Source organism: Akebia trifoliata, chromosome 11, assembly GCF_017979445.1.
Source record: "Akebia trifoliata isolate Shusen 1 chromosome 11, ASM1797944v1, whole genome shotgun sequence".
In the NCBI taxonomy this organism is placed as follows: domain Eukaryota; kingdom Viridiplantae; phylum Streptophyta; class Magnoliopsida; order Ranunculales; family Lardizabalaceae; genus Akebia; species Akebia trifoliata.
Genome location: NC_141385.1, coordinates 35311984 through 35456162, shown reverse-complemented (window position 1 = coordinate 35456162; position 144179 = coordinate 35311984). Strand labels below are relative to the sequence as shown.

The 144179-nt window shown below is 33.8% G+C and overlaps 7 protein-coding genes, 2 long non-coding RNA genes, 4 other non-coding genes and 1 pseudogene across 16 annotated transcripts in view; 9 read left to right on the top strand and 5 right to left on the bottom strand.

Annotated features, from left to right (window-relative positions):
* The first annotated feature begins 13127 nt into the window (after positions 1 to 13127).
* On the top strand, positions 13128 to 17468 carry LOC147391395 (ABC transporter F family member 4-like). Of its 4 annotated transcripts, none has more exons than XM_086458689.1 (2): positions 13128 to 13320; positions 15034 to 17468. In XM_086458689.1, exon 2 carries the CDS (start codon positions 15041 to 15043, stop codon positions 17240 to 17242), a length of 2202 nt encoding a protein of 733 aa, XP_086314815.1. In that variant the 5' UTR covers positions 13128 to 13320; positions 15034 to 15040; the 3' UTR covers positions 17243 to 17468. The 4 variants fall into 4 exon arrangements, with proteins under 4 accessions (XP_086314815.1, XP_086314816.1, XP_086314817.1 ...); XM_086458690.1 differs by lacking the exon at positions 13128 to 13320 and adding an exon at positions 13381 to 13939; XM_086458691.1 differs by lacking the exon at positions 13128 to 13320 and adding an exon at positions 13948 to 13970.
* Positions 17469 to 42845: 25377 nt separating this feature from the next.
* On the top strand, positions 42846 to 57261 carry LOC147391394 (uncharacterized). The gene is made up of 3 exons (XR_015183257.1): positions 42846 to 43231; positions 56211 to 56303; positions 56423 to 57261. It is a non-coding gene; the product is annotated as an uncharacterized LOC147391394 (long non-coding RNA).
* Positions 57262 to 57322: 61 nt separating this feature from the next.
* LOC147391393 (uncharacterized) lies at positions 57323 to 58519 on the top strand. Its single transcript, XR_015183256.1, has 3 exons — positions 57323 to 57595; positions 58017 to 58172; positions 58252 to 58519. It is a non-coding gene; the product is annotated as an uncharacterized LOC147391393 (long non-coding RNA).
* A 9483-nt stretch (positions 58520 to 68002) lies between these two features.
* LOC147391392 (rac-like GTP-binding protein RAC2) lies at positions 68003 to 73257 on the top strand. Its single transcript, XM_086459664.1, has 7 exons — positions 68003 to 68310; positions 68452 to 68539; positions 69554 to 69663; positions 69798 to 69861; positions 70821 to 70885; positions 72402 to 72467; positions 72947 to 73257. The coding sequence occupies exons 1-7, from the start codon at positions 68212 to 68214 to the stop codon at positions 73043 to 73045; spliced, it is 591 nt and encodes a 196-aa protein (XP_086315790.1). The 5' UTR covers positions 68003 to 68211; the 3' UTR covers positions 73046 to 73257.
* A 444-nt stretch (positions 73258 to 73701) lies between these two features.
* LOC147391391 (small nucleolar RNA U3) lies at positions 73702 to 73924 on the bottom strand. The gene has a single exon (XR_015170351.1). It is a non-coding gene; the product is annotated as a small nucleolar RNA U3 (small nucleolar RNA).
* A 152-nt stretch (positions 73925 to 74076) lies between these two features.
* TRNAM-CAU (transfer RNA methionine (anticodon CAU)) lies at positions 74077 to 74148 on the bottom strand. Its single transcript has one exon. It is a non-coding gene; the product is annotated as a tRNA-Met (tRNA).
* Positions 74149 to 86481: 12333 nt separating this feature from the next.
* On the bottom strand, positions 86482 to 86704 carry LOC147391389 (small nucleolar RNA U3). Its single transcript, XR_015170352.1, has one exon. It is a non-coding gene; the product is annotated as a small nucleolar RNA U3 (small nucleolar RNA).
* A 150-nt stretch (positions 86705 to 86854) lies between these two features.
* On the bottom strand, positions 86855 to 86926 carry TRNAM-CAU (transfer RNA methionine (anticodon CAU)). Its single transcript has one exon. It is a non-coding gene; the product is annotated as a tRNA-Met (tRNA).
* Positions 86927 to 87791: 865 nt separating this feature from the next.
* Positions 87792 to 89998, top strand: LOC147391387 (uncharacterized protein At1g28695-like; annotated as a pseudogene).
* A 3353-nt stretch (positions 89999 to 93351) lies between these two features.
* Positions 93352 to 99561, bottom strand: LOC147391386 (RNA-binding (RRM/RBD/RNP motifs) family protein). The gene is made up of 12 exons (XM_086457372.1): positions 99101 to 99561; positions 96752 to 97311; positions 96572 to 96661; positions 96239 to 96478; positions 95576 to 95799; positions 95166 to 95458; positions 94749 to 95065; positions 94500 to 94609; positions 94293 to 94396; positions 94126 to 94202; positions 93937 to 94030; positions 93352 to 93762 (listed from the first exon to the last, which is right to left on the bottom strand). The coding sequence occupies exons 1-11, from the start codon at positions 99387 to 99389 to the stop codon at positions 93938 to 93940; spliced, it is 2397 nt and encodes a 798-aa protein (XP_086313498.1). The 5' UTR covers positions 99390 to 99561; the 3' UTR covers positions 93352 to 93762; position 93937.
* Positions 99562 to 116042: 16481 nt separating this feature from the next.
* LOC147391385 (serine/threonine-protein kinase SAPK3-like) lies at positions 116043 to 124974 on the top strand. Its single transcript, XM_086458790.1, has 9 exons — positions 116043 to 116336; positions 117121 to 117195; positions 120853 to 120954; positions 121074 to 121127; positions 121231 to 121323; positions 121756 to 121848; positions 124140 to 124244; positions 124341 to 124439; positions 124512 to 124974. Exons 1-9 carry the CDS (start codon positions 116214 to 116216, stop codon positions 124752 to 124754), a joined length of 987 nt encoding a protein of 328 aa, XP_086314916.1. The 5' UTR covers positions 116043 to 116213; the 3' UTR covers positions 124755 to 124974.
* Positions 124975 to 126080: 1106 nt separating this feature from the next.
* On the top strand, positions 126081 to 127061 carry LOC147391384 (uncharacterized). The gene has a single exon (XM_086459062.1). The coding sequence runs from the start codon at positions 126081 to 126083 to the stop codon at positions 127059 to 127061; it is 981 nt and encodes a 326-aa protein (XP_086315188.1).
* Positions 127062 to 127202: 141 nt separating this feature from the next.
* On the top strand, positions 127203 to 127832 carry LOC147391383 (uncharacterized). Its single transcript, XM_086459061.1, has one exon. It carries the CDS (start codon positions 127203 to 127205, stop codon positions 127830 to 127832), a length of 630 nt encoding a protein of 209 aa, XP_086315187.1.
* An 11577-nt stretch (positions 127833 to 139409) lies between these two features.
* LOC147391382 (serine/threonine-protein kinase SAPK3-like) overlaps positions 139410 to 144179 on the top strand; it is a 9275-nt gene continuing 4505 nt past the window's right edge. Inside the window, exons 1-2 of the mRNA XM_086458789.1 lie at positions 139410 to 139897; positions 140672 to 140746. Coding sequence (XP_086314915.1) covers positions 139775 to 139897; positions 140672 to 140746 — 198 coding nt within the window. The 5' untranslated portion in view covers positions 139410 to 139774. The remainder of the gene's footprint in view (positions 139898 to 140671; positions 140747 to 144179) is intronic.

The following is a 144179-nucleotide window of genomic DNA, read 5'->3' as shown; positions in this document are numbered from 1 at the left end:
ACAGGTAGATGTCACTGAAAGACAATAATACATATGAAGAAAAAGATTCCATAAAAAATCAACAGAGTTATGTACTATCTAAAATGACTCTATACTCTGAATGTTCTGATTGTATTTCTCATCCATTGTATTTTTCAGATTACAATATATATATCTGTTTATAAGTTACAGCAGATCCTATAATCAAGGAAGTTACAGTAGAAATGATAAGGGAGCAACAATAGATCCTATATACAAGGAAATGATAAGGAAATGGGCTGTTATAATAGCCTTGGAGAGATTCTAGGAGTTGCTGAAGCTGTTGGGGTGGAGCTGAATTGTGGAATCGAAGATAAGGTTGTTGAGGCCGTTGGTGTTGCCACTTTTGTAGGAGATTCTGTTGATCTAACATGCCCCCACAAGACGGTGCTCCCAAGATACCGATCTTGGATCTCAAGTGTTTGAACGTGGCTGATGGTAGTGGCTTGGTGAGGGCATCAGCAAGCTGATCTTTGGAGGAGATGTGAGAAACAATGAAGGAACCCCGAGCAACATGGTCACGAATAAAATGATAGTCAATAGCGATGTGCTTCATTCTTGAGTGAAAGACAGGATTGACGGAGAGATATGTGGCACCAATGTTGTCACAGAAAATTTTCGGAGCAGATGGAGAAGCAACATGTAACTCTCGAAGTAAATTTTTGATCCAAAGAATTTCAGCTGTACATGAGGCAAGGGACCAGTATTCCATTTCTGTTGATGATCGAGCAACTGTTTTTTTGCTTATTTGAACACCAAGAAATTGCATTCCCACCGAGATAGACAATGTAGGCTGAGGTAGAGGTGCAGTCATCACGATTACCTGCCCAATCAGCGTCTGTAAAGGCCGTGACATGAAGTTGCTGATGTCACTTTAAAAACAGTCCATGATGGATGGTGTCCTTAAGATAACGTAAAACACGCTTAGCCGCAAACTAATGGTTCTCAGTTGGAGCATGTATAAAGCGTGCCAATTTATTAACGGCAAAAGACACATCCGGTCTAGTAAGAGATAAGTATTGGAGAGCACCAATAACCTATCGAAACTGAGTAGCATCTGTTGGCTGAGAACCATCATTAAGTTGGAGAGATTGAGTTGAGGACATTGGTGTAGTACACTCTTTGGCATCAGTTATGTTTGTTTTTGCCAAAAGGTCGCGGATATATTTGTGTTGAGTCAAGAGCAGTCCGGATTTAGTGGGAAGAACCTCTATTCCAAGAAAATAATGAAGATCCCCAAGGTCTTTGATAGAGAAACGAGTGGCCAAGGCATGGAGAAACTGGTTGAGAAAGTCTGCATTGTTTCCGGTGACTATCAGATCATCTACATAGACCAAGAAGTAAATGGTAATAGTAGATGTATGATAGATAAATAGAGAGGTATCACTATGAGAATTAACAAACCCATATGAAAGGAGGAACCCCTTTAGTTCGTTGTACCACGCTCGCGGAACTTGTTTGAGGCCATAGATTGCTTTTTTTAGCTTGCAGACAAAACTCGGCCTGGTTTGATCAACAAAACTCGGTGGTTGCTGCATGAAGACTTCTTCAGACAATGTACCATGGAGAAAAACGTTATTAACATCCAATTGTCGAAGCGACCAACCGTTAGATAAAGCAAGAGCAAGAATAAGTCGAATAGTTGTTGGCTTTACTATCGGGCTGAAGGTGTCATGAAAATAAATACCTGACCGCTGATGAAAACCCTTAGCAACAAGGCAAGCTTTATACTTGGAAATAGAGCCATCAGGATTCCGTTTAATGCGAAACACCCATTTACAACCAACAACATTTTGAGAGGAGCTAGGTGATATGAGGTCCCATGTACCATTTTGAAGAAGTGATGTAATTTCATCTGACATGGCCTGCCTCCATTCAACATGCTTAATTGCTTTGGAAACACAAGAGGGTTCAACAGAGTCAGGAAGAGGGTGTGTGGTGCTGGTTTGATACAGTCTTTTTGACTTAAAAATATGATTTTTTGAGCGAGTAATCATCACGTGGGAAGAGGTGTTGGGCTGAGTTGGTGGCAGGGAGGTTGAAGGAAATGCAGTAGATGGAATGCTAGGAGAAGGGGTTATTAGTGGTGATGTAGAAGAGGGTAGAGGAGAAGACGTATTTTCGTGTGTTGGAGATACCAAGGGAGAGATGGTAGAAGGTAAATGACTCAAGGAAGAGGAAGGAGATTCGAAGATACCACACCTCGCAGAAGTAGACAGCACTGATTTTGATGATGATCGTGACAGAAAATGCAATGGAGCACCTGTGACATCGCCAACTGGAGGTGGTTGCTCAACAGGTGGCAGGGGTTGAGATTGTGGAAAAGCAAGTGAGGACACAAGCCAATCAGAACTGGACATTGTAGAGGATAAATTAGAAATAGGAAATTCACTTTCTACAAATCGAACATGACGAGATGTGTAGATTTTGTGTGTTTTTAAATCTTGACAAAAATAAGCACTTTGGTTAAGGGAGTAACCAAGAAAAACACAAGGAGAGGATTTTGGGTCAAGTTTATTAGCAGTGTAAGGTTTTAGCCAAGGAAAACATAAACATCCAAAAACACAAAGTTTATTATAATTTGGTTTTTGATTGAATAATTTTTCATAGGGAGAAGAAAAATTGATGATTGGGGTTGGAAGACGATTAATTAAATAAACCGCAGTTTGAAAAGCATAAGACCAATAATTACTAGGAATTTTGGCCTGGTGAAGAAGAGTTAATCTGGTGTCAACAATATGCTTGTGACGTCTTTCTGCAGCGCCATTATGTTGAGGTGTGTGAGGTGGTGTTTTAAGATGTTGAATACCCATAGTGCTTAAGAAATTTTTTAGAGCGGTATATTCACCTCCACTATCCGAGTAAACAGAAATAATGGAACGATTAAAAAAAATTTCAACCACAGCTTTGTATTGACGGAAAATAATGAAGACATCAGATTTTAAACGTAAAGGATAGAGCCAAACATATTTAGTAAAATGATCAACGAAAATGATATAATAAGTAAATCCATCAATAGACTTAACTAGAGATGGGCCCTAAACATCTGTATAAATTAAATCAAGAGGTCCACGACTTTCTAAAGTTGATTCACCAAATGGTAACCGTTGACTTTTATTGCATAAACAAGATTGACATATGAAATTGGAAGATAGAGAAGAAGAAAGCAACACTAAATTAGACTGAACAAGTTTGTTTATTATTTTCAAAGAAGGATGACCAAGACGCCCATGCCACACTGCTGGAGAAGCTTTAATAAAGACACCAGTAGAAAATGCCACAGCGTTGCTTGTATTGACATGTTCTGTGGTTGGCCACTCATAGAGATTGTGCCGAGTCTTTCTGCGAAGGAGTGGAGTCCCCGTACATAAATCCTTAATAACAAAGTACGAAAAAAATAATTCAATAGATGTTTGATTGGAACGACAAAATTTGGAAACTGATATTAGATTTTATTTAATAGAAGGCACACATAAAACATTAGATAAATTAAAAGAAGGAGAGAGTGAAAAAAAAACCAGTATGAGTTATTGGCAAACCTGTACCATCACTGATATGGATATCATTAGGACCTTCGTAAGGTTGAGAGGGAGATAGATTGGACATATGAGAAGTAACATGATGGGAAGCACCAGAATCCATGACCCATTGAGTTTGAGCAGGAGAGGAGACAGCGACATGATTAGCTGACCGACGCTGAGAACGAAGGTGAGGGAATAGTTTGAAGCATCTATTGGCATTATGACCACGCTTATTACAGAATTGACAAATTATCAGATTAGATGTAGAGGTGGAACCATTGGACCGGGGCTGTTTGACAAATGTAGGAGTTGGAAGTAAAGCAGGTGTAGGAGAGGGTAAATTTGGTTTGGGAAAGCGGTAAGAAGAAGGAAAGTGTTTGGCCAAATTTGCAGTCAGTGGTTCAGGGTCAGGATGTTGTTTTTCGTATTGTAAAATGAATGTCTCATGATCAATGATTTTATCAAACAATTCTTCGAAAGGTACCACAGAATCCCTAGTCCTCATAGCTGTATAAGCTCTTTGTAAGCAGGGCCAAGACCACGTGTTGCATAGACAAGAAGGTTAGCATTACTCGGAGGATCACCAAGAGCTGTGAGCTCATCTGTAATCTGTTTGATAGAGACAAGAAAATCAGTTACAGAAAGATAACCACAATTAATCATGGTCAGTTTATCCTTGAGATGAATCATGTGGGTAGTGGATCTCTTAGCATAGAGACGAGAAAGACGATTCCATGCTTCATGACTTGACGTGGCAGAAGAGACCAAGGGAATGACAGCTTCAGTTAGAGATGCAAGAATGGCATGAAGGATGAGTTGATCTTGTCGGCGCCACGGAAGATGATCAGGATTTGAAATAGTTTTGCTGTCTTGAATCATTGTAGGAGTAGGACATGGTAGTGTGCCATCGAGATACCCGAGAAGATCTAGTCTGAAGAAAAGAGCATTGAACTGAGCTTTCCAGGAGAAGTAATTAGATTTTGTAAGTTTGAGAGGCAACTGACTGGCAGCATTAATGGTGATGAGACTTGGGGCAGAATTTGTAGATATAGTAGCAACAGAGGATTCAGGTGCCATAGCAAAGGGAAGAAAAAAAAAAGTGAGAATCGAACTTGTTAGAGGAAGGCTCTGATACCATAAAAGGACTCTATACTCTGAATGTTCTTATTGTATTTCTCATCCATTGTGTTTTCTAGATTACAATATATATAGTTGTTTATAAGTTACATCAGATCCTATAATCAAGGAAGTTACAGTAGAAGTGATAAGGGAGCAACAATAGATCCTATTTACAAGGAAATGATGAGGCAATGGGCTATTATAATAGCCTTGGAGAGATTCTAGGAGTTGCTGAAGCTGTTGGGGTGGAGCTGAATTGTGGAATCGAAGATAAGGTTGTTGAGGCCGTTGGTGTTGCCATTTTTGTAGGAGATTCTGTTGATCTAACACTATCATCTTGTCCTATTAAGCTTTTTTACTTATTTGAATATATTATTTGGTAAGTTGACCTCAATTCTTCGAGATCGGGTTATTGAGGATGATTCAAAATGATTATATTGTTCTGTGATGTTGGATGAGTTGGTAAATCTTTGGAATAATAAATTTTTAAGACCTTCTATTAACACACCACTAATTTTTACTTATAACATAACAATCTAAATCAGATTGGTGCGTTGTAAGTCAAATTTAGTGTGCTAATAGAATCTCTCTCTATTTTTTTTTTTAATTATAGAACAAAAAAAGGGATGGACTTAGTCTGTCATTTATTACGTCAAAAATATAAGACAAACCTCAACTATCATTATTTGCGATATATTTAATGACGACCTTAGTCCATCATTATTTACGACAGGTTAAAGTTGTCATTTTTGGTGACACTCTCCCAACTACCCAAGACTAACATTTACAAAAAAATGGCTTCATTTTTCACAACGGTCAAGTCTGTCATTTTTAACAAAAAATGATAGACTTGGACTGTTATTTTTCACGATTTTTTATGTAGTGATCATTTTTGTTGTTCATCATAGAATAATGTGATATAAAATTAATAGAATAAATAAATTAAAACCTAATTTGATTTGGCAAGTAGGGCTGTTCCATTGAGGATTGCAGGACTAATTTATTTGAATTAAAGAAAATCAAAAGAAAAAGGATTTAAAATTGATGTGCAAGAAAAATAATTTATTAAAATTAGAAAAAACACTATAATTGGGAAGACCTATAGAGAAATTGAATCAACAAAAAAGAGTTAATTAAAACCTTACTCAACTCAAGAAACAAACAAAGGTTCTTGATTTAAAAGATTTAATAATAAAAACATGCAATTTTTATAAATCTAAATTATTTGCCAAAACTTTCTTCCCTATAGAGGTTTTATCATCCAATGATCCTTCATCTCAATTAGCATCTAACATAAGCGAACTTAATCCAATGACGATTGATCACGTTGAGAATGAATAAAAATATATGATAAAAATCTAAGGTTGGATGAAGAGAAATTTATTAAAAATATTAAAGCATTCAAGGACTTAAAGAAATAAAACTAAATCATTATGGCTTCATCAATATCCTTATATTAAGAGATTAGTCAAGAAACATCCTAAAAATAATACTGAAGAAACTGGAAAAAAAAAAGTTCATTTTTATTACTTTTAAATAGTCTTGAAATAAAACTCTTATTGTATTTTTCAATTACAACAAAAATTAAAATCCAAAAAAAAAAAAAAAAAAAAAAATGAAGAAGAAGAAAGAACTACTAAAGAGAGGAAGAGAAAGGGAGAGAAAGGGATCAGAGAGATAATCATAACTAGGGACTTAAGGCCTTTTTATAAAAGTAATTAGGGTGTTACTTTGATAGTACGTTTTCACCCATAAAATGTTTGAATTAGCTTTGCGTTATGAAATAGAAATATGTTATACTCTCAATTAGGGATCCAACCCAATTGACTTTATCTTGTTTCAATATCCGAATAAAAAATTATGTTCATAATGGTAAAATGTGACAGATAAGGAGTCTTTGACTTGTCTTTTATTTTTTACTAATGAAAATTCTAAATTGGACTTTCTTTGTAAAATACAAATTATTCTCCTTTAAATTGATTTTTATAATTCTACTCGTCTTGCCTTAATTCTATAAGTAAGTCAAAATTTATGAGAAACTGATATGACGTTGTAGATTTGGAATGCAAGAAAACTTGGGACCATTAGATTTTTAAAACCGTGCCTTGATCTTGAATTTGACTTTGGCCTCGGTAGTTTTCCTACTCTTGACTTCTCGAATTTGTTTAATTTATCTATAAAAACATAATGCTTAATTAAGATTCGTAAATTTCATGTAATTAACTAATAAAATATGAAATGTAATGATTTATATGACAGACATGATTTTATGATCAAGATCGACGATATGAGTTAGAAAACCTATTAAGAGTCTTAGGAAATGATGAGAAAAAATATGAATTTTTAGATACTTAACATTTTCATAATTACTTATTATATTACAAGTTATAATTTACTTAATTACTATAGATTTTTTTTTAAAAATTTTTGTGTACATTAGAAATAAATATGGAAAAAGTGAACAAAATAGGTAAATTAAATAATAGTGTCGATAAAGAACAATATTAGAAATAGACAGAGCAGAGGGATGAGATTCTCATTAATGCATTTTTCTACTAAAATGAGATTCTCATTGATGCATTTTTCCACAAAGTCTACAACCTAATCATATTCCAACAATAGAAATGTATCATTTTCAATAGATTAATTAGGAATACAAAATACTAGGAGAGAGGTTATATTGAAAATCAACAAAGGAAATGAAATTCTTCATAAATGAAATGAGATTTTTGAAAGGAGTCAATCACGCGTTTATATGGAAGATGATGTTTCTGATGAGTTGGTAAGATTAATAATTGATTCAGAATTACTTGAACCTACCTATCATTTCCTCATCGACAAATCATGTGGCGCCCCGCCAAACGCTAACACAAATCCCCATGTCAGATCTCGAGGTACTAGGTGGCACCTCGAAATTTTGGCATGGTCTCCTCTGTTTATGCTAGCATTCCAAGGCGTTCAACTTGCACCTGATAAACAACATATAATCCTGCTTATATATACAAAATATAATACTAGCGGAAGCCTATATACGTCTAATAATGTATGAAATATCAGAGTGCGGAAGAAGACCAGAATACAGGATTTTACAAATATTTCTCACTCTAACAAAAGTCCTTATACTCAGAACAAAATCTATTATACTCCTTAACAAATCGACTCACTTAGGGGTGTAGCCCCAATACTTACCAGGTGACGAACTCTGGTTGTCTATCTGACCCACCAGATGATCCTCACTCGTGCTCTATACTTGCCTCGCCAAGCTTTGTATCTGAGATTAAAAAAATAGAGAAGGAAATGGTGAGTAACAATGGTTACCCAGTAAGGAAGAAAATAATTTCTGCCAATAACCTCTCCTAACATGAACGAATAAACATACTGAATCATTTAAAAATATATAAAATTTTACATAAGAAACTACGATTAACTGGTACATATAGCCAGGGATTAGCAACTAACTATTTTAAAACTCACATTACATCGATCATCATTACTCACTATAACATTCTCTTTTTATACAAATCTAATTGATCAAATGGAAACAGTAAATATGGATTTCATTTTATATATCAAAATAAGCAACAGATACATAATACACAATGGTGGAGTATTGGAATTAGAGAGTTGGAATTCACGACTGGATCGCTCCCAGTCGGGACATGATGTTACAATTCTTCTTTGACTTTTAGTTCCTGATTTTGTGGCTGGTCGCTGTTTACCACGCTTGGTTGACCATTTATCCGGCTTAGGCTGGCCGTTTGATGTGACCGTAAGCAATGGGTCTCTTTTCGATGTGTCAGAACGTTCGACTACTATAGATTGTTAGTGATCACTGACTAATCATCTTCGTCTATGCCTATCAGGTGTGTATGTGATTCCCAAATATACAAACCATTCGTATACGACCACCTTTACATTACAAGTTCACTGGTAAAGATAGAGAGGAATATCCCGGATTCCAGTTGTGACTCCACTCTCATACTCGTCCCATACCACGTATGAGCTTGGTGGTCCCTACCGTACATCCTAGGATAGTACACCACTCCGGATGATATGATGCACTATCCCTTCAGGCATTCACAAACTCTTTAACAGCTCACAAAATAGCTACTTATATATATTATTTTCATTTGAAAATAAAAGAGAAATTAACAATACAATGTTGAGAATGGATATCCAGTTTTTTACCATGCAAGTGTGGCCACCCGGCCTAAAATAAATAACACAACGAAAATGTAAACAGCGCCTCGCGCTAACAGAAATTTAAATAAACATGCAACTAACAATATTATCCCTGGATATCTGTTAACCAACCTACACACAACACAACAACGTAAAATGTAGACATCACCCCTCGAGTGTGACTCTGACATTTTACCGTTTCATACCCTTTTTCCCTTTTTTCGATTTTTACAGTTTTCAATCTCTTCAATAAAATATCCATTTTTCGATAGTCATCAACTCAATATGAGTTCATTGAATATTAAATCACATTTTTTTTAACTATAGAATTTATTTTTATCAATAATATTGAAAAAGAATACAAATTTTATATCAAAACGGGGTCCGAGCAGTGCACAAGACCCAATTGATGGAAATAACCCATTAAAATACCCTACCCACGTATAATTTATAAAAAAATACAATTAAACATATCAAACATGCAATTTCTGGCGTGAATTTTGAAATAACAAAAGAATTCTATATTTTGAAAATACATCAAAATTTTTTCGATAAAATTCTAAATGAAATTTTCACAATCTACGATTACTAATATAAATTGAAAGTTCCTTACAATGTCTAAGCGAAAGGATCGAAGCGTGTGTGCGGAAATCGAGGCGATCGGCACGAAAATTGAGACGGATCGAACTTCGAAGTGGCTGATTTTTGAATCTGGCCTGATGGTTTTGAAAATCTCGACGCCGTCGTCCTTTTTCCCTTCTGCAACGGAGGACGGTTTGACCCCGAAACCGATGAAATTCGAGGTCGAAGTTTTTAAAATTCTCGTATATAAATACGACTGATTTTTGATGATATCGGGTGAAATAGAAAGTGAAACAAAAAAAAGTTGGGTGGGTTTTGTAGATGTCGAGGATGCGAACGTTTCTCTCTTCTGCGTCGGTAGTCGACGGCGAGTCGTTTGCAAGAGATCTGAGGTGGAAGTTTTAAAAAAATAAAATTAAAAAAAAAAAAAACGTTGGCTGTTGGACGGGTTGGAGAAGACGAAATGAAAAAACTTATTAAACTTTTATTTATATAAAATTTGGGACGAAATCGGTATTTCGCCTATTGTTTCTATCGACGATAACTTGACCGTCCGGACTCCAAAACTGACAAATGAATACTCTATTTCGCTTAATTTTTCATTTCGGATCTAATAATATAGTCAATTTCTACAAATTGTATCTCTAACAAAAATTTATATTTTTTTGGCCTGAGGTGACCCATAAACTTGATGTCGTTTTCGTTTTTGACGATAATTTGACTTTCTGATCTCCAAAAATGACAAATAAATAATCCATGTTCAATAATTTTTCATTACGAATCCAATGGTGTAATCAAATCTTAATAATTCTTACTCTAACAAAAAGTCACTATTTTAACCTGACCCGACCCGATAATCGAGGATTTTACAATTTTGTATTCGGACTCGCATTTGAGCGTGCTTACAGGCTAACGTATGTTTTTCGATCATTTTGAATCCAATGGTGAGGTTAGATTCCATTAAAAATGATCAGAAACATCCTAAAGTTTTATCCCTAAGTCCCACTTTCAAGATTTTTTTAAAATTCTACTATTTATTTTTTTCTCGAGATACGAATTGAAAACTTGGGATTTTACAAATCATGTAGAATGAAGGTATTCTTTGGTTGCCCAATTGAGAGGTGTGTGCGATACTTGATGATGATGCTAAATAGTATTGGAGATTCTTGATTCATTTGCTTATGTCATTGATAGGGCACATTGGATGTTTTTTTATTACTTTTTTTTTGTCAGTTTTTTGTGATGTAACTTCGTAGATGATGTTTAAAATTGACTACATTTTATTGTGTGTGGTTATTAATACTTATAAAACTTATATATGATAGACTACTTTTTGAATTAATCGAAAGTTAATATATATATGTTTCATTTTATTTATTGGAAGCCATTATATGTTTTAAAATTTTATGTTAATATATCACTACGTGAAAATTGGAAAATTCGACTAAAAAAAAATGACGGGCCAAGGCCCCCGAATTTTAGAAACTGAATTTTGACGGTCTAGGACCATCGAAATTCTTGATGTTCTCAAATTTGACGGCTTAGAGCTTTGAATTTCTCCCATCCTTCATTAATTTGACAGTTTCGGACTGTCGAAAAAAAAAATTGACAATGAAAAATTCGACGCCAATTTGACCTCTTGGTCTGTCGAATTTGAACTTTTTTCACATTGTGTATGTTCGTATGATATTTGATTGGAAGGTGTGGATTTATCTTTTTTTATTTTTTATAAATGACTTTAGGTGTTTATATTTTGTATCATTGTACATAGAACTTAATTCTTTGGACTATAAAAGGTATAACAGTCATTTGATAAAAAAAAAAATTCTCTTTTCTTCATTTATGACTACTAATCAAACAAGAGAAACTTAAATTATTTTATTTTTCTCTAATCAATCAAAACAGGGTGGAGGGAAATTGAGTTTCTTTTCTCTTATCTTAATGAATTTATTTTCTCTTTGCTTCTATCAAACCAAACAAAACGAATTAACAAATCCTTGACGGAAAACCAAAGGGAAGGAGTGCCTGAAACAAGTGACCTACATGTACAAAACGTATTGGAGTTTAACGTGATCTACAAATCTTGAATCTGAATAGTGTCCACCCTTTATGGTTTGCTATCAGACATGACCTTCACCATTCTTAATTTTTTAATGACACTCAAATTAAGAGTGTGGAAAATCATTCCTAATTATCATTTTTTGTCTTGTAGAAACCCATTGACACTCTTAATCCAACTGAAACTCTTCTATCATTCTTTTCAAAAACCTCATCCATTTCTTATTATATACTTTATATATATATATATATATATATATATATAAAGGATATTTTTGTAATGAATAATGTTGGAGTGACCTCAATTCACACTTTGTTAACGTGAAGGTGTATACGAAACCATATATGCTTTTCATCGAGATACGAGTGAAAGCATCTATGGCTATGTGCACACCTCCATGTTAGCAACGAGTGAATTGAGGTCAATGTTGAGGTTACTCTAGCAAAAATCTTTTGTAATTTGAAAAACCAACCGACGAGATTTTAGGGACGAATGCAATTTTCTTAACTTTTATCAAAATAACCCTGATTATATTAAGTTTATATGTTAATATAAACTTTTGAAATCCAAATTTTGGTGTCAAATCACTTCTACTCCGCCTTCTCTCATTATAACAATAAAGATAAGATATCGAAAAATTGTTTGGAGCTTTTTATTTTGTTAATAATATAGAGCTGCTATTAGCACCCCAGCTTCTATTTATTATACCTCAATGTCTCAAATTATTTATCACACCCTAATTAAAGATTAAAACACACCATTGAAACATTACAAAAGTTCGGTTCAAGTTATTATCTTAGCAATGCAAAACATTATTACACATTCAAACAACTTCAATTATTGTTTACAATTAGGATTTGGCCTATATAAAATCCTAAATCTAACCAATAGAAATCTAAAAAAAACAAGAAAAGAAAAGAAAAGGAGAGAGAGAAACAGAGAGTTTATATAGGCAACCCAACTTTTACTCATTCCATCCATTGACCTTTTTTAATATTTTAATTAAGGTGTAACAAGTCAAAATTGAGGTGCCAATATCAACTCTCAAAATATAAAAAGATAACTTCTATTGCCACTTCAATATTTTCTTAGAGCACCCCAATTCATATGATATATAATATTGGGATTTCAATTTAGTGTTCATTTTAATTCCCAAAACATGTTTTCCTAATGAATTCATCACTTTTATAATCAACGAATTTGTTGATAAATTACTAGCGAGATCGTTGATATGGAAAAATCATTAGTATTTTATCTACGAATTTGTTGATAATAAAAATGACGAATTCACTAGAAAAACATGTTTTGGGAATTCAAATGATCAGCATCGAACTTGGAATTTGGTCATATTTAGTGCACGAAATGAATATTCAACTTAAAAATTCCCACACATCTTGGATTGCTCAAAGTAAAAGTTGGTGTGACCATAGAATCTTTCTATAAAATCAAAAATCAAAAATCAAAATCAAAATTTTGTAGTTTAGGTCGGTTCATAATTTATATAACTGGCGGTTCACTCGGTTCAATAATTGAACCACACAATCTCTAAGAATTAACATTTCTTTTGAAAACCCCGGTCCATTTGAACCGGGCCGACCTTATTGAAACATTGGATCGTACCATAACGATAAATCTTCCCTTAGGCCTAACCTATTTTTTATAACCCTAAGTCCTAACTCTAACTTCTATTGTAATTTGAAGTCATTTTTAGCTTTGTTGAAACCCTAATTATCCATCTCTTGTTGTAATTTATGGTCGATTTTAGCTTTTTCTGCCAATTACTGTTCACCACTTGTTGATCGTTGCTCCCGTATGCTCCTCATCAACTTGGATTTTTTGGTAAGATTTTAAAGGTTCCTCTTTTTATTTTTTATTTTTATACTTCTAACTGTATTTCATAGATTGAGTTGATAGAGATACGATGACGTAATTAGAGTTTAGGGATGATATCTGATCAAATTTAGATTATGGGTTTTATCTTTTTATTTCTGATGATTGTGTAGAACAATTTTAATTTTCTGTTTCTGATAGTTAGAACTGTAACTTGGTTTTGAATTTAGAAATTGGGTTTGATATTTAATATCCGAAGATATAATTCGTGATAAAGATGGGATTTTATTCAAATATTTTGGCTTTGAAGCTCTTTGCTGAGTTTTTGTGTGCTACATCTGAGTGAAAGTTTTTTTTTTTTTTTTCGAGTTATCCTAATTTTATGTATTGTAGAACTGTATCTGCGTTTTGAATTCAGAGATTGGATTTGATAGTTATGGATCCAGAGATATGATTCAAGGTCAAAGATGTGGTTTTTATGCAAAATTGGGTTTTGGGTTTTAAATATTACTGTAGGTTTTGGATTTTGTTTATTTTTTATTGAACAATTTTGATTTCCTTTTTTCCTATACTTAGGTGTTTCACTGAGGTTTATGTTCAGAGGACTTTGATAGCTAGAGTTCTGAAGGTTTTAATAGAGTTCAATGGTGGATTTTCAAGTATGGGTTTTGCAAGAGCTCTGTTTTTATATTTTATGGCTGATAGTAGGTTTTGGTGTTTTTGTTGAATGAACCTCTTTTGTGTTTCTGATAATTAGAATTTCAGAGATGTGTTTGATAGTTGAAGATCTAAGAAATAGCTTGAATTCAGGGATATATTTTTTTCTAAATTTACGTTTTGGGGTTTGTTGTGGCCCTTCGTTGTTCTTTTTTGTTTTTATAGGTGAAATTTGGGGTTTTTGTTTGAATGAACTCAATTTTCCAACTTATGGTAGTTGAACTTTTATGTTATCAATATTTTTTTTTCCCTTCAAATTTTAAGCTAGAGATAATGAGTCTCAAGTTTCGTTACAGTTATACTTTTAAAGTAGACCATGTTAAACCATATTGCTCTTAGTTTTGGTAAATTTGTCCACTGTTGGGTGTCTAAAGTTGAAGCACATAGGAAAGAAAGTAATAGAATGAGTGATGGACTGTCAACAGCAGATCAAGTTTCCACATAGAGAGATGATCTGCTATTTATGACATAACATAGGCAAAACCAATAATATCTTAAATTCCATAAGTGATTGTCGTCCCCCTAGCCCCCAAAACTAAGAAACCTGAAGAGTATTAATCTTGGAAGAAAAAATTTCAGTATATGCTGCTCTTAGTAAATAAAAGAACATGTAAAGTAGACAGTCAAAGTTCTCTAGAAAATAGTCATGAATGTTTTCATCATTTAGGTTTTTTGGGTTTCTTCACAAGGTCAAAATTTTGTGTGGCTCCATCATAAAGGAAGTAAAATTGAGGTTGGTAAAAAGAGTTACGGTTTTGGCATTTTTACATATAAAAAAAAAGTTCAAATTTTTATTTTTTCATCTGTTCTTTTTAATTCCGTCTATTTGAGTTTCTACTGAGTTGAAAGGTGTTAACATTGGCATCTTTTTTTCTTCTTTTTTTTTTTTTTGGTTCTTGTTTTTGTATCTGAGATTATGCAAAAATTGACCTTCCATGTTTTTCTAATATATTTTTGTGAAACTTTAACATCATATATTTATGATCTCTTCTGGGGCTCTTTCAGTTTTGCAATGGGAAAGAAGAAGACTGATGAAGCCGGAGCAGCAGTAGCCACTAAGGTGAAGCCCAGCAAAGATACTGCCAAAGATGGCAAGAAAGAGAAGCTCTCAGTCTCAGCCATGCTTGCCAGTATGGACCAAAAACCAGATAAACCCAAGAAGGGTTCTTCCTCCACCGCTAATAAACCCAAGGCAAAGATGGCTCCAAAACTTCCATCTTACACCGATGGCATTGACCTTCCGCCCTCTGATGACGATGATGACTATGCATCTGAAGAAAACCAACAGAATGGCCTCGGTGACACTGTTTCTGAGAAGAAACCCAATCGACGTTCAGATTTGAAACCCCTCAGCATATCTGTGTCCGAAAAGGAGTTGAAAAAGCGAGAAAAGAAGGACCTACTCTCTGCCCATGCTGCTGAGCTGGCCAAGCACGAGGCTCTCAAGGACGACCGTGATGCTTTCACTGTCGTCATTGGTAGCCGGGCTTCTGTCCTCGATGGTGAAGAAGGTGCCGATGCTAATGTTAAAGATATAACAATTGATAATTTCTCTGTAGCTGCACGAGGGAAGGAGCTTCTCAAGAATGCATCGGTGAAGATTTCTCACGGGAAGAGGTATGGTTTGATTGGACCCAATGGAAAGGGAAAGTCAACACTATTGAAACTTCTTGCTTGGAGGAAGATCCCTGTACCCAAGAACATCGATGTGCTCTTGGTTGAACAAGAGGTAGTTGGTGATGACAGGACTGCCCTTGAAGCTGTTGTTTCGGCGAATGAAGAACTTGTCAAGCTCCGTCAGGAGGTCGAAGCTTTGCAAAATTCCTCGTCTGTTGCGGGAGATGGGGATGATGAGGATGCCGATACTGATGTGGCTGAGAAGCTTGCTGAGTTGTATGAGAGGTTACTGTTGATGGGGTCAGATGCAGCTGAGGCTCAGGCATCGAAGATACTAGCAGGATTGGGTTTCACCAAGGATATGCAGATTCGAGCTACTCGGTCTTTTAGTGGTGGGTGGAGGATGAGAATCTCATTGGCTAGGGCACTGTTTGTGCAGCCAACCCTTTTATTGCTCGATGAACCCACCAATCATCTCGATCTTCGGGCTGTTCTCTGGCTAGAAGAGTACTTGTGTCGATGGAAGAAAACTCTTGTCGTTGTATCACACGATCGTGATTTCCTTAACTCCGTATGCAGCGAGATCATTCATCTTCATGACGAGAAGCTACATTTCTATCGTGGGAATTTCGATGATTTCGAGAGTGGGTATGAGCAGCGCCGTAAGGAGATGAACAAGAAATTTGAGATATACGACAAACAGGTGAAGGCCGCGAAAAGGACAGGGAATCGGGTTCAGCAGGAGAAGGTGAAGGAACGGGCCAAGTTCGCCGCAGCAAAGGAAACCTCAAAGGCCAAGGGGAGGGGGAAAGTTGATGAGGACGAGCCCCAACAAGAGGCCCCAAAGAAGTGGAGGGACTACAGTGTAGAGTTCCACTTTCCCGAGCCTACCGAGCTCAACCCACCTCTCTTGCAGCTTATTGAAGTCAGTTTCAGTTATCCAAATAGGGAGGATTTCAGGCTCTCGAATGTTGATGTGGGTATTGATATGGGGACCCGTGTCGCAATTGTGGGGCCGAATGGTGCTGGAAAATCTACTCTACTCAATCTTCTTGCTGGCGATTTGGTTCCCACTGAAGGGGAGGCACGAAAGAGTCAGAAGTTGAGGATTGGAAGGTATTCACAACACTTTGTGGACTTATTGACTATGGAGGAGACCCCAGTCCAATATCTTCTGCGTCTTCATCCCGATCAAGAAGGACTCAGCAAACAGGAGGCAGTCCGTGCGAAGCTCGGGAAATTTGGGCTCCCTAGCCATAACCACCTTACCCCTATTGCGAAATTGTCTGGAGGGCAGAAATCTCGTGTTGTCTTCACTTCAATCTCCATGTCGAAGCCCCACATTTTATTATTAGATGAGCCAACGAATCACCTAGACATGCAAAGCATTGATGCATTGGCTGATGCACTAGATGAATTCACCGGTGGTGTTGTTTTGGTCAGTCATGATTCTAGGCTAATTTCACGTGTATGTGAGGACGAAGAGAAGAGTCAACTCTGGGTAGTAGAAAATGGGACTGTGCAAACATATCCAGGGACCTTTGAGGAGTATAAGGAAGAGTTGCAAAAAGAAATCAAAGCAGAGGTCGATGATTAATGCACTATTTAAAGTTCAGGTATTCATTGTTTCAATTACATAATAATAAGCTGTTGTATGCTTTTACTGTTATTTCTTATTTTGTTAGTAAAACATAAACAGATCTTAGTTCTTGTGATTTTGTGAGGTTTACCCTTTTATTTTGCGGAAATGTAGGAAACACAAACCCTGTAATTTTATGTCTGGGTTTATTTACTAATATAAAAGTAGTATTGATCACTTAAAAGTGTGTTCAGTTTCTTTGTTTTAATTATTGAGCCTCTACTTTGATTACATTAAGCAAAATTCAGTTAGACTGCAGTTGATTAAATAACAAAAATAGCTGTTATTTTAAAAGGGAAGGAGTCGATTGATTTCCTGGTATAATAGCTGATATTTCTGTTCCAGGAATGCAAGTATTTGGTAGCTACTTTGCATACCCACTTTTTATGTCGTTATACGTGTAAAATAAACGAGAAAAAAAAGTTGCCCCATGAAATAGAAATCATCAGTTGAGTTGATCTAAACTAAACATACTCAGACTACTGAAATTTATCTGGGTCTTTGTTGGGATCTCTTGTAGGTTCGGAGGTTGTGTAGGTGTCTTTTTATTTGATCTTGTTTCAATTTGAGTTGGTTTTTTATTTATTCAGGTAGGTCAGTCAGATAGACGCCTTTGCTATGTTTCTTTTTTTCAGCTTTTAACTTGACAATGACACGTGATATGTCAACTTCATGATAAAAAGACACTGTGATCCACCGTTACAGTGGTACACTCTTTAGAGCAACTCCAACCAGTCTTCAAAATGAAAATTCCATCTCTAAAGCACTATTCACATTTTCAAATATAGAGGTGAGAGACGGATAGAGTGAAAAAGAGAAGGTCAAAAACGGCATTCTCCAAAGCATTATTATATTCCTTTTTTTTTTTTTTTTAATTCTTATTATATCCCGTTTTTGACCTTCTTTTTTCATGAAACATGTTTTAAATATCATTTTTTTTCCTGTACCTATTAATTCCCCTTTCATTTTCTTAAGTGAGTAAGTAGTGTTTTGGAGAATGAATAATGGTTTAAGAATGAGACTGGTTGGAGTTTAGAGTGGTTTGGAATCCTCAAATTTGAAGACTTGGATTGGAGATGCTCTTTCTATGGCTGTTGCATGTAGAAAGGTAAGCTTCTCTGCAGTAGCCCCTCTGTCTTCCTCCACTTGACCAGGTTAATCTCTCTCTCTCTCTCTCTCTTCAATTTGAAGATTTCTTCTGAGTGTGGTTGTAATCAGCCTTTGTTGAAATACCCATTCAGTCAACTTTCTTTTAATTCACTGCTTATGCAGCCCCTCCAATATTTTCTCGAATGTGTTTATTCTAATTTGTCTTGCAATGGCTAAGCACAGTAGCATTAAAATGTGATTGTCCCAAAAACGATTTGGGTGAATAACTGGCAAGCGGTTGTCACTTCTCACAGATCGAGTTTGGATATCTGAAAGTTAAATTGAATGTGAAATTTTCTGAAAATTTTTCATTTAGGGTCTGTTTGATTGCATGGAAAGTGACTTTCCATGAAATTTGAAATCCATGGAAAAATAGTGGTAGAAAATAGGTAGGGTTGGAAAATCAAATTCCATTGTTTGATTTTACTTTGGATAAAATCATGGAAAAAATATGAGAAAAAAGAAGAAGAGAAGATGAGGAGGAAGAGGGAGGGGGGAGGATGTAGCGGCGGCGGCGGTGACAGCGACGGAGACAGTGGTGGTGGCAGTGGCGACGGCGGCAATGGTGGCGGTGGAGGTAAGTGAGGAAGAAGAAGGGAGAATGTGATGGTGATAGTGGCGGTGGCGACGGAGGTAAGTGAGGAAGAAGATGATGAGGAAGATGGGGGGAAAACGTGGTGGTGGTGGTGGCGGAGGTGAGGTATGGAGAAGAAGAGAGAGAGAGAGAGAGAGAGAGAGAGAGAGAGAAGTTGGCTGGAGATGGTGATGATAGAGATGGGGATGGTGACGACGGCGACAGTGACGACGGCGACGGTGATGACAATGAAGATGAGGTTAGTGTAATGGTGGTGGTGGTTGTAAGAAAGAAGAAGATATGAGTGGGGAAGAATTGGGGATGGAAAATGTGGGTGGATTTCACTTTCCCGCCCATATGGGTGGGAAAGTGAAATTCATGTTTTGGTGGACTTTTTGATTGGGGTGGAAAATGAATTTCCATTTTCATGTGCAATCAAACACTTAAAAAATGTTATTTTCCATGGAAATTGATTTTCCACCCTATTTTCCATGTACAATCAAACATATCCTTAGTTATTTTTATTCTTTTTTTTGTAAGTTAAAATTTTATTGATAAGAGGACAAAGAGTCCTCAAGAGAAAAGATACATGCTAAATTCATTTAGTTAATAAAGTGGGAATGAATTGACCTAGCCGTACTAAGCCTCATCTACTGTCAAAATGAATCTCAAGGACTTGTTTTTTTTTTAATACTCTCTAGGTGTTTTTATGGTGGATGAGGCTTAATAAGGCCTTTTCCCTCTTTTAAGGAAAAGGGTTCTCATTGATTTTTGGTGATGATTAACTAGGGCTTAAGACAGGTTGGGTTCAGGCTGGATGAGTATATTCACATCCGAATTTAAATTCGAATCCGTTAAAATCGTATCCAAATCATTTTGTTAATCGAATTAATTGATTTGGATCGGATAATTTCAAATTATTTAGAAAAAGTGACTTGAAGTCAACACCTCTTCTTTTTTTTTTTGAGGGAGACTTTAGTCATTATACTCGACACTAGTTATTAGAAAAAAGATACTTTGAAAAATATAAAAACATAACTTATAAAGTAATAGATCATTTGGATATATGAATGAATCTATATTGGATCCGGATCTGACTTAGGACAAGAGACATCAACCCATGTCCGACTCATTTTTTAATTCAGATATACTTGAAGGAACCAAACCTGCTAAATTTGGATTCGGATAAATTAACCTGTTTCTCTCAAGATCACTGTCCTTCCTAAAGCAGACCATGAGATCAGTGTGGGTGAGCTATACTGGATCATAACCCAAGGAGCTTTTACTCTGTTACATTTGTGATTATTGAAAGCTTTATACTTCCCCTCTAAATGCACTCAGAGATCCTATTAAAGTTGGTCCTTCTTTGGATAGATTTCATGACGCCAGAATGAGATTTGCACTGGATTATAACTCAACAAACCTCAACTTTGATACATGTTCGTGTATCAAAAGTTTGATACATTCCTCTCCAAAATGCCATGTGGCAAACTCTTCTTGTCCCAACCCATGGTGGAAACGCACCAAATAAGTGGTTTAATTTGTTTATAGCAGTTGGAATTGATCATTTTCCATCATGGGCTTCATGAACAGGCCCATGAATGAATTCAAGTGCATGAAAATACCCAAATCGACAATAGAATATCTTTTATTCCATCATTTAGAAATATAAAGAATTTGGACCGGGCTTGGATGAATCCTAATCCAGCCCTTTGTAGCTAAGATCATGGTTTAAAAATTTGTTTTGTTTTGTAATGTTTTGTACGAAATGTTTTGGATTTTTTCCATGTTGAGACAAAACCACATAGAAATCGAAACATTCCAAGTACTGATCTTGTAGACAACCCATATTTGCCTAAGTCGAGTCCGAGAGCACTAAAAACATTCTAAGAATGGGCTTGGTTCAAGATGTTTTTCAAAAAAGATTTAAAGCCCAACATGTGAGTAGCTACAAGGTCCAAAGGCCATTTTTAAGTTTAGATTCCAAGCCTGGCCGTGGGTGACCCTTGGCCAGGCTATTTTTTGGCCTGGCCAAACCTCACCTATGGCCAAGGTAAAATTTGCTCAGTATGGGGGTGACACATGATCAGAAGGATATTTTGCCTAGTATGGAGGTCATCTTCGTTCATATATAATTTTGTTTAGGCCATGGCTTACTTAATGCCAATTCTGTTGGGCAATTACAAACCCATGTGTGCTCGAATTTTCTTAAAGGAAATGATTCTCTAATCCTTTTCCTTAATGACTTTTTTCTTAAGATATATCTTCATTTTACCTCTTTATCCTTCTATTAACCCTTTAATAATCCCCTTAATTTGATCTTTAGTAATTAGTCATTTCTTCTAACAAAGACCCTTGATCAAGGTTTGATCCCCACATGGGTTCAACCCCATCTTGTTAAAGCCAAATTGAGGTATTTTACTTTTGCCCATTAACCTCAACCTCAACTCAAGAGAGTTTAATGTAAATTAACTCAACTCAAAAGGATATGACAATTTTGTCCATCTAAGATAATGCACTAGAATTTATGTGTAACGACCCTCTTAGCCTTAGGTTGTTAAAAGCCTAGTTATGTAAAATGTCTAGAAAGTTCAAATCCAATCACCTATTTACATGTTATCTAGCTTATTCCTTCTTGTTTAACCTATAACCAAGGTCTTTAGACCCTCCTTGAGAACTCTCTAGAAACTAATGGGTTGTTATTAACCAATCCCTTGATCGATGTGTAAAAGGCATCAAGACCAAGTTGATGAGGGGTAAATGAAGTCATTCTATGTGATTTTCTTTAGAATATCGATAACTCCAGGATTTAGGATAAACCTATCCCCAAAGAATTTCTCAAAATCTTATAAATAGGACAAAAGAGGAGGAACTTGAGTGATCTAAAATTTTGTCCAACTTTCTCCTCGCCCTCTAGCATAATAAAACTCTGCCCAAATCCTTCCTCAAACTATTAAGAAGTCTAAATAAAAAAGAAGAAGAAGAGACCAAGGTGGGGTGTAGTTCCAATTTTTTGGTTTTTCTATGTAATTCCCCTTCTAAACCTCCCACTTCTATCTATTTCCCTTCTTGTTTATATTTACTTTAAGCTTCTTTCAATTCTAACAATAATGTAGTTATATTTTCTTTTTAGTTTAATGACATGGAGGAAAGAGAGTAATCATTCACTTAAGTGAAGTAATTTTCATCCAATAAGTCCATAATAAGTTATTCAAGAGTAGTTAAATTCCTTGCATTTTTTTTAATGTCATTTACATTCTTTGCAATTTATTTCAAAGTACTTTAAATTCCTATATTAGAATTTGCTAGTTTCTAATGACTAAGGTGAAAGAAAGTAGTCCCTCACCTTGGTAAGGTAATCTTCTCCTCATAAGACCATTAATAAGTTCCTCGTGGAACATTCCATGCATACACATTTGCACTCACCACATTTTTTATTTTCAAATAGGCTAAGAGTGAAAGGTGGTGATTTCCTTAAATCCCTGTGACGCCCCGCCAAACGCTAACACAAATCCCAAGGCCCTCTCAAGGCACTAGGTGGCGCCTCGAAATTTCGGCATGGTCTCCTCTGTTTATGTTAGCGTTTCACGGAACTCAAACCTGATAAACCAAATCCAAACAATCATGTATAAAGCAACATATCCATAATGAATAAGAGACGGAAGACGAAAAATTTACAAACAACATAAAGCGAGGTCAGAGTTGCTCAAAAAGGAATAAAGATATACAGGATTACAAAATTTTCCTCATTCTAACATAGACCTAGCACTCGGCCCCAAAAACATAGATCTCTCCTAGGACGAACAGACCCCTAGTAGAAGTAGTCATGATGCTCACCGGGTAACAGACTCTGGTCGTCGATCTGACCGACCAGATGTTCCTCGGCTAATGGCTTAACACCTGCTTCACCAAATGTACGCTCTGCAACTAAAAAATATGGAAGGAAAGGGTGAGTAACAATGGTTACTCAGTAAGTCCACAAACAATTCCTACTAATAACCTAACCTAACGTGATCGAATAATCATACTGCATCATTCCAAAACATGCAAGTTTTACAATTGAAACTACGATTAACTGGTACATATAGTCAGGGATGAGTAATTAAATAGTTTACAAATTACACATAGCATCAATCATCTATACTCATTATACATTTTTCATTTATGCAAATACAGTTGACAACATTGAAATAGTAGACATGTTTTTTAGTTTATAACTCGAAATATAACACAGATATATAGTACAAATGGAGGTGTAATAGAATTTGAGTGTTGGGATTCATAACTGGATTGCTCTCAGTCGGGACATGATGTTACAACGTAAATCTGGCTTTAGTTGCTGATTTTGTGGTCGGTCGCTGCGCTTACCACACTGGTGACCATTTATCTGGCTTAGGCGGGCCGTTTGACGTGACCGTAAACAATGGGTCTGTGTCAGAACGTTCGACTACTACTAGATTATTAGTAATTACTGACTAATCATCTTCGTCTATGCCTATCAAGTGTGCTTGTGATTATCAAAATACCACCTTTACAATACACGTTCATTGGTAAAGATAAGAAATGAATGAACCCGCAGTTGTGACTCCATTATCATACGTGTCCTATACCACGTATGAGCTTGGTGGTCCCTACCGTACATCCCAGGATAGTGCACCCCTCCGAATGATGTGACGCACTATCCCTTCAAGCATTCACAAACCCTTTAACTGCTCACAAAATAACTACGTATATATGTGATTTTTCATTTAAAATAAAAGAGAAATTAACAGAACAGGGTTGAGAATGGATATCCAATTCCTACCATGCAACCGTGGCCACCCGGCCTAAAATAAATAACAGTACTCAGCGCACGCGCTAACATAATCTTAAATAAACATGCAACCCTTTTATTAATAACCTGGATATCCTTTCACCAACCTACACACAACATACAATGTAAAATGCAGACATCACTCCTCGGGTGTGATTCTGACATTTTACCGTTCATTCCCTTTTTCATATTCTCGACATTCTCACTTTTCGTTTCTTCAAGTCAAACCATTCATTTCCAATCTTTCAAAGTCATTTTTGGTCTGCACGAGACCAAAGCTGTAAAAAAATAAGGAAAGCTGGTGAAAATTTGGCTAAGTGTTGGAAACTCAAAATTTTAAAGTTCTCGAAATTGAAAACGGGTGTTTGGAAATGAAAGTCTCGATCACGAGATTCGACACTATATAGTTTTCGTAATCTAATTCAAAGTAATGCGAAACTTATTACATTTTGAAAATTGTTGAAAACGTCGAAATCTACGTTTTGTTCTTGAAATCAAAATTTGGATTTTGATCATTTGAGATTCGGATCTCGAAACCATTTCCATTATTCCGAAATGGGGGGTAAAACCTTAATTTCATTAAAGAACTTAAAGTAAATGGACATTTACTTAAATGTTTTTAATGAAATAAATGGTTGGAAATCATGTCTACGTCATAAGGACCACAGTCCAAGAGTCAGAGTCAGAAGCTGTTTGAAAACAGTTCTGTCGATGGCAGAAGGTTGTTCTATCGGTGGAACCGACGGTTCCTGTCGATAGAAGATAATTATCGAAGGTAGAAGCTTCATTCTGTCGATGGAACCAACAGAATGGTCATCGGTGGGTGTCGGTGGGACCGACGGTCCTGCCGACAACACTGAACTTTTTCGTAAATTTTGGGTTTTTCGATCCATTCTTTGATCTTTGTTCCGTTCTTCAAATCCTTTAACCCACCCACGAATTTTAACATTTAAAACATAAATAAAACACATCAAATATCTATTTCTAGCATGAATTTTAATTCAAACAAAGATTTCTACGATTTTAATCAAACAATAAGTTTTGTTAAAACAACCTAAATGCACATTTCAGAATCTAAAGTTACCAATAGGAATTGAAAGTCCCCTACTTGGTTTGTGTACGCCGAAAGTGATGAACTCGCACAATAATCAAGGTTGGTGGCAAATGAGTCGATGTTGGGTTGAGTTTGGTGCAAAGTGAGCGAGGGTTTGCAACTCCTTCGACAACGGCATTCTCCTTTACTTCTACACTAGAAGACGATTCTCTACTAACAAGTTGAAGCTCCGAATTTGATTGCTGATTTTTTATGGAGGGTGAGGAAAACGAACGTGAATGGGTTAACAAGGAGGATGAGGTTGTAGCTATCGTCGTAGCCGACAACTTTGTCTTCTTCATTGGGGTTCAACGGTCCTTCCTTTTTAACGAATCTTGAGATGAAGAAAGGAGAACCCTAGGTTGAGAAAAGAGTTGATGTGTGGGTTCTTTAGAGAAGAGGGAACAAATAGGAAAGAAAGAAACTTTACTTTCTTTTATAGGAAGCTGAGGGCATACTTGTAATTTTCCCATCATTTCTAGTTTCGAATGCAACTTAACTATCCGGACTCGGAAAATGACAAACGAGTATACCATTTCGAATAATTTTTCGTTGCGGTCCTAATGGTGTGGTCAAATCTTCCTGATTCTCCCTCTAATGAAAATTTCTATTTTAGGCCCCGTTCAATACGAAATTCGAGGATTGGTTAACTTTTTCACCCGAACTTGAATTCAAACTTGCTTATAGGCTAAAGTATATATTACGATCATTGCGAAACTAATGACGAAGTCGATTTTCAACGAAAATGAACATAGTATAATCCGGGTACTTTACTCTAAGTTACTTTTTAGAATATTCCTCGAATTAACACTATTTGATATCTTCGAGATACGAGTTAAAAACACGGGGTGTTACAGTCCCCATCTAACACTATAAACCAATATAAAAATAGTCTCATAAAGGACACAACTCATGCATAAAGATCCCGAGTCTTTCCTATGGTGGTGTTCAATTCATGGATACCTCCTAAACACTAAACCAACAAAAATATGCTCTCAAGTGAGTACATAAGCTTTCAAAAACACTTTGGGATTCAAGATGGTGAAATCCATGTGGATTTCCACCAAAATCCTAAGTTCACAAAAAATTTCAACAAGTACCCTTTTCTTTTTTTAGTTTGCTCATAAGTTTAATTTTTTCATTTTTTAAAACTAGACTATAGTCGTTTTTCCTAAATTTTCTCTATAATTCCCTATACTTTCCAAAACTCTAAAAACTAGTTTCTAGTCTCACCATTGGTCAATCTATAGTAACCATTTTTGGACGGGAGGGACAAGGTGCCTAACACCTTCCTTATCCCTCAACCAAACCCCTTTACCTTAGTTCTCTAGGTAGACCTTTTCCCTTTATCCTTTGAATATGTGAGTCACTATAATCAAGAAAAATATAATTTCAAAAACTCTTTTTGTGTCCATTCACACCTTAATTGAATGATGACAACTCCTTTACCCACATAGATGAGCTCAAACCTCCAAAAAGATTTCGAAGTTTACCTATCTATAAATCTATTTCTTAAATTTTTTTTTTCTTTTGATATACAAGTCTTCAACAGAGACCTTGGGTGAAAGATATTTGCGAGAGATACTTAAGGTAGGAATTTGCAAAAGGAGAGAGAGATAAGTCTAGCGAGAGATATTTGAAGGAGATCTAGGAGAGATTTGCATGAGGAGAGAGTTTTGCGTGTGTGTGTGTGTGAGAGAGAGCATACATGCGTGTTGTCGTTGTCTTTTTCATCTCTGATATCTCGAATCCTTTTTAAATTCTAACTTCCTTTAGAAGCTTAGATAAAACACCATTGACCTTGGTCTTCTTTATAAGACTAGGTCATTTGGACCAGTCCTCATATTCTAATAAATATTTTATATACCCGTGTGAAACTGTTTAAGTACCCCTTTGACCATGTTCTTTTGAGAAAGAATTTTTTTTATATTATAAATGTTATTGATATTTTGAATGTTTTAGCAATGTTTAAATTTTGTTTCATTTCGATTTTTGAAGAAATCGAAATATTTAATCGAAATGAGATTTTAAATCATGCTTAAGATCAACCTTAAACCCCCCATCAAACCTATGTGCGTTAAGCCCAAGTCTAACCCTAATTGTCTTAGGTTGGGCTCACATTGTTTTTCAGAGTATAAAATATTGAATTCATGCACATTCTGAATCCCAAGTTGTTCGAAACTAGTTGATGCTATTCTTAATCGGAATAGGGATTTCATCTCTATCCTCAAACGGTTAGAGATGGTTTTTTTATTATATAGTTTATAATTTTATGATTTGGTTTAGTTACTTTTTAATAAATATACTATTATGTATATATGTAGACACCCCATTTTTGCATCTGCCTAATTCGACAATTCGTCACCCGATTTTGGTGGATTTCTAATGATGAATATAAAAGAATTCGAAGGCTTGTGAGTACTGCTTGTTTCCTTCTGTTTCTAATCTTTTCATCCCTCCTACTCGTCACGATTCAACATAGAAAGTTACGCTCATTTGGGATCGCTACATCTTACACCCGACTTAGCAAGCACGTACGCATAGGTTCGCTACATAGTTCGATAACTTAGAGATCTCGCTACGCTAGGAAAATATGAATTTGAGACTTAGAAATAATCACACAGGGACTGAAAGAAACCTCATGCTGAAATCCCTAAAAATCTGTAAAAATCACAAAAATGATGAAAATACCCCTCATAAATTTTGGATCTCCGAAAAATCTCAAAAGTATTCATTGCACTCAGAATGTGATTTCGAGTCTTACGAGATCCAAATCGATGAAAACAGATAAATTCAAGAAAAATCGTCAAAAATTGTAAAAATGACCAAAATGCCCCTTAACATCTAACTCTAACATAGAAACCTTGATCCCTGGGAAAATAAAATTCAAACAAAAAATTAAACTAAAATAAAATTCAAATTGAAAATTAAACTAAAATCCAAAATTTAAAATTAATTTAAAATCGTAAAATCAAATTAAATTTTAATATAAAATAAAAATAACATTTAAATTAAAAATCAAGAAACCGATTAAAATACAAAATCAAAATCAAAATCAAATTAAAAATCGAGTTAAAAATCATTCAACCAATCAAAATGCAAAATTGAATTAAAATTTTAAATCAATCAACCAAATCGACCAATCAAAGTGTAATCAACAAATTAAAATAAATTTAACCGACCAATTAAAATTTAAAGTTAAAATTTAAATTAATCAACCTGTTCAAAATTTAAATTAAAAATTAAACTCAAATTAAAAAATTAAAACTCAAATCGAAATTCAAAACGAACCAAATTGGAATTAAACCAACCTAAATCGAAATCCAAAAAAATTGACAAATCCAAAATTCAAGCTCAAATAAAAAATTCAACCAATCACAACTCATTAGCGAGAAATTACCGTAGTACGAGTAGCTTGGGATCACCACCTCTCATTTTTCAAAATAAAAAATTAAAAAAAAGAGAGAGAATAAAACGTGGACACTCTCCAACTCCCCCATCTTTTTCTCTCCAACGTTTTTAACTCCTCCTCATAACCACCCATGTTTTCCTCTCACTCTCCCATCTCTCCCTCTCTCATGATTTTTGGGGAGAACCACTATAAAAGGAAAAGGCAAGGGATCATTGAAAGGGACTCTAGCTGACGTTTTTTTACTACCCTCCATAACAAAAAAACCTGCAACTTTCCATCTTCTTCCTCCCCCATTAAAAATTCTTCAACTTTCCATCTTCTTCCTCCCCATTAAAAATTCTGCAACTTTTTATCTTCTTCTTCCCCCATTAAACAAATTTCAGCAACTTTCCTCATTAAAATTCAGCAACATCCTCCTTCACATTGTTGCCCAACGCCTAGCCACCTCACTCTCTTTCCCCCTACTACATTCCTTCCTTGCTAAAACACTATTCCAGTCCCTCTCCAGTCATCTTTACTTTGCTGCCTTTGTTTTGTTCTCCATTTAAAAATCTGAAGCATTTCTCTTCACCATTAAAATCAGCATACCTTGCTGCCCCCAACTCCATTACAGCATTCACAGAGCCACCTCTCTTCACTATTAAAATCAGCATACCTTGCTGCCCTATCTCCTCCATTATATCATTCACATAACCACCTATCTTCACCATTAAAAATCAGCACACCTTGCTGCCCCCAATCCCATTACAACATTCACACAGCCAACTCTCTTCACCATTAAAAATCAGCACACCTTGCTGCCTTATCTCCATTACAATGCAGCCCTCATTGCAAAAACGTGGTTGCTACAGCCACTTCTTTGATCTCTCTCTCACTCTCTCTTTTCTTACGTCTCTCTCTCACTCTTTTTGCTTTCTTTTACTTCATCAAGCTCCAATAGCGAACAAAAATTGCAGCCACAATAACTCAGCACGACATAACTCACAAGCCATTTCGATTATTTTTGAAGGAGTCTGACAGCTCCCTCGATCCGTGGGGTACGCAGATCCGCTTTTGACTTTTGAGATTTGGGAGTCGCCACCTAGTTATTACGGTCTAGGAATCGAATACTAACTCTGAACAGATAAAGAAACTAATCTACTAAAGAAAAATTGAATCCGGGGATCACATTACGGGATTAGAAGGTGTTAGGCACCAACCCCGCCCGGCCAATGTCGGTCTCTACTTGTCCCAAATAAGACTACATTGCTAACAAAAACCTAGATAGAAAAATAAAAGAGATTTTACCTTCGAACGCAATGATTTTAGTCCCTCAGATTTGATAAAACTGCTCCTTGTACCGTACTTCTTACTTCGTTCTATTTCCGGATCTGATTTCGGATCTCCGAGGCAAAGCATCTCTTCCTTAGATCTGGATTCTTCGAATTTTGTTATCGATTTTGGGGTGTTTTTGAAGGGCTTCTAGGTATTTTTCAGGCTAAAATCGAAGTATGGGTGTTAAGTAAGGAGTTGGGACTTTAAAATTAGGGTTTGTGGGAGGCTAGGGAAGTTTTTTGACCTACTTCTCTTAGGATTTTTCATTTGATACGAAAATAGGGTGTGGAGACTCCTATTTATAAAGTTTTTTAGAAGAATTAGGGTTTGATTAGGGTTTCTTTTATGATTTTAATTAGGGTTTTGACTTTAGTCTTATGAGATTGACTTAGTCTTTAGGGTTTTGACTTTTGTTTTATGAGATTGACTTGATTAGTTTAGATTAGGGTTTTGATTTAGGATTTTGACTTTAGTCTTATGAGATTGACTTGATTAGTTTAGATTAGGGTTTTGACTTTAGTCTTATGAGATTGACTTTAATACTTTGACTTTAGTCTTTCTTGGTTGACTTTTAATATCTTGACTTTAGCCTTACTTGATTGACTTTAGTCTTACTTGATTGACTTTAATTTTTGGAGAACCCCCATTTTATTATATCTTTAATTCTTTGGGCCCCCAGATGGAGGGGTCCTTGAATAAATATCCTAGCAACCATCAACAATTTTGCCTGAAAGCCTGATTGATGGATTTTTTGGTTAAAATTTTTAAATTAATTTTATTAATGTTTCACTTTACATTATTTAATGGTTTATTTATTAATTTAAAAAAATTTAATTATTAAAATTGTAAGATTACCGTTTTGCCTTCGGAGAAGAGTTTTTACGTTTTAAGTCATTTTTCAATGTTCCAGGATGTTTTGGAATCAGTTTTTCATAAGGAATTCAATGGGAATGTTGGTTTTTATCATTTATGAAGTTTTTTGTATGAAATGGTCATGAACTTTATGAGGAGCATTTTTGTAATTTTGTCGAATTCTGTGAAAATTGGCGAAATGATTTATTTGATTTCGATTTATTATTTTATGTGTTTGAATGAGTTTTTCTAAGCGTAACGTAGGCTCTAGGGTTATTTTGATGTTAGGGGTATTTTGGTAATTTGATCATTTTTAATGATTTTTATCGTGAAGCTTCTTTTTGTTTGCAAGATGATGATTTTTATGTTTCTGAGATCATATTTTCCTAGCGTAGCATGGTTTCTAAGGTCTTGTCAGTTCGAGATACCTCATCCAGATTTCTGAAACATATCTGGTAACAAAATAAAGCATTGGAATAAACATCTATCATTGGGAACCGTTGCGATCGGGTTGACGAGTTGATTAATCAGGCGAGTGCAAAAATCGGGTGTCTACAGAGTCCACGCATCAAAAATTACTCGGTGAAGATAAATTATTTTATTTATTTATTTATTTATTATTTTAGTTTATTTTATTGTTTCTTGATTTCGCATGCATTTGAATTAATTCATGGATATTTGGGGATATATGTGGCATTAATGGCAACTTTTAAGTTTCTGAAATATTAATGGATTGATTCGTCCATTTTTAGATTGATTGAATTAACTCGCATATATCAAGTTGGTGGATCGGCTCATTGGGTGTTTATATTATCAAGTAGATTCATTGATTTTTTTTAGTCAATTCGCAAATATTGGAATTGATCAACTCATGAATTTCTGAATACATGAAAAATAAAAAAAATGGATTTTTTCAATTCGCTAATATCAAATTGGGTTAACTCATTAATATTGGAATTGATTAACTCATGAATTTTTGATACATGACAAATTAAGAAATTGATTTTTTTTCATGGAAAATCAATGAGTCAATTCGCTGATTTTCATGTGCACTGGAAATCGAAATTTCCCATGAAATTGAACAACGAGTTAGCCCACTGATTTTAGGACACGTGGCAACTCAAAATTTGTGAGTTAACCCACTGATTTTAGGACGCGTGGCAACTCAAAATTTGTGAGTTAACCCACTGATTTTAGGACACGTGGCAACTCAAAATTTATGAGTTAACCAACTGATTTTAGAACACATGGCAACTCAAAATAATCAATGAGTCAATTCGCTAATTTTCATGTGCATTGGAAATCGAAATTTCCCATGAAATTGAACAACGAGTTAGCCCACTGATTTTAGGACACGTGGCAACTCAAAATTTGTGAGTTAACCCACTGATTTTAGGACACGTGGCAACTCAAAATTCGTATTTCTTTGATTAATAATTTGTGAGTTAACCCACTGATTTTATGCACGTGATAATTTAAAAATCGAATCCTTTTGATCAATAAATGTGTGAGTTAACTCACTAATTTCGATGCACGTGACAATTAAAAAATTTTCTTCAATCAAAATTATCGAGTTGAATCACTGAGTTTGTGTACATTGAAATCTAAAGCTGAATTTTCCCACGAAATGGACGCATGAGTTGATTCACTGATTTTTTTTGTATGCATTGAATATTTCAAATTGAGATTTCCTATAAAATTGGGCATGTGAGTTAACTCATTGATTTTAATACACGTGACATTTCAAAAATCAAGATTTAAAATTTATGGATTCAAAAACTCACTAATTTAATGCACGTAACGGTTTAAAAATCGAATCTCTTTGATCAAATATCGTCAATGAGTCAATTCACTAATCTTATATACACGCCATTGAAAATCGATTTCATATTGTTCAAAATATGATCGAATTGATCCATTAATTTTTGGTGTCATGTATGCCTCATTCAATCATGTAATTATTTTAACTGTAGGATTTGTTTAGTTAATCCGATGTAATTTGATGATGATTGGACCCTAGTTTGACTTTTAGTCTTTGAATGTTGACCATAGGATATTTTTGGATCGCAGTAGAGACTGATCATCTTGATCAGGCGGGTTCGGTGCCTAACACCTTCCAAAATCCGTAACCTAACCCCTTACCCATCTCTCTGATCCACAGACCGACCCATAGCCATTTGAAGTTAATTTTGGTTCTTAGACCTAAACTAGGTGGCGACTCTCTATTCATTTAAAATTCCCGAGATACGTAGATCAGACCCATATCTCCTATTTTGTGGACGGCCGCAATCGGGTCGAGGCGATTTCAATATAGTAAGTGTAAATTACCATTATGTGAGCTGAATATGACGAAATTCCGATTATGGCTCACTGTTCATTTTAATTGCCAAAACATGAAGAGTGAGATCACATTTTTTTCAAAGTGACGATCTCGCTAAAAAAAAAAAAACGAACTTGGGACATCGTCACTTTTATAATCAGAAAATTGTCGCTTTTGAAATATATATTAGCAATCTAGCTACTTTATATTAACAAGACTATGATCTTGCTCTTCATATTTTGAGAATTAAAATGAATAGTGAGTTGAAATGGAAATTTCGTCAAAAGTTGATCATGTTTTGGGAAATTTCTCTATAGTAATAAGAATGGGTCGAACTGATCATTGTTAACCACTCAACCCGGGCCTAGCAGGCTGGAGAATTTTGAGCCTGACCCTACCTTTGTACGTTCAAAATAAAGGCCCTAACCCAAAACCTTGGTTTTTGGGGGCAGGTTGGGCTGGTTAACGGGTCAAATTGGCAACCCTACATAGATACATGAGGTCAGTGGACCCGAATTAATTTGGAGTCCATTTAACTGTGTTAGTGGGAGCAAAATAATATGCCACGTGGGAATTCCAGAACTTTACGGCATAAAAGAAAAACAGTCGGGAAAGATGGCAAGTTGGGATGAGCTGGGCGAGATGTGCGAGTGGGGAAGAGTAATTATAGCGTGTGACTATGCATGGTTGGTAGGGTACATCTACGCTCCTACAATTTAATCTCATTCCTTGAATTTCGATCCAAATCATCCAATCATTAACAACTAACATCTTCATGTATTTATTACGGACCCAATTCTTGTACATGGTGAGCTACCGCTTTAAATGCAAAATCCAACAATTTGGTTGTATCTTAGAAATTTAAGATGTAAATTCAAGATACATCTCAACTGTTTGATTTCATATTTAAACGATTGAGATTGTGTGTGAACATATGAGAATTTTTTTTTCATGAGTAGACGGATCTTGACCCATATGAGCCTACATTACATGCCCCAAGCTGTCTATAAACATGAATTGGATAGCCCAACTTGCTATGATACCCAAACCCGATCCATGGCTCGATCCATTAATAGCTCTACATTTATGATTGGATTAACATGACATGTCTAGATTTGTTCCTATGGCCCTATATATGTAAATGTGTACATTACATCAAAATAGTGGCATTGCGTATGCCATTGAGGACATTTGCTTGTTTAACGATTCATAAAGTTGACATTTATGTATAACTAGTACTGTCTTAAGACCTGAATTTGTGAAGTAGAAAGAATCCTTATGAGATCGCTTGTGGAAAAGAAGTTGGTGCCATGTCTAGCCAAGGCCATTAGAATGGCACTTTTCATTGTGTGTTTTTCAAGTCTTGTTGGGACCATCATCATCATCATTTTACATCATACATTCAACTTGGAGGGTCGAAAAGATTGAGATTAATGGATGACTTGTAAGTAAAATTCAAAATTAATATTCTCTGATCTTGACTATCATGATTTTCACATACAATTTAAATAAAATATATGATTTTAAAAGATAAATAACATACCTGAATCCATAGCAATTTCTTTAGTTAATTTTGATATAAAAATATGGATTTCTCTAGGAAATAAGTTTATTTCTCTTGACCCTTTCTCTTAAAAGAAAATCTGCATTTACACACTAATGATGGAAACTGTATAATACCTCTTAAAATGGGTAGAGAGAGGACCCATTTCCTTTAGTAACTGCTGATGTAATTTTTGTAACTACCACTCCACTTCCCATCAAAGTAAGAAGTTAAAAGATAGAGGAAACTACTTTTATAACTGCTATAAACCACTATTATAGAGATTAGATCAGTAACTTCTTTTATAAAAGACTAAAAAATCATACATGTGTCATGTGGGACAGATAAATATATCTAACATTCTCTCACTTGGCCCATATGACTAATTTTATTTTAGCCTCAATGAAGTAAACATTATACGCATAAAACACTAATCAATCTCTAACTTAAATTGGCCATCATAAATACTGTGGTCAAATGAATCACTAGTATGAGTCATGGCGGTTGTACATCAATAAGGCGACATAGTCCCTTTCATGTACTACAAAATTAGCAATTAAATCAACCATGGTTCATAAATGAGAAGTATCCATAATTGGTCCAACAAAATTGTCTTTGTAAAAGACTTCCTATTATCTTTTATCCATTCTCATAGATGTACGTACAAAATGAAAAACAGGAAAAATCAGAAACACGATTAATGAGATCTCAAAGTGTCTAATAACATAAACAAACCATTGCAATCCAAAACATAACAGCCATCAAAGGTTACAATCAAGACCCAATCTTTTAACATGTTCTTTAAATGTCTTTGGTGGTAACCCTTTAGTTAGTGGATCTGCAATCATGAGCTCTGTACTAATATGTTCAATGGACATCCATTGTTTTTGAACTTCCTCCTTAACGGCAAAATACTTTAACTCCATGTGTTTAGCACCATTAGAGTATTTGTCGTTCTTGGAGAAAAATACAGTTGCATAATTATCACAATAAATTCTCAGCCGCTTCTCAATAGTATCAACAATAGCAAGCCCTGAGATAAAATTTCGTAGCCATAAACTATGAACTGTGACCTCAAAGCATGCTACAAATTCAGCTTCCATTGTGGATGCAGCAATAGTAGTCTGTTTAGCACTTTTTCATTAAATTGCTGCTCTAGCCAACATATATACATAACCAAAAGTTGATTTTCTACTATCAACACATCCAGCAAAGTCTGAATCAATGTAGCCAATCACCTCCAAATTATCAGACTTCTTAAAAGTAAACATGTAATCTTTTGTTCCCTTTAAGTACCTCATTACTTTCTTTGTAGCTCTCCAATGATTCATTCCAAGATTACTTTGGTATCTGCCCAATATACCAGCTGCAAAATGGATGTCTGGCATGGTGCAAGTTTGTGTATACATCAAACTTCCTATAGCAGAAGCGTAAGGAATTCTTTCCATCTGTTTACGTTCCCATTCATTCTGTGGACATTGCATGAGACTAAATTTATCCCCTTCTGAATTGGGGCAACACTAGTTGAACAGTTCTCCATACTAAATCTCTCTAAGATTGTTTCAATATATCGGTTTTGAGACAACCCCAACAAACCACGTGAGTGATCACGGAATATTTCTATTCCAATCACGTAAGTTGCCTCACCCATATTTTTCATTTCAAAATTCTCAGAGAGAAATTTCTTAGTTTTGTATAATAAACCAAGATCACTACTAGCAAGCAATATATCATCAACATATAAAATCAAAAATATAAACTTGCTCCCACTAACCTTCAGGTATATACACTGATCAACGATGTTTTCCTTAAATCCGAAAGAAGTAATAGTATCATTGAATTTAAAATACCACTGTCTAGAAGCTTGTTTAAGTCCATATATTGACTTATTTAATTTGCAAACCATATGTTCTTTTTTCCTTTATGGAGAAACCTTCAGGTTTATCCATATAAACATTTTCTTCTAAACTCCCATTCAGAAAAGTAGTTTTCACATCCATTTGGTGTAGTTCTAAATCAAAATGAGCAACTAAAGCCATAATGATTCTAAGTGAATCCTTCTTTGATACAGGAGAGAAGGTTTCCTTATAATCAATGGGTCCCGTTCAATGGCCAACAGTTTGGCAAACATTTTGGCAAACACTTTTTCAAAACATGGGTTAGAGGTCTTGGAATGGGCATATTTTTGGTGAGGATGATCTCTACGGTGAGGAGATCATCCTCACCAAAAATCAGCTCATTCCAAAACTTCTAGCCCCAGTTTACAAGTTGAAAAATCGTGAACCGTCCATTTTTTGTAAACCATTTTTGATGGGGTTAGAAGTTTTGGAATGGGCTGATTTTTGGTGATGATGATCTCCTCACCGTAGAGATCATCCTCACCAAAAATCAGCCCATTCCAAGACCTCTAACCCATGTTTTGAAAAATGTGTTTGCCAAAATGTTTGCCAAACTGTTGGCCATTGAACGCTACCCTATAATCAATACCTCCTTACTGAGTGAAACCTTTGGCCACAAGTCTGACTTTATGTCGTTCGATATTACCTTTTGAGTCGCGTTTGGTCTTAAAGACCCATTTACAACCAACTACTTTATATCCTTCAGGCAATTCAACAAGTTTCCAGATTTTTTTTTGATCCATTGATTTCAATTTATCATTCATGGCATCAATCCATTTATCAGAATCATTACAGCCAATGGCTTGTGAAAATGAAACCGAGTCTTTACTTGTCCCAATATCATAATCAAAATTTTGTAAATAAACCACATAATCATCAGAAATAGCAGGTCTTCGTTCTCTTTGAGACCTTTTTAATGTTGATTCTTGTGGTTCTTCCATAATTGGTTCATTAGTAATAATCTCATTGGGGAGTGGTTGATCATTAATTTGTTGTTCAATATTGTCAGATGATTTTGCAATTGTAGGAACAACAATTTCTTTAGAAGTTATGGGTAGTGGGACTTGCACCCTAACTTCTTGAATATTTATTTTTTTGTAATTGATTACTCCCACTGATTTCACCATTCTCAATGAATCTGGCATTACTCGTTTCAACAATCTTCGTACTATGATTAGGACAATAAAACCTATACCCTTTGGATTTCATTGGATAGCCAATAAAGTAATCACTAATGGTTTTGAAATCCAATTTCTTTTAATGTGGATTATATATCCTAGCCTCCGCTAGGCAACCCCAAACGTATAGGTGCCTCAAATTTGGCTTCTTTCATGTCCACAGTTCAAAAGGAGTCTTTGGAACTACTTTAGCAGGAACCCTATTTAATAAATAAACAATGGTCTTAAGGGCTTCCATTCATAATGAAATGGGTAAAGATGAATTACTTAACATACTCCTAACCATATCCATTAATGTACGATTACGCCTTTCAGCAACTCCATTATGTTGAGGCGTACTTGGCATACTTCATTGTGCACATATACCATGCTTTTCTAGGAGTTTAGAAAATGGGCCAGGGTGTTGACCCAATCCACCATACCTTCCATAATATTCACCACCTCTATCTGATCTGATAATTTTAATCTTTTTATCTAATTGCCTTTCAACCTCAACAATGTACACCTCTAGGGCATCCATTGCTTGAGATTTTTCATGCAATAAATAGATATAACAATAACGTGAAAAATCATCAATGAAAGTGATAAAATATTTTTCTTTACCAAAAGATGGCGAGTCAAAAGGCCCACAAATGTCTGTATGGACAATTTCAAGAAGTTCTCTACTTCTTGTAGCACCCTTATTTATGTGTTTGGTTTGTTTTCCTTTAATACAATCCATATATACATCGAGATCAGCAAAATCTAGGTTAGCAAAATCCCATCTTTTACTAATCTCTCCATTCTTTCTTTGGATATATGACCCAAACGCATGTGCCACAAGTGAGAAAAACTTTCATTGACCAGGTTACGTTTAGTTCCAACATTATGATGTAGGGTTAGAGGACTTTCAGCAAAATAACTATTAAGATTTAGTTTATATACACCATCACATAAACTACCAGAACCAACAAAAGAAGAATTTTTTAACAAACTGAATCTTCTATTACGAAATGAAAAAGAATAACCTTCAAGGTCAAGTTTAGACATAGAAACCAAATTACGAGAAATAAAAGGAACATAAAGTGTCTAAAACAAATCTAGATAACGATCAGTGTCTAGAAATAAACGAAATGTTCCGGTAGCAACCACTGAAACTTTGACTCCATTTCCCACAACTATGGAACTTTCATTTTGGTTTAAAGCCTGGATTGTAAGGAAGCCCTGCATCGAATTAGAAACATGACAGTGGAACCTGAGTCAATCCAGTAAATATTAGAAGGGACTTCAGTAAAGTTTGATTCGAAACATATGTAAGCTAAAGACTTACCTTTCTTTTCAAACCATGCCCTACGTTTGTTGCAATCTCTCTGTACAAGTCCAAACTTCTTACAGAAACGACAGTTGATACTATTTTGTCCCCTTTGATGAGCCTCTATACCTTGAGGAGGTCTATTGATTTTAGGTGATTCTGTCTTTTTTCCCTTCTTAGATTTCTTCCACTTCTTACTAGCTCATTTGCTTATAAGATGAACTGAATGATGTCCTTGTTGCTTAAGCCTTGTCTCTTCTTGAACAAACATACTGGCCAATTCATTTACATTCCACTTGTCCTTGATAGTGTTGTAATGAATTTGAAATGGCCTATACTGAAGAGGTAAGGAGGTCAAAATAAATTGAACAAGAAAAGACTCATCCACATTCATCCCAAGAGCCTTCAGTTTAGCAGTTAGATTTGACATCTCAAGGATGTGCTCATGCATCCCACGAGTACCATCAAACTTCATGGTGGCGAGTTCAGCCATTAATGTCCCAGTAAGAGACTTGTCAGTTGAACGAAAATGTTATTTCACAGTCTTAAAAAATTCCTTAGCAGTGTCAGGTACAGGAAGTGTTGACTTAATGTTGTTCGCTATACTCATTCGCATAAACATAATGTTCAATCTGTTCGATCTTTCCCAAGATTGACTTAAAGTCTTTTCTTCAGCACTACTAACTCCAATAATAGCAGGCGGTTTCTCAGTTCGGAGTGCTAAATCAAGATCCAGTACACTTAGGTGAAACTGGACTTGCTCAGACCAGTCTGAGAAATTTGTTCCATTAAGGATCGGAACAGATGAGGCATGTGAATGAAACGAAACAGGAATTGAAACTACAAGTAAATATACGCTCACATATTAATGCTTTGAGTTAAATAATAAACAATAAATAGTACTGTTGTAACACATCTTTGGATGAAAATTACAACATACAAAAATGAAACTTTTTACTATTACTATTATGGTGATTCTCTTTCACCTATTAAAAAATAATTAATAATGTATCCATAATCTGATAGGTCTGTTACCTTTGGGTATCCAATTCCAACTCCCAATTAAGGATACATATTAATTATTTTACCTTAGTATATTAATCACAAGAAAAGTGGTGCACCTTTGGGCCAAACCAAAATATTCTCATGATCAAAGATACATATAAATATCTATTAAAAAATTTACAGTCATTTTCTTAATACTTGGGATATGAGTATTAAGATCCAAACTACAACTTGAAACCTATGACTTTCTAGTTGGATCACTTTGGTGATCACCAAACTATTTCATAAAATAGGATTTCGAGTTGAACTAATCACTTTGCAAAATAATTTATCATCAATCACATCATGTCATCATTCAAACAGTTTCATACATGTGACAATTTCATGTTCAAATAAACTATATAAAAATAAAAATAAAAATAATAATAATAATAATAATAATAATTATTATTATTATTATAACAAATCAATACAAGATATGTTACTTATAAATTCCAGACATGATTCATATTTTATAAATGATACACATTTTGTGTGTTGTGTTCTATACTGTAGAACAAATTATGAACAATATTGTTAATTTAATAAAAAAAATACAAAAATAAAATAAAATAAAATTGGTATGTGCATCATGCTGGAAATGGAGAGTAGAAAATGCACTAAAATATGTGATTTGTTCAATTAATTAAAGCAACCAACAACATCATGCTTTATATATCAGAATCCATAGATAACACATTGGATAGAAAATAAATGAGATTTTATTTTGTGAAAAACTTTAATAGTCGCAGTGGAAGAGAAAAAAAAAATCAAAACTAAATCATATCAAATATATATGAAATCTTCTACAAATAATTGATTCCAACAAATAGATCATAATGGAAAATCAAGAAAGTCTTAACTTGTGGCTCTGATACCACATGTAAGTAAAATTCAAAATTAATATTCTCTGATCTTGACTATCATGATTTTCACATACAATTTAGGTAGAGAGAGGACCCATTTCCTTTAGTAACTGCTGATATAGTTTTTGTAACTACCACTCCACTTCCTATCAAAGTATGTAGTTAAAAGATAGATGAAACTACTTCTCTAACTGCTATGAACCACTATTATAGAGATTAGATCAGTAACTTCTTTTATAAAGACTAAAAAATCATACACGTGTCATGTGGGACAGATAAATATAGCTAGCTTTGGAGACTCTCTGCATGTAAAGAGTGGAAGCCCCTCTTTATTTTAACATTTACTTTTAAAGAGTCTCTTGGAGACGAGTTTTTCACCTTTCACTTTTTAAGGTAAAGAGCCAGCATACTTTAAAGAGTTTGTTGGAGAAGTACAATGATTTAATGGTATTTGTGAAAAATCAGTGCTAATTAATTTTTAAAATGACAAGAAGCCCTCAACCCAATAACGTGAATGGAAAATCATTTCTCCACTATTTTCCTTCTCCTTTCTTTCTGTTTCTCTATTGTTACTCTATTTGTTGTTATCATCCTCTCTCGATCCTCAACACTTGTCAAATTAAGGTATCTCAAGATCCAAAAATAAAAGATATTTATGTAACCATAATATTTCATATCAAGAACATTTCTTGTGCTTTTGGTACTTAAAAGCACTTTTTAGGTTCAAGCCGGCATTTGGTTTGGGACATAACTGAAAAATACTTCTCACCAAATGCAAAGGCTCAATTCGAAAACCAACTTTCCTCTTCCAATGTTATGATCAGATGATAACGTCTTTGTTTTATTTTTATTTTTTATTTTTTTTAAATTGTTATGTTATGATTAAAATACCCTCGCTATTGTTTCTTTTATTTATTTATTAAATCGATGACCGCAAAGACTAATACTTTAAAAATCGTAAAATGACCCAAGAAGTTGAATTAATACGGAAGTATGGAGGATGAGATTAGAAGGTTTCGTAATCAAGAAAAAACTAGAATCAAACAAAGATTATGAGAATCTTTGCACGAGAAAGGTTTCCTAAAAAATATAAAGGAAACCAACATTCTATAAATAAAGTAATTTGGAGGGTTGTCATCGATATACAAGGTTGGGGGTAAAGTAATTATTTTTACCTACCCGATCAAAACTCATTTGCCTTAACATCCAATGAAATCATCTTATTTAAGGGGTCAATACCCCAAAACTATTACAAGAAATTTTATTGAATCAAATATGTCTCTATATTGAAGTTACCATACTATTATAGAAAAAATGTTCTTTAGTTCAAAAAACACAAAAATAGGAGAAAAAATAAATAAATAATGGCAAATTTGACTAAAAATAGAAATGGATAATATCAAACCTTAGAAATAAGGTAGAATCAACTGTGTAGAAACCCCATTTTCGTCTTGATGAAGCCCGAGAGATCAAAAAATCATGTGAAAGAAGGATTCGGTCCAAATTAACAACCACAAGAAGTCCAAGTCTAATTCCTAAGTCCATGACCCAAACCCATGACTTAGTCCAATGTCAAGCCCATGCTAACACATAAAGACGATGGCCTTATACATGTCCTCAAAAGATGACACATGGTGGTCTCTCATAAGCTCCAACATCCAAAAAGGATCCTCATTGGTGGGCCAATGCTCCAATCTCATTGGAGAGTCAACTCCTTTGAGAAATTCTAAGAATGACCCTCTAAAACGTAATGTCAAATTAAAAAGGTGTTTTGATCTTTAGTAAAAATCTCAAAAGTTAATAGAAGTTCCACTTCTACCCTCAAGATGTCACTACAAAAAAGATAAGAATTAGAGGCCCAAAAATAAGGGCGTTTTTGTAAAAAGTCTTAAAATAGGGTATTTGCCCGCGTTTTATTGAAAAACGCCTCTTAAACCCACGCAAATATTTTTTTTTTCTCTCTAATTTCAGTTGACGGATTATTAGTGGCATCTTGTTGTAAGCCAAAATCGACTGCCATGGGAGGCGTTCTTTCAAAAACCGCCCGAAATTTTAGATATTTATCGTCGAAGATCCAATGCCGATCGATTAGAGGCGTTTCCAACGGCCATTTAGTGAACCGCCATTAGAAAACCAAATCGAGGCTCCGCCATTACAGAGACGACGACGAATCAAGGTGTTTTCAACATGGCTTATTCACTGTTTCCAATTTGGTGGTAAATTTTCATTTCCTCTTCTCCTCCCTCACTCTCTCCCACTCCCACTATATATTTCTGTCCCATTCTCAAATGCTCCCATTCTTTAATGATTTATCAAGGTTGAAGAAGAAGAAGAAGAAGAAGAAGAAGAAGAAGAAGAAAAAGAATAAAGGAGAGTTTTTTTTCAAAACCCCAATCTGTCGATAGTTGGAACAGGTAATTTTGTTTTCCCATTTTCTCTATATCAATTGGTTTTGTATGAATTTTTTTTTAATCGTTAGGGTACAACACTAATTCGAATTAATTTAATTTTTTTTTTCAAAAAATTTTATTTACAGTATTTGGTTGATCCAAGAGAACCAAATCTCCAAAATTTTCGTTGTATTGTTCTCTTTAAATCATGTAAGTAGTCACCCCTCTTCTCAAACCTTTTGTTGCTCTATTTTTCAATTTTTTTTTAATATTTCTTTTAATTTATTTATGTTTGATGGTGATTTGTGCTGTTTTTTGAAGAAAAATGGGAGGTGTTTGAATATAAAATATTATAGATGATATTTATATATGTAATGTACATTAAATGTTAAATATATTTTTATCAAATTGAATAAAGATCAAATTGGGACCGATAAAAAAAATACTATTTTTTCTATTGGATCAGATCTGAAAAGAATACATTATTTTGGAAATATGTTTCTTTGTTCTTTCTTATTTTCATATTTTTATACTTGGGTATAATATTTTTCATTGGCACTATTATGATTCTAGATTCTAAAATTAATTTCCAAAAATCAGTAAAGCCAAATGAGATTATAGATTTTGAAATTTAGTTTTTCAGAATCTGAAAAAAATAACCCAATTATTTTTGAAAGATTCTATTGTCACACCAACTTTTACTAATAACACCCCAACATTTGCTCAGTCTTTGTATGAATTGGGGTGCTTTTAATAAAAGTCGGTGCAGCAATATAATATATCTTATTTTTTCCCCCGAACGCTTGCATCAAAAGTGGTTATATACCAATTCATATACCTTGATTATGGCATATGATAGGATTATATATCACTAATCCTAACTATCATATTGGCCCATTTCAATTAAAAAAACGAGTATGAATTACAACACAATCAACACAAAAGGTTGCCTTGAATTTGTAATCAAAGTGAATTTTTTTTGGGTTTTTAAAGATATTTTGTTCATCAAATTGGGTGTTTTTTATCCCAATATTTAAAATCTACTGAGTGGGAGTTAATGAATCTGTTGAACAATCCATAAGAAAGTGTAAGATGAATTTGTACCTTAGCTTACTTCTCTCGTTTTTTATAACTAGATGCTTTGTTATGGTATAAATATTATTAAGTTGTTTATTGGCACTGTAATTTTCTTGATAAAGTTAGGGAAGTACAAATCTGATTTTGTCTATATATATATATTTGCTAATAATACATGCAACTTGCAACTGAGTTGCAAATACATGTATAAGACTCGCAACTTGCAGCCGAGTTATATTATATTCTTGTTGTTCAAATGTGTGTGTGCACTTTTATGTGTTTTAGTTGCTATTGACTAATGGAGTGTTGAAATAGTTGTTATTAGTAGTTGTTTTGTTTTCAATTTCATTTATGAAAGTTTCTATTGTTATTACTCAATTAGTAGTTGTCTTGTTTTCAATTTCATTTATGAAAGTTTCTATTGTTATTACTCAATTAGTAGTCTTATTTTCTATTGTTGTTATAAGAAAAGTTGGAAAGTTGTTTTTTTTTCCATAAATGGAAACGAGAAATGAAATCAAGAAACATCAAATAAAATATTCTCATTGATGGGAGGAACTAAAAATAGAATGAACAAATTCTGATTGAAATGAGTAGAAAACACATTAGGTTGAAAATTCCAATTGGATTGCCCCCATATACTAGCAACCAAATTTTTTTTTACCCTACAGACACTTACACGTTTGTAGTTTGAAATGTTGGACTGTAAACTATAGAAGGGAAAATAAGCATGAGATTCACCCACTAGATTCCAAACATTTGTTTGTCTAAGTTGTTTGTAAAAACTGATTTCTACATATTCTCTCTGTGATTCTATTTGGTAAAAATCTATCCCCCTCCCTCTAAAATAAAATAAAAAAAACTTAAGCAATGCTATAATTCATGTACACAATTTGGTCAAAAGTTAAACAAGAAAACTATGTTAATGTGAGCAATACATCTGTGTGTTAAATCACATATTCTTGAATAGAAAGTGTGTTGAATCACAACTATAAAACTCAATTAGTCAATTTGAGGTGACTTAACTCAATTAAATCGATGTGAGAGTCACAAAACAACTTGATTGGTCACCTTCATGGTGAAGTATATGCATATCTATGCAACAATAACTCAATAAAAAACTAAATTAATGTTTTGATCAATAACCCAATCCAAACTCAGCTAGAGTAAGCCAAGTTTACTACTTTTGTATCTTCTAAATCAATTCAAGTTGAATCCTTAAGATCATACTTTCCAAAAATAACACAAGAACACCATAGCAATGTTAGAAGCATGATAGTTGACCTAGCTAGCATGCCCATTCTAATCATGATTTTACTTTGAGTTGTCCCTTACTTTCTAAAAGTCATGAGATTGAAGTGGAAATACAAGAAACTATGTTAGAAGCAATATTTATCACAATGATTATCTACTTGTAAGCAACTAAGCATTTGGTTAACAATAAGCCCTTCGTTGGTCCTATAATAATATAAATACGAGAAAATATGAAACTAGTCAACTAAGCAAAGACACCAAAATTTTCTTAAATTTGACTAAATTATGGGGAACAAAAGTGTCAATGCAAAAACAGAAAAATCCTTTCAACATTACCTTATTCTTTCTCTACGTTGTTATTGGGATACTAACTTTCCATAAAGGCATTTCCTTTAACTGTGAGAACATCTCCAAGGGAACAACAATCTTGAATCCCAAAAATTCAAAATACCTTATCAATGTAAACTTTGTGACAAACTATGGTATCCAACCTTATGATTCTTATGAATTTTGATGTCAAGAACATATAAACCTTAAAACAAGATATAGTGAGATCACTGGTATTTTTTCTTCATAGAATTCATAAGTCTTGCTCTTATCTGGTTCACTAATTACTAAGTCACCCCCTTGGAAAGTCTTATACTAATTTTTTGTAAATATGAACATCTTCATATTCATGAATTTTTTTTTTATATATCTAAGTTGAAGTAAGAATTTAAACCTACTAAGGGAGGTTGATAACTTGTTACAACTACAAATTTATCTTTGTTTGGACTAATATAATTTATTTTCATTTTTTTTTCAATATATTTCCTTGGGTGATTACGATATTGAGATCCGACTCTTGTTTTATTTCTCTCTACTTGAACTAATAGAATTGTCTCTATTATTTTAGAGTCGTGATGATGAGACGCCCCACTATGACATAGCCCCCATCACATAACTGTAGATCATTTGCCTCAGGGTACAAAAGAAAGAGATTAATGGTTCTTTGTATCCCAAGGTAAATGATCTACAGTTCTATGATGGGAGAGTAGGGGGCGTATGTTAGAGGGGGGCGCCAGAAAATCTATGATTCTAGAATATATTTAAAGGGATTATCTGTTTTTAATAAAATTTTCTTTCATTTATCCAAAATGGCACGAAACTTTGAACCATGATAACAAGGGAAACCATATAATTACAAAAGCCTATTATGTAAAATACTACAAAAAATAAAGAAAAAAAGATACTATAACATATTCCCATAATCAAAAGATGAAAAAAAAAAAGTATGATCTCCTAAAGTATTAACTTTTTCAATGCCTATTTGAATAGGATGTAAGCCTATGAGGGGGGTTAAAATTTTTAGAATGGGCTGATTTTTGGGGAGGAGGATCTACTCATCACAAAGATCATCCTCACCCAAAATCAGCACATTCCAAAACTTTTAACCTATATAAGACCAAATAATTCGGCTATTTGGGTTGCCTTAATTAATCCGTGAGGTACTTTTATAGTTTCCTTATTAGATGTGATGTTGATTTCTATTCCCATTGATCTTATGAACAATAATAGGTGCATTGTATAGATGTTTGACTTTTAAATTTCTTATTACTCAGCCATAGTAATGAGTTTGGTATACTTGGTTGATTCATACCTTAGCTAGTTCTAGAAATACTTCATGGACGATGACTAACCTTGTCTTTTACTTAGAGGCAAGTATGAAGTTTTAGGAATATTGTGATATATAAGTTAGAATATATGTAACTCTTTCTCGTTCCCTATTTTAGTGTCGATTTCTTTGACGGATGTTAGATTCACAAATACACCCCTAATAGATAAGAGTTGGATTCATAAGTCAAGGTATGTTTACATTGAAATTACCAGCTTTGACAAGATAGTGACCTAGAGGGGGGGTGAATAGGACTATTTTATAATTCTACTGAATGTGAATATTAGGATGTGAATGAATTTTTAATGAGTAAGTTGATCAGGGAGCATTCACTAAAGCATTCATGAAGCAAGATATTCATGCAAGATATGATCAGTCATGATGTGCATCCAAATTGGTATAAAGATAAGAGGATCTGAGACAAGATATGAGACACACGATTTATAGTGGTTCAGCACCCGTGCCTACATCCACTCCCAAGAGAACCCAAATTGATGGTTCTTTGGTGTCCACTAAAACTTGAGGTTTTTGGTTCACCTTAAACCGCACACAGAATTTTTCGGGTTAATTTCGCAACCCTACAATTGAATGGACCACATCCACTCAAACTCTTTGAGTTTTATACTTAGGAAACTCAGTAACCTTTATCACTCAACTTGAGTCCGCAACTCAATCAAGTGCTTGATTTTGAAGAAGAAATCAAGTGAACTATTACAAGTATATTTTTAGAATTTAAGATACGAACAATCAAACTCACAGTTATGACGATTGAAGTGAGTTTGTTGTTCTTCAGTTCTTCATTACTTCCTTCAACAATGGCTTCTTGCCTCGCTCGATGTTAGAATGTAACTCTTGAAGGGTGGAGTAAGTAGAGCTTGATCAACTAAGATGAGGTAGTTTGATATGCATGATTTCGACTACCCTTCACGACTCTTCTTCCTTCGTTAAGCGTTTTAAAGTATGCTTATTGGCTTGGGCTGAACTTCGAAGTTGTTGATCAACCCAAGAAGAGGCCTAGAGCTTTTCTTTTATAGGAAGAGCTCTTAACGGCTTTCTGTTGGTGGCACCTGAATTCCAACGGTGGCACCGACCAATCATAACGGTCGAAAATCTTACCGTTTAGCATTTTCGGCAGTACTGACGGTGGAACCGCCAGAAGTATGCTTCTATCACCGAATGAAAATTCCTTCATTAGTTCTGACGGTGGATGGCGGTGGGATCGATAAAGTGATCTTCGGTGGAACTGATGCCTAATATATCGGTGGGACTGACAGGATTGTTCTTCTACCACCGATAGAAGGTATCCCATGTTAATTTGTCGGTGGGACCGATGAATATTCTATCGATGGGACCGACAGATTAGAGCTCCTGCCACCGATAGAAGATATCTCAAAATATTCAGTCGGTGGCTGGTGGTGGATCCTTTACTCCTGCCGACAACTTCTGATCCCCTTGAGGTATACCTGTTCTGATGCTCCACGGATGATGATGACCCTTGACCTTGATTGGTTTTGATATATTTTGGATTTGTCGTTGAGTTATGAATACACAATAATGTTTCTAGTAGTTACATCATGACATCACACGACCACCCTTGTAATTGACAAAACATGGTACTAACATACATTTGATAGCTTATTAAGTTTAATGTGGGAATATCACACCGTTTATATATTGATTGTACGAATATGTTTAATGTCTTAGGATTAGCCAAGAATATATTGAAGGGGTAAAAGAATTCATTGAGTTAGCATTTAAGCGTGGAGCCATTGTTAATGAGAAGTTGAAGTGTCCATGCCTGAAATGTAATAATGTGTTATATCAGAGTAGAGAAAATGCATATGACCATATGATCTGTTTTGGATTCGATAAAAATTATACTAGATGGTTCTTCCACGGTGAAGATATTGGATCATCATCGAGAGAGAGTGGAATTTGGATTCAGATGTGGGATCAAACGTGCAAAGTATGGGAGATCTTTTAAATAATATTTTTAGAATCCTCAATGCAAATTGTGATATGGGTAGTCGTATGCACACAATAAATAGTGAGTTAAATGCAGAAGTTAAACAATTTTACAATCTGATATGTGATGGAGAGAAAGAGTTGTATCCTGGTTGTACAAAACATACCAAATTATCTTTCATCGTCAAACTATTTCACATAAAGTATCTTAGTGGATGGAGCAACAAATCATTTACAATGTTACTTGAATTGTTGAGGGAGGTACTTCCAGATGGGTCAACATTGCCAGAAAATTTTAGTTAGACCAAAAAGATCATATCAGATTTAGGTCTCGACTATACCAAGATCCATGCATGTCCCAACAATTGTATGATATATTGGAGGAAGACCAGTGAGAAATAAAAATGTGATACATGCGGTGCTTCAAGATGAAAAATGAAAGGAGATGATCCAAGGGATAAGAACAAAAGTTTAGCTAAGATATTGCGATATTTCCCTTTAAAACCAAGGCTACAAAGACTGTTTATGTCAACCAAAACTGTTTCTAACATGAGGTAGCATGACGAGGGTCATACGAAGGATGGTTTGTTAAGGCACCCGGCAGACTCATTAGCATGGAAATATTTTGACTATCAAAATCCATCATTTACTTCAGACGGTCGTAATATAAGGCTTGGATTGGCTAGCAATGGTTTTAACCCTTTCAGGACGATGAGCATTTCTCATAGCACATAGCTTGTGATTCTTATTCCATATAATTTACCCCTGTGGATGTGTATGAAACAGTCAAACATGATCTTATCCCTATTGATCATTGGTCCTAGTAGTCCTGGAAATGACATAGATATTTACATGAGGCCTCTGGCGAAAGAATTGTGGAAATGCGGAATAACGATGTATGATGCATCAAAAAATAAGATCTTTCAGATGCGTGCAGCTTTTATATGGACCATTAGTGACTTTCCTGGTTATGCAATGTTATCAGGTTAGAGTACAAAAGGGAAACTTGTGTGTCATGTTTGCAATAAGGATACATGTAGCCGATATTTGAATAAAGGAATAAAACATTTTACATGGGTCATCGTCATTTTTTAATACCGCACCATAGGTTTCGGAAGGAAAAAAGATCATTTGATGGCACGGTGGAAAATAGGACTTCACCATTTGTTGTGTCTGAAAATGACATTATAAATTTGTTGAACGAGATTGCGTTTAAGTTTGAGAAACAAGTTAGGAAGAAGTGATCGAGACAAGCACAAGATGACATAATGCCAGATAATTGGAAGAAGTTTAGCATATTGTTCGAATTGCCATATTGGAAGAATAATTTATTGAGATATAATCTGGATGTGATGTACATTGAAAAGAATGTGTGTGATAATATAATCGATACTTTGTTGAATCTCGAAGGTAAATCAAAAGACAACTTAAAGGCTCGTTTGGACTTGGTAGAAATGGGCTTGAGGGACACACTTCACTCGCATATAGTGTCTACAACGAATAAAGTTTATTTGCCAATTGTTTGCTTTTCCATGGACAAACACGAGAAAGAGTTATTTTGTAAGGTATTGAAGAGTCTGAAGGTTCCAGATGGGTACTCTTCCTGTAACACCCCAAAATTTTAATTCGTATCTCGAGGAAAAAAATAAATAGTGAAATTTTAAGAAAATCTTGAAAGTGGGATTTAAGGGTAAAATTTTAGGATGTTTCTGATCATTTTTAATGGAATCTGACCTCACCATTAGATTCAAAATGATCGAAAAACATAGTTTAGCCTGTAAGCACGCTCAAATGCGAGTCCAAATATAAAAGTTGTAAAATCCTCGATTACAGGGTCGGACCACGCTAAAACAGTGATTTTTAGTTAGAACAATAATTTTTAAAATTCGATCATACCATTGGGTTCATAACGAAAAATTATTCAACATGGACTATTTATTTGTCATTTTTGGAGATCAGGAAGTTGAATTATCACCAAAAACGAAAACGACATCAAGTTTAGGGGTCACCTCAGGCCAAAAATGTAAATTTTTGATGGAGACATAATTTGTAGAAATTGATTATACCATTAAATCCGGAACGAAAAATTAGGCAAAATAGAGTATTCATTTGTTAGTTTTGGAGACCGAATGATCAAGTTATCATCGATCAAAACAATAGACGAAATACCAAATTCGTCCCAAATTTCATTTAAATAATAATTTAATTTTTTTTTTATATAACTCATCTTCCCCAACGCGTCATATGGCCGAGACATATAAAACGAAAATCTTGATTTTCCTCCGATTCTTCCACTTCAGATCTCTCGCAAACGATCCATTTTCGACGATCGCCGTAGAAGAGAAAAAGGTCCGCAACTACGTTCTCTACAAAACCCACCAAACCTTTCTTCGTTTCACTTTCTATTTCATCCAATATCGTCAAAAATCAGCCGTATTTGGATACGGAAATTTCGAAACTTTGACCTCGGATTTCGTCCGTTTCGGGGTCAAACCGTCTTTCGACGCAGAAGGGAGAAACGCCCGCAGCCTCATTCTCTACATAACCCAACCAAATTCCTTCCGTTTTCTCGTATTTTTCACCCCGTATAGTCAAAAATCAGCCGTATTTTTATACGGAGATTTTCGTAACTTCGACCTCGGTTTTCATCGATTTCGGGGTCAAACCACCTTTCGCCGTAGAAGGGAGAAGAGACGAGCACGTCGAGCTCTTCGAAACCACCGGGTCGGTTTCAAAAATCAGCCGCTTCGAAGTTCGATCCACCTCGATTTTTGTGCCGATCGCCTCAATTTCTATTAGTAATCTAGATTGTGAAAACTTCATTTAGGATTTTATCGAAAAATTTGGATGTATTTTTAAAATATAGAATTATTTCGTTATTTCAAAAATTCACGTCAGAAATTGCATGTTTGATATGTTTAATTGTATTTTTAATAAATTATACGTGGGTAGGGTGTTTTAACGGGTTATTGCCATAAATTGGGTCTTGTGCACTGCTCGGACCCCATTTTGATATGAAATTTGTATTTTTTTTAAATATTATTGATAGAAATAAATTCTATAGTTGAAAAATGTGATTTAATTTCAATGAACTCATATTGAGTTGATGAATATCAGAAAATGGATATTTTATGAAGAGATTGAAAACTATAAAAGTCGAAGAAAGGGAAAAAGGGTATGAAACGGTAAAATGTCAGAGTCACACCCGAGGGGTGATGTCTGCATTTTACGTTGTTGTGTTGTATGCAGGTTGGTGAACGGATATCCAGGGATAATGTTACTGGTTGCATGTTTATTTACTTTCTGTTAGCGCGAGGCGCTCTGTTATGTTATTTATTTTAGGCCGGGTGGCCACACTTGCATGGTAGGAAACTGGATATCTATTCTAAACCTTGTATTGTTAATTTCTCTTTTGTTTTCAAATGAAAATAATATATATATGTAGCTATTTTGTGAGCTGTTAAAGAGTTTGTGAATGCCTGAAGGGATAGTGCGTCATATCATCCGGAGTGATGTACTATCCTGGGATGTACGGTAGGGACCACCAAACTCATACGTGGTATGGGACGCGTATGAGAGTGGAGTCACAACTGGAATCCGGGATATTCCTCTCTATCTTTACCAGTGAACTTGTAATGTAAAGGTGGTCGTATACGAATGGTTTGTATATTTGGGAATCATATGCACGCCTGATAGACATAGACGAAGATGATTGGTCAGTGATCACTAACAATCTATAGTAGTCGAACGTTCTGACACATCGAAAAGAGACCCATTGCTTACGGTCACGTCAAACGGCCAGCCTGAGCCGGATAAATGGTCAACGAAACGTGGTAAGTGCAGCGACCGGCCACAAAATCAGGAACTAAAAGCCAGAGAGAAATTGTAACATCATGTCCCGATTGGGAGCGATCCAGTCGTGAATCCCAACTCTCTAATTCCAATACTCCACCATTGTGTATTATGTATCTGTTGTTTATTTTGATATATAAAATGAAATCCATGTTTATTATTTCCCTTTGATCAATTAGATTTGTATAAAAAGATAATGTTATAGTGAGTACTGCTGATCGATGTAATGTGAGTTTTAAAATGTTTAGTTGTTCATCCCTGGCTATATGTACCAGTTAATCGTAATTTCTTATGTAAAACTTTGACTATTTTAAAATGATTCAGTATGCTTATTCGTTCATGTTAGGAGGGGTTATTGGCAGAAATTGTTTGTTTCCCTACTGGGTAACCTTTGTTACTCACCCTTTCTTTCTCCATTTTTTTAGTTTCAGATCCGAAGTTTGGCGAGGCAGATATAGAGCACGAGTGAGAATCATCTGGTGGGTCAGATAGACAGCCAGAGTTCGTCACTTGGTGAGTATTGGGGTTATTACCCCCTAGTGGTGTCAATTCCCTCAAATAGTTTTATAGATTCTGTCTTGAGTGTTAGGATTTCTGTTAGAGTGAGAAATTTTGTATAATCCTGTATTCTAGTTATTCTTCCGCACTCTGATCTTTCGTATGTTATTAGACGTATATAAGCTTCCGCTAGTATTATATTTTATATATGTATGCAGGATTGTATGTCGGTTATCAGGTGCAGGTTGAACGCCTTGGAATGCTAACATAAACAGAGGAGACCATGCCGAAATTTCGAGGTGTTACATAATACCTCGAGATCTGACATGGGGATTTGTGTTAGCGTTCGGGGGGGGCGCCACACTTCCAATATCACAAGACATGTCAATATTAAGGAGCATAAAATTACTGGTTTGAAGAGTCACGACTCGAACGTCTTAATGCAACAATTGTTGCCATTAGCTATTAGATGATCACTGCCTAAGAATCTCGTTACAGTTATCATTGAATTGTGTAATTTCTTCCGTGAATTATGTAGTAAAGTATGTAATGTTTAGGAGTTGCATCAACTTGAGGAACGCATTGCGCTCATATTGTGCAAGTTAGAGTGAATTTTTTCACCTGCATTCTTTGATATTATGGTGCATCTACCGATCCATTTGACTAGAGAAGCAATATTAGATAGTCATGTTCAGTATCGTTGGATGTATCCAATCGAAAGGTGCGTACTATTAAAAGTAATTATGATCTTCGCTCAAATTACTTTCAAACAATTATCTCATATAAATTATGTTTGTTTTTGTATAGGTATTTGTATAGATTAAAATCTTATGTACGAAATAGATCTCAACCTGAAGGATCCATAGCTGAAAGATACTTGGCCGAGGAATGTCTCACATTCTGTTCAAGATATCTACATAATGTTGAGACAAGATTCAATAGACCAATTAGAAATTACGATGATTGTGCGATAAAAGGCGTCGTTATATTTCATTTGAGGGAATTGGAAAGAGAATAGGCACATCACTACATACTGTTCAACAACAACAATGTTACGTGTTTCATAGAGTAAGAGAATTTTGTTTGAATCATTTAAGTTATGCACAAGTGTACGTGATGTAATTTAGTTTTGTGATTGTGCATACAACATATGCATTCTCTTAGAATGTAGTTTTCACGCAAGAATTCTCATGAATTGAAGAAATTGTAAAATAAAATATTTACTAGTTGGTTCAAGGATCATGTAAGTGAAATAAATTAAATATGATTATGACTCATTAGTTTTATCTTGGTAATGTATCAATATTAATTTTTTCGCTTCAATCAGGTGCAATTACTGAAGAAATCAAATAAACCCGTGTCAGATGAAATTGTGAGCTTAAGCTTAGGTCTACAAAGTTTTACAAAAAGATTTAAGGGGTATATTTAGAACAATTTTAGATTTCGTGTATCGGATAACGAGAAGGGACGTAAAAGTCAAAATAGTGGTGTTGCGGTTATTGCAACCACTACAAGTTATGCAAGCACTAGAGATAAAAGACCCGTTACAGGATCAATAACATATTATAGGCGTTTAACAGATATAATTGAATTGACATATTCTCATAATCTTATGTTTGTATTGTTTAAGTGTGATTGGGCTGGGCAATAGGCAAAGGAATAAAGATTGATGATCATGGGTTTACTCTTGTCAACTTCACACGACTTTTATTTCAAGGAGATAAAGTCACAGATGAACCATTTACACTAGCTTCACAAGCACGACAAGTTTTCTATGTAGAAGATCATGTTGATTTAAGATGGAATATTGTTGTAAAGACTAAACCGAGAGATTTGTATGACATGAATGAGGAAATTGTTAATGAGGAAAATGATATATGGGAAAGTCATCCATTTGGTGATGGTTTTGATAGAAATGTCTTTGAAGAGAGCAATGATGGTGATGTCAATTGGGTTAGAGATGATTACCGGGGGTTACCATCGATACACCTCCTCATTTGTTATCTGAATCGTTTTCTCATCCAGTTGATGCTGTTGATGATGCAAATGATTCTGATTTTGAAAATCACTAAGGTAGAGCTCATATTTTGTAATGAATTATTTAATTTAAATGTTCAGCGGTATATCAATATCATTGTTTAATTAGTTATTTACTACTTAAATTTGCAATAAATATTTAATTAATTTTTATTTTGATTTCATATTTGTGTTCTAACATTGTTTGTAAATGCAAATGGACTCACTCCAACATGAGGTTGATGATGTGTCTTCTGAATGCCCCTTAAGAGAAGCTGAGACCCGACACGATGCATTAATATATTTAATGTCAAACCTAATCGAAGATCGGAAGTACTTTTCAACAAGGTTGGACAAGCTTATGGTAAGCATGCTCAAAAGTTGTCTAGTTTTTGTGGTGTCTTAGCTAGAGACCCACATCTACTCAGATTAGATGTCCCATCACGGAAGATAATTGATAAGGATGCCAAAGAATAGGTGTGGTAGAGCGTTTTGGTATGTTAGATATCTTTAACATAATTATGTAGGTTTTTTTATCGATATAATTTTATGAATTTTTTTATAATAGTTTTACATTTTTTTTTTATTTTTAGGATAAATTTGTTATCGACTCTAAACATCGTAAGCATGTAATGAAAAAAATTAACAAGTTGTGGAAGGACTATAAGCATAGACTGAAGGCTCCTATTTATGATATATTTAATGATGATAGAACTCGAGTTCAAAACTGTCCAGATGATATTACTCTTGAACAGTGGATCACGTTGATTGATTTTTGGAATTTTGAATTGGGTCAGTTATATTTTGTATAAAGAATTTAGTTTGTTAACATTACATGTTGAGTTTTTAATTAATTAATTGATCTTGATATAGCGTCGGAGTACTATTAATCGAGAAAATCGTTCCCACCAGACGATACTTCATACATGTGGTTCGAAAAGTTTCTCACGTGTACTTCATGAAGAGGTATATCAATCATATTAATATTTCATTAATTATAAATATAGTCATTATTTTGTTTGATATATCAATTACATATGTAACTATATTAATCACTATTATGTTATTTTCTAATATGTGAATAGGAAAAGCAAAATCCAACGAAGGGTCGACTTAGTCGGGCAGAATTATTTATCAAGACCCATACTAATGGTGATAACGTTCCAATAGATGATGTTGTTGCTAAGAAAATTATAAGTGCAAAATTACGTTATTGAAAAATATCAATTATTTACTATAATTAATCATTGTCAATAATTGTTGATTAAATTAATTAAAATCATAAATATTTTTATAGGATGAGATGAAAGAACTCATGAAAGATTTACCACCGGACTCTCAAGACATCATCGGACCGAATGACATATTTACTAAGGTTATGGGGCCTAAGAAACCTGGTCGTGTTCGTGGATATGGCTTGGGTCCGACTCCAACATTATTGTTTGGATCATCTTCTAGCCAAGGTGCCTCCTCATCCACAGATACCGAGGAGCTTATCACTTTGAAGGATAAAGTGAAAACTTTAGAAAATCAACTAATTGAAATGGAGAAACAAAGAGAAGCTGATAAGGTCGAGGCTGCGCGACAAAGAGAATCTGATAGGGAGGCGCATGAGGAGCTCAAACGTTTTTTTATGGGAATAGAACGATTAGTAAATATTTATTCTTCTTATTTAAGTTTTATAATAAAGTAATACAATATAATTCATAATATTTTTTTTTTGCAGTTTGAAAACTCGTACTTAGTTCCACCTGACTCTTCTACCCAGCCTCCGGACGATGATTGATTTACCGTAACTTTAAAGAGTTACTCTTTCTTTTAATGTCTTTAGTAAACTACTTTGTTTTAAATACTAAGTAACATCAGTAACTTTTGGGGTTTTTTGAACTATTTCAACATAGGTAAGAATTACTTCTTTCACCCATATCATACTCTTTATTTTGGAATGTGTAAGGTACACATACACTAATATGTTGGTGTAAGACTTCATAGACTTTTCCTACCTTTTATCATATTTTTTTGCTTGTTAGTACTTCATATTTTTTTATTGTTAGTATCTCGTATATCATATTTTATGTTTCTTACTATATCATTTTTTTTACTTGTTACTAACTCATATTTTTTTTGCTTATTAGGTAAATCTTTTTTAACTCCGCCAATGTAAAATTAAACATTTTACATTGCTGGTCCCAAGCCCGGGTAAAGGAGGGAAAAAGGATGAAGCAAGGAGTAGTTCGCTTAGTGCACCTGGCCAAGAGGTAATTCTTTTTTATGTATTATATTTGGCATTAATTTGATTGAATTGTATTACTTTTTTAGCTATTAGTAAAACTAAATATTGGGTCATCTAATTACTATCTATAAATAGAATATGAGGACATTTGGCACAATAGAAGAAAAATGGTAGGAATTTGTTTTTCAGAATAGAATTCTCTGAGGTAGGACTGAATTCATGACCTCTATGATCGTGCCTAATGTACAGTTCTTCGTTTGAAGATGATAATTACTATAACTTCTCAGATTACAGACTAATTAAACCATCTGAATTACATGTATACAACTTTTACTTGAATATATTTGTATCTTTTTTAGTTCTTTAAGTTTTTTTTTCCAGATGGGGCACTATTGCTCATATCGTCTTTTTGGGTTTCTGTTTCTTGACAAACATTATTGTCACAGTAATGCTTGTTCTTGGTGGTTCTGGTATTGTAAATGCACTTACGGGAGTGAACATCTATGCTGCAAGTTTTCTGATACCCCTTGGTGTTATAATCTACACATTAGCAGGAGGACTAAAGGCCACTTTCTTGGCAAGCTACATACATTCTGTTATAGGTAACCAACCTGAATTTGTCTGATTTTCGATACTTTGTAGAAGTTTTCTAACATTTGGTCTGAATATATCTGCTTTCAGTTCATGTTGTTTTGGTCGTATTTGTCTTTTTCATTTACAAGGCTAGTAGCAAGCTTGGAAGCTCGAAAGTCATATACAATCATCTCTTGGATGTTGCTAGTAAATCAAGAATATGTCAAGAACTGCTTTTTCATAATGGGCAATCTTGTGGTCCTATAAAAGGGAACTACAAAGGGTCTTATATAACAATGTTGAGTTCTGGTGGCCTTGTTTTCGGAATCATCAATATTATCGGAAACTTTGGTATTGTCTTTGTTGATAATGTAAGTTTTGTTGTTCTCCTCAACTTTGTTTTTTCGATTTCTGCTTCATCATCATCATCAAATACTTATCCCAAAAATCATGTTTTATTTCAATATCTACTTCAAAATTTTAAGTCATTTTCCATGCATATAAGCTTATTAAATGGAGAAAGCGCCTTAAGAAACTCACTTTCAGGATATGACATAAATAACGACGATGAAATTAATTACATCTTTTATCCCTACTTATGTCACTTTATGGAAATAAAATATATAGATTTTATTGTTAATATTTGTCTTCTCAATGATCATTTTACAATTTTGTCACAAATAATGGGAGTCTCAATATCATGTCTTGATTAACATGCATTCATCCAGGCATGGTTTTTTGTTATGATTTCCTTCTGTTTTTCATGGCCAAGTCTCCCTTATTTGATCAGAACCTTGGTTTATAAATAGGATTATACTCCTGAATATTGGTCATGTTCAAATCTGTATTCACAAATCTTGAAGTTGTGTGTTAAGGAGGTGATACATCAACATCCTTGATCTTGTTTAATTTTTGGTATTTACGATTACCCCAATGTCGAGATTCAATATTTTAATTTGGGTTCTTAATTCATGGGCATTGATTGTGACATGATTCTTGGGCATAATCTCCTTTTATTTTTCCTTGTGGTTTTCCCTTTTGGATAGGAATCCTAGGTTGCCACTGGGATTCAAGTGAATTTTGATCATGTCTGAAATGAGAACACCACATATAAAATCAGAATGGAATCACATAGTTAGAAGATAAGTTATGAAATATATCGCAAGGTACCTAGAGTAGATTACTATTGAGGCAACTAACAAGAATCTTAAAATCATCATCATGAAAATGTATGAGATACACGAGATTGGCATGAGAAATTTTCTCTCGCACCCTCAACATGTCAAACTTTGACTTGATGATCTATGGGAGTTACTTAGCACCTTCTACTATATGGTATGAAAATGATGTATTAACAGGGAGCCAATTGTCAGAAACAGATTTGATTGGTCGCCATTACAAAACCTCAATTCAATAAAAGAAAAGTGGCTTAGAATAAGTTTACCAAAGAAGAGTCACTTGTGCTTTTGATAGGAAAGTGAAAGTGCTGGACATGCAAGTTGAAGATTCAGTCTTTAAAGAAAATCAAGTAGTTTTCTACAACCCAATAAAGAAAATACAAATCCAATAGGGAAGGTCCTTTTATCACCAAGATAAGACTATTTGGAAAAAATTGTTAGACTTCAAAGATCATAACAACACCAAAATGCTAGAATCATTCAACCTTGGCCAGATCGAGTGGTACTATATTTAAGGAGGTCATATTTGGCCAAACTAATTTTCTTATTACCCAATTCAATATCTCATTCATTAGCCCTTTGAAGCCTTTTCAAAAAAACATAAAAATTGCATTTTTCTTCATTAGTCCGATTACCCAACCTAGGGGAGGGAATGTGTTCAAACTATGTTTTGGTCTGATTTTAAAATTCTGTGGTCCCTTTGTGATAAAAAAAAGTGATAATAGGAGGTGTATTGATTCTAATTGAGATGGACGATGAAATTTTTCCTAAGTCAATAAATGTTAACATGGTAAAAAAGTACTATGCCTAAATTCCGATACCTAAGAAGACGATAAGCCATCTTTTCACTTCTCATAAAACCATTATACCCCTAGTTACCCCTTTTGAGCCTCAAATACTTCCATTAACCACTTAGAACTAGGACATGTCAAAAAATATACTGGAAAAAATACAATAAAATTGGGTAGTTCTAAAAAGAATCCAATCAAAAGATTCATTATTTCTGACCCATATGAGGGTAAACTGTGAACAGCTAAAAATAAAAACTCAAAAAGTAGACTTCTCAATCCTGGGCTTTACTCGCATCTCAAACTTTGAGAAAGTGGAGAGGATAACTTGATTGATTATTTTGAACAAAAAAAGGTAGATTAGGAAAAGCAATAAGGACATGTTCTAGTCCCACCCAGTTTACTTTAGTTTGTTTCGAGCTTTTATTCCCTTTATTTCTTAATACTAACCATAACCTACATTTCATTCCATATTAAAAACATCTCTGATCAGGTAAAAGATTCATGGTTATCAATTCAACAGTCAGTTGGTCGGTAATGACGGAATTCAAGGAAGTTTTTGGCAGTAGAAAAAGTAAGGAGATCTTGGTCCCATGGCTCGCCTCAGACTCAAGTCATAAGAGTCGCTGGAAGATTCGCGAAGGGAGACCAGATCTAAAATTCGAAAGTAAATGCAACTACAAGAATAGAAGTTTGATCCTATAGCTCAACTAATGTCTTCGAAAGACTAAACAAGAAATCAAGTTGGATTGTCAAAAAAAAGTGCAACTACAAAGTAGAGTCTTCGATCTTTCAATTCAACTTCAAAAATATAAAAAATATTCCCTTCTTGTTTTAAAGTATTTAGTTTTATTATATTTCCAAAAATCATATATATATATAACAAAAATGCAAAAAATATTACTTTTAACCTATGAGGAAAGATCTAGGATTTTGATTAAAAATAATAGTTTCAAACAAAATTTAGTTGCTTCTGAGGCCAATACTATGAAAAAATTATTTTTTCCATGCATTGCATAAACTTTACACCATCCATTTAAGTGTGCAAGAAAGGATAAAATAGTAGAAAAGTTAAAGATAGAGAAAAAAGAATAATCATCATCTTTTTGCGGGAAAACACAGTTGAAAAGTGGTGCAACTCTCGAGCCGGCCCCAATTCTGCAAGTCTTCAAAATTCTCGAGCAACGACAATTCTATTCTACCAAAAGTGTAAAAAAATTGAAGTCATTTCTCATTTACAATCTATTTTCAATTTTAGAGTCCTACGTCATGCCGAGAAACTTGTTTCGAAAGCTTCAACGAGCCATACATCGAGCCAGAAGCATAGAACTTCAAGTTTAATCCCTATCGGACTCAAAGCATGGGAAGGTCGCCTCTACAATCAACATTCAAAATTTTAATCTGAGATCATCAAGACAAGACCGAAGAAGCATACAAGCTAGAGCTCGATCAGACGAAAAAGAGTTTCGAGTTTACTTATTCGTAATTCATTGCAAGCAACTCTCGCAAAGAAGGGCAGTTGTAGATACCCCATTTTCACCTTGATCAAGCCCTGGAAATCAATGAAACACGTGAAAGAAGGATTCGGTCCAAATGAACAACCACAAGAAGCCCAAGTTCAATTCCTAAGTTCATAACCCAAACCCATAACTCAACCCAATGTCAAGCCCATGCCAACACTTAAATCTTGTGGCCTTACACCTATCCCTAAAAGAAGGAACATGGTGGTCTCTTATAAGCTCCAACATCGAAGAAGGATCTTCATTAGTATACTAATGATCCAACCTCATAGGAGAATCAACTCCCTTGAGAAATCCCAAGAATGACTCTCAAAAAGTAAAGTCAAACTAAGAAGGTACTTTGGTTTTTGGTAAAAATCTTTAAAGCTAATAAAAATTTTAACTCTACCCTCAAGAGGTAGAAGTTTCAAGTACATACATGGAGCTCTCCCATTGATTCATTTCAAAAATGTATATCCAACTTTACTATATGAGATTTTTACAAAAAGTCCTACGCTCAACTTTACATATGGCATTTTTTTATTAACCCTCCCAAAAGCATTTTTGTCTCTTACCCTATACCCTTACTTTTGAGGATAATTTTATAAGACCCAACTAGCTTTAGAGATTTTTACCAAAGACCCAACTTAGCATTCCATGACCACTAAATTTGTGCCACATGGCCTAGCCCGCATGGCTTGGCCAAATGGCTTTATCTAACAGGCCTCATGCCAAATTCCACATTTTTACTCAAGAAAATAGAAAATCCAAAGGATTTCCTACACTTTTCTCATAACATTTCCTAAAATCCTTAGGGTTGGACATTTTTACCCCTTAAGAGGTCTCCCACATCTCTATAAATAGAAGGCTCTTTAAGGCAAATAGAGGAGAAAAATTTTAGAGTAAGAAAATTTTGCCCAAATCTCTACTCACCTCTTTTGAACCCTAAGAGTTAAAAGAAAAAAAAAGTTAGTAAAAAAGAAAAGACTAAGGTAGGGTTAGGAACCTGAGGGCTGATTTTTTTTCTACTTAAATTCATTTGTTCCTCTCTTTCTCACCTAATCTCTTTTATATTTTTGTTCAAGTTTAAGTTTTTTATAATGTAGTTTTTTTTGGCTATCCTTCAAGGGCATAGGGTTGAAGAAAGTGAGTCTTCTCTTTGAGAAGCCATCTTCCCCTATTAAGTCTCCAAAAAGTTATAATATTATTCAATGTTAATGCAAGTTATTTCAAGGTTTTTTATGTTTCTAGCACTTAATTTTCAAGCTTTTAATTGTTTTCTTTTCTTTAATGGCTGAGAAGGAAGAAAATAATCCCTCTTCATTGAGGTAATCTCCTCCTTTATAAATTTATTCATGCATCCACAACAAGCACACACCACCTTCTTTATTTTAAAAGGGGCTATAAGTCAAAAACATTTATCTTTTTATATTTATGTTTAACACTTAAAAGTCAACAAAAATAGTCCCAAAGTAGACAAAATTTAAGGTATAGCCTCTCCAAGGGTGTGTCCAACCTATGGATATGTCTCTAAGGCTAAACTAAAACAAATAAACCTTCCTAAAGGTACATAAACATTTAAAAATTAGCTTAGAGGCAAGTGGGGTGAAATCCCTAGTGATTCACACAAAATCTTCAAGCTTACAAAAAAATTCTAACAAGCCTATACTTTTGTATATGGCTTGCTCATTACCTCTTTTTTGGGTTTTTGTAAGCCAAACTTTAGTTCGTTAAACTTTTAACTTCTCTATAATCCCTTCTATCTTCAAAAAAATATAATTAAAAAAAGTAATTTTTCTACTTCATTTGTGACCTTTTAGTAATCATCACTTGATGGGTGGGATAAGGTGCTTAACACCTTCCTTGTCCCTCTACTGAAACTCCTTACCCTCTACGTAGTCTTTTTGATATACCTAACCCCTTTCCATTGAATGTGAGTCACTACGAAGCCAAAAATCAGATTTCTAAAATTCGATTTTATGGTGACCATTCACACATTAACAGTGAATAGTGACGACTCCTAAACCCATGTAGATGAGGTCCAACTCATGAGCCTCGAATGTATACAGACTGTATGTGATTCTGACTTCTATAACTAGAGTCATAAACAAAACAATTTTTTTTTAAATAACAAAATTTCCTGAAAATGGGGTAAACAAAAGAATCGGATGTAAAAGTTAAAAGTTCATAGCAAAATTATGAATCTTGAAGATCTCAACGATTTCATTCAAGAATGAGTCTCATCACATGATTTCAAATCTAGGATCCATGATTTCTACTAGTTTGTTTTTTGGTAACCATATATCCTTGTAGACAGCTAACCAAGCCCCTATCTGGGCTTTACCCACTCCATGAACCACCCGCACCAAGTAAGTGAGGGTGCGTCTAAAATTGCCATTAGCCAACCTGTCATGCCCCCCAATTTATGATTCAGATTTTTCCAAATCTCGAGGGTAGAGTAAAAAAGAAAAAAATCAAAATGAAGATTTTCAAAACTTAAATATGATATGAATTTCTTCCAAATAATTTTGATTGAGTTTCCTCTAATAATTGGACCTATAAAAATTTTCACATGTAGAAATATACTTGTATAATCAAAATCCATATATCCATTTCATTCCAATCACTATATCATAACAAATATACATCACTAAAAAATATACCATAATTACAACTTAAAAGTGTACATAAATCAACTACACATCTCGTATCGATTAATAGTTATCCATGTCATAAACAATAATTCTCACTTTCTAGACATATACATACACAAGTACACAACACATATTATGCTAATATATATAAGGAAGTCAAAAACTACACAAAATATTTCCATTAAACGTAAATCTCAACTCACATATAATAGAAATGGTGTTTATCATCATGATCTTGCGATCCCTCTATATAAAGTTCTCCATCAAGAATAGGCATCTTGGTAGCTAGGACATCTGAAATATTTTGTTAGTAGGATGAGTAACAGGGAAGTTACTCAATAGTAAACTCACATTTCAAATTAATAGTCTTAATATGAATGGATAAATAAACTAATATATTATAAATAATGTAGGTTTTTAAATAAATAAACAAAACGAATAACACTCAAAACAGGCTAATCTTTAATAAAACAGTAATGAAATATCTCAATCTTATAATAAAACAAAATAAACATAAACATGTCATAAGAATATCAATCTTGATAATGTACTTGATAAAAATGAATAGGTACACTACCGATACAAAAGTAGCGATTTGTATATTGATGCTCCAATACTTAATTAGTGTAGAACTCACCGTTAATTCCTGATTTTATGGTCAATCTGGCAATTTACCATAATTGGTTGACCGTGTTTTTCAGCTCAGGTTGACCATTGATTCCTTATGAAGATCAACCATTTGACTACTATAGACTGTTAATAATCATTTGACAAGTTAGCTTCATCGTACTTCTGTGGTATGCATGTGTCATCAATCAATCTAGTCATTTACAAACCATATTTACAATATAATTTATTGTTTTTCAATAAAAATAAAATAAGAATTTTTCGAATAGTAGGTATTAAGATATTTTCAAACGGTATCCTATACTACCGGAGAGAATATCAAACCCCTATTATTTTCAATTAATCGGTTGCTTCTAGAAAGAGCTACCGATTAATCTTATGGGTATTCATTACCCTTTTAAAGGATAACAAAAATAATAATTATATTTTTCAAAATTCATTTGAAATAAATTAAAACAAATTTGTAAGTGTAACGATATTCTCAAGTATTCTAGAATTATAAATATGCAGTAGTATATTGAAAACAGTAAACATGCAGGTACATCGTCTCACAGTTATTACACAATGCTGAAAAGTACTCTAAACTTGAAAATTCCTCAACACAAACACATACAGTCGAGAGAGAGAATCTCATTCTCGATTATAAATAATCGAGATTTTCATTCTCGATTTCAAATTTAATTTAAACATTTCATTTTTTCTATTAATAGATAATCACTCAATGAAAATTCATTTTCAAAACAGGACGTCTTAATAGTTTTTAAAACAAACACTCTACGAAAATTACTAAGAAAATCAATTTGTTAAATATCAACAGAAAGATATAAAATAAATTATTCTACAACTCGATGCATGAATTTTGAATTTAAATCATAATAATAAAAATAATAATAAAAATTGAAATAAAATAGATTTCATTAAAAATTATACTACGAATTTAAAATTATAAATTTTCTACCTTCGCAACTATATTTTACACGTACGTCAAAAAATGATTTTTCTAACTGATCCCTTCAACGATTCAACCAAGTAATCCGGTGACTAGGTAGATCTCGAAGTCATGTATATTTTCTTCTTCAGTGTCGAATTTTAATTCATATCCTAAATACATTTAAATCTTGATTGAACGCAACGTGCACGAACTCAATAGGATGCTGTTTCGATTTCAATGTCTCGCTTAAAATGAAGATCGAATTCTATACTTTATAATAATATAAACTTTTATATTATAATAATATAAAATTTTATATTATAATATATAAACTGATACTGGTGGTGTTGTATCATAAATTCTAACACCTTTTACTTATATATATATTATATAATATAATAATATTTATATTTATTTTAATTACATTCTACCCCTTTAATAATTTCATAATTTCAAATCTAATATTTTTATATAAATAATTATAATTAAACCCAATTTTAATAAAATAATTTATTTTAATATTTTAATAATATAAAATTAATTAAATAATATTTTTTTTCTCCCTTATGTTTATCACATTAGATCAATTCGAACTATGTATATCAGCTTTTTGAAAGTACTCACTGATTTTTCTCTACTGATCAAAATATCCTTTACACCCTAAGTTTTCTTGATAAACTTAATATTTTCATAATTTATTATATTAAACTCGAATTTAAGTATGCTGACAATCTAAACTATATTTTTTTATGCTTTTAAATTCAACGGTAACGTCTGTTTGACTAAAAGAACTTCCTATAAAATTTTAAATTTTATCTACTTCGACTAAATGTTCTAATTCTTCAATAATAATCATGATAAGGTTCTTCAAATTATACATTTTATTTAGTAAATTCTCCTTCTAGAAATTATTATTTTAGATAGATAATTTTATGATTTATTTTTAATAATTTATTTATTTTCTAATAGGAAAATAGGTCAATATAGTTGATTTAATTTCTCGATATACATAATAAATTTCATGACGTTACACAACCCCTCAGGGTTTACTAGTTCGTTTAGGTTTATTTTGTTATTTTGGACTTTTGACGATCCATGCACTACGTGAAATATTCTACCACTTGTCCTACATCAATAAATTTCTCTTTAAATATTTTAGCAATTAATATGATCAGCCATTCAATGGATAGCTGAGATGCCTTGGAGACCAAGATGGTTAGGTAGACCCACAGTCCACTTTGGCTAAATACACACTAAAAAATACGTTGATTGATTATTTCTAACAGTAGATATCAATCAATTTTCATCATGAGCATATAGAGCACTCATCACGATTAAATCCAACGGTTATTAATCATCAATGACATTGATTATCGGTGTTTAAATAGTATACACATTAGTGGGCCACCATGACCATGGTTTTTAAACTTAGTTTCACGTCACGTCTCATTCAGCCCCGACACCAAATTAGCTCGAGCAATACGACTTGTTTCGTTCGAGTTGTCTCATTCGGCATTGAAACCATGATTTTTAACCATTTAAAAAATTTGCAAACATTCATAAATGATTCCTATTAAAAAATGAAGTCAAAAAAATATAAAATTAAAAAAAAATCATAATATACCTATCAAAATAAATAAATTAAAGATTTATATTATTACGTGTGTTTCATTTTCATTGTTACGTATATTTTATGTTCTTCATCTGATTTCGTCTTGAATCGGATGAAAAAGATAAAGTTTTTCTCCAAAACCTTGCTTTTTTTTGTTCACTTAGTTGAAAAAATGAAGAAAAATCAATTTGGATGAAAGAATATAGGGTTGAGAACATTTAACTCGAACAAGATTTTCAAAATCTTGTCCAATACATATCGTTTATCTCGTGATTTATTCATTACTATTGTTTGTCTCGGACGAGATTATGCAAAATCTCATCTAAGACGTCTTGCTTATCTCACGATACGTGAATGTCTCAAATAGATTTGTGAGTTAATCTCGTTCAACCCCGATATCGAGCTAACATGGGCGATACGTCCAGTCTCGGACGAGTTTTAAAACCATGACCATAACCAGGTAATCTTTCTCCACTTACCATCTGGGCCTCTTCGCCAGCTCAAAAAACAGTCATCACAACACCTTTTCCCTCCTAAGAAAGCTCAAATTAAAGTTCTTCTTTATGTGGGCCTCTCTCTCTCTCTCTCTTTCCAATATAATATACTAAGAGGAGAAGAGAGAGAAATTTGAAAAGGGCTCATCTCTGCAATTCTTAACAGAAACAATAAAACAAGGTGCAGAGAGAGAGAGAGAGAGTATGTAGAAGCAACAGAGAAGGGAGAGTTGTCTAAAGGGTCTTTTGGTTTCTTTGATTTTTGTGTTTTGTTGGGATGATGAGATGAGCACTTCCAAGTTCATCAAATGTGTTACAATTGGAGATGGAGCTGTTGGAAAGACATGTCTTCTCATCTCCTACACCAGCAACACCTTCCCAACTGTATTTTTTTTCTTTTAATTTGATCTCTTATAACTTCTTTTTTTTTTTTTTTTTTTTTTTTTTAATTCTTATCTTCCCTTTTCTTTTTTTCTTAATTTGATGATCTCTTATGATTTTTCTTTGTTGGAATGGTTACCTTAGGATTATGTTCCAACTGTTTTTGATAACTTCAGCGCAAGTGTTGTGGTTGATGGGCAGATTATTAGTCTTGGTCTTTGGGATACTGCTGGTAATCTCTCTCTCTCTCTCTCTCTCTCTCTCTCTCTCTCTCTCTCTCTCTCTCTCTCTCTCTCTCTGTGTTCTGATTATTTCTTGTTTTCATGATCAATTTCTTTGAGAAATTCTTTGATGGGGTTTCTCTCAAATGGATAATTGAAATATACCATCACTTGGAAACAGAAAGAAAAAGTAGAGAAAACCCATCAATGATAAGTAGGAAATTAGTATTATAGATTGAAGAAAATTGGAGACATTCTCCTCAAATCAGCAATAATGTCGGCTTCTTTCCAAATAATTGAAAAAATCCATTTTGTGGGTTAGATTTATTTGGATTGTTTGAATTGTGTACATTAAAAATTACCAGTTGAAGATAACATCATCATCAGATTCTTTGAATTTTAGGAAGAAAAACGATTTCCTGGTTTTTAATACTTCATCGTTCGCTATTGTCCATGTTGAGTCTTTGGAATTGTTATTACTTCTTTAGATTCAGATATTGGCATCAGTTTTGGACCAGATTCAATCGAGATGAATCTCGAAAATTTGAAACTTTTGTTGAAATTTTGTATAAAACTTTGTCCCACTTGTTTGACTTTTCAAAATTCTGAAATGTTAAAATCAATCAAACTGAAACAGAATTTGAAAATTTGTGCCAAATGTGTAAAATTAGTTACATTAGAAATTGCCAAAATGTAAGAGAAATCTTAGAAGAAGAAAAAAATCTATAAATTATGGAAAATTGTTCAGAACTCCAAATCTAGTTTATTCCTGTCAGTTTTGAGTAATTGGTTGTATTTTTTATTTTCAAGATACAAATATCAGAACCCCATCTCATTGTTGCTAAATTTCTAGTTTTTTTTTTCTCTTTTTCTTTGAATTATTTCTATCAATTCTTAGTAATTAGAGCTATTTCTATTCATACTTTAATTATCTTGTAAACTTGATGTAGGGAAAGGAAAGGTGGGAGCTTAAGATTTTCTTGCTCTTTAGATATATTTTAAAATTTCAAAACTTCTCTATGCAGGTCAAGAAGACTACAACAGACTTAGGCCTCTCAGCTATAGAGGGGCAGATGTTTTCATTCTTGCTTTCTCTCTAATCAGTAGGCCAAGCTTTGAGAACATATCCAAAAAAGTAAGATTTTCTTCTGCCCCTCCTTATTTACTTCAATATTCTCAAAAAATTGGTAAAGATGGCGTGATCTTAACAGTTATTATTTTCTAATTCTTTCTTTTTTTGTTTTTCTGTCTTTTGTTATGTGGGAGAAGTGGGTCCCTGAGCTGAGACACTATGCCCCATCAGTTCCCATTGTGCTTGTGGGCACCAAATTAGGTGATGTACTCATTCTTTCAACATGATCTCATCATTTCTATTCATTGATAATGCCTAGACTGCCCCCTATGAAAATTGTTCAAAAACCTCCAAAGAATTAAGGGGAATTTGGTTAAATTAACAAGAATCCAACCCCAAAAGTATTTTGATTAGTTTTGGATGACAGTGATGATGTAAACACTTAACAAGTTGAGTGGCAAAATATGATCTTGTATAAGTGTTGCAAGGGAAATCATATCCTCTGACGGGTTTAATCGCATTTTATTTATTTATTAAATAGGCCACTAATCTTGCTTTTGGGAGATGAATATGTGATTAACACAACATAACTTGAAACCTATTTAGTTCAAAGAGTCAGGTTGTTCTTATCCTAGAGTATGAACCTTCTTTGAATTGGTGGAAAAGTCGGATCCTAGAGTAGGCCTCTCGTTGATGATAATTGGAAAGTACTAAAATCAAAGCAAATTGAAATTAAGTGCAACGGGGTGATGTGTGAGAAATTTCTTAACTTGAAACCTATTTAATTCAGTAACCACCACTGAAGAGGAGTTTTTTTTTCTCATACTAATCTGCTGTTGGAAGATCAATCGGTAAAAATAACCATGAGACAACTGAAACCCTTGGGCACAAAATGTAGGTACAATGGTGAAACTTGAGCTCTAAAAAGGATATTTATTTCTCCTTCATGTTTGGAGTAAAACATAACTAATTTAGTGTTTTACCCAAAGATGGAATTAATGTGGTTAACGGTGGCCCATAGATAGTAGATGTTAGGAAGGAAGAAGTATCTACCTATTTTTATTTCCCTTGAAGTTGCCTACTTAGTGAGTTGGTAAAGTATATGGGTGGTAGTACCTCGACCTTAGGATCAAAATCTGGACTTCACCCACTTAGCTATCAGGAAAAAAAAAGTTTCACTTTGAGTTGTTTGATGATTAAGGGGTTCTTTGGGATGACAGATTTGAGAGAAGACAAGCAATTCTACATGGATCACCCAGGCGCACGTACGATTTCAACAGCACAGGTATGCCTTGAGTTCTAAAACCATTTTCTCTTCTAGGAAGAGTTTTTCATTGATTTTATATAAAAAAGGAACAATAACAGTGTCGGGAGAAGTGCCTAGTAATTCAACAAAGTGAACTCAATTTTGGCTTTAAACCAAGCAAGTTTTTTCAAAATCTTGGCAGGTAGGTGTAGATTATTTGAAATACTTGATGGTCACTTGTTAAGTGATGAAATCAGTTGCCTTTGAAGAATTGGAGTGAATTTAGTATGTGCAGTTTGTCTTGAAAGGACTCACCTCACAGCCTCAAATGCAATTGACAGTACATGGGAGGTGTTATGTCGTGAAGGCCCCCATGATATAACACCATTTGATGGCACTTGAAGCTGCAAGGGCCCCTTTTCCCACGCACTGCGCCTTATATTTTCTTGTAGAAGACAGCCCTTTTAAGTAACAAAACATACAATTTACTTAATTCTTTTACAAGAATTGATGCCTCTTTTGATCTTTTGTTACCCTATATATCTAAACTAGTTTTTACAAAGCTTTTGATGGATAAAAGGTTGGAGCTTCTGCCATTGTCTTCATTTTTCCTATTTGCACCTTGAATGCCTATGTTTGCTGTTGGCACACTAAAGCTGTTTTTTTTTTTTTTGGAAGATCATCTGGGTTAAGGCAGACCCAAACCAGCTACAACTTCACATAACGCATCCCCCTCTTATCCTGAACAAGAATAGGTAACAGAGCACTAGGAAGCGAATTACAATCCAAAACAATGCAACCTAAACTATGTTCATCGAAGCTAGCATATCAGCAGCAGCCCTGTTAGCTTCTCTAAAAATATGGGTGAAGGGGGCCCCTTGGAATCTTGGGAGAAGGCTCCTAATCAAGAGGATCAAGTAGTGAACATGCCAAGGGCAGCTCCAAGTGTCATTGAGGATGTTCACCACCTCTAAGGAATCAGGTTGGATAGTGATTCTCGAGGTGTTGGAGGCTGCAGCAAGCCAGATACCCTGTAACTCATGATGTAAAACAGATCTAGGAGTATCGCAACCTGCCAGGGCAGCCATCTCATTACCCTCAAAGTCACGAATGATGGCTCCATAGCCTCCTCTTAGAGTAGAGAAAGCCCCATCAGTGTTAATGGTGATCATACCCACTGGCGGTTTTGTCCAAGAACAATAAACTCGTCTAGAATGGGAGAAGGAAGCTTGTCAAGATTTTTGAAAAACATACCCTCGTAAAGACCCATCTGAAGTTTCTATCTGAGCTCAGTTTCCCTTTTTAATACCTTCATTACAATTTTAGAAAACATAAAGCCGGAAGATCGCCAAATTGGCACAAAAATATTAATTCATAGTGGGTTACAAGTTACCGCACTGTTGTTTCTTCATGGATCGGCAAAAAAGAACAATTATTATTTATTTTCTGTATTTTCTCTCGAGTCTTGAATGTTATCTCTCTTGTATGTGACATAAGGATGCGGCTTTGATGACAGTAAAAGCATAGCTTTATGTATATATTTTGGGTATTTCAGGGTGAAGAACTACAGAAGCAAATAGGTGCATTGGCCTATGTTGAGTGCAGTTCAAAGACACAACAGGTTTGAATATTTGGTCACATCTTTTACTCTTCAAGAAAATATACCCATTAACACTAGGCCATAACAACATAGGCCTAGAGGCATTATTGATTGGTACATGCAAGGGAGTGGGACTATTGCTTGATGGGATGAAACGTTCCCCAAGCAGGCAATCATAGCTATCGTGTATGCCATCTGATTCTATATATTGATCTATGTAGACTTCTATGTTGCCGATAACAAATAGTTGGCTAAAGAACTTAAAAATGACAATGAAATACGAACCCAAGACATAGTGTTGGGTTTGAGACCATTTAATACAAACCTAACCAATATAGCAAAAGCACCAAGGCGTTAACGGTATAGAAATTTAATCCTTTATATGTCAAATGCTTGTTCTTCAAATCAAATTGAATTTTGGCAAGGATGATGACCTGGTCGGGAACTATTGTTTTGGTCTTTTGGTGATTTCTTGTTTGTGACTTTTGTTTGAATTGCAGAATGTGAAGGTCGTATTTGATACTGCAATCAAGGTGGTTCTCCGGCCACCAAAGCCCAAGAAACAGAGGAAAAGGCCAAGTCTTTGCCACATTCTTTAGTCAAATTTGCGAAGCTATTTGATTTATTTGGCTAATGCTGACTACTTAGACCTCTCTTTCTTTGTGTTAATTTTCTCTTCTTGTGGTGTGTTTATTGTATCCTATTCTGTTTATTTTCAACGCCACCTTTGATTATATGTAATTGAAGAAAAAGTTGTACTCTTTAATGGGTTTGATTGAAATTTCAATTTAAAGATTGCTGTGAAGTACAATTAGTTCTTCCTTATAAAGGATAAGAGTTACTATGAAATGGATCTTCTAGTGTTTTAGATTTTAACACAATCTTAGTGCAGTTCTGAAAAACCTTTATCAACTCATCTCAAATTTTTTCTATCAAATACTTTTTTTTTTTTAAATGGATTTTTTTTTTCTCAAATTTTATCTAAAAAAAAATATATATATATATATATATATATTATGAAGTCTTTCATATAACCTTACCACCATCTCAGCCAGCCAAGAGAACAACAAAACCCAGAAAAAAAACAAACAAACAAACCAAATCTGGGAAAAAAAATGAAAATTTTGTTTCATTAAACAACAAATAATTTTGTTTTAGGGCAAACAAACAAACCAAATCTGGGAAAAAAAATGAAAATTTTGTTTCATTAAACAACAAATAATTTTGTTTTAGGGCCTAAAATTTTGGTTGGGGGAGTCTGTCAGACAACCGTACGACCATCTCAGCACGCCAAAGCAATGCTGAGAACGATCCTCTACAGAGATGGTCCACGACCAGAGTCAGTAAATCATCAGCCGTTAATCACGCTCTGATCGAACGGTCATAATTCATCCACCAGACTTTGGTTCCTGTCTCCTTAGAACTCAAGGATACAGAGGTACGAGCCTATAGAACAGATCCTGTTCAAGTAAGGTCGTATCCATTACTTTTGTTTCTTAGGTATAACAAGTTTAATTATCTTCAATATTTAAGCGATGTGGGACTAAAGGCTTAGCATTTTAATGTTGAATTTTAAATAAAATTCCAAAAAAAGAGAAAAAAGGTGGGAAGGGAAGCTTTTCTCTTTTTCTATCAGAGCCAGGTTTCGATCCTGGGACCTGTGGGTTATGGGCCCACCACGCTTCCGCTGCGCCACTCTGATTTGTTGATATACGATACACAATAATTTTATTAATTTAAAACATGTCATTTTGTGTACTAAAAAATTTGTGTTGAATCAGGTAAACAATAAGAAGTTAGAATTAAAGCTTTTAACTGTAAAATCATGACCACAATTTTATAGGAAAGTCAATTTGATGAGATTGTCAATCTATCCAAGGGTTAGCTATGAAAAAAATATCCAATCTAGCAATCTCAACCCTTAGATCTACTATTTTTAGTATACATATTGAACTCTAATTTCCTATTTACGTATTTGAGTCTAAGAAGAAATGATTATTGAAATAAATAAAATCCTAAGTAGCAAAAACCCTTTGATCCAAAGCTGGCCTGAGACCAAGAAGAACATTCACCATTTCCATAATCCAGCAACTCGACATGGAATCCTGGAAGAATCGAATCGTAAATTGGGTTTTAATTTTGTTATTGATCATCGGGACATTATACATTTCCATCTCATATACAAGCGTTCCCGAGGATATATCTTTCTTTGAGTATGATCAATGCTCATCATCAAATAGGTTAAGCTTCCACTTCTCGAAAACGTTGCATGGTATCGTAACTTTGTAACTTCATGCCAAACATACACAAGTATAGTTGAAAATTTTGAAGAAAAAATAAATCTTCGAAAAGGGGTCTATCAAAAAAATCCATTTTTAGCAAATAGAAGCATAGTAAAAAAGTTCATCAAATATTTGTGAGTGAAGAAAATCAGTGTTTTTTTAATTATTTATTTATATGAAAACTCTACTATTACTATTTTAAAAAAATTAAAAAAATCTCCAGTTTTCCCAAAAATTGGAAATTTTTCGACACTATACACTTTGCTCAAAAAAATTTCCAACTATCCCTGAGCCCAAAATTTTGCCGAACTAACTGAATTGATTCCTAGCTGAGTAATTGTTGAATCTGAACTTGTTCGTGTATATAAAAACTGGCCAAGGATTATGCAAACACTTACTCAAAATCTCTATTATCTTTTTTTTTTTTTTTGAATTTAATGTGGAGAATTGCCATTTGTATTTTTTTTTTTTTTTTTAATACATTTCTTCGTGAATTAAGGATTATACTGAGAACTATGAGTTAGAAATTAGGATTTGAATATCTAGACCATCTAAACCAAAAAAAAAAATTATTATATCAGAATGCAAAACATATTTATTTATTTTTTATAGTAAAGAGTTTTGTTCTTTTTGTTTCAAATGTATATGCAGAACACTGTTTGAGTACATGATGGTGTGTGATAATGAAAATAATATTTTATAATTATTTTTCTGTACAAAGAAACTCACTACTTTTCAACATTTCCAACCCATGGGCCTATATTGTTGCTTGACATATGTATATCATCTACACATAAAGGGCCAATGAGATTAATTGCAAATTATTTCCAGAGTCCCACACATACCATCATGGGGAAAAAGGAAATGGGTTTGAAGTCAATGAGGAAAGATGGTCCATATTGAATGGCTATAAGTCTCCAATCAATCTATTTTTCTTAAGATCAAGTGTATATATATATATATATGGGAAATGTTCAGCACCCTAAGTTTTACCACACACTTTGACAAACGTTTTTTGTCCTACATGGGTTAGAAGTTTTGGAATGGGCTGATTTTTGGTGAGGATGATCTCTATGATTAGAAGATCATCCTCGCCAAAAATCAGCCCATTCCAAAATGTTTAGCCCCATGTTTACAAGTTGAAAAATCGTGGACCGTCCATTTTTGTAAATCATTTTTGATGGGGTTAGAAGTTTTGGAATGTGCTGATTTTTGGTGAGGATGATCTCCTCACCATAGAGATCATCCTCACCAAAAATCAGCCCATTCCGAAACTTCTAACCCATGTAGGACAAAACGCGTTTGTCAAAGTGTGTGGTAAAACTTAGGGTGCTGAACGGGACCCTATATATATATATATGGGTGGCGTTCAAAGGTCCTAAAGAGAGCCAAACATTGTGCCAAATATTTTTCAATGTATAGGTTAGAAGTTTCAAAATGAGCTAATTTTTTGTGATGATGATCTCTATGATGAGAAAATCACCCTCACCAAAAATCAGCCCATTCCGAAACTTCTAACTCCATCAAAACTGAATTACAAAAATCGGACGGTCCACGATTCTTTAACTTGTAAACTAGGCTTAAAAGTTTTAAAATAAGCTGATTTTTTGTGAGAATGATCTCTTCATCATAGAGATCATCCTCACCAAAAATCAGCTCATTCCAAAACTTCTAACCCCTATTTTAAAAAATGTTTGGCACAATGTTTGGCTCTCTTTAGGGCCTCCGAACACTTCCCTCTATATATATATGGGAAATGTTCAGCACCAAACATTTTGGCAAAACATTTTTCAAAACATGGGTTAGAAGTTTTGGAATGGGCTGATTTTTGGTGAGGATGATCTCTACGGTGAGGAGATCATCATCATCAAAAATCAGCCCATTCCAAAACTTCTAACCCCATCAAAAATGGTTTACAAAAAATGGACGGTCCACGATTTTTCAACTTGTAAACATGGGGCTAGAAGTTTTGGAATGGGCTGATTTTTGGTAAAGATGATCTCCTCACCGTAGAGATCATCATCACCAAAAATCAGCCCATTCCAAAACTTCTAAAATGTTGGCTAACATTTCAGCCAATCATTTTTGTCCTACACGGGTTAGAAGTTTTGGAATGGGCTGATTTCGGAGATCATCATCACCAAAAATCAGCCCATTCCAAAACTTCTAGCCCCATGTTTACAAGTTGAAAAATTGTGGACCGTCCATTTTTTGTAAACCATTTTTGATTGGGTTAGAAGTTTTGGAATGGGCTGATTTTTTATGATGATGATCTCCTCAGCGTAAAGATCATCCTCACCAAAAATCAGCCCATTCCAAAACTTCTAACCCATGTTTTGAAAAATGTTTTGCCAAAATGTTTGGTGCTGAACATTTCCCTATATATATAGGAAATGTTCAACACCCTACACTTTACCCTACTTTTTACCAAACATGTTTTGTCCTACATGGGATAAAAATTTTGGAATGGGCTGATTTTTTGTGAGAATGATCTCTACGATTAGAAGATCATCCTCACCAAAAATCAGCCCATTCCGAAATTTCTAGCCCCATGTTTACAAGTTGAAAAATCATGGACCGTCCATTTTTTATAAACCATTTTTTATGGGGTTAGAAGTTTTGGAATGGGCTGATTTTTGGTGAGGATGATCTCCTCACCATAGAGATCATCCTCACCAAAAATCAGCCTATTCCAAAACTTCTAACCCATGTAGGACAAAACATGTTTGGTAAAGCGTAGGGTGGTGAACGGGACCCTATATATATATATAGGGTCCCATTCAGCAACAAACATTTTGGCAAAACATTTTTCAAAACATGGGTTAGAGATTTTGGAATGGGCTGATTTTTGGTGAGGATGATCTCTACGGTGAGGAGATCATCCTCACCAAAAATCAGCCCATTCCAAAACTTCTAGCCCCAATTTACAAGTTGAAAAATCATGGACCGTCCATTTTTTGTCAACCATTTTTTATGGGGTTAGAAGATTTGGAATGGGCTGATTTTTGGTGAGAATGATCTCCTCACCGTAGAGATCATCCTGACCAAAAATCAGCTCATTCCAAAACCTCTAACCCATGTTTTGAAAAATGTTTTGCCAAAATGTTTGTTGCTGAACATTTCCCATATATGTATATATATATATATATATATATATATATATATATATATATATGGGGTCCCGTTCAGCACCAAACATTTTGGCCAATATTTTAGCCAACCATTTTTTTCTTACAGGAATGGGCTGATTTTTGGTGAGGATGATCTCCTCACCAAAAATCAGCCCATTCCAAAACTTCTAGCCCCATGTTTACAAGTTGAAAAATTGTGGACCGTCCATTTTTTGTAAATCATTTTTTATGGGGTTAGAAGTTTTGGAATTGGCTGATTTTTGGTGATGATGATCTCTACAGTGTAGAGATCATCCTCACCAAAAATCAGCTAATTCCAAAACTTCTAACCCATGTTTTGAAAAATGTTTGGTGTTGAACATTTCCCTATATATATGGCATTCTGAGACCCTAAAGAAAACCAAACATTTTTCAAAATATGGGTTTGAGGTTTCAGAATGGGCTGATTTTTTGTGAAGATGGTCTTTATAATGAGGAAATCATTCTGACCAAAAATCAGCCCATTCTGAAACTTCTAACATCATCAAAAGTGATTTATAAAAATCAGACGGTACATGATTCTTCAACTTGTAAACTAGGGTTAGAAGTTTTAGAATAAGCTGATTTTTAGTGAGGATGATCTCCTCATCATAGAGATCATCCTCACAAATAATCAGCCCATTATGAAACTTCTAACCCCTATTTTTAAAAATGTTTAGCACAATGTTTGGCTCTTTTTTAGGGCCTTTGAACGCTTCTCATATACATATTATTTTCTTAATTTCTGAATTGTGATTATGATTTGCTGTTGTTTCTAGACGTTATATGGCCAAGTATATGAATAGGGCAGGCAGCTTTGTATGTTCATGCAATGCTGCTTGTGTATCATTTACATTAATGACAACATTACTCTTAATCCAACATTTGGTTTCACGACACTCATCTAAAATCTAAATCCTATTCTTTGTTCTTCTGATAAAAATCTAATCCAAGGGTTCCTTTCTTCAAATCTTAATTTTGAAACTAAATTAAATTCTTGTCTGGTTTCTTCAAGTAGAAAATGATTATCCCAATATCTTTGGTCTCTAGGTCTTCCTTGTTCTGAATATGAAAGTTCTATAGTAACTAAATCTGCTAAATAAACTCTAAGCAATTGATATCTTTCTTCAATTTCAAAATTTTATCTAAGCATGAAATTGAAATTTTTAAAATTTTAAGAGATGATAAAAGGCACACTATTATAAAACACTATTACAAATCTTACAAATATTTTAAAAGAAAAATAGATTATTACCAAAGTATCGAAGTAGTTATTTGACCTTTGAAATGGGTTGAGAGTTTAATGGTTTTGACAAGGGAGACTAAGAATGAAAGGTTGAAAGTTTTTTGAAAATTCTTTCAAAGTTGAGGAGCAGGTAAAATTCGAATGCCTTCCTCATGAAGTTTTTGTTTCTATTTAAAGACTACGGATTTGAAATTGGGAATTTGGAATCCGAATAGTATTGGGACAGGTGGCTGGTTTTTATGGAATGGAAGTTTTAGGAGAGTATACTGTTATTGATAAAGGGATAAGAATAATTGACTCTGACTCATTAGGATAGTTGGCTGACCTTTAGAAGAGAGGAATGATTCAAGAATACTCTGGAAAATATTATTTTTCATATGAAGACAAGATTTTCTTCGAAACAGATAGAGATAGGTGGTTGATTTGAATGGAGAGGATAAGAACTACTTGGTGACTCATATAACCACTACTGGACAAAGGGATAAAGAAGAATCTTTAACAGCACATGGGCTGCCTTTGAGTGGTTTCCCACTAAAGATTGATCTTTATCTATTACAAGACTTGAAACTGAACAGAACTGTGGCTATGCTCTACAGTTCGTAAAATGGACAATTATTTAATTTAAACATTTACAGTACTTAATTCTGATTTACTGGATGCTGAATTTTCATCTGTTTTCAAATTACTGATTCTAATAATGACAAGGGGGAAGAATCCCATCACAGTCATCCTCATTGAGTAAAGTGAAGTCTTCGAGATTATCTGGTTCTTCTTCTTCATCAACTTGAAATAAAGCTTCCAACAAATGTTTACGCATTTCTGCCTTGGTAGTAGCACCTGCTAGTCTGGACTGGATCTATGACTTGGATAGAGGAAATTTTGAAGAACTTGGTGCAATGATTCTTGATTGTTGCGGATGATTGTGGAGCCATGTTGTGACACCTGCTTTGGTGGCTTTCTCAAATCGTAAGTTTGCCCACCATTTTACTTTGAATTTTCTTGCTAAAAATGGGTTTGGTTGGAGTTGGGATATAGTTCCTATACAGTATTCCCAACAGGAAATCCATGCTAGGGAAAATTGTGCAAAAAAGATTAATAAATTTGGAATTTTTAACAAATTGTCTGGAGTAGAGAAATTCTTAATAAAAAACTAAAAACCTTCATGAACTAGTACTGGTAAAATGGCTGAGATTGGTCGATATTGGGTCTACTATTCAGAGATCCAATTAGGAAATTGAACATTGATTTGATCATTGAACAGGAAAAATCATGAGTGGTTATATTGTTCATTTTGGAATGTGAAAGCATTAAACCAGGCTTTTTAGTAATCTCAATAATTGTAGAACTGGGGATTGAATGTCTAGAAGAACCTTTTCATGGTATTTGGGTTTTGCCCTCAAGTGGTAAGGGTAAGAACTTTCAAAATCTGATACTTGGAATAAGAAATTTTACTGGGGTCATTTTTGTCTGAAACATGGGTAATAAGGGCAGAATTTGTATCAACTAGAATAAATTCATAAAACCTTTGAGTGTTTGTTGGAATTGAGGAGATGAATTGGTTTGATTTTATAAAGATTGATTGAGCAAAGGTTTTTGGACATGATTTCTCTAGTTTAGGTTCTACTGCCATTATTGGAATTAAATTAGGTTTGTAGATATACTGAGGTTTCAAAGAAAAAATAGGAACATGTTCAATATTTTAGGGATTTTGGGAAGAAGAACCGGTTATTGTTTGGGCATAAGATTTTATTGGACTGGTAGTTCCTAGTACTTGAAATTTGTTTGAGAGATTACTTGGAGAACCAAATTGTGAAGGATTAACTGGAATAGCTTTTGGAACTGGGGGTGACATAACATAAGAGCTTTTAGACTTGAGTCTTGATGGAGAAGGACTATCTGTCATCTTTTTTACCTTGTAAAAATTCTCTGGTAAGAAAATCTAAAATAGAATTAGCTTCTCCTTTTATATATTCTATTTTGAAATAAAAAATTGATAATATAGCTTGCTATCTAGCAAAAATATGTTTTTAAGCAATATTTTTAACATCCTTTTCTAAAATAAATTTTGCTGACTTGCAATCTATTCGTAAGAGAAATTCTTGGTTTAATAAGTCTTCTTGGAATTTTGAAATACACAAAATTATTGACAAAATCTCCTTTTTTACTGTTGAATATTTTTGTTGTATTGGGTTCCAAGCTCGAGAAGTAACATGATTAGCTGTTCTTGTTTATCTTTTTCTTGTTTCAATATTCCTCCATATCCTAGGTCACTTGCATCTGTTTCTACTATTTTTGTTAATTTGGGATCAGGAATATTTAGACCAGGATTTATTGTAATCTTAGCTTTACTTGTCTAACTGCTTCTGTATGGACAGTTGTCCATTCTGGAGTCTTCTTTCTTAATCTTTAAAATAATGGTTTAGCTATAATATGAAGGTTTTGATAGAAATCTTTTATATAATTAAGGCTACCTAGGAACCTTTGCAACTATTTTTTGTCTTTTATTTCATCAAGAAATTTATTTGCAAATTGCAATGATCTATCAATGGGAATAATGGTTCCATTTAAAATGTTGTGTCCTAGAAATCTTATTTGAGTCTGGAATAATATTATTTTTGGTGTTGAAACTACCAGCCCATGAAACTTAATTGTGTTGACAAAAATTTCTAAGTGTTTCCAATGTTGTTCTATAGATTTAGAATATATTAAAACATCATCTATGTATACTATTATGAATTTTGAAATTTGGTTAAAAATATCATTCATTATTTTTTGAAATTCACTTGGAGCATTTTTGAGCCCAAATGGCATTACATTCCATTCATAATGACCAAATGGTACAGTGAAAGCAGTTAAATATCTTTCTTTTTCTGCTACTTGTATATGTCAAAATCCTGACTTCATGTCAAATTTTGAGAAAATTGTTGCTTCATATAATCTGTTTAAAAGGTCTTTTTTGTTTAGGATTGGATACATAATCCATCTAAGAGCGTCATTTAGAGGTTTATAATTTATTACTAGTTTGGGAGTTCCTCTTTCTACTTCTGAATGTTTCTGGACATAAAATATTGTACAACTCCAAGGAGAATTACTGAGCCTTATTAGTTTTTTCTCTAATAGGTATTGTATTTCTTGTTTGCAATATTCTAAAGTTTCATTATTCATCTAAATTGGTCTGGCTTTAGTTTTAATGGTTTTCTCATTAAATTCCAGTTCATAGGGAAGATTGATCTCATGTTTTTTTCTGTGTCAAAAGGCATTAGGTAGATTAGAGCAAACTTCCTTTTCTAGATTTTCTTTTAACTTTTGTATTTTGATCTTAAGATTTGAGTCTTTTAACTGTTCTTCTATTTTTAAAAAGTTTACTTCTTGTTTTAGGAATTTTAATTGTTTTTTTTTTTTAGTTACTAGGTTAATTGTATTCTTAATGGCTTTGTTCTTAATTATATCTATTTTTTTTCTTGAGGTTCTCGTATGAATTTAAAGTGTATTTCTTGTTCTAAGAGCCTGCATTTAATGCATGTATGATCTACTGTGAAAGGCTGTATTAATGCTAAGAATGGTGCTCCTAGGATTACAAATTTTGTTAGATTTTTTACTAAAATAAAATGGGTATTTATACATATACCATGGTTACAGACATGTACATCTGAAAGTTTGTATTTTATTTTTAAACTTGACCCATCTACTGTGGATATTCCTTCTGTAGTTTTTTCGAAGTATTTGATTGGTATAATACCTTCTTGTATACAATTTAGATCTGGTCCTGAATCGACTAAGGCCACAATTGTTATCATAAATTCTTTGTTGACAACAAGTTGGATATTGATAAGCCACTTTTGATATTATATTTTATTTATTATTTGAATATAATTTTCCTCTTCTTCTTCTAAAATTTCTTTTTGTTTATGGTTGTTAAAGCTTAGTATATCAATTTGTTCCTGTTATCCTTTGCATATTATCTTTAATCTGTTGATTTCTTCCTTGACTTGATTTATTTCTTTTTGTAAATCTTGTATAGTTATTTCTTTTCTTTGTGTTTTATCAAATTTTTTAAATATCTCTTGTAAGTTATAACTTGGTACGTTCCTAGTCATTGATTATTCTTTCTTTATTGAATCTCTTAACTCTAAGAGATATTCTTTCTGTAGGTCTGGGTTTTCTATTTTATCTATATAGTCAAACAGTATTTTTTGTTCTCTTGTTAATACATTTATTGATTTACATCTACATGTGGTGTTACAAAACTGTAATGGTTTGTTTGTTTCTTCCTTGAATTGTGTATTATTGTCACTTGAACTTTCCATGTCATCCAATTCATATTCTGTCTCATTACTTGAATAATCTGAATTAATCATTAAGTTGGATAATTGTATTTTTTAAATTTTTGTCTATTTCTAATTCATTTATTTTTTGTTTTACTTTACACTGGGTTTTGTAATGTCCTATCTTCCCGCATTTATAACATGTAGGTATCTTTTTTGGTTTCGTTTGTTGGCTTTGAGAACGTTCAAAATGTTTTTTCTTTGATTTTATTTTTTTTATAAGATTGACCTTTTGATAAGGGAGTTGTAGTTGGTTTGTGTTTATATCTGTTATATCGGAGGCGAAAAGTTTTTGAATGTTTGGAGGTTTTGGAAGGAGAGGAAGAGAAAGGGGGAGAAAGACCGCATTGTTCACAGAATTGTCCTAATTCTCTACGACTGGAAAAACGGTCTTGTTTAAGTTTGTGTTGAAGTCTTTGGTCATTACAGAGTTTAAGTCTTTCTGAATAGATAAAACCAATGATTTGTCCATAGGTAAGATCATTGTATGGGATGTTGCCATTGTTGAGGGATCTGATTTTTGTTCTTACTTTTTCTGCAAATAATGTGGGAAGACCAGAAATAAATTTTTCTTTCCAAAAGCTTTGGTTGCAGTCAGTTCTTATCGTTACTTTAGTAAGGAAAATATCTTTATACGATCGGAAATCATGAAGTTTTGGGCATTTTAGATTTGTTAGTAGTTCAAAGGATTTATCTCTATATTGGTCTGGATCTCCTATGAAATGTTTTGTTATAGCATAAATTAGGGTATTGACAGCATCTCCTATGTCTTGTCCTTGTTCATCTTTAATGGGTTGTCCATCTTCAGTAGTTTTGTTCTTTTGTAAAATAAAAGTTTTTTGGTCTTGTGTGATATAGTTATCCCACCATCCTTTTATTTGTCATGTAAATCCTTAGACTAATCTTTGGGCTATTTGGTGGTCAGAGGCATATGATTGGACTGCAGTTGAGACCATTGCCATTTCTTGTAATAATGTTAAGATATTGTAGAACAAAACTAGGGTTAGAAGTTTTGGAATTAGCTGATTTTTAGTGAGGATGATCTCCTCGTCATAGAGATCATCCTCACAGATAATCAGCTCATTATGAAACTTCTAACCCCTATTTTTAAAAATGTTTAGCACAATGTTTGGCTCTTTTTAGGGCCTCTGAACGCTTCCCATATATATATTATTTTCTTAATTTCTGAATTGTGATTATGATTTGGTGTTGTTTCTAGATGCTATATGGCCAAGTATATGAACAGGGCAGGCAGCTTCGTATGTTCATGCAATGCTGCTTGTGTATCATTTACATTAATGACAACATTACTCTTAATCCAACATTTGGTTTCACAACACTCACCTTAAAACTAGGTTATAGGCCATTAGACCTTGACAGCGATCCCTCAATTGTTCGCTTATTATATCCTCAATTTTCCAATCTCAAGAAACAATTATCATAAATAAATAAAAAAGAATTTAATCTTAATTAACATTTTGGTAGAAAAATGGAACACCTTTTTTAAAAAGTTTGCTTGTTCACATATACCACGACTTTTGCTCACTGTTTAACTTATCGATCTTGTTGAACCTAAAATAAGATGTTATCTCAAGTTCATGTTGTATTTGCTATTATGAGTAAGATATAAAGGTGGTGACGAAGGTGCCGCCTAGATGAGATGGTAAAGCCTCTCTCTCTATTGATTCTTCAAATTGTTTGGATTCCTAAGATTGTAAGATTTTACTTTATTTAAAAATTAATAAAAAATTATTTGTGAAATGGGTTTATTTTATTTGTAGTGTGCTGATTTTGTAACTCAACTTGGCAGGGTAACTCAAAAACTCACTGGCGTGGCAGGTGCAAGAATCTTAGATTTTTTCCTAAGGATACATAATCTTTAAAAGGAATGTGCAATTGTGTATCCCGAGGGAAAAAATAATTCTACGATTCTTACAGGGTACATGTCAGTTGAGTTTTTGACATATCCTGTCAGGTTAAGCCAAGAAATCATTACACTTATTTGTATACAAAGAGAGTGTGGTGTGGATTATTTTGAGCATTACCACAAAATTTGATTCACACAAAAATGTACATTATATGTAATTTTGTTAGAATTTTAAAATAGTATTTTATGATTTTTATATAAAATGAATATTTATTCACATGCAACGCACGTGCACTTCATCTGTAAACGGAAAAAAAAAATTATTGAAATTTTGTGTTTTGTGACTTTCGACTACCACCGTGGTTGGCCCAAGAAGTGAAATTGAAGCACCATTGGAAGGAAAAAAAAATGGAGGGTATATATTTGTTTGTGCTTGGAATCAAATTGAATTTTGGTATTATTATGGTCTTTTGGGCAATTTCTTGTTTGTGAGTTTTGTTTGGTGGTTCTACGGCCACCAAAGCCTAAGAAACAGAGGAAAAGTCAGTCTTTTAGTCAAATTTGCCAAGCTATTTGATTTGTTTGTTTGGCCAATGCTGTCTACTTAGGCCTCTCTTTCTTTGAGTTAATTTTCTCTTCTTGTGGTGTGTTTATTGTATTCTATTTTGTTTATTTTCGACGCCACCTTTAATTATATGTAATTGAAGAAAAAGTTGTACTCTTTAATGGGTTTGATTGAAATTTCAATTTAAACAGATTGCTGCGAAGTTCAATTTGTTCTTCCTCATCTTTGATAAGAGTTACTATGAAATGGGTCTTCTAGTGTTTTAGATTTTAACACAATCTTAGTGCAGTTCTGAAAAACCTTTATCAACTCATCTCAAATTTTCTATCAAATACTTTAAAAAAATTGAACTTTTTTTTTCTCAAATTTTACCTAAAAAGAAAAATACATATATTATGAAGTCTGTCAGACAACCTTACGACCATCTCAGCCAACCAAGAGACCGATCCTTTACAGATGAAAAAAAAAAAAAAAAAAAAACCAAACCAAATCTGGGAAAAAACATGAAAAAACAAAACAAAAAAAAACCAAACCAAACCAAATCTGGGAAAAAACATGAAAATTTTGTTTCATAAAACAAGGGCCAAAAATGGGTTGGGAGAGTCTGTCAAACAACCGTACGACCATCTCAACACGCCAAAGCAATGCTGAGAACGATCCTCTACAGAGATGGTCCACGACCTGAATCAGTGAAACATCTACCGTTAATCACGCTCTGATCAAACGGTCATAATTCATCCTCCAGACTTTGGTTCCTGTCTCCTTAGAACTCAAGGATACAGAGGTACGAGCCTATAGAACAGATCCTGTTCAAGTAAGGTCGTGCCCAGTACTCTTGTTTCTTAGGTATAACAATGATAATTATCTTTAATATTTAAGCGATGTGGGACTAAAGGCTTAGCATTTTAATGTTGAATTTGAACAAAATTCCAAAAAAAGAGAGAAAAGGGTGGGAAGGGAAGCTTTTCTCTTTCTATCAGAGCCAGGTTTCGATCCTGGGACCTGTGGGTTATGGGCCCACCACGCTTCCGCTGCGCCACTCTGATTTGTTGTGTTTTAGTACAAGACACAATTATTTTACTAATTTAAAACACCTGTCATTTGTGCCACTTAAAAAAACTTATCATAATAATCTGACACTAATCAAACTATATCTAACCGTTAAATCTGATCAGCAAGATTTTAACTATAAAATCATGACCACTATTTTATAGGAAAGTCAATTTGATGAGGTTGTCGATTGATCCTACGGTTAACTATGAAAAACAGATCCGATCTAGCAATCTAAACCCTCAGATTTACTTGCTATTTTATTTTTTGTATGATCAACCAAATATTATTTTTATTTTTTGTCTTTTATTTTAGAGATTTAGCCAATTTCATATTTTGATATGCGTATGGGACTCTAATTTCCCATCACGTATTTGATTGTAAAAAGGAATGATTATTGAATTAAATAAAACCCTTTGATCCAAAGCTGCCCCAGAGACCAAGAAGAACATTCACCGTTAAAACAAGTTAATTAATCTTCCAAAATCCGGCAACTCGACATGGAATGCTGGAAGAATCGAATCGTAAATTGGGTTTTAATTTGATTATCTATCATCAGGATATTATAAATTTCCATCTCGTAAATTGGGTTTTAATTTTATTATCTAGTCCTCTCTTTTAAAAAAATATTTTTTTTTAATGAATATTTTTTGTGAGGATAATCTCTAGAATGAGGAGCCCAATCTGAAACTTCTAAATCCATCAAAAGTGATTTACAAATCATCGGTAAAAATTCGACGATCCACAATTCTAATCACTTTTGATGGGTTTAGAAGATTCAGATTGGGCTGATTTTTTCAAGGATGATCTCCTCGTCATAAAGATCAACCACACAAAAAATAAGCTCAATCCGAAACTTTTATGGCATATAGGACAAATCGTTGGCTCCCTAACATTGGCTACCGATCTCGAGCCATACCCGCCCCCACCATGGTTGGCCCTAGAGATGAACTTGAAGTAGCATTGGAAGGAGCCTTAATGGAGAACAAACCCGAATTGTAGCTATGATCAACAAAGCTTATGTGGAGGGGGATAAATCAATACTTGATCTATTTCTCGAGAGTTTTTGGTTAGGAAATAATATTCGATCGTTGATCAATCATCTCCTCCTTGTTACAGTCAATCAAACGGCTTTCAATGGATGTAAGTTCCTAAGACTTCATTGCTACAGACTAGTAACGGATGGTGTTGATTTTAGTGGTGAGGATTTGTATATGATTTCATCAAGAAGATGTGGAGGAGAACATTGTTACTTGCTGATGTTCTTAAGCTTCACTACAACTTTATCTTCATCATCATCATTGTCTTCGTTAATATTGATATTATGACTCCCAATATGTGCTAGGACGATTATCAATGATCTGGTAACTTTGGATCTAGATTAAGGATTTGGGTTTCAAAAAGGATCCAATTTAATCATCTATTGGATCGGGCATCAGGTCTATATCAACATTTTCCCAATTCGATAAACTCTGAAAATTATACGTTGAGGTTGGATCTGCACCCATTCCAATTGTTATTGGATTGGATTTAGATACTCGTATTGGGAATCCAATAAAAAACCTAATTCGAAGGATCAATTCTAGGTCAAATTTATATTGAATTGGTCCAAAATCAACCTGCTCCGATCTCGACCCGATCCATTGCTAGCCCTATAAAATTATCATTTTTAATTGATACTACAACACCATGAGATTGATCTTTGAACGTGTGTGAGAAATTTGATTTTAGTTAGGAAAACCTTAGTGATCCAATCCTTTTGTTAGAGGTGTCGTTCCCACTCTCAAACCTCGTTCTAGTGCTTTTAGAGTGAATCCTTCTCCAATCCCCGCTCTCAAAATGTTGAAATCCACTCACATAAATAATCTAATTTCATATATCATATTAATTACTTTTTTTAATTCTTAAATATCTATGAGTCATGTATGTCCTCAAAAATAAATATTATAATGAATTATGGCTGAGTATTATAATCAGATATGTAAGAATTAAAAAAATTAAAATTAAAATATTATTGTAATTAGATAATTAATTTGGTTTGATGATACAAGTTCTCTTACAAGTAATTTATATTTGACATCCATTTGAGGGTCCATCAATCATATACAAGTGATCTAGGTCTTTAACAAGCATGATTTAATTGATGATCACTAACCATCTTTTGGTGATTATTTCTATAATTACAGGATATAATTGTAATGCTGTTAAGCAACCCATTTACGAGATTAAGTTGAAATGAAACCTACGATATCGAGATCAGTGTCAATTCGTTCAATGGAAATCAATGGTCACAATCTAACCCATTGTGTCAAATGTTTGTGGGGCCAGTGAGGAGAAGCACAATTACCACAAAGACACTTTTACTGACCAATATTTTTTTAGACTCGCAATATTCCAACTTGAAAATTCACTCGGTTGACATGACAAGTGCACCAAACCATAGATCTTTTTCTTCGGGATACGCAAGGAAAAAGATCTACAGTTCTGTGCATATTACCACGTCGACCCAGTACAAACTAAGTGAAAATTTTCAAGTTAGATTATGAGTATTCCTTTTTCTTTCCTTTTTTTAAATTCTGCTCCTTTTCAAAAGATACCGAACCTGGTATTAGGGTCAGTCGATGGATAATGGATAGGTTTGGATCAAATTGGTTCCAATCCAATAAGAAACATACCAGACCCAGACCCAACTCATACTTCAAAGTAAAAACCTGAACCAACAATATACTTCTAAATAATATATATATATATATATATATACGTCATGAGATTAAGCCCAATATGGTTGATTGATCCAAAGACAATTAAGTTCCAAACATAAAATCCTTATCAAACCCAAACCTTGATCTGGACCAGCAATCACAAAATTCTCTGATTTTTATTTTTAGGCCGTATAAGGGGGGAAAAAAAAATACAAGTTATCAATGATTTAAGAGTTAATTGACGAATAGGACAACATTTTACCCATCCAACCTCAAAATTTTACTCTCATTGATCCTTCAAAGATCAAGAACCACCAAATTGAACACTACCTAATAATTGCCAAATCTAATGTTGGATACTGGTGATCAGATTCGATTTCGAGTCTGATATGATCCATTGACAGCCCTCCATTGTATCAAGTATAATAAAATACAAATCCATTCTACTCCAAACATTTTCGATTAATTTTACAAAACAGATTATGTACACAAAAAGGAGAGTACAGACATTTAGCTTTTAAGTTATCTGTTTGCAGAATTAATGGTTCACATTACAAGATGAGAACGTACATCATGGAAAACAGGATGTATAATATAGAACAAACTACAACTAACACATGGTGTAAAATACAAACTTTAAAAGAAATGTAGAAGTGAAATATATTTTCACACCTGAAAACACTACATAATCTCCAAATATAAAGGTCATCCAAATCTCAACATAATAGCACCTCTCTGAATATTTCTTCTACCAAATCATCATAATGATAATAACTATTATTTATCACAAAATAACATTTGAAATAATTGTTAGGAGTTGACTTAAGAGTACTTATATGCATTTTATGTTGGATGTACCTTGGAGTATGTTATTTGCAGATGATGTAATATTGGTGAAACTAGAGAGAGATAAAGATGGAGATAAATGTTACAAGTACAAGGGATTTAGAATAAATAGAATCGAGAATGAGTATCATGCAATGTAAACTTATTTTACACTAGGAAAAGGAATGTCCAGTAAAAATATCCCGAAAAGACCATTTTTGTTATCTCAAGGACTAAAGAATGAGGAACATGTTGCCACATAGAAGAAGAGTTAGATGATTAGAGTTGAGGTGAGTTTGGAGTGCCTTGTGACGACGCATACCGAAAAAATTAGAACAGAAATTTTATAATACGATCATAAGAACAGCAATTCTTTATAGAGTTGAATGTTGGGTGATCAAGAAGTGTCATGTTAATAAATTCAGCACAGTATAGATAAGGATGTTAAGATGGGTTAATGGAAACACTTGGAAAGATAAAATTAGAATCCAAAGCATTTGAGAAGATGTAGGAGTGGGTCAAATAGGATATAAAGGTATTATAACTCCAATTTGAAGAAAGTCAATGAGATTATATGTCCAAAGAAGGCTGATTACAACTCCAATTTGAAGAAATATTCAAGTCGAAGATCCTAAAAGAGACTCCAAAAGAAAATTAGATGGAGATAGTAAAAGCAGACACGAACTTACTTTTAATAACAGAAGACTCAGCTCTAAACAAAGTGAAATGGAGGAACAGGATTATTTTAGTTGACCCCAAATCTTGAGTGTTATTGTTGTTGGTAAGTGCTCAGTTAGAAATTGATGTTATAAGATAAGAGAACAAAACTCTTAAACATTGATCATCGGAGAGCTTACGGTGTTCTCTGCAAACTCACCATAAAGTGTTTTCCAACTCAATAAAAGTAAGTCACAAGTCAAACAAAAATTAACAGCCACACCAGACACATGTATCATGGAACTAATAGACAAATTGGTCATCAATAAGAACCATCAAAAACTCAGTATTCCATCCTTGAACCAGACCCATTAGGGATGTCGCCCCCAATCAGCGTGGAGCTTATTCTTATTTGACCCTTCAAAGATGTCAAATACTATAGAGAGAAAAAAGCTTGAAAAGTTCAAAATCCATTTCAACCTCTTATCTTTCCTTTGAGAATATAAAAAATTTACTCATTAAAGCCACAACATAAATGAACTGAATACCTACATAAAAAATAAATAAATAAAAACTACATATACAGATATATGTATATGTATATAAATGAATAAAGCAGACTAACGCTCATATATGAGCTACTTGAATATACAAAGTTATGTCACCCTAATATCAAATATCTCACCAATATGAGAGACACTGTAACCAAGGTTGACCTTTCATGGCACAAACTAATTAGATAAAAATAGTTTGATATATCATGTAGCCTAATCAAGCAAAGCTAAAACCTACTTGATAGCAGTAAGAAACCACTTATGCTAAATCAATGCGGTTTTCCAAATACTTATCTCAAATATCTAGGAATCTTCAAAATATTAGAGTCATAAATGCAGAAATTGAAAATGCCAATGTGTTGTTCCCACGTATTAGGTTCAAAAAACCCTTGCTAAGCACTAAACCCTTTACCTACCAAACAAAATAAATGCAGAAATCACCAAGGACATGTAGTAGTGCAACGCGTGGAAGTAATCCCCAGTAGAATACTCTTGAACAAAATGGGTACCACCACAGTATATAATTTATATCTTTTCAAGACTTCCTTAGAATGGGGCCATTACTTGTTCATACCATCCAATAATCATGTGCTCTACTCATCCATCACCAGAAGAATATCAACTGAAATCAATCATCCTTATCTAGGAAAAAGTTGTCCTACCTTGGCCCTTGTGAGTAATGGCTATATTCATTATAGCAATTTAGATAAAATACGGATCCAGAAGACCCATATGTCTTGTGTCTACCAGAGAGCTCAAATGGGGTCCCTGCTACAAAAAAATGTCATAAAAGTATGCCCCAGTGTAGATGTATATAGGATCACCTAATTCACCTGAACTGATTATAATTTCCTGAATGCTAATAAAGCACCTCTGCCATGGTGGCATCAACCTACCTAACCATTGGGCTGATTGACTGCTATTCTGTTGGTTAAATAGTAATTCATGTTATCAAATAATCGCTGCTTTTAGAACCATTTAAGAAATTGGTTTTTAAAACATAAGAAAACTGCCATGGTAAAACTGTACAAGCTCTCCCTTGTTATTCTTCCTACCTTCACAAGTTATTACCTCCCAACTCCAGCCAAAGTACAAGCATAAAAAACCACATGGAAATTAACGATGAAAGTGAAATTAGTTTCTAAGATCATTGTGGGAGAAACTTCTTGGGTACTCTTGTGTGCTTTGAAAGCCATGATCTTGTAGTATGGCTTCCATTTTTCCACATACTAATGTTTCCTTCATGCATATGTTATTTGCTTTTTTTGGGCTGCGTCTAAGTGCACAAGCTAACCAACACATTCACTCACATAGATACCCTTGTGCATTTGAACTGAACTGATCCAATAGTTCAAACTTTATATGCAATCAAAGGTTCTATGCAACCACCATTAAGGCTCTGACCACCACAATTCACCATTTTTTTTTGCCGATAGTACTTCCCCCCCTTCCAAACCCCAGTAAAAACAACATGCGTGAGTTTACACTTACAGAATGAAAACTGGGATGAAGAAGCCTCTTTCCAGAGCATAACAACAATCTTAATTGGTTTAGCATATAGTAAAATATTGGTCACCATTCCATTTCAAGTGATTTACTCTGTCTTCTTCCAAATTGGTTCAGTGCTGCCATATTGAAGAAGTCGAATAAAACTTAACCGAGGAATTTCAATAATGCAAAGTATCAAGAACTATAATTGCATTCCAAGCACCTCAAGCTTTTATGTATAAAGCCAAATGTTTTGCTCACTTAAAACTTACAATGCAGCATAAATCTCTTTGTCCATCAGTTGGAGTTCTTAGGCAGAGAGAAATAAACATGAATCTCATACATACCACAAGACTAGGACTTTCTGGATCTTAGCTCCAAATAACTTGAATTTCCTTATAATACAGAAGTATGTCCAGAAAGATATCCTTCTGTAAATCTACCATGGCCCATATTGTGCACTTGTTTCATAGAACTTGGAACTCAAAAACACTACTTCACTCAGAATAACAGAGGTTGGGAACATATGCTCTCTTTCCAAGAATGTAGGCATCATTATGAGTAAGCTTCAAATAATCCACAGCCTACAGCAGCCTCTTGTAAAATCTGTGCCATAGACAAATTAATGTGACCAAAAAGCAACATTTTTGCCAATCAGACTGCAACAAGAAAAGCAAAACCATGCCTTCCAACAAACAATAATCAACCAAAGAATTACTACAACATGATGCCTTATATGCAATCCATAACAAACAAGAGGCACAAATAGTTTTGATTTACCTTAATAATATGATCCAGAGCCACCACCTCCCAGGTAACTGCTACCACTTAAGCTACGGCTGGAATATAGCGAAGAATATGAACTATTTCCCACCTGTGATATCAATAAGGAATAAATTGTCAACAGATTATGGCAGAACTGCAGAAGAAACACATGCAACACTACACTCAGGCTGGTTAGGAGCTTACATCTTGTCCACGAGACATGTAATCACTACTGAAGCTAGAAGGATACATTCCACCAACATCACTACCACCATAAGAACCTGACCACCACAAAGCACATAAGCATCAAGAAACCCAACTTGACACTCAAAACATGTAATGAGCTGCACATATCATCAACTTAAACATACCTCCACTGTAATCCATACCCTGACGACTGCTATACATCCCATGTGATTCCTGAGCTGAGTGAGAACTTCTGCTGCTACCATATCCTACTTGAGATCTTCCAAGCCTACCAACATTAAGACAGTCAAGAATGTGTACAAGTGTAACCACAAGGATGCACAAAATAGGGAATTGACTGCAACCACTTGCAGTTCCAAATGATATACCACCTGTCACTATAAGTATCAGCATATTGAGATGAGCTGCCACCAACTCCATAATCCAAACGAGCCCTTGACTGGCGAACACTAACTTCAGCATAGCGTGGAGGAACATCCTCCTTTGATAACATGCAAATAGTTAAAGAAAAACTTAGATTGTATATTAAAGATGGCCATAAAAATGGTATATAAAAAAAGGAATCCCCCCCCCTCCTGAAAAAAAAAATTTAGAAACATAGGACAAATAAAATTACTAACCAATGCAGAGTATTGGCGTTTTGATCCAGAGATTGAGTCATAGGCGTGGGAACGTCCTTCACGATAGCTTGGGGGAGGCCTTTCAAATCTTCGCTCATAACCATCATCCACATAGTCCCTTCTTGCTGGACCACGAGCAGCACTGCGGGACACATCAACAGAATAGCCAGATCCACGGGAAGGATAGTCATCCTTGTAGGATGGCCGCCTCTCTGTAGCAGCTCGGGAACCATAATCGACAGCAACTCTGCTTCTTGGAGGGAGCTCATCGTGGCGACCATAATCCCTTTTAGAACTACCCCTAGGGTATGAAGGAACTGTCCAAGTGGAAAGCATAAGAGCTAAATGAAAGAAACCAAATTAAACTAATACTGTAAATTAGATTAGAGGGGGGAAAAGATAGGTATGGAAGCATACTAGGTTTCCTGCTGTAGGACGACCTCACTGGGGGTGGCAAGGGCCTCACTCTCTCCGGCATTGCCATAACAGGACGTCTCTCTCTAAATCCATAAGACCCCTTGAATCCTCGACCACGAGACGGTGCCAAACGCCCTCCAATACCTCTTAAACCACGGCCCGGGAAGTTTCGAGGTTCTGGATAACTCCAGGAACCCCTGACACCTCGAGGAGCTCCTCGTCCAAGCCGAAAATCTCCACGAGTAGCATGCTTCCCTCTACCCCTCTGAAGTGGCCTTGATAATCTAGCCCTACTTTTACCTGAAAGGTAATTAAAATAATGATGTAAATCGTCATGTGCGAATAGAACCAAAGTTTCAAATTTATGCACTGGAGAAACAAAAGATGAAATCCTAGAAGCATCAAGTCACACCTTGTTATCTCCTTCGCCCAACTCTGCATTGTTAATTGCTTCAGCGCATGTCACTGCCACATCATGTGTGCCAAAAGTTACAAACCCAAAATCCTTCCTCTTGGCTGATGGCATGTTGCGGGCAAGTTCAATCTTTTCAATTTCCCCAAATTTCTTGAGGTTCTCCTTGACACGATCCTCATCCCATGAAGCAGGCAAACCATCCACAAATACCGTTTTAACCTGAAAATGGATGGTAAGATAAAGACATGCAACCCAAGGCAACAAATTGCACAAGTTCACTTTAAATACCATGAAAAAGTGCCCAGCATGGAAACTTAATCAAATCCAACAACTCACACATCCACAGAGAAAGCCTATATTCGACACAGACATAAACCTTTGAAACAGAAAAGGGGGGAAAAACTGGAAACTACTAATATCTTGTACAAAATTATACCTGTGTCTATTTTTTGGATGTACAATAAAAACCAAGAAAAGAAACCAAATGAAAAACTTCTCAAAGAACTACATATTTTGTCTACATTGCATTTTCTAGCTGTCACTTGCAGCCATATATACCATAATATATGGCTGAAACTTAACTATCTAAACATCAAAACATGGTTCAACAACTGTCAACCCTAAGTAATATGAGAAAGAGTTTAGCCTTAACATATACCTCTGCCATAATTTCGTCATCTGGCTCGATGAAAGAATCTGCAAAAGAAACCTTCGCATTCCTATCAACTCCAAACATAACATCTCTCCTCTGCAGACGCTTAAAAGCATCCATGGCATCAGAACGAGATGAAAATTCCAAGAAAGCAAAGCCACGGTTCATCCCCTCGTTGTTACTATCTTCAACCAGCATCAAATCCTCAACATTATCGATTCCATATAGTTTCAACTTCTCTTTCAACTGAATTATATAGAACAAACGGGAAATAAATACTCTCTAGTAACACAAGTTGAATATAACTTGATAGGACATTGGATGATTGAGTCCACTTACAGCTTCTTTTGTCCATGTCTTGCATATGTTGCCCAAGAAAAGAGTATCACTGTCTTGACTTGGTGTAACACCACACTGTTTCCCATTTACCTGGAATCACGGTGGTTAAGAAAACAAAAACAAACATATACCCTGAAATTTGGATAACGGATTCAACTTTGATAAGACCAAGGAAAATACCACTGGGTTCTTCAGCTCCTTAACAGCTCGTTTGGCTTGTGCTACAGTTGCAAAACGTAAGAATGCAAATCCCTTGTTTTTCTTAGTCTGGGGGTTCATCATCAGCCTGACTTCAGTAACCTCACCTACTCTACTGAACACTTTTTTTAGATCATCTTCATTTGCATCCTTGTCCAAACCCCCAACAAATACTTCAAACTCCTTGCGCTTACGCCTCTCTTTAACCACTTCATGATGCTCTTCATCCTCTCCATCCGCCACACCATTTTGCTCTTCCTCACCATGCTCTACATCCTCTTCACCTTCAATTTCCTCAGCGACGTCTTCCATTTCCTCCTCAACCATATCACCCTCTTCATCTTCTTCTTCACCTGCATTCCCCTCCACCGCCTCTTCCTCATCTGAGTTTCCTTCCTCCTGACCATGCCCATGTTCAATTTCCTTCTCGTCATAGTCCAGTCCACCGTCTTCTTCAGGTTCATATTCCACTTCATTATCCTCCAGTTCTAACCTTTCATCTTCATCATCCTTGTCAAAAGCCTCCTTCATATCATCTTCCTCTGTCACAAGATCACGTAACTTCTCACGTCCATACCATCAAGAAGATTAAAGGGGAATTTAAATGAAACTGAAAGCAGAATAAAAGTAACCAATACTGCAACCTCATCAGAGCATGCAAACAATAGTCCTACTTATGGTCTGTTACCAGAGCTACCACGAAGATTTTGAAGCCCAATAATCAACACCCCTCCATCAATGGAATCAACAAAGGGAGTCATGCTACTTTTTTCTTGTTTCTTTTTTCATTTTTCTTTTCAAAGAATATAAAATATTTGAAAAAAAAAACGAAAATAAATATTATATAACATTAGGTGAAGTACAAAAACTCATCATAGTAAACTTAAGTTTTTTCAATATTTGCAGAATTCCAAAATTGGTATTCAAATAAAAGTTACCATTAATCTGCTACTACTACAAATAACTCGAATAATCAAGTGTTTCCAAATTCAAAAGCGATAAAAGCACAGCAAAAAACGGAGAAAGACAAAGGAAACAAAGAAACATCCAAACAAAAGCTGAAACTAGCATTGTTCACTAAACAAACAAACAAAAAGCAGAAAAGAGATGAACGAATGAAAAGAGAGAGAGAGAGAGTCATAATCAGATTTCACACCAAAAACACCATTGCCGGAAGCATTCCACACCATAAGATCATCCTCCCCCGAGAAGGCGGAAACGGGAAATTAAGCAAATAAGAGATGCAATCACTTGACACTCCCAATCATTGAAATTCCTTTTGAAGCCAAAATCCCAGGAATACCCATTACTTGGTTGCATCCTAATATAGGAGATTAAACCACCTTTCTTAGGAGATCAAATAACTACTTTCACACCCACATTCCTCACATTATATCAATTCCTTACGCTCTTTCCACAAACTTTCTTGATCCTATCACGAAACTTTCTAGTCAAGAGACCTTCTTTTTGTTTGCAGAACATATGAATTTTCACTCCACTAGATGAAATTTATGATTCCCATCTTTTATCATTACATAGGAAGTCACAAATTAATTTGTCTAATCTTAATTTGACAATCCTAGGCATTGAAAATAAAGATAGGAAATTTATTGAAGAGTCTTCTTGAATCTTGATTAGAGTCAACCCCCCCCCCCCCTCTCTCTTTTTAACAGATACCTAGTCTTTCAAGTACCCAACCTTTTCCCCACTGTTTGAGTTTTGACAACCATATCCCAAATACTTCAGCTCCTATAGGGAGTTCTAGGCAAAAAAAACCAAGATAGGAATCCCGCTATAGAAGTAAGATTGGAAACTGATTCAACTCCACAAATGTTCTCTTCTGCAGATCGATACATATCCACACTCCAAAACTGATCTGCTCCATCTTTGCACACACGCCCCACCCATCCCCCACACACAAGAATTAAGACAAAACTAAAGCATCATCCATCTACCAAAACCATAATTAGGGAAACGTATATAAATCAAATCAAATTTATCCAATCGCATAAGAAAAAAACAGTCCTAAAATATGCACAAAATAGCTTCGTAGACCAAATAAAATATATAAATAGATTATTTATAATTTTTCTAATTTCAACAAATAAATCATATAAAACACCCACCAAATTAAAACACGGAAGATCCAAAACATAAGCGTACACAAAATATGATCTATTAAAAAAACTTTCAACCACATAAATCGAAACAGCAAAATTATGCAAAATAGGCAAGATCCACCGTGACTGTGTAGCCATATAATCAAAATAAAACAATACCCAAAAAGACCATAAAATAACCTCAAAAAGCAATTTTTAAAGACAAATTTACCTTTTACCGAGATTGATGCGTTTGTCTCAAGTTTGAGATCAAGATCAGGTTCAGGCTCCGGTTCAGGTTCTTGTTCTGGTTCTGGTTCTGGCTCTGGTTCAGGTTCAGGTTCAGGTTCCGAAGGTTCAATTGCAGTATCCACCTTGATCTCTTCTTTAACTTCGATCTTCACCGTCTCTTCTGCGACTTCTTGTTGATTTTGGGACTTCGGTGTCCCTTTGGCCGGCCTTCCTGGTGTTCTCTTCGTTCCCGAAGCGTTCGCGCCTTTCTTCATCGTTCGCGGAGGCATTGTTGCAGATCGAACGATCCAAGTCTCACGAACTGTAGCAGAAAGGATCGAACAAAAACCCTAACCTTAGAGAGAGAGTAAATGGATCAGAAACCCTAACCCTAGAGTGATAGAATGAAAGCTTGGAGAAGGTCTGCTCGAATAGCACATCAGAAACCCTAAAACGCGGTGGTGCAATGTTGATCCTGTACTCCAGGAGGTTAGTAAGGTTACTCACTCCTCCACGTTTCTTTTGTCACGTAGCACACACTCTCTAGGGTTTTCGTTGACCAATTTTCTTATTTGCAAATTGTAGAAAATTGGGTTTGGTGATCCTTTCAACGTGGGCTTGCTGAGCATAAAGCCCATGATCTTTTTCAACGGATGAGAAAAACTTTACTGTTGATCAATAAAATACCACACCTACGTGTGCGTACTTCGTGATCCTGTCAACATGGGCTTGCTGACCATAAAGCCCATAAACTTTTTCAACAGACAATAAAACTTTACTGTTGATCAATTATATCACTCCTGTGTATGGTCACTTCTTATTGTGCCACGTGGCATGTTCTTGGGACTACCAACCAGTAAATTTTTTTAACCAAACCCCTGTTGAAAATCAGGCAAAAATACAAAGGATGGAAATGACCAACAAAAATATTTGGAAAAAATACATAAAAGATCCCGATGAAGGGATTTCTTTATAAATTAGTCACTAAATTTTAAGACTTCTCTTAATGGTCCCTTTAGTAAAACTTTTATTTCTAATCAATCCCTAAATCCCACTCCACACATTTCTCATGATTGAATTGTTGAATTAACCATTTGAACTCGTCATTTTTGTCCAAACAAATTAAATTTCCAGCATCTCAGTCAAATTTCGAAGACTCCATTCTAATGGAAAGGATTTGAGAAGAAAGAACAAATCATTTTCAAGGATTTTGAAGATATATGTAAAAAAAAATAAGTTTTCAATTTTTGTTTCGTTATGTCAAGTTTTTAGTCAATCTTTCTATGTATTTTAATTGAAAAAACTCAAGAAAAAAAAATATATAGTGGGTTTTACCACCATTGATCTCACCACTTTTTATTGTGGAGTTCAACATTTTTTTTTTTTAAATTGTCGAACTCAACAATAAAAAGTAGTGAGCTCGACACTATAAAAAAAATGAATATCAGTTTCATTCTTCATTTTTTATTTAAAATCGTCAAAATGAATCAAAAAATACATCTAAATGTTCAAAATTATAAGTGTATCATTTCCATTCGTCATTCATGATATAAAAAAAAATCATTGGAAATGATTGGATTTATCATTGGAAAACCTAAGTATGTGTAGAAGATGAAAAACGATAGTTTAGTTATTTCAAAAATATTGTAACCTTAGATAAGGTTGAGGGACTGTTAAAAAAAGAAAGTTTTACTAACTGAACAATCAAGCAATTGCTCAAAACTCGGTGATTAATTAGAAAGAAATCCCTCCGCTAGGGTCCTTTAAGTAATTTCTCAAAATATTTTATCGTGCACAACAAAGTATGGAAAAAAACAGATGTGGTAACTTTAGGGTGTTCGAGATTTCTACCTCTGATGAAATTTCTTCTTCTCATGTGAGGTTCCTCTTCTAATCAACTTCTTTGATTGGATATCATGTAGTACTTTCCAAATAACCACCCATAACTAAGTCAAACATGGAAACATGATGATGGAAGACATATCAAAAGTTACGTAGCAATACACTTTATATATGTGTGCAAGGTTTGAGAGTGTATTCCTAACACATGAGATACTAATTGGTTGCCCAATATTGGAATTTGTGCACTATCAAGAAAAGTTGGGATTTACATCAAAGCTACATTATGACATTGAAAGTTGGGTTCTAACATTTTAGGTCGTACTCAACCATCATTTATAAGGAGATGCACGATTGATGTCCCTCATGGAACTTTATTTGAGATGGTACTTGAGTGTCAGACTTCAAGGTGTTTGGGCTAAGAAGAGGTGAGTTTCGATTTATAAAATGAGATGTTTCCCCATATTACCTTTGTTTGGCTATGACTTGGAATTGGTTGGGATCATACATCTACCGTAAAGGCACCATGTTTAAGGTATTGGGACAAAGGTACTCTATTGAAGGAGTGCTTGCATTTGACATGTTTGCAATTTGACCAAATGTTACTATGTCTTGGGATGAGGTGTTTTTGGTTGACAAGAAGATGGATCCTTAATTGAGGTAAGGTTGGAACTATCCATGCGTGAGGTCTTGATTGTACCTTGGCCATAATGGAAGGCTGATTAGAGTGATAGCTCAAATGAATAATACAACCCTTAGACAGCTAATCCAAAGCGACTAATCATTTTGGAATTAATGGAACCTCATATAACAAGTGATCTTGGATAGTTGATCCAAGGAGATCAAAGGATTTAAAACAAACCACAAAACTAATGGTGGATTCGAACGACTAATCTAAGGTGATTAGTCGTCGTAGGCTAGGGTTAAAGGTAAACCTCGGGCCGGTGAATCAATCAGAGTAAACCTTTTCATGTGCACTAGTACAAACCCTAATGCACTATGTGGTTAAAGATGTGCTTCATTATTCAATGGGATTCAATAGTGCACTATATAAAATTGTGTTTATTGTCCAAGATATTGATTAAAATTTTAATATAACTTATTGCATATATATAAAAAAGAGCATTGCTTTGTACAACTTTTTCACTTGACAAAAATACAATTTTTGTACAATTATTTCCAAATTGGTAATTATATCACATGTATCAATATTTTCAAAATAATCATCATTCCAAATATGAATAATTATCATTCGGACAAATATTATTTCGTGTATACATAATCACTTAATTGGTCAAACAACCTCACATGTATAATTCCCAAATCAGTCAATTGGTATTACATGCACAAATAACTATCGAATCAATTAAGGATTGATGCACGCACTAAATCAACACAAAGGTAAATTTTGAATGCTTCAAGTCTTGCCACGTTAGAATGAATTAGTATGACCATAACCAAGGTATGAATTACAAAGAGAACGGCATTATCAATGAAACTACTACGTAAAAGAAAAAAAAAATTATTGGATCAACAGAATAAAGAAAATGTATTATGACAATAAAAGAAAACATAAAAATAAATAAACCTAATGAATAGATAACCTAGAATTTTTTTTATAAATGATTTAAACAAACATAAACTCGAGCAATTTATCCTACTAAAAGCCTACTTTGAACAAATGTATATTTTCATATAAGATATAAGCGAAGAAGGTGTGCAAAAAATTAAAAATAAGACAATGATTAAAAATAATACACTCACCTCAAATGGTTGGGATATGTCACGATGTAATATCTTCAAATTGGATCCAACGAAAGCTTGCGTGGTGTTATGGGAATGGGAATGATCGAGGTTGTTGTAATAGAAAGGTCGAGAGAAAAGACTGTAGTGCAAAGGGCCAAAAGATGAATGATGGGGTTATTGTGAGTGCTATTGAAAGGAGGACGAAATTGGCTGGTTGATGAGGTGCTACTGAAAGGAAGACGAAAGGTGGTTGGCTGAACAAGAATGAAAGGAAAAAAAAAGGGAGAGAGAGGGTGTGTTGTTGGGGATTTAATAGAGGTAATGGACAGCTAACCGAGAGGTGAAAGTGTAGGTGAGAGAGATGAAAGTTGAGAGGAGGAAAAAAAGAGTTAGAGAGAGGGTTGAGAACGTAAAAGGGAAAGTGGGTGGGTTGAGAACGTGAGAGGAGAAAAAAGAGTTAAAGAGAGGTCTCTAGAGAGAGAGGGGTGAGAACGTGAGAGTAAGGGGGACTGGTTCGACTTGGCTGTAGAGGAAAAAAAAAATAGGAAGAGAGAGGGTGTTGTTGGACTTATTCTTCTTCTCCTTCCTCTTGTTCCTATTATCTAGAAAATAAAATTAGAGAGAGTGAGACAGTACAATACATTAAGAAGAGACGTATGAGAAGAGTTTGAGGTTTTACTCATAGTTTTTTCTTTCCCTTTTTTTGTTTTTCTTTCTTTCTTGGAGCTTTTTTACTTAGTCGACTCTAGGTGTTGGGAGCTTCTAATTTCTTTCGTTTCTATTCTATCTTTCTTTTCTTTTTATTTTCTATCCTCGTTGCCTGAACTATTTCAGGAACATATGTGGAGAAAATAGGAGGTGATTACATGCTTTCGCGACTCAATGGTCCTTTGATTGGTTAAAACAATTTAGAGTAGATTTTGTTCATTGATTGGTTAGATGAATTGAATTTTAACTGGGTGATTGGTTCGATCTTTGAGTAATAGTTGAATTAGATTTATTGAGTTCTTAATCGAAGATTTAATTATTGGATCGATGAGTGTTTTATCTAAATTGAGGATTGATTGTTGATTTTAAATGGTTAAAAAAAATTAATTGATCGGTTCGGCTCACTTGACTGGGAATCGATATTTTAGTTAGTGATTTAAGTTAATCGATCAGAGATTCAAGTTGATTGGTTTAATTTTAAATATTTTGGTCACCCCACCTTATTTTGATTTAATATTTCACTTTCAATTAGGGTGTAATAAGTAAATTTTTTATTGATAAGAGTTTGATATCCATTTTCTTGATTAAAATTATATTTTTATTATCTCATTATAATCCTTAGGTGTTAATCCATGTAATGGAAAACATCATTTTATGTTTTAAAAAAATTATCATCATTTTATATGAAAAATCGTCATTTTCATGTGAACTTTTTTTATTTTCCTAAATATAGATTATCTCGACATGCATGAATATTATCGAAAACTTATTTTCAATCACGTTTTCCTAATAATCGAGATTTCTAAGTAAAAGTCGATGTAAATGACATTTTAGTCATGTTTGTAATTTTTCGTAAATTTCTCTGTTTCATCAATTTTAGTCTCGTTAGATTCGAAATTACATTATGAGATAAATGAAAATACTTTTGAGACATTTCAAATATGTGGGACACATGAAGGATATTTTCATCATTTTGTCAATTTTCATGAACTTTAGCAAGTATTTTCTTTGTATCCCAATATAATTATGTCTAAGTCTCGAAATCACATTTTCCTAACGTTGCGAGGTCTCTAGATCATAAAAAATGCATGACAAATCTTAAGCGTACATACTTGTTAAATCGAGTGTAGAGTGTGGCAATCCTGATTATGCGTAATTTATACGTTGAACATGTTAAGATAGGAGAGAAATGAAATCGCAAGGACTAAAATTGGGAGAGTACCTCTTACAAGCTTTCGAATTTTCCACATATTCTACGCTCGACATTAGGAATCCACAATAACTAGGTGATAGATTGTTAAATTAGGCAGATGTAAAAAATGGAGTGTCTACAAAATGTGAAAAATGGTCAGTGTAAATTAAACTTGTGTATTCTCAAAGCCAGATCAAAATAGAGTTGACTTGGCCATTTGCTGACAAACGGCTAGGCAAAGCTTATGTTTAGCCGTTTGTTACTAAAGGCCAAGGTAAAATTCTATTTTTTAATCACCTTTTGATTAGTTTGTTTTGCTTAAGTCGGTCCTATTTAATTGATTGAAATTCTCTTGATTTTATCCTCGTTATTGGATTCAAACGAGCTCTCAAGCTTATTCAATCAAATTGGAGTGTCTACAAGGTTGATATTGTTAAAGGAGCTCATTGTAGCACTTGTAATCTTGTAACCAATGCATTTATATGTAGTTTATGGTCAACTAGCTTTGATACATTGTAATTTTTTATTTCATAGATTTTTTCTGTCAAGTATTGATCCTCTTTTGGTCTGACTGTATGATGTAATTGGATCAACTTGTAACGACATCAACTTATGGTACTAAAAAATAATCTTGACAAACACTAAGTGTGTTAAGTTATGGTCTTCTCAACATTACTACTTTATTACAAAGCTTATTATACATGTTATTGTTGAACTAATAAGATCAATATTATTTTCACACCACTAAAAACAGACTATATATCAATGATCTGATTTCTTCTAGGGCATTATTCTTCTTTGGTGTCGATTAAATGGGAATACATGTCATGCAGATAAGCATCTCAAGGATGAAAATGCTACCAATTTACTCTCGTTTTGAGAAAAAATCTCTAAGTAATGGGAAATGTTCAGCACCCTAAGTTTTACCACACACTTTAACAAACGTTTTTTGTCCTACATAGGTTAGAAGTTTTGGAATGAGCTGATTTTTGGTGAGGATGATCTCTATGATTAGAAGATCATCCTCCCCAAAAATCAGCCCATTCCGAAATGTTTAGCCCCATGTTTACACGTTGAAAAATCGTGGACCGTCCATTTTTTGTAAATCAATTTTGATGGGGTTAGAAGTTTTGGAATGAGCTGATTTTTTGGTGAGGATGATCTCCTCACCATAGAGATCATCCTCACCAAAAATCAGCTCATTCCGAAACTTCTAACCCATGTAAGACAAAACACGTTTGTTAAAGTGTGTGGTAAAACTAAGGGTGGCGAACGGGACCCCTAAGTAATAATTCACTTACATGGACCAATATTAATATTTTTGAAATAAAATAGGAAACATCCTCGTGCATTGCACGTGCGCTTTACTAGTTTAAATATAAAAGCAATTGTCGTTATTGTCATCACCATCATCGTCAATGTCTTACCTTAAGTATATCATTAACTACAGGTTTCATCGTGAGTCTATAATCCAATTTCAATTAAAACATGTGATCTCACTAAGACCGTTTTATACATATTGTCGTTACTATAATGTCTTCAAATTGCATGACCTTAAATCTTACATTAATTGGTTTGCAAAGCCAAACTCATATACTTCAACCTTCTCCAAATGCATGCATTTTAACCTTAATTATCAAAATGACCATAAGATTCTTCCTTTGAGTAAATACTTCTGTACATATGTTTTCAAGAATTTCAGTAATACCCCCATGCAAAATTAGTGACATTGACTTTACCCCTAACAAAATGCAAGATTAGATTTACCCCCTTTGCTGAAAGTCAATGTCCCTTTATTGATGAATTTACAATGAAATTTTGATTTTATTTAAAATACTCTTCAAAAATTGAAATTACTAAATTAAATTTTTTACCTTTTATTCCTCAACTAAAAAGGGGTGTTGATTTATAGTCAAAGGGTAAATCTAATATTGCATTTTCCGGGGGATAAACCTAATATCACCACATTTACATGGTGATATTACTAAATTACCCTATATTTTTTTTGTTGTTGTAGTGGATTGAATAGATGATTTCATAGTATGTTCTAAAATTATGTAGAAGGACTCTTTTGGGATTTTTCTTTTTTCCATTTGTTAACTATTGAAGACATTAAAATGAAACTAATAAGGAAATCTTCAATGACAAAACGAGTGATTTAGGAGTAAAGAGATTTTTTCTTTGAAGAATTCCTATTCAATTAAGTAAGACTCATCATTGTTGTCAATAAGGCATTTTGTTGTGTTTATTGCTCAGTTGGTCAAATTTTTTTTTCACACATTTACAATGTAGATTAACCCCAAGGGGTTGGCCTAGTGGCAAGCCGAGCTTGATAAGCTCCTCAAGAAGGGTAGGTCAAGTGTTCGAAACTCACAAAGCTATGAATTCATTGGAGCCACCCTCTACAGTCTGGTTGACCCTCAACTAAACTAGTCGCACAGAGGAACTTCCGAGGGGGTGGTGCATATGACCGTGCTCACCCAAAGGGTGGGGATACCCACGAGAAGCACAAAAAGAAAAAAAAAATTGTAGATTGCTTCCTCTGCGATGTCTTCTCGTCCTCTTCTTGCTTGTCTCTTGATAAAATTTTAAATTCCTCAAAAAACAAAAAAGGTAAGATGACATAAACTAGCCAACTATCTATCAAGTGCTATATTACACAAAGTGAATTTTGATTTTCACACAATTTATAGGGATCAACAAGGAATCAATATTTCATGATGACCACAATTTGAAGTACAATAACAACCTTAAGGACTAAAACTTTAGTGTAATTAAGGGTAGATAAGTAATGGATAATTGGATATCATTGCAATGAAATAGCCTAGCATGCTTAAATCGACTAAAAGATATGTTTCTCAAGGTTTTTTTTTTTTTTTTTATCCATAAAAGAAGCATTGTCTGTTACAAAATGTGAATTCTCACATAAATTGAACCGAAGAAGGTACTATATTTATGAACACATTCATGGAGATTGAGTTGGCCCGAACGAGTTATCTGTGATTGAAGTTGAATTCATAGCCACATTATCTGTTATGATGGGTCACCCATGGCTTTCAAACATGGAATTTCGGATGGTCTCATTATCCATCAAGGCTGAGTTGACTCAAATGAATCAAATGAGCCCAACCTTTCCAATATGGTTTAAATGGTTTTGATAAATACATATTTATATAAATAATTCTTGTTTCCTGCCATAAACCGAATTAGTAGATGTTATAATATTTTAAAAAAATCACACTTTTATAGGGTCACAAATATTTGAATTCTTAAAACTTAAGAGACCTGTTATTGGTACCCAGCTTCTACTTATTACACTCTTCAAACATTATAAAGGTTAGGCTCAAATTATAATCTCAACATTTCAAAACATTATAACACTTGGATAGACAATTTCAGTAGTTGTTTACAATTGTAATTAGGCTCATATAAAATTGTAAACCCAAATAAAAAAAATATAGTTAAAATAGGATCGAGTTTCTATTGGCACCCCAACTTTTAATTATTCTCAACCATTCACTTGTTTTCTTTATTTTTAATTGGTGTGTAATAAGTAAAAGTTGGGTGCTAATAGTAGTTTTCAAAATTAAAATTTGAATATATATACATATATATATATATATATATATATTTTTTTTTTCATGGAAAAAATACTAGAACCAGTCTAGGTTAGCATGGTGACTAAATTCTTTCCAAACATTGTAACACTCGCTGAAACAATTTCAGTAGTTGTTTACAATTATAATTAATTTCAGTAGTTGCTTACAAGTATAATTAATTTCAGTAGTTGTTTACAATTATAATTAGGCTCATATAAAATTTTAAACCCAAAAAAAATAAAAATCTAGTTAAAAAAGGATCGAGCTTCTATTGGCACTCCAACTTTTAATTATTCTCAACTATTCACTTGTTTTTTTATTATTTTTAATTGGTGTGTAATAAGTAAAAGTTGGGTGCCAATAGTAGCTCTCAAAATTAAAAATTGAATATATATATATATATATATATATATATATATATATATATATATATATATATTTTTTTTTTTTTTTTCATGGAAAAAAAATACCAGAACCAGTCTAGGTTAGCATGGTGATTAAATTCTTTCCGAACATTGTAACACTCGCTGAAACAATTTCAGTAGTTGTTTACAATTATAATTAGGCTCATATAAAATTTTAAATCCAAAAAAAAAAAAAATCTAGTTAAAAAAGGATTGAATTTCTATTGGCACCCCAACTTTGAATTATTCTTAACCATTCACTTGTTTTCTTTATTTTTAATTGGTGTGTAATGAGTAAAAGTTGGGTGCCAATAGTAGCTCTCAAAATTAAAAATTATATATATTTTTATGGAAAAAATACCAGAACCAGTCTAGGTTACCATGGTGATTAAATTCTTTCCACAACCAACTTTATCAACATGATTATGTATTTTCCTTCAAATCATCATTAAAGTCTTATCCCTAAGATTTGGAGTCAGCTAAACAAATCATATTCCTCCATTAAATTATTGAAATTGAATTCCCGTCAATCCATCTCTTGTATCCAAGTCCATATATTTTTACCTCAAATGATCCCACAGACTCTTATGACCGAGTAGGTCGAACCAAGTTTATAGTATGTATCGTAGAATTTTGAAACATAGCCCAAACCCCAATGTAATTCGTAATTAGATGATTGTAATTGTTTGATTTATCATTTATACATATTTTTACAATCACGATCCACCAGAAGTCGGTCGATGAAAAAGTAACTGGGCCAAATAAACATGCATGGAACTATAATGGTTTACATTATTTGGAATAAGTTCTCTCATCCATCCATTACTATGATCATTGATTCAAGGCTTTAGAAGATTTATAGAGTCTATTACTCATTGTTGGTTGGACCGATGTAATTGTGGGCCTTATTCAATCTGGCCCATAATCTTTTCAAACGGACCATTAACAAACTCTTGGCTGGCCCATGACCCACAGTTCCCAGAATCAAAATAAGACAAAGACCTAAGCTTTTAGTCCCACACCGATCAAATGTGAAACATAGTTTTAGTTCTTCTACCTAAGAAACCAGAGTTTTTTGCTTGACTTTACTTGAACAGGATCTGTTCTATAGGCTCGTTCGATCAGAGTGTGATTAACGGTTGATGATCTACCGATTCCAGTCGTGGGCCATCTCAGTAGAGGATCTTTCTCAGCTTTGCTTTGGCGGGCTTGGATGGTCATAGGGTTGTTTTTTATTTTTATTTGATGAAAATTTTGACAAAGGTTTGAATGAGATTCTTTAATTATTTTGGTTTTAATGTTCTTGAATTATTTGATTTAAAATTTGAGATGGGTTATTAGTTAGATCTTTTATGGAAACATGAAATATCTTTGTTTCTCACATCTCAATCATTCAAAGTTGCAAACCACACATCCAATGGTCCACATCTAATTATCTGTTGCCACACCTTTAGATTCAGTTATGGGATCTTTATGTGGAATTTTGTTATATAAAGATTCATTTATTTATTGAGATTAGGTTTTTTTTTTTTTTTTGGGGGTAATAATGTAAAGACAAGGGTATTTTAGTATTTTATGATTTTCTTATAGAAGACCACGGTCAAGGGGTATCTCAAATATACATTGAAATGAAAAATTTATAAGAAAACCCTAGAAACAAATGAAAAATATATGTTTGGAGTTTGGTAAAGAAATAAAGATTACTAAAATTCATTTTAAAAATGGCCCCTCGTGCGTCAAAAAAATGTAAGATCCACTCCATGAGTTATGCAATTTTAAGTGAAAAATGAAGACACGAGTTACATTAGAGGCTTGGATGAAGCATATAAATTTCTTGTTTGTTTGTCGTCAACTCAATATCCATTCATCGATGAATGGTTTGATTCAATAAATTATATAAATACTAATTGTCGATAATGAGAAATGAGAGATTTGAATGGTTTATGATTCAAAATGGGATAAATTGATTTGCCGAATACAAACAATATTCATTGCCAATTAAGAGAAATGAGAATTCAATGATTTTATTGGATTCAAAGTGGGGGAAGGGATGGAAAGAGAATGGATTTAACATGAGAGGCATGGGAGCATGTTTTTAAGACTTGGATTGACATCTCATCTCGTTCATGGACAAGTCCGAGTTTTCTTGGACGTTAACTCGTCTAGCACAAGATATACCATCTAACCTGTTTTACAATTATTTATTCAAATATATTTATATAAAAATACTTATAATTTTTTATATAAAATAAGTTAGATTAGAAGATTTTTTTTGTCATAAAATCATATTTTATTTAGATAATTGAATTAAAATACTAAAAAATGATTATTTTTAAATAAAATGTACAAAATCTATCAAAAGTGATTTATAAATTATTGGTAAAAAAGCGATGGTTCACTTTCTAAATCACTTTTGATGGGGTTAGAAGGTTTAGATTAGGCTGATGTTTTGTCAGGATAATCTTCTCGTCATAGAGATCATCTTCACAAAAAATTAGCTCAATCTGAAACTTCTAACCCATATTTTGAAAAATGTTTGTTTTTACATATGTTTTCACTTATGTCCCTTGAACGCTCCCCTAGTAAGATTGTGATGATGATAATGATGGAGATAGATTATAAAATGGTGTTTTTATTTTTATTTTGTTATAGGCAGAGATATCTAATTTTTGTACTAGACTGTGAACACAATCTTTTTCTTTCTTTCTCGTCCTCGTTATGATATATTTTCGATGATAAAACTTAGCTTATGTTTTGTGATAATTTATGTTGCTAGATATTGGTTTATGATAATGTGACTTTATTTTTAGTAAGGATATTTTATTTTTGGTGGTGGAAATGAAACTTATTTTTTTCAAAAATAAAAATTAAGGAAAAATTATTTAAAAGACCTTCGCAGAAGGGCCTCTTTATAAATAATCCCTAAGTTTTCAATGGTTGTTTGCACAACATTTAATAAACTTTTTCTTTCTAAATAGTCCCAGACCTCATCTCCCACATTTCTCATGATTAAAGGTCCTAACCGTTCGAACTCATCATTTCCATCCAAAAATTGGATTTTTGACATCTCAATCGAGTTTTAAAGACGTCATTCCGCCAGAAAGGATTTAAGAAATAAAGATAATCTATTTTTAAGGGTTTTTTCAAATATTTTGTAAATGGATGTAAAAAAAATTAGGGTTTTTTTTTCACTTTTTTCTTAATTTTTGATGAAAATTAATCAAGAATGATTCTTTTGTGTTGAAATCATCTAAATAAGTCGTTATCTCAAGTTTTTAATTGATCTTACCATGTATTTTAGTCGAAAAACTTGAAAATGAGTGGGTTTTACGTGTGTCGAGTTCACCACTTTTTATTTAATAAGTGGAGAACTCGATAGTAATTAAAAAGCGTTTAGTTTGACAATAAAATTTGTGAACTAAACTGTACGAGGGACCACTTAGAAAGAAAAAATTTACTAAATGTCTCTAATGCTACCCTGCAAGACTTAGAGACTTAGACAAGATTTTCCCTTTTATTTAATAAGTTATATCAACTCGGTCAGGTATACAAATTTATAAATTGGTTTAGGTTTGGTAAATTTTCATAAGGAAAATCACTTAAACGACCTCACAGAAGGACTACTTTCTAAATAGTTCCTAAGTTTTTGACACTAGCTTATCAAGACATTTAGTAAACTTTTCCTTTCTAAATGGTCCCTGGACCTCATCTCACCTATATAAGGTATTTGAAATACCCTTTTCTTATCTTCTTCACATAGTTAGGTTTTCCAATGACGATTACGATCATTTCTGAAGTCTTTGATCATGAATGACAAATGGAGAATACTATTCTCTTTATTTTGAACAACTAGATCTATTTTTATTATTATTTATTTTGATGATTTATAAAAGAAAAATTGAAGAACGAAGTTGAGATTTGATTTTTTTATTTATTTATGATTACATTGTAACTTTTGATTTGCAATCATAATTGAAGCATTTTAGGTATTTCGAGGATATTTACCAAGTATCGAAATTGGAAAAATGAAAAAAAAAAAAAAAATGAAAAATCCGATTTGCATTACAACGTTGAGTTTACCCCTTTTTTATTTAATTATTATCGAACTTGACACTAAGTTAAAAACTGGTTAAAAACTGGCATTACAACGTCGTTTGATGATGAAGTTCATTCGAAGATGAAGCTCGTTCGAACTGCTCTTCTTCGGAGATCTATATTTCAGCGAAGAACTCTTGTAGAGATTCGAAGATATGTATTTAGGGGTTAGGTTAAAAGGATATTGGGTGTAATATTTGTAATTTGAAAGGGTATACTTGTCCGTCCCATACTTTTAACGGTGCTGAGCGCAAATTATAAATCAACGTTAAGTGATAAAATATCGCTTAAAATTTTCGCACATTTTCAGCAATTATCACTGAAATTTTGTTAAAAACAAATGCGCTAATCGCTAAAATTGAATTGCGTTCAGCGTTAAGTGCTGAATTAAGCATTAAACAAATGCACACTTAGTGTCGAGTTCACCAATTTTTTACCTAATGTCGAATTCAACACTTTTTAACTTAATTACTACCGAGTTTGATGGTAAATAAATAAAAAGTGGTGAACTCGACGTTGTAATGCAAATCGTTTTTTCAATTGTCTTTTTTCCATTTTTTCAATTTCGATACTTGGTTAATTTCCTCAAAATATCAAAAAAATGCATCAATTATGGTCGCAAATCAAAAGTTAGGATGTAATCATCAAAAATTCGAATCTCAACTTCGCTCTTCGATTTTCTTTTTATAAATCATCGAAATTAAAAAAAAAAAAAAAAAAAAAAAAAATATATATATATATATATATATATATATATATATATAGATGGGTCCCGTTATTTGGCCAACAGTTTGGCAAACATTTTGGCAAACACTTTTTCAAAACATGGGTTAGAGGTCTTGGAATGGGCTGATTTTTGGTGAGGATGATCTCTACGGTGAGGAGATCATCCTCACCAAAAATCAGCTCATTCCAAAACTTCTAGCGACAGTTTACAAGTTGAAAAATCGTGAACCGTCCATTTTTTGTAAACCATTTTTGATGGGGTTAGAAGTTTTGGAATGGGCTGATTTTTGGTGATGATGATCTTCTCACCATAGAGATCATCCTCACCAAAAATCAGCCCATACCAAGACCTCTAACCCATGTTTTGAAAAATGTGTTTGCCAAACTGTTGGCCAAATAACGCTACCCTATATATATATATATGGGTCGGGTTCCTGCAACACACATTGCGACACACATATAGACAACGTGTTTGTCTTATATGGGCAAAAATGTTTGGAATGGGCTGATTTTTTGTGAGGATGATCTCTGTGATGAGGGGATCATCCTGGCAAAAAATCATCCCATTCCAAAACTTGTAACCCCATCAAAATTGATTTACAAAAATTGGATGGTCTATAATTTTTTAACAAAAATTGGACGGTCTAGAAGTTTCATAATGAACTGATTTTTGGCAAGGATGATCTCCTCACCAGAGAGATCATCCTCACAAAAAATCAGCCCATTCCAAACATTTTTTCCCATATAAGACAAAACACGTTGTCTATATGTGTGTTGAAATGGTTGTCGTTTGAACCTGACCCTATATATATATATATATATATATATATATATGAGCAGCGTTCCTAAGACTCATATTGAGACTCACATTGCGACACACCGTTTTGTCTTATATGGGCAAAAATATTTGGAATGGGCTTATTTTTTGTGAGGATGATCTCTATGGTGAGGGGATCATCCTTGCCAAAAATCAGCTCATTATGAAACTTCTAGACCGTCCAATTTTTGTTGAAAAATTATAGACCGTTCAATTTTTGTAAATCAATTTTGATGGGGTTAGAAGTTTTGGAATGGGATGATTTTTTGCCAGGATGATCCCCTCATCACAGAGATCATCCTCACAAAAAATCAGCTCATTCCAAACATTTTTGCCCATATAAGACAAACGGTGTGTCGCAATGTGAGTCTCAATATGAGTCTTAGGAACGTGACCCATATATATATATATATATATATATATATATATATATCTAGGTGTTCAAAATTAATAGAATATCATTCTCCATTTGTCATTCATGATCGTTGGAAATGATTGCAATTGTCGTTAGAAAACCTAAATATGTGAAAAAGATGAGAAAATGATAATTTAGATACTTCAAATACCTTATGCAAGTGAGATGAGGTCCGAGGACCACTTAGAAAGGAAAAATTTACTAAATGCCTCGCTAAGGTAAAGTAAAAAACTTAGGGATTATTTAGAAGTAAATCCCTTCGTGAGGGTCCTTTAAGGAATTTTTCCATTTTCATAATACTCTTACCTAACACAACACAACCCATTGCCTAATCCCACGAGACGACAATAAAAAAAAACCCATTTTTTTTAGAAAATTACTTAAAAGGACCCTCGTGGAGGACTTCTTTCTAAATAATCTCTAACTTTTCAATGATTGCTTGGGAGGACATTTAATAAAATAAATTTCTTTCTAAATGATCTCTGGACTTCATCTCCCACATTTCTCACAATTGAATGTCCTAAGAATTCATTGTTTTCATCAAAAAATTAGATATTTGACATCTCAATCAAGTTTTGGAGATTTTATTTTATAAAAAATGATTTAAGAAAGAAGAAGAAATCATTTTCAAATATTTTAAAGATGTATATAAAAAATTATGATTTTTTTAAATTTTTTTTTCTTAATTTTTGAATGAAAATCAATCAATAATGATTCATTTGGATTGACTCATTTAAATAAGTCGTTATCTCAAGTTTTTAGTCAATTATTTTATGTATTTAATAAAAAAAATTAAAAATTAAAAATAGATGAATTTTATCAATGTCAAGTTTACCATTTTTTATTTTAAAAAATACTGAAGTCGACAATTTTTTTTAATTACTGTCGAGGTCGACAATAAATAAAAAGTGATTTTCTCTACAGTAAAAAAAAAAGAGTAAAAGTTATAAACTCGTCGGCATCAGAGAGCATTAAGAAAGAAAAAGTATGCGAAATGTCTTGTCAAGCTAACGCGCAAAATTTAGGAATTATTTAGAAAGAAACCCTTACGCGAGGGTTCTTGCGTGTCTTGTCTTCCAGCTCTCACAGAAACTGAGAAACAGACACAGATATTTTTCAAACAAAAACGTATACGACGAGACTTGTTCGTTGTTCTAAATCACAATGATGGAGCTTGGACTCTTGGGGTTAAGTCAATGGCGGTCAGGTTTCTTCATTCTAAATCACAATGGAGCTGTACTGGCCTGGCAAAGCGGTTACTGCCCGTGCAGTCCAATAGACCCACCAATCTTTCCCTTTCAAAGAAGGAAAAAAATCAAAATCAACGATTTGGATTTATGTATACTTTAAATTGAAGTTTAGAATCCAAGTTGAGGAGGTAGGTGAGAGGTCTTCTTCTTAAATAGTATCTTAGCTTTGAAAAAATATTTTTAATTTGATTATTTTTTTATTTTTCTATATTTGTTTTTGAATTTTTTTTTTTTTGCTTGCCTTTTTTTTAATCTCTATATATTTCTTTAAAATTTGTGTTTTGGGAGGATTTTTTTATTGGTGGGGAGTGTGGGTTTTGGGGATGGAGGAGATATATGAACCATTGAAGGAGCTTGGGGTTGGGAGCTCTGGGGTGACTAAGTTAGCGAGAAATAAGAAGACTAAGGAGCTTTTTGCAGTCAAATACATCGAGAGGGGGAACGAGGTATGCTAAACTAATTAGCAAAAAACATACCTTTGTTTCCCCATTTTTGGTATTACTTGTAGCAGTGGTTCTTTTCTTTTTTCTTTGTTTATTGGATTGATTTGAAATGGGTTTTCTTTATTTGGTTTTTGGCTTTTGTTTTAGTAACTTGTAACTTGTAAATGTATTGGTTCTGTTCTTCCTAATATATATTCTTTATTTTATTCCTTTTTTTTTTTTGGTTGGTTTTAAACGAGTTTTATCTATTTATTGGCTTACTTAGATGGGTCTTCCTTTTTTTTTTTTTTTTTTTTTTTTTAAAGAAAAAATTATATCTTTCTCTTCATTTTTTGGTGGAGGGTGGGGGTGTTTTGAATTGGGTTTGTTTAAGTACTGATTTATTTGTCATATTGTGTTTTAATGTTGTGTTCTTTTGTTATTTTTTTGATCTTCTTGTATTTGTTATTATTCAAGTGAAATCATAGTTTTTATTATTATTTTTGTTTGGTTATTAATTCATTTATGAAGCTGGGATTTTGGGTTTAATTTCAGTTTTGGATTTGGTTTGCATTCTATGTTCTGTTCTATAAACTTGTTACATTTGTATCTTTCTCATCACTGTAGTTTTTGGGGACTGTATACTTAGGCCTGGAGTTCAGATTTTAATTTGTTATTTATTTTGATTTTTTTTTTTGGTTCTGGTGTAAGTTCAGTCTTGGTCTCTCCTTTCCCTAATTTAACTTTGCATGGTAATCGCATGATCCATTTTTGGGTATTGTCATCAATGTTGGTTTTTTTTTCCCAGATTGATGTGAAAGTTCAGAGGGAAATCATCAACCATAAGTATTTGAGGCATCCGAACATTGTTCGGTTCAAGGAGGTAAGAGGCCAAATTTTCTTTTATTCCACTGTCTCTTCAAATATGTTTTTCTTATCAGTATTTGTAGGAGTTTAGGTTGATAGAATTTTTAAAACTGAGATAAGTTGGGTTAATAAAGCTTATCTGGATACTATTGATTCATGGTTGTGATGCATTTGCGGTTATTCTGGTTAGAGTTTGATTGCATTTAGTGATTTAGTTAGCAAGGCCCGGAGGGGGGCTTGTGGTGGTGGTTTTTAAAGTATGTGATAGGTTTTGCCAATGCATATTGTTGAGACCATTTCTGCCACATCACTAAGATAAAGACATCTGTCCTTTAAGCACCAGATGGACCCTAAAGATAGATACTGACCTGGTCTTTGAAAACCAACATTAGACAAAAATACCGATTTGAAATCATTGGGGACGTAAAGAGGTCGCTCCTCGAAAAAGGGCATTTGGTGATGCGCGACAGCTCAAACTGAGTGGGAAACATTAACTACGATGATATTACTTTTAACCAATTGACTTGATATTATCCAAAACACGAATAAAGGAATTAAGGTTAAATCCGAGAAGATTAGAATAAGGGTGTAAGTTAGATATCAAATCTGTGTTTGAATAAATAATTTAATAGGTCGGTAAAAGCAGCAGATCAGGCCTAAAATGCACGTTAGAGTAAGACAAGAATTAAATGTGATTTGAACTCTCGCATGCGCCAAATCTAACCATTTAATGTAATATCTACTAGTACTTATCAAATTTGAGGAAGGAGTGACATTCCCTGACTCACCCACCTCTAAAGAGTGAATCATACTAACTCAGCATTAATTGACCAGCAACAATGTTAATCAAATTAAAGTATCAGTATTAATAAGAGATGAACACAAAGCCCAAGGGTAGAGTCATCAGCTCCCATCCAACTCATGCACCAGGTGACATGACATTTGGACAAGTCAAGATGTGACACATGTCTGTGAATTTAGACTATAAGACCTCCTCTCAAAGACTGATAAGGGGTTACAAAAAAAACAAACTTACACCCTCTCACAAATATCTCTCTGCAACTCCATTGTTCATCTTCTTCCTCATCAAAATCTTCTTCCATTTTTCTCTGAATCACCATCACATTACTAACAAAATATTCAGAGGATCTTTGGAAGGCTCCACACCGGGCCTCCACCTTCTTCCTTCTCTCCTTCAACCATCCAAAACCACTGTAGCCTTGAAGAGAAGAGTTGTTGATTAAGATCATCGCCAACATCGCCTTAATCAAGGTTTCATTCCAATGTCGTGGAATGGAAGCCATAAAAATCCTCCACACACATTACACAGCAATTCGACAATGGTTTACCAAACCCACCATATAAAAAAGAGTTTGAATATGATAGGGAGCTTTGAATGTTTTCTTATACAGACCCTAATTACTATGTTTAATTATTAGGGTCTCTTTGGTCAGTAGGTTGCATAAAAAATAAAGCACATGGATATATGTTTTAACCCTTGATGAACCAAAAACCAGCTCGATGTGATATTGCTGCTTATTGGATTTAAGCACGATGAACATGCTTGCATCCAACCCTTCTAAGATGATTATGGTGAAATGATCGATTCCAATAGTTAACAATCACTGTCTAAGCTGTTTTTTCGTGTATGGGTTCATTAAGAGCTAAGAAAAATGTCAATTTGTCAAAAAAAATTCTGTTACCTTTGAATCTGTAACCTCTCCAAATGTTAATACCAATTATCTGAATCCTGCAAAGACAAGCATTTATGGAAGTAATTTCCACATCATCAAAGATATTCTGCGCTTAAGTTCCATGATCAAACAATGAGAAGGCAGACATCCTAGCTGAAAAGGGTTGGTAGATCCTCCTTGCAACTTGAAGTAGTTTTACCTTTCTAACAGTTTTTTTCTCTTTCTGTTCTACTTGTACTTGTATATGCCTTTAGAAATATCCAATCCAACTGTTAATGGTTGACTTTTTTATATGGTGCTATATTCATGCATTATGGCATAAGTTCTAACGTTAGATAATTTTTTTATTCAATTCCCAAATGCTCGTAGCCGTTAGATTTGTCCTATTTGTGACCCAACTGAAAAAAAGTATCAAATTTTTATGGGAAAATTACTTAAAAGGGTTAATTTTTTAATTAATTATTAAAAAATAATAATTTTCAAGAAATTACTGAAAACGATTAAACACGTTGAACTGTCCATCGTTTTTTTCTATTCACTAGACTTTCCATCGTTTTAGGATTCTTTTATATTTGAGTAGTGGAAAGAGTAAGATTAGCTTAACCAACTCAGTAAGATTTGAATTTCAAGTCTTACTAAGGGTCGTTGAGTCCATCTTGTGCCATCAAAAACATGATCCGATGCCTCAAGAATGTAGAGGACAAAATTCTATGAACTTTAAAATTAAAAAGGTTATTTTTTAGTGTTAAATTTAAAATTTAAATTTAAATTTGGGAGTTCGGATTGAATTCAGTTGTCGTCCATTTTAAGACCTTGGATCAAGCTCAGAAATCATTATTATTATTATTATTATTATTTTGCATCTGAGTTTTTCCATGAAATCTAGAGGGGTATGGTCTTGGATTGCCAATTTGGTAATATGCATTTGAGGTCAAAGACTCTTAGTATGATTTGAAATCTTACTAAGCTAGTAAGGAAAGTGTTATTTTTACAATGCACGTACTCTTTGCCAAACTCAATCAGGCAGTTAGAAGCTGTAGGAGTGCCCAAAACGCTGGACAGTTCAGCATATTAAATCGGCTTTTGTAATTTTAAAAAAATAATTTTTTTATTAATTAAAAAATTTACTCTTTTTTTAGTAATTTTCCCCATTTTTATTGATTAAGTGTGCACAAGAAAGTTGATGTATTTTGATTTACTCCATTCAAATTTTGGATGGGAATGGGGTTACCAATTTTTCAATGCAGCTCTGGAGTTATTTACTTAAATTTGTTGGGTTTATGGGTGAACTTTGGGCAACTCACTTTATGACCTTTGTATGTGGGTGACTTGGAGTATGGTAATCAATAAATATTATGCGGTTCTGGTACTTAAAACTTGTCAATGTTCTCTTTTCATGATTACTTGTTTCCTATTCTAATAAGGTAGGTGGAATCATCAAGTGAAATGAACCATGAGGCAGGTTGACCTTTCCCACACACATTATTTGTGTGATCATTGCATAGGAAAGTGATTACGATGATTATTGTTGTGTGCGTGATATTGTTTGATCATTAATTACCTCACCCGCTAATCATTTTATTTGCATAAGAGCGGTCTGGAATTCTTTTGGACTGCTATATGATTAATTGCAATCAAATAAGAAAGAAAACTTATCAGACATTTAGTAGGACTTGCAATTCTTTATGGAGCCGAATGTTGGGCAATAAATGAACATGATGATAGATTATGATGAGGAGGATGTGCTGAAAGACTATGAAAGATAAAAAATAGAAATAAATGCATTCGTGAAAATGTAGGAGTAGCCCTAGATTGAGATGGTTTGGTCATGCGCAACGAAGATGGGTAACAATCTCGGTTAGATGTGCCGTAAGACAACTTATTTGGAGATAAGGCTTTGATGATATATACATACATAGTGGCACACTACAAATAGTTGGATGTAAGGGAAAAAAATATTAATTAAGATTTTTGTACAGGTTTTGTTGACACCAACTCATCTTGCTATCGTCATGGAGTACGCAGCCGGTGGTGAGCTCTTTGAGAGAATATGCGCTGCAGGCCGATTTAGTGAAGATGAGGTCGTAGAAACCACCTCTATTTTCTCCATTTGCATATGTTGCCATTTTCATTTCATGTTAGCTTCTCTTAGGTTTAAGTCAACTTTCTCCAAAGTAACAAAACACCCATGTTGTAACAGGCAAGATTTTTCTTCCAGCAGCTAATATCTGGAGTCAGTTACTGCCATTCTATGGTATAATATCCTTTATTGTCTCCTTCAGGTTTTAAAATGTAATCTATTTCTCGTTTAGAAATGATGTAAGTGATGCTGATACCAAATTTTGATTCTATTGTAGGAAATTTGTCATAGGGACTTGAAACTGGAAAATACGCTCTTGGACGGGAATGCAGTTCCACGCCTTAAAATATGTGATTTCGGGAATTCCAAGGTCGGTAATTTTAGAGAGCTGTTATTGGCACCCCAACTCTTATTTATTACACCCCAATTAAAAATTAAAAAAATGAGTGAATGGTTGAGAATAAGTAAAAGTTGGGATGCCTATAGTATCTCTCTCTCTATTTTTTTTTTCTTTTTAGGTTTAGGATTTTATATGAGCTTAATCCTAATTGTGAACAACTACTGAAATTGTTTGAAATAGTGTTATAGTGATTTGTAATGTTGATTAATAACTTGAGCCAAATCTTTGTAGTGTTCAAATAGTGTGGTATAATCTTTAATTGTGGTGTGATAAATAATTTAAGAAATTGGGGTGTAATAAGTAAAAGGTGGTGGATTTTGTGATTGGATACCCTTTAGAAACGAGGATTTTTTCCTTTTCTTTATTCAAATTTTAAGTTTGCTTCCTTTCCTTGAATTGCAGTCCGGTTTATTGCACTCACAACCCAAATCAACAGTTGGAACGCCAGCATACATTGCTCCAGAGGTCTTGTCTCGGAAAGAATATGATGGAAAGGTATGCATTTTCCTCTCAGGTAAGAGGTTGGCCAAGTGAATACTGCTCAGTTTTTGGTACACCATCATGCAGCCTTATGGTGTGTAGGTTGGTAGATTTGTCCCATCTAATTTATGGAAACTTGAGATATGAACGCACCCAAAATCAGACAAAGCAGATTATTTGAACAATCTCACCCCTTACATTTTTATGGACATCCAAAACCAAAGTTTGCAATGATTTTGGAGAAAAGAAAAAAGGTCCATCTGATGGAGGGATTAACATCTTAGAAATAGGGCCATTCTACTGCAAAAGCAACTTGCATAGCAGTATTATGGGAGAAATGAACAGAGCTGTTGATTTAATTTCATGCTTCAGTTCTTTGAGGTTGACATTGACTTCTCCTATTGAGAAACAAATGGAGCTGATGACTCCCCCCTCCCTTTTTTTTGTTTGATAGGTAAATGCAGATTTCATTAAAAGTGGTGGAAGTGACCAACATAAAAGTCACAACAAAGCCACCCGAAGACAATTAGGATAATCTACAAACCCACTCCCATCTACCCATGAAATCCTCAAAGAAGACACCTTTTAATTCTTCTAAGACTTTTAGGTAGGATTGTTTTTGTAGAGGTAAAATGTCGGATGACATTGATTCCTCGAGATTTACCCCTAACAATCGATCTTCATTGTTCTTGATGCATTCAAATGATCAAAAATCATACCGAACAATAACTAAAGAAAAGGGAAAGAGAGAGAAGATAAGAAGCAAGATTTGTTTACCGGATTTGTCCAAAAATCGAACTACGTCCTTGGGATCCAAAGAGTCATTCCACTATCCTTCAAGTTATTACAAGATTTACAAACCTTAGCCTCCTCTCCTCTTTCTTTCTCCTCAGAGTCTCCTTCTCTTCTACCTAATCATTTTCCTTATATAGATAGAAAGACAAACCCTAAAATAAAAGTCAAATAAATCAGGATTTTCTACAAAATCTATACTTATCTAGAAATAGATATTCTTTAGTCAATTAGGAGACTTTCTATTTCTGGCTAAAATTACAATCTTAACAAAAAATCTAATCAAGGATATATCAATGTCTCGAGTTATGCATTAATTATCGTGTGATCGATCATCAATATTCGTTTTATTTATGCCTCGTGTCCAATACCGATTTTACCCTTTACAGTTTTGTATGTAGATGATTTCCCTAGTGAATTAAAAGATATTGTAAGAGAGGATGCCAATGGGCGATCCTATTAAAGATTGTAAGCTCTTTGTTTCTGGTTGGGGATCTGCCTAACCACAATATTCAAAAAAGAAAAAAAGAGTTTTAACAATCTAGGATGTTGATATGTATAAAAAACAGTATCAGCAATTGTAATTCAGTCATGAGCAGGCTTTTGAGGTATTTAATAAACAATCCAATGATGAATTAGAGCAAGGAAGGCTTATTTTAAAATTAATTAATTAGATAGGATAACTTATGGGTTTTAGATGGAGAACTGTGCCCGGTAAATTGCCCTAAAGGAATCTGTGCACTACCTCTCGATTAGATTGATGCTGAACAACCCAATGCGCCACTCCTCTCACCATTCATGTTCTTAGTGTACCAACACTATCTACCAAGAAGGTTTCAAGTAGATGGTTTTGTGTACTTCAAACCCAAAGAAAACTAGGAAAATATTGGCAGGAGCTTTAAGAAATTGATTTGGTTCTTGTCTGATGTTGTGAGTTCTTATTTTTGGTACAGAGAGAAAACCGTGTATAGGAAGAAGAGTTCAAAGTGTTTTATAGCACTAGGACAATTGGAGATAACTGCACATGATTCCAATAAATTTTAGTTCTTTTAAAATATCGATGGGTTTTTTAAATGAAAAAAATCAAGGGTTTTGGTGAGAGGTTGAATAGATTAAAAAAAATACCGTAGAGGTTTAATTCACTTGGTTTTTGTAATATTTAGAAGATGGGGGAATTTTGGTCATTTTTGGTAATTTCTCATGGAAGACTGCAGCCAGGGCTGGGTGGGGGTGGTATGTCATCGGTTTTAAACAGGGGGAAGGGTTATCTCTGTCTCCAAGACTGGGGGTACCTCAAAATAACCATTCACAAAAGATATTTTTAAACGGAACATGTACGCAAGTCCAACTTTATGCATCCTCAGTTCCTCATGCTCACTGACCCATTTATATATTTCGGTATATGCTATAGGCCTCATCATGCATGTGTAGTCTTGCTGACTTATATCAGACACCAAATTTAACCAATGTTGGTTTCTACCTAATTTCCTTATCTGAAATTTCCTTGATTGCAGATAGCAGATGTTTGGTCATGTGGAGTGACACTATACGTAATGTTGGTTGGATCTTATCCATTTGAAGATCCCAAAGATCCTAGAAATGTCGGTAAGAGCATCGAGGTGAGCTCTCTTCACAAATACTCCAAGAATCGATCATTCCGACCTGAATTTACAGTCAATTCTATCAACTTGGCTCTCTTGTAATTTGCTCGACAGAGAGTAGCGAGCGCTCAGTACTCTATACCAGACCACGTCAATCTATCTTCAGACTGCGAACACCTCATCTCTAGAATTTTTGTTGCCAACCCATCCAAGGTAAGCTACTCTATATGGATAATTTGTCGCTTTTTTAACCGTAAAAGATTTACTCTCAATTTCTCCTTGAAGAGGATTACCATCCCAGAGATAAAAAACCATCCTTGGTTTCTGAAGAACCTTCCGGAAGAGCTGTTTGAGGACACTAAAACAAACTACTTGGATGTGGAATCTGATCAACCTACTCAGAGCACCGAAGAAATAATGCGGATTGTACAAGAGGCAGGAACATCTGCAGAAAGCTCTGTAGTCAGCGGGCAATCTGTACAAGGTGAAAGGGACATCAATCATGGTGGTGTCAACATGGAATCTTAAGTTTGATGAACGATGGGGATTTTACTGTTCCTTTGTGATTGCAGCCTTTGGATCCAAAATAAAGAAGCAGCGAGTGATAGTAAGGTTTATAGTACTCAAATACCAGGTTGTGTTTATATTGGTGCTTGTATTCCATACTATATACAAACATTGTTCAAAATTTCTTTGACAGTTAGGTTTTTTCAAGTGAAAAAAAAAGAAGTGAAGATTCAAAGATTTACTTGCATTAGTCCTATTTTCGCTGATACCGACACTAGTCATTCTGAATGCCACCGACAATATTGTGGAAGCATTATATTCTCAAATGATGTGTCCCCCATACTTGACAACAATCTTCTATGGTGTCACACATTTGTTGACATGGGCTTGGTAATCAGCACACGGAGCAAATGTAGGTGCAAGATTGTGAAAGGGAGCACCAGTGTCGACTTAAAAAATATTTTAATATGCGGAGAGCCTTCAGATCATACTATATTGAGTTACACACACACACACACACACATATATATACTCAAATATCGGTTTAGTTTTACTTACTCCATCACTTATTAAAGATTTCTCTTTTACGTCGAGGAGTTTGTAGTATCTTCCCACATGACTGCTTAGAAGCTGCAAAGTCATCTAAGAAGAAAATTATATGCCAAGTAATCGATGCACCGATTCAACAAGAAGATGGCATCAGAGTAGCTATTGATGACTTGGAAACAATAAATTTTAGTACTAACATCAATTAGCATTTTTCCCCTTGATATAAATGAGTACAATGCTCTGCTTGGGCACTGTCAAAACATTTATGAAATTTTTTAAAAGTTCGAAGTTTTTTGTCGAATAAGGGATGAACTGATTGAATTGGTGAATTGATGAATTTTTTGTTTCTAAAATAAGAACCTTGATTTTTTTTGTTGTTGTTGAAAATCCATCATCTTCAACTTCTAGGGTGAAATGTTTTACACTTCAAACTTGAGATTATATCTTCTACAACCTTAAAGTCTCAAGAACAAATAGGTTTTTTGGGGAGGCTGAAAATGGTGGGAAGGACCCAAAAACATCATTTGTATAACTCCCAAAATTTTCTTGAATCTAGAAAATATATTAATATTGCTTGATGTTAATAATGTAGCCACAACTTACCAATACTCAAAGAAAACAATCTTTCATGGTAAATTATACAAGAAATTAAAGATCATGTTGATGACATTGTTGTGAAGTCAAAAATTACCATGACAGTTGAAGATGACATTATTTTTAATTGGAGTGTAATAAGTAAAAGTTGGGATTCCAATAGCAGCTCTCAGTTTTTAGCTATCCTTCTCTTTTGCAGGAAGGATGGAGCTCATCAAATCAGTGATATGCAGTATGCATATCTATTGGACTAGTATTCTAATGCTCCCCAAGAAGGTGCTGAAAGAAATTGAAAGAATATGTGCTAACTTTCTATGGGCAGGGCCGAATATGGGAAACAAAATGCATTGTGTGAGCTGGAAGAGAATGGCTAGGGGAAGAGAAGAAGGGGGGTTGGGATTTCATGACCTCGGTCTTCAAAACAAAGCGGGTATTGTTAGACAAGTCTGGGATATTGCTTCGAACAGGAAAAGCATATGGGTAGAATGGATCCATAAGAATCTGATAAAAGAAAACCACTTCTGGACTATGAGTATCCCGAGTTATGCATCATGGATGTGGAGAAAGTTGCTACAGATGAGAGAGGCCTCTAAAGACATGATCACTCATAGAATCGGCGATGGCAGCAACACCTTTATATGGCATGACCCTTGGACTACTGAGGGAGTAATACAACAAGGGAACTCCTATGACACCAGACTTCACAGTGAAGCCAGGGTCAGCATTTTGGTTAGAGGAGGCGAGTGGCACCTTCCAGCCCACCTAGCTACCTCGTTAGGAGGGATATGGGATCAGATCAAAGTTATGAGTCTCGACTGCTCGGAGTCAGACAGAGTCATCTGGACAGTTGATCCTAAAGGTACTTATTCTATGAAATATGCTTACAAAGCTCTTAAAGAGACCATACCTCAAGTTAGATGGCACACCTTGGTATGGTTCCCTAACAACATCAATCGGCATAGCGCCACTGCATGGCTTTGCCTAAGCAAGGGTCTGAAAACTCAAGATATGCTCAAGGCTAGAGGGGTCATTCAGAACTCGTGCTGCTGCTTCTGTAGAAACCATCCTGAATCAGAGGATCACTTATTTTTGGGATGTAATTTCTCCCACGACTTGTGGCAAAGAATGCTAAGAAGATCTAACATACCCCAATCAAATAGAAATTGGAGAGAAGAGGTCGAGTAGGCATGCAACAATTTCAAAGGTAAAACTTTTCATGCGGTCACTAAAAAATTGGCATTCAATGCCTTCATACACCATGTGTGGGCTGAGCGATGTAGGAGAATCTTCCAAAACAGCTACAACCCCTCTGAGCTTGTAGAGACTATGATAGTCAGAGATGTTCAAATGAGACTTCAAAGCATCGAAGCCTCTGTGGAAGACAACCCTGCTAATAGAGCATTCATGGACTCATGGAACCTAAGCCTTCAGTATATGGTTAGAGTGCCTCTGAAATGCATATGGACCAAGCCTCCGGAGCACTGGTTTGTGCTTAACACCGATGGATCTCTAAAAGGTGACAGGGGAGGAGAAGGGGCTATTATTAGAGACAGCGATGGCAAGATGGTGTTAGCTTTAACGGAGCAAAATCGAGGAGAGACAGTCTTACACCATGAGCTTCAAGCAATCCTAAAGGGGATGACAATGGCGGAAAAGGAAAACATCAAAGTGCTAGAGATCAGAACCGACTCTAAAGAGGCTATTGAATGCATTAAGGGGGAGAGAACAATCCCTTGGAGAGAAGAAAGGCTAGTTAAAGCCATTAAGACGAAAGGGAACCACTTCCAAAAAATTGGATTCACCTTCTGCTACAGAGAATGCAACAAAGCTGCCGATTTTCTTGCTTCACTCCTTCATTCTTCAGGTAGCGTTATTCTTGAGCATAGGGACCTCCCTCAGAGGTTGATAGAGATTATATGTAAGGATGCTTCTGGGCATGCCTATGAAAGGTTGTAATCTTGTTTTTCTGGTTGGGGGTCTGCCTAACCCCCCATTAATCGACAAAAAAAAAAGAAAATAAGAGAATGGTGTAGAATAAGTAAAAGTTGGTGTGCCAATAGAAGCTCTCTCTCTCTCTCTCTCTCCATGCTTGATTTCTACTTTTAGGGTTTTGGAATTTTATATGACCTTGGTCAAAATTCTAGACAACTACTGAAATTGTTTGAATGCGTGTTATAATATTTTGCAAGGTTGAGATTATACTTTCAGCCAAACCTTTGTAATGTTTGAAAAGTGTGTTTTAATCTTTCTTAGTGAAAAATTGAAAAAGCTTGAACAATTTCTTAGTGAAATTTTGATGAACCAAGCAAGAAAGACTGATTTAGAATATTACTTGGAGGAACCCATTTTTCCTTGAACCTCGGATTTTAATACATTGAATTGGTGAGAAAGTGCACGAAGCAAAATATTTTATCTTAATAGAAATGGCTCGTGATATCCTTGGTTTTCCTATGTCAACAAGTGCCTCTGATTCAACATTTAGTACTTGAGGGAGAGTCCTTGATCAATATAGGAGTTCTTTGAATCTCAAGACAATACAAGCTTTGACTTGTGCACAAGATTGGATGAAAGATGGGTTTAAAGGTAAATATTAGCATTAATCTATGCTTATTAGTTTTTATATTTTATAATATTTACTAATAAGATTCATTCATCATTTTTTGTATATTAGATTATGAGTCCATTGATAATTCTCACTCTTCATGCGTTGAAACAAACTAGCATGGATATGGTATGTTAAATGTTAATTGCTTTATTTTGATCATTTTACTTCTTATTATTCTTATGAATTTTCTCTTTTTTTTACTATTTAAGTTGACTTGTAAATTTGTTGAAGTTTGAGGTAGTAGATGATCATATTATTTACTTGTTCAACATAAATCAATATTAATTTTGATAAGGAACGGTAAAATAATATGTAATATAAATTGAAATATTTGTAAGCATTTATTTGCAAATGCAACATTCTAAAGGCTAATAATTGAAATCTTATATTTTTCTATTATATTTTGCTTTTTTATACTCAATTGATTTTGCTAGGTTATCAGGACATTCATTTTGTTGACGTATTTTTTGAAGTGTCTCATGAGATTTAAGTATCTTTTGCTTGTACTTTTGGATGTTTTGCATATAGTTTTGACTAAGGGTGCAATTTGGTCTAGTTCAAATTAAGAATCGAATCAAATCGATAGTTTTAGGGTGGTTTGGAATGAATTGCAGTTCGGTTCCAGATTACAAAAATGAAGAATTGATCAATTTGGTTTGGGTCTTGGATCAAGCTTGTATAGAATCGAACCAAATTGAGAACCGATCCCCTATACAATAAATAAATATATATGTGTATAATAATTTTTATGAATTATTTTAGAATTTATGACACATATTAGTCATCTTTTGTGGATAAACTAATGGCTTTTTATGGATAGATTAGTGATTTATTGTATGTTATTTTATGTTTATTTTTTACATTAAAAAATATCACTTACAATTTATAGAATATTGACAATCCGTAGAATCGAACCGAACCAAACCGACTTTAATTCAGTTTGGGTTGATTTGGTTCCAGTGGAATTTGGTTTGGTTTTTGGTTCTTATTTAGTGGAATTGACCTATGCTGGTTCGGTTTCAATTTGATCTCAAACCGAGCCAAACTGAACCAAGTTGCACCCCTAATTTTGACGATTAAGACATCTTATTTTGGTGACAATGCCAATAAGATAAAGTTTTAGTTGGTATATTGGTATGGTATACTACATTTACATGTATTCTTGTTACACCAGAAATTTTTTTTATTTTATTTTATATTTTTAATTATTTATAATTGTGCAATTTTATTTGATCTTGTAGGTTGTATGGTTGATGAACTTGATGTTAAAATGCGATCAAGATACCTTTCCTATTGATTTTTTTTGGAGTGTCTTGTAGGGTATTAGATGATGATTCATGGGTTTATGGCGTATCTAGCACCTTTTTATTTATTTTTTTGAAGGTGTCTAGAATATGTTGGGAAAATTACGATGGTTGGTTCAGTGATATTTTTTATGGTATTATGACTATCTTAGTATTATGTGTGTGTTTCTTTTTTGGAATTATATAATTAAAAATAGATATGATATTTACATCTAATTGATACGTGGACGTAAACAAAAATGAGGATTGTAAATTATAATTTGTTTTTGATAGAAAATGATTTATTAATTAGATTTTCAAGTTCATAGTCATCTAAGAGAAAAAAAAAAAAAAACTAAAATCCAATCCATACCAACTTGATCCAACCGACCCAAAGCAAGGAATTCGGTTCGGTTTGGGTCGGATTCAGTTTTAATAAATTAAAAAATTTCGATATAGTCTTAGATAGTAGAATCCGAGTTGGATTTAGATACGGATCTAGATTAAAAAAACGGATATGAAAAATGGATATATACATATCTGATCCAGATCTGACCCGTTTTAAGTCCTAAACAAATCTCAACTATGTCAATGACCACATCTTTTGTTATTGAAATTATTGAATTAGGTGGAGCCAAGTTTTTAGTATGAAGGGCAGAATTTTGAAACATGGCCCAAACCCCAATGTAATGCCTAATTAGGTGATTGGAAGTGTTTGATTTATCATTTATACATAATTTTACAATCTCGATCCAACGGAAATTAGTCCATGAAAAAATAACTACATTAAAATACTGTTTAATGCATTTGGAATAAGTTCTCTTGTCCATCCATCCCTCCATTACTATATGATCAATTGATTCAAGACTAAAGACCTAACATTTTAGTCCCAACATGATCAAATATGAAACATAGTTTTACTTCTAAAACCTAAGAAACAAGACTCAACAAGTTTTTTGGGTTTTATTCTGCATCTTTGTTGTATCTTCTCTCTCTCTTTAACTACATTTTTTTCTTCTTCTTTTGAAATCTGTGGGTTTTGTTAGTGTTTGGTGGAGGATTTAAGACTGGTGTGTGAGATATGGTGAGCTTCAGCTTAATCTGATTACATATACATTTGGCTCTGTAAGTTGTTTTGGTCCTCCTTTGTGTTTTGTTGGTCTTAGTATTTGATGAAAAATTTATCATAGGTTTGAATGAGCATCTAGTTGATGGGTTCTGTCATTCTTTTGATTTTAAAATTCTTGAATTATTTTATCTAAATCAAATAAGTTTGAACTTTTATGGAACCATGAAATTTTCAATCATTCAAAGCTGCAAACCACACATCCAATAGTCCACATCTAATTATCTGCTGCCACACCTTTAGATTCAGTTCACATTTATTTATTGAGATTTGGGTTTTTCTTTTTTACCAATATATGGCAAAGACAAGGGTATTTTAGTATTTTCTTATGGAAGACCATGGTCAAGGGGTATCTCAACTATACATTGAAATATTTCCCAATCTAGCTTTAAGGAAACCCTAAAAAAACCAAATGAAAAATACATGTTTGGTAAAGAAATAAAGATAATTGAAATTCATTTTAAAAAAGGCTCCTTCTTGTGTAAATTTTATTTTGTAGGGTCCACTCCATGAATTATGCAATTTTTAAGAGATTTTAATGAATAAAGCTCTCATTATTTTATTTTATTTTTTATGCAAGTTGATGCATTTTGACCCACCCCATGCCCCATAAAGTGGTTGGATAGGCCTTAAGGCCACAATCATTCTAAGTGGACCCATACCAATTAAATTGGGATTATCTTATGATTTTTTTTTTTTTTCTTTTACTTAGAGTAGAATGCATGTTAGTGAAAAGTGAAGATGTGAGTAACATTAGTGGCTTGGATGAAGCATATAAATTTGTTGTTTGTTTGTCGTCAACTCAATACCATTCATCGATGAATAGTTTGATTCAATAAATTATATAAATACTAATTGTCGATAATGAGAAATGAGAGATTTGAATGGTTTATGATTCAAAATGGGATAAGTTGATTTGCATAATATAAACAATATTCATTGCCAATTAAGAAAAATGAGAATTCAATGATTTTATTGGATTCAAAGTGGGGGAAGGGATAGAAAGAGAATGTATTTAACATGAGAGGCATGGGGGCATGTTTTTAAAATTTGGTTTGACATCTAGTCTCGTTCATGGACGAGATTGAGTAGTCTCGAACGAGTCAAATCGTCTTGCATGAGATAAATCGTTTAACTTGTTTTACAGTTATTTATATGAAAATAATTATAATTTTTTTATATTATAAAATGAGTTACATTAGAAGATTCTTGGTCATAAAATCATATTTCATTTAGATAATTGAATTTAAATACCAAAAAACAATTATTTTAAATTAAATGTACAAAATCTCAATTGACTCGGCCAAGTTTTACTAACTCAAATGAGATTTTCAAAATATTGTTTGAATCATCTTGTTTATCTTGTAAGATGTGTCACAATTGAGATGTTATGTTATCTGTCTCGGTCGTCTCAGATGAGATTTGAAACCATGCATTGATGAAAGATGTAGATTTTTCAAAGTTTAAACGAAGAATGAGAGGATGTAATACTTCTTCATTTTTTATTCTAAAAAATCATTGATGTTAAGGCACTTTACTATATTAAGATTGTAGACACCATATTTTTTCCTAGGTTGATCCCGAAAGCACCAAAACTCTTCTGAAAAGGGGCTTAACTCAAGGCAATTTTCAAAATGGTTCAAAACCCCATTTTCAAGTAACCACAAGACTCAAAGGTCATTTTTAAATTTTTTTTTATTTAAGCCTGGCTGTACTTCAACCTTGACCAAGCTTAATTCTTTGCTTAACCAAGGGTAACCTATGGCCAGGAGCAAATTTCGCTTGGTCCAAGGGTGACCCACGACCAGGCATAAATTTTGTTTAGGGTTTGGTTCACCCAAGGCTAATTTTGTTACAAACTATGTGTATTAGATTTTGGTTAATGATAATTACCCTTTAACTCACTCCTTAATGAACTTTCCCCCAAGAAAGTCCATCCATTTTACTCTTTTACCCATATTTTACTTTTTCAATAAATTCACCATCATGGTCTTCTTGTAATTTCTTTATTATTCTAATAAAGACCCTTGGTCAAATTAGTTCCTACATGAATGTAATTACTAGTCTAACCTCATATTATTAAAATTAAACCAAGGTAGGATATTACCTTTATGTCTTCCAAGTCTATTCTCAATCCCAGAAGGATTAATATAATTATTCCAAGTTCAAGAGGTTTTGACAACTTTGCCCAACTTATAGAATTCTCTAGAACTTGTGAGTAAATACATTCTTAACCTGAGATTGTTATAAAATTAATTAGGCGAGATGACCTTAATGTCCAAAATTCAAATCCATGTTTACATGCCATCTAACATAGTTATTTAGGATTTGACCCAAAACCAATGACCTAAGGGTATATTTGATTGCACATGAAAAATAGAGTGGAAAATCAATTTCCATGGAAAATGACATTTTCAAGTGTTTGATTGCACATGAAAATGGAAATTCATTTTCCACATCAACTAAAAAGTCCACCAAAACATGGATTTCACTTTCCCACCCATATGGGTGGGAAAGTGAAATCCACCCATATGGGTGGGAAAGTGAAATCCACCCAAAATTTTCATCCCCAATTCTTCCACACTCATATCTTCTTCTTCCCTACCACTACCACCACTATCACAATAACCTCGTCGTCGTTATCATCTTCGTTACTGTCACCATCATCGTTGTCGTCATCGTCATCACCATCTCTGACCACTTTCTTTCTCTCTCTCTCTCATTCTCCATCCCTCATCTCATTCGTCGCCACCACCACCACGCTTTCCTCTCATCTTCTTCCTCACTTACCTCCGTCGCCATCGTCGTCACCGCCACCACGACATTTCCCCCCCTTTCCTCTTCCTCTTCCTCTTCCCCTCCTCTCATCTTTTTTCTCATCCTTCTCCTCTCATTCTTCTTCTTCCATGATTTTATCCAAGTATAATCAAACAATAGAATTTGATTTTCCAACCCTACTTATTTTCCACCATTATTTTTTTATGGATTTCAAATTTCATGGAAAGTCACTTTCCATGCAATCAAACACACCCTAAGACTCTTTTACCTTTCTCAAAGAATTCTCTAGAAACTATGAATTTTTATAATCCTATTCACTTGATCATCATAATTAGTGAGACTCAAAGGTGAGTGAAAAACCATCAAGTCCAAGGAGAGGAAATGTAATTTGATTTTTTTTTCTAGAGGTTTTAGTAAAATTATTAGGAACTTGAAGAATTATGATCAATTTATCCCCAAGAGTCTCACAAAATTTTATAAATAGAAAACCCTTTTAAGACAAAAGAAGATGAGGGGGGGGGGGGGGGAGGGATCTCATTCAGTGATTGAAAATTCTATCCAAATTTCCCCTAGTCTCTCAAGCCTCTCTATTATCTCAAAATCCATAGAAAAGCAAACTAAGAAGAAGAAGAATGAAGAATGAAGAAAATAAGAAGAGAAAGGTAGGGTTAAACCCTTTAACTTCCCCTTTTTCTTACTCTCCCCTCCTTTTCTACTTTCAAATGCTTTTTTTACTTAGTTTACTTGCTTGCTTCTTAATGTAGTTATCTAAATTTCTAGTTTAGAGGCTTGGGGGGAGAGAGTAATCCCTCTTAAAAGTAATCTCTCCAATAAGTCTTCAATAAGTTCTTTGAGAGCATTAGATTAGGTTGTTCTACTTTTATTTATTTATTTTCATGCAATTTAAATTCATAGTGTAGATGCTTTACTTTATTTGCACGTCAAGTTTTTTAGAATAATAGTCCTTGTTTTACCTTCTTTGATGACAATAAAGCTAGAGACTAAACCATCATTGAAGATAATTTTCTTTTGATAAGTCTATTACTTGCATAGACTCATTTTTAAAATGACTACAGGCAAGAGTGTAGGTCTTTATGGACTTATATTCAACCTTTCGAGTCAATAAAAATGATTAAAAAATGGACAAAATTTCATGCATGTAGTCTTGATTCCTATATTGTGTATTTGAAATCATGAACCTCACCAAATGATCAAACCAATAAATAAAGTCTCCCTAAAGAGCACATAAAATTGTTTTGAAGCTTTAGAACTCCAAATGATGAGATCCATGTGGGTTTTCATCAAAGTCCCAAGCTCACAAAAAATTTCAGAAAGTAACATTTATGTTTTAGCTTGCTTGTTAGTTTAAAATTTTCATTTCATAAAACTATATTATAATTTGTTTGCTTCTTGATTTTCTCTATAAGTTATTTTACTTTCAAAATCAAAAAAGAGTTTCCTAATCACACCATTTAGTCATCTATTGGTAATCATCTTAAGATGGGAGGGACAATGTGCTTAACACCTTCTTTATCTTTCAATCGAACTTCTTTACCTTATATTTTTAGGTAGATCATTTCCCCTTTATCTTTTGGATATGTGAGTCATTTAAAAAAAAAAAAAAAAAAAAAATTTTATAAAATCTTGTCATGGTGCCCATTCACACCTTAATTGAATGGTGACAACTTCTAAACCCATGTAGATGAGCTCAAAGCCTCCTCAAAGGTTTTGAAGCCCACATATCTATAAAGATGTAAGGGTATTTAGATCGTAATAAAAATAAGTTAAAAAACTTGATGAATTGTAACGGTAAACCCTAACACTAGATTCATCACTACAACATTTTTGATCTATAGCGGCGGATTTTTCCGCCGCTAAAAGCTATTGTGGCGATGAGCAGCGGAACCAAAGATCCGTCATTGTTTCCTCCGTCGCTAACTATAGCAGCGGATAATGTATTCCGCTGTTGCAAGTAGTACCTTTAGCGGCAGATATTAATATCCGCTGCAATAGGTCGAATTTTTAACAAATAGAATATAATACATATAGCGGCGGAAATTAAGATCCGCTGTAATAGGTCAATTTTTTTAATAAATAGAATATTATACATATAGCGGCGGATATTAAGATCCGCTGCAATAGGTCACTATTTTAAAAAAAATATAACACATATAGCGGCGGATATTAAAATCCGCTGCTATACGCTTTTAAAAAAAAAAAAATTATTATATATCCTTCAAAAATAATATATAAAGACGGAATTTGTATCCACTGCTGTAATTTTTTTTCATATATATATATATATATATATACACACATTTAACCTGTGTCCTCCAACCTATACAGATTGAAAACTTTAAAATAAATAATATAAGAGAGCTGCTATTGCCACACTAACTTTGGATGCAATCTGTTATTTTTATCAACACCCACATTCAATTCAAACTAAAAATCACAAAGAATAATTCTGAAATAGACAGATATACAATCCATTAAAGGTAATCTTCTTACTTCATCTGGACCTTATTTAACTCAAATTAGACTTTTTTCATAAATCAATAACTTGCACCTCTTCTCCACATAATCACGTGGTCAGTAATATTTGAAAAGCAAACAATTGAATTTAATTGAGAAAGGACCAAGTTTACATCAGATTTCGATTTTCTAAACATTGGGTACAAGTACCCATTAATTTTTACAATACAGGTAAAATTATGATGATGATGATAATGATAAAAGTGGTCTAAATGGTCAAACTGATCTTTCTAGTATGAAAAATTCTCACTTACAATTGTATTTAGAATCATGCCCACTAACATTGTCATTCTCATCCACTAAAATACATCTGCACATCATCAGAGTATAAAATGTTAACAATCCCATGCAATCCAGCAATGATGATAAAAGAAGCAAAATATGAACAACTTGAATTACGTTCTCGCCAAGTAACAATAATATGAATGCACCTTAGCTTGTGTACGTGTAGTCTTGTTCGAGTGTCAATCAATATGTTTATGTAAATGGAGAATATCTGTAACTATCTTCACACACATACAAAAATAAAAGAATTGAAACAAGAGACGATCTTGTAAACATTACAACAATCAAGTATTAAAGAAATGAACATTTCTACCAAACAAAAAGTAAATCAATGAACATTACTGAAGAAAAATGTTCAAGGGTTTAAGAGAGAATAATGCTGTGTTCAGGAACTCTCTAGCATGAGAAACAACTATAAATGTCTTGGGCCATTTCACAAGGTATGATTCCAGCCATAAAACAACATGGAGAATATTAAGCATAGAGTAATTACAGTGCAGAAATTGTGGCATCTGTTAAGAATACATGTGTCAGGTATGGGAATGGTTCAAAGAGACAGACGCTTATACACCATATCTTAGTGGACTGAGTCATAGAAATATAAGTAACATTTTGTTAAAACTTTAACAATACAACACTGTCCCATATATATATATATAGGGAAATGTTCAGCAACAAACATTTTGGCAAAACATTTTTCAAAACATGGGTTAGAGGTTTTGGAATGGACTGATTTTTGGTGAGGATGATCTCTACAGTGAGGAGATCATCATCACCAAAAATCAGCCCATTCCAAAACTTCTAACCCCATCAAAAATGGTTACAAAAAATGGACGGTCCACGATTTTTCAACTTGTAAACTGGGGCTAGAGGTTTTGGAATGGGCTGATTTTTGGTGAGGATGATCTCCTCACCGTAGAGATCATCCTCACCAAAAATCAGCCCATTCCAAAACCTCTAACTCATGTTTTGAAAAATGTTTTGCCAAAATGTTTGTCAAAATGTTTGTTGCTGAACGGGACCCATATATATATATATATAAGTCAATGGCTCCGTCCAATAATTTGCATGTTATCATGCAATTCGAATAAAACAGATGCAATAATTGCTTCAAGACTCAAGAAACTTCCAACCCAATCCAAATCACTCATAATCATGGTTTAAAATATACGACAAATTATGATTTAACTCGAGCGAGTCAAAATGGACTCATATGGAACCAAGTAATTTTGTCAACGTAAATGAAGACCTTTTTTAATGTACCAACTAATTTAATTGATAAAATCTATGGGTTCAATTCTTGACATCATTGAGTTACTAGACTGGTTAAAAACAGACTTACAGAAAGAAAATAAAAAAATCCTCTTTGACTTGGCCAAATTTTGATTATTAATATTTAAGAAAGCTCAGTCTAACCAATTGTGTTGGATCAATGTTGGCAATTTCATTTTAATAAAGATCCAATTTGTTAATCCATCGAATCGGTTATGGCCAGACATAAAAATGTGAGAAATTATGTAAATTTTATTATATTTTGTTTAAATTTATGAAGTTTATTGTGTTTGTAGAATTTAATTTTATCTTTAGCCAAATCAAATTGTTATCGGATCTAGACCTTAATATTAAGATCCAATAAAAATGAAATCTAACATGAGTCCAATATTAATATTATCCTTATCTCATTGGTCCTGGCTCACAACAATCTGATTGGGACCGATCCATTGACAGCCGCAACCTAATTAAATATAAAGCACACATTGATTTGACCCGACAAGAGACACCAATAGGACGAGATAGCACATGTTACCATTTATAATTTCGGATCTTAAATCAGGTGATTTAGACATTGATCCCCTGAGTTTTGTAACTGATCACACGAGTCCCTTGACATTGGTCTTATCTTTTGAACTAATGTAAAAGAACTTATACACCCTCATATTTTAACCTTTAGGCAAGAACCCTTATCCCCACCACCCCTATTAAAAAAATAAAAAAAAAAATCATCTTCAAACTCTTCATCTCCAATCCACCTTTTCAACATCATCTTAACCCTTACTTTTCTATCAAATATTTTGTGGTTATCTAATGCCTTCATCTTCAACCTCTGATTAAAAGAAATCCTTATTTCTTAATTCTTAAACCAATCTACAATCCATCATTTTCAACTCTCCCTCAATTAAATTACTTGATTTTTTCTACCTAAAATTTCATTATTTTTTATTTCTCTAAAAATTATTTCTTATTCTGTAACATAATCACAAAATTTTGCAAAAATACAATAAAAATTGTCGAAAGGAGGAGAAAAAAAATCGTTGATTAATCGACAATAAGATAATAATCAATGATTAGTTGGAAAAATTGTAAAATTTTCATACTAAATGATGATTTTTAATTAATCATTGATTATTATTAAAAGATCATTAATTTTTCTTAAAATCAATGATTTTTTCATTATATCCCACCCTCAATTTTAGTCCTATCTATCATCCTCTTGAAATTTATTCTAAATTTATCCGAATTGACGCTTACAAATAATTTTTGAATTAAAACTTGATTACTATGTTCTTTAGGCTTGAAAGTTGTTGTAGATAAAATCTTAAGGTTGAAGATGTTGAGAGAATTTCTATTAAAATGATTGTTTTTTAGTAAAAATATCAAGGGTTTTTACTAAAGATTAAAGATGAGAGTACTTATGGCATTTTTAATAAGTCAATATTAGAAGACTTAGGTCAAGGGACTCATGCCATTAGTTTGAACTTTGAAGGCATATTAGAATTTGGATTGGACGTAATCCCCACGAGATGACAATCGAATTTTTTTTTTTTTTTTTTTCTCCTTTTCTTGCGTGTCTTTGCTTCCAACTCTCACAGAGACAGAGACAGAGAGAGAGAGAGAGAGAGTTTGATTTTTCAAACAAAAACGAAAACGAAAACCACGAGATTTGGGTTTGCTTCAATCTAAATCACAATGGGGTTGAACTGGTCGGGCAAAGCGGGTGCTGCCCGTGCAGTCCAATGGACCCACCCATCTTCCCTTTCAAAGGAGGAAAAAAAATCGACGACTTGGACCTAAAGACTTAAACTAGAAGTTTAGGTGGTTGAAGGGTCTTCTTCTCGAATAGTCTCTCTTTCTCTGTGTTTATAACTCTGTAGTTTTGAAGGAGTATTTTTAATTTGATTATTTTCCTATATTTATTTTTGAATTTTTTTGTTGGGTTTTTTTAATCTCGATATATTTTTTTGATTTTTGGGGGATTTTTTATTGGTGGGGAGTGTGGGTCTTGGGGATGGAGGAGAGATATGAGCCATTGAAGGAACTTGGGGCTGGGAACTTTGGGGTGGCTAGGTTGGTGAGAGATAAGAAGACTAAGGAGCTTTTTGCAGTCAAATACATCGAGAGGGGGAAGAAGGTATAGTCAACTAATTAGCAAAAAAAAAAAAAACAGATATATATATATATATATATATATATATATATCATTTTTGGTCTTACATGTAGCAGTGACTCTTTTCTTTTTTGGATTGATTTGAAATGGGTTTTGTTTATTCAATGACATTGGTTTTTGGCTTTTGTTTTATTAACTTGTAATTGTAGTGGTTCTATTCTTCCTAATATACATGTTCTTTATTTTATTCATTTTTTTTTTTGTTGGTTTTAAACGAGGTTTGTCTATTTATTGGCTGACTTAGATGGGTCTTCCTTTTTCTTTTTTCTTTTTTTGGTTTAAAATTGTATCTTTTTCTTCATTTTTTGGTGGGTGGGGGGATGTTTTGAATTGGGTTTGTTTAAATACTGATTTATTTGCCATATTGTGTTTTAATGCTGTTTTCGTTTGTTATTTTTTGATCTTCTTGTATCTATTATGATTCGAGTGAAATCATAGATTTTTTTGTTTGCTTATTAATTCATTTATGGAGCTGGGATTTTGGGTTTCCTTTTGATTTAAGTTTTTAGATTTTGTTTAAAATTTCATTTTTGGTTTGGTTTGTACTGTTCTGTTCTGTAAACTTGATACATTTGTATCTTTTTCATTCATGTAGTTGTCAAGGACTGTATACTTAGGCCTGGAGTTCAGATTTTAATTTGGAATTGATTTCAAAAGTTATTTTAAGTTCAGCCTTGGTCTTTCCTTTCCCTAATTTAACTTTGCATGGTAATGGCATGGATTCTATTTTTTTTCCAGATTGATGTGAAAGTTCATAGGGAAATCATCAACCATAGGTCGTTGAGGCATCCAAACATTGTTCGGTTCAAGGAGGTAAGAGTTTGAATTTTCTTATATTCAACTGTCCCTTCAAATATCTTTTTCTTATAGGGAGTTTAGAAGCCAAGTAAGTATTTGTTGGAGTTTAGGTTCATAGAATTTTTAAAACTGAGATAAGTTGGGTTAAAAATGTGTATCTGGATTCTATTGATTCATGGTTGTGACACATTTGCTGTTATTCTGGTTAGAGTTTGATTGCATTTTGTGATTTAATTAGCAACCGGGAGGGGTGCTGGTGGTGGTTTCTAAAGTATGTGATAGGTTTTGCCAATGCACATTACATGGCAATAGGACAATGACTTACCAAACCCGCAATATGAAAAGAGTTTAAATATGATAGGGAGCTTTGCATGTTTTCTTTTACAGACCCGAATTACTATGTTTAATTATTAGGGTCTCTCTGGTTAGTGGATTGCATAAAAACAAAGCACATGGATATATGTTTTAACCCTTGATGAAACAAAAACCAGCTCGAGGTGATATTGCTGCTTATTGGATTTAAGCATGATGAACATGCTTGAATACAACCCTTCTAAGATGATTAAGGTGAAATGATTGATTACAATAGCTAAAAATCACCGTCTAGGCTGATTTTTCATCTATGGGTTCATTAAGGGTAGGACAAATGCCACTTTGTCAAAAATAAAATAAAATTCTGTTAGTTTTGAAGCCGTAACCTCTCCAAATGTTATTACCAATTATCTGAATCCAGCAAAGAAAAGTACTTATGGTAGAAATTTCCACATCATCAAAGATATTCTACACTTAAGTTCCATGATCAACCAATGAGAAGGCAGACATCCTAGCCGAAAAGGGTTGGTAGATCCTCCTTGCAACCTGAAGTAGTTTTACCTCTCTAACAGTTTTTTCTCTTTCTGTTGTACTAGTATACTCCTTTAGAAATATCCAATCCAACTGTTAATGGTTGACTCTTGCATATGGTGAGATATTCATGCATTATGGCATAAGTTCTATCGTTAGATAATTTTTTATTCACTTCCCAAATGCTCATAGCTGTTAGATTTTTCCTATATGTGATCCAACTGAAAAAAGTATCATATTTTTGTGGGAAAATTTCTTTAAAAAGATTAATTTTTAATTAATTATTAAAATTGTTTTTCAAGAAATTACCGAAAACGATTTAACTCGCTGAACTGTCCATTGTTTTTTCAATTCACTAGACTTTCCATCATTTTAGAATTCTTTTATATTTGAGTAGTGGAAAGAGTAAGGCTAGCCTAACCAACTTGGTAAGATTTCAAATCTTACTAAGGGTCGTTGAGTTCACCTTGTGGCATCCAAAAACATGATCCGATGCCTCAAGAATGTAGAGGACAAAATTCTATGACTTTAGTATTAAAAAGGTTATTTTTTAGTGTTAAATTTTATTTTTAAAGTTGGGAGTTCGATGGGAATTTAGTAGCCGTCCATTTTAAAACCTTGGGTCAAGCTCAGGAATCATTATTTTTTTGAATTCTTTTTTTGCATATAAGTTTTTCCATGAAATCTAGAGGATTTGGTATTGAATTCCTAATTTGGTAATCCATTTTAGGTAAATGACTCTTAGTAAGATTTGAAATCTTACTTAGCTAGTAAGGAAAATGTTATATTTACAATGCACATACTCTCAGCCGAACTCACCCAGGCAGTTAGAAGCTGTAGGAGAGCCCAAAACACTGGACAATGCATCGTATTAAATCAGTTTTTGTAATTTAAAAAAAATATAATTTTCATCTTATGACCTTTGTATGTGGGTAACTTGGTGTTTGGTAATCAATAAATATTATATGAGTCTGTTACTTAAAGCTTGTCAATGTTCCTTTTTCATGATTACCCGTTTCTTATCCTAATGAGATGATGTAGGACATTTACAACTCTGAGTAGTTTTCTAATTCTATTTCTAGTAGGATTTCTATTTCATAGTTATGTTAGGAGTACAATTTCTTGTTAATTTCTAATTTGTTTAAATTCATTTATATTATTTAGGCTATAATTAGAAGTGCTTAGAAATGTCCAATTTGAGTTCTAATAGGATTATAAAGTTAGTATTATGTTTTAGATAGGTTAGGAATGTTAATTTTTGGTATTTTAGTAGGATTCTAAGTTGTTATGATATAGTTATTTATATAAGGAGCTCCAAATCCGAAAATTCAATAATCAATCAATAATCTATTCAATTATTTTTTCTCTTTTATAATTATTCTTTAGCTTTATGGTTTATTTTCTTTTAAGTTATTACTTGTTTATCAATTGAATCTATTGATTCAAATTGATTTTGAGTGTTCTATTGAACACAATTTATCGAATTTATTAATTCACACGCTTCCGCTACGTCAAGTAGTGTCAAAGTTTTTGGTATGATCTACATTCATGGCTAGCAAATGAGAATTTATCACTAAAACTAAATTGGAAGCTCAATTCGAGAAGTTTGAAGAAGCTGAACACCTCAGTTGTATTATTTGCAATTTATTACCAATACAACATGTTGATCATTCAACTCGACATAGTTTTTTTCAGATTATATACAATATGCAAGGTAAGTTGTGCCAATTAATTCTAGGTAGTGGAAGTTCAAAAAATATAATTTCAACCCACAAGGTTGATGCATTCAAGTTACCCACTACACAACACCCTTCACCTTATTCTATAGGTTGAATGGACGATAAATGCAAGAAGAATGTGATAAGCGAATGCTCTCTTTCTTTTAGCATTGGGCAATATAAGGATGAGGTTATTTGTGACATTATCTCAATGAGAGCACGTCATATCCTCTTGGTAAGGTTTTGACTTCATGATAATGATGTCACTTACCGAGGTAAAATCAACACCTATTCTTTCTTGCATAATGGTGTTAAAGTGATCTTACACCCTTCCTATGCCAAGCCCAAGGTTGTCCAACCAGCCAAGGAGAAGATAATTTCTATAAACATCAATGAGGACTTAAAAAAAACAAGCCAAATGTTCCTGATGGAAGTGCAACCTTCCAACTAAGACCCTCCTACTCAAGTTTCTCATCAAGTGCAATCCCTCATTGAAGAATTTTTTTGTGTTCTTCCTTCGAATTTGCCGGATTCATTGCCTCCCATAAGGAATATGCAACACCACATCGATTTGGTACCCAGTGTAAGTCTCTCAAATTTGCCCCATTATAGGATAACTCCGAAAGAGCATGATACATTGAAGGAAGAAGTGAAGAAGAACTTTGACGTTTCTATTGATAACTACAAAGCCGATGTCGATAAGCGTAAAAGATTCAAGAGCTATGAAGAAAGAAATTTGGTCATGATTTATCTTAATAAGTACTGCTTTCCCGCTAGAACTTACAACAAGACCAAGTCGAAGGAAATTGAACTCCTTCATATCTTGAAGACGATAAATGATAATGTTATGGGAAGAATTTGCCTGATAAATGCTATGGTCAATTAAA

Bases quoted from the DNA above. Each gene is read 5' to 3' on its own strand.
- LOC147391395 (XM_086458688.1), top strand. From the start codon at position 14,679: ATGTTTTCATCATTTAGGTTTTTTGGGTTTCTTCACAAGGTCAAAATT. The intron at 14,762-15,033 runs GTTGGTAAAAAG...GGGCTCTTTCAG, and splicing joins ATAAAGGAAGTAAAATTGAG to TTTTGCAATGGGAAAGAAGA.
- LOC147391392 (XM_086459664.1), top strand. From the start codon at position 68,212: ATGAGCACTTCCAAGTTCATCAAATGTGTTACAATTGGAGATGGAGCT. The intron at 68,311-68,451 runs GTATTTTTTTTC...TGGTTACCTTAG, and splicing joins CCAGCAACACCTTCCCAACT to GATTATGTTCCAACTGTTTT. The intron at 68,540-69,553 runs GTAATCTCTCTC...TTCTCTATGCAG, and splicing joins TGGTCTTTGGGATACTGCTG to GTCAAGAAGACTACAACAGA.
- LOC147391386 (XM_086457372.1), bottom strand. From the start codon at position 99,389: ATGCCTCCGCGAACGATGAAGAAAGGCGCGAACGCTTCGGGAACGAAG. The intron at 95,800-96,238 runs GTATATGTTAAG...ATCCATTTTCAG, and splicing joins ATGACGAAATTATGGCAGAG to GTTAAAACGGTATTTGTGGA. The intron at 94,031-94,125 runs GTAAGCTCCTAA...TTGATATCACAG, and splicing joins ACATGTCTCGTGGACAAGAT to GTGGGAAATAGTTCATATTC.
- LOC147391385 (XM_086458790.1), top strand. From the start codon at position 116,214: ATGGAGGAGATATATGAACCATTGAAGGAGCTTGGGGTTGGGAGCTCT. The intron at 116,337-117,120 runs GTATGCTAAACT...TTTTTTTCCCAG, and splicing joins ACATCGAGAGGGGGAACGAG to ATTGATGTGAAAGTTCAGAG. The intron at 120,955-121,073 runs GTCGTAGAAACC...ATGTTGTAACAG, and splicing joins GCCGATTTAGTGAAGATGAG to GCAAGATTTTTCTTCCAGCA.
- LOC147391384 (XM_086459062.1), top strand. From the start codon at position 126,081: ATGGAGCTCATCAAATCAGTGATATGCAGTATGCATATCTATTGGACT.
- LOC147391383 (XM_086459061.1), top strand. From the start codon at position 127,203: ATGATAGTCAGAGATGTTCAAATGAGACTTCAAAGCATCGAAGCCTCT.